Source organism: Lithobates pipiens, unplaced genomic scaffold (assembly GCF_037356315.1).
Source record: "Lithobates pipiens isolate NorthernLeopardFrog02 unplaced genomic scaffold, aLitPip1_a1.2 Scaffold_8, whole genome shotgun sequence".
Classification (NCBI taxonomy): Eukaryota; Metazoa; Chordata; class Amphibia; order Anura; family Ranidae; genus Lithobates; species Lithobates pipiens.
In genome coordinates, this window is record NW_027507903.1 from 560,058,775 (window position 1) to 560,202,953 (window position 144,179).

General features: G+C 45.5%; 1 protein-coding gene across 1 annotated transcript; it reads right to left on the bottom strand.

Annotated features, from left to right (window-relative positions):
• Positions 1 to 22,379: 22,379 nt before the first annotated feature.
• On the bottom strand, positions 22,380 to 111,777 carry LOC143960972 (carbohydrate sulfotransferase 9-like). Its single transcript, XM_077470047.1, has 3 exons — positions 111,603 to 111,777; positions 71,525 to 71,679; positions 22,380 to 29,020 (listed from the first exon to the last, which is right to left on the bottom strand). Exons 2-3 carry the CDS (start codon positions 71,625 to 71,627, stop codon positions 28,167 to 28,169), a joined length of 957 nt encoding a protein of 318 aa, XP_077326173.1. The 5' UTR covers positions 71,628 to 71,679; positions 111,603 to 111,777; the 3' UTR covers positions 22,380 to 28,166.
• Between the last annotated feature and the right edge of the window lie 32,402 nt (positions 111,778 to 144,179).

Below are 144,179 nucleotides of genomic sequence, written 5' to 3' on the forward strand. Positions count from 1 at the left end.
CCCAAGGAAGTTGTGGAAAGGCATGTTGAGCCCATTGAATATATTTTTTTTTGTCCCAAGTGATTGAATAATGACACAACAAAAAAAAAAAAAGTTTACAAAAAGTTGTCACTAAATGATATATTGCTCACACATGCCATAGTTATATGTGGAATTGCACCCCAAAATATATTCTGTTGCTTCTCCTGAGAACGGGGATACCCCATATGTGGGACTTTTTGGGAGTCTAGCCGCGTACGGCACCCCGAAAACCAATCACTGCCTTCAGGATTTCTAAAGGTGCAAATTTTTGATTTCACTCCTCACTACCTATCACAGTTTCGAAGGCCATAAAATGCCAAAATAACACAAAACCCCCCCAAATGACCCCATTTTGGAAAGAAGACACCCTAAGGAAGTTGTGGAGAGGCATGTTGAGCCCATTGAATATTTTTTTTTGTCCCAAGTGATTGAATAATGACACAAAAAAAAAAAAAGTTTACAAAAAGTTGTCACTAAATGATATATTGCTCACACATGCCATAGTTATATGTGGAATTGCACCCCAAAATATATTCTGCTGCTTCTCCTGAGTAAGAGGATACCACATATGTGGGACTTTTTGGGAGTCTAGCTGCGTACGGCACCCCGAAAAACAATCACTGCCTTCAGGGTTTCTAAGGGTGCAAATTTTTGATTTCACTCCTCACTACCTATCACAGTTTCGAAGGCCATAAAATGCCAAAATAGCACAAAACCCCCCCAAATGATCCCATTTTGGAAAGTAGACACCCCAAGCTATTTACTGAGAGGCATGTTGAGTCCATGAAATATTTTATATTTTGCCACAAGTTGCAGGAATTTTTAAATTATTTATTTTTTTGTACAAAGTTGTCACTAAATGATATATTGCTCACACATGCTATGGGCATAAGTCAAATTACACCCCAAAATAAATTCTGCTGCTTCTCCCGAGTACGGGGATACCACATGTGGGGGACTTTTTGGGAGCCTAGCCACGTACGGGACCCCGAAATCCAAGCACTGCCTTCCGGATTTAAATATAAAATGCTACCAAAAAAACTGTTAGCGATCGCAGGGATCAGGCCTGACTCTGCGATCGCTGCAGTTATGTGTTTAGTGTTTTGTAAGTGACAGTGATCAATCGATACTGCACTTGGGTGGGCTGGGCAGAGGGGCAAAACGCAGGTGCCTGCAGGTATCTGGGCTGATCCCGCTAACAATGCGTTTTTTTGGAACCCTAAACTGCTGGGGACGCTAGTATAGATCTGATCACATCAGATATTGATCTGTTCAGATTCTATACCACTACGGGAGGTGTATGCTTTGCGTGTGGGTGTTAGCGGTACTGGCACTAACCTAGCGCTGCCTGGGGCGACGCAGACCCTGACCCTAAAACCTAATTGATATCACCCGCTGGGTGATCAGGGGGTTAAACGTTTATTGGGTAATAAATGGTGGGTGCCCTGATGCTATAAAAAGCAAACTAACCAGAGTCACCCGTAACACTTATATGGTGATCACTGGTGAAAGGGTTAACTAGGGGCAATCAGGGGGTTCAAATTTTTATTAGGTAGTATATGGGGGTCCCTGGCGCTATATAAAAACCTGACGGGGAACCTAAATAACTAACTGGCTAACCAGCGACACCAGTGACACTTATACTGTGATCGCTGGTGAAAGGGTTAACTAGGGGCAATCAGGGGGTTAAAACCATTATTGGGTAGTATATGGGGGTACCTAGCGCTATAAAAACCTGGCGGTGAACCTAAAAAAATAACTAGCTACCTAGCGACACTAGTGACACTAATGCAGCGATCAGAAAAATGATCGCTTAGTGACACTGGCAAAAGGGGGTGAAAGGGTTAACTAGGGGCAATCAGGGGGTTAAAACCATTATTGGGTAGTAAATCGGGTTACCTAGCGCTATAAAAACCTGGCGGTGAACCTAAAAAGATCGGGGGGGGGTTTGTGTGCCTGTGTGTACCTACATGTCAGTGTAGTGTTGGTGCACACTTACTTTCTGTCTTCTCCTCGTAGTCCGGTCAAAAAGACCGCCACGAGGAGAATGACATCACTTCCTCCTTCCTGTGTATACAATACACAGTGGGAGGAAGCTTCTCATTGGCGAGGAGTGATCGAGAGGGAATGGCCAGAAACCAACGGCCATCCCCTCATCCCGGATCGCTCCTGCAGCGAAACGGACCGCCGTATCCAGCGGGAGGGGGTCCAACCGGACCCCCCACCTGCTGGAAGGCAGGCACGTACATGTACGTGCTTGTGCCTGCCGGTGCCATTGTAATGACGTACATTGGCAATACGGCGGTCCTTAAGTGGTTAAAGTGGACCTTTAGTCATTTTTTCATCTTTCTATCTGTTAAATCTTCTGCACTTGTTGTTTTAACTTTGGATAGTAAAACTTTTTTTTTTCTGCCAATAAATACCTTATACAGCCCACTTCTTGTTTCTTGCCTGGACATAAGCCTAGGTCTATGACATCATGCACAGCTCTCTCTCTCACTCTTGTGAGAGTTTGCCAGGAAGGGTGGGGGTGAGTCATAAGAGGGCCAATGAGAGCTGCAGGGCTGCAGGTGTGTGTCTGTGTAAATCCAGGAAGTGTACAGGCTAAAGTTAAAATGGATGCAGCCAGACTTTGTGGAGAGAGATTTCTGCTGAATATTTGGCGAGTACAGAATTACAGTTGTAGCACCGACTCCTGAAGAGCACGCACTATGTTTTTTTTTAAAGTTAAGGTCTGGATACAATTGTTCTAAATTGGGACCTCAGCATTAGTCTGACTGGACTATGGGATGTTCGACCTGGCCACAAGGGGCACTGTCTCTTATATTGTAAAGCGCTGTGTAAATTGCTGGCACTATATAAATCCTGAATAATAATAATAAAAATGGCAGGCATGGAACTACAGTCTGGTTGGGCGCTTTAAGTTTATTCTCTCTCGGAGCCCGCCCAGTGGAAGTGTCACTCTTGCTGTGCTTTCTGGGAGAGGGTACTTATGATGCAGATGTCACGTGGTTCAGGGTTCCGGTCCAGAAGTATGTTCTGACTCCATGGTCCTGGTCCTTCTGACCAGCCCCCAGGAAGGCTATGGCCTGGGGTGCGGATCCACCTGACTTATTGTCTCAGGGCTGGCTAGCCTGAGGCAAGGAAACTAAAGAAGGATTCTGAGGTGGTCCGGTGCTGTCTCCGGTAGTTGGAGAAGCCCAGTAACTTCATAGCTATCCAGGGGAGGATTCTTCAGAAGAAGGCCACGTACGGGTTGGCTTCTTAGCAAGAGCCTGGAAGGGCTGAAGTACCTAAGTGAATCCAGTCTCGTGGGTATCGCCAAGCTGGCTGAAAGATCCAGGTATCACACGAGTGTTCCACAAGTGTTAGTTTCCTGAAGTTCTACAACAACGTCTGTGGCAGAGATTATTCCTGTATGTTCTACAACAACGTCTGTGGCAGAGACTTGTTCCTGAGTAAAACACCTTGTTGGCTCCTTGTGAGAGAGGGACTATCCAACTTGAGTGAACATCCAGTTGTGAATGGCTATTCTCTGGATTTAGTCAAAGTAAGCAAGTCCTTCATTATTGACTTTGACACTGGTACCTGAACTTCCTTCCTAACCCTCTGATCCTATTTTAAGAGACTGTACTTTGTCTACGTTTTGCAAATAAAAATCACTTTATGCGGATCTGTCGTCAGTCTCTTAGTTTACTGGGCCATCTACCATGGGAACCCCTAGACGCAAATCGAGGAGAAGAAGGTAACGGTAAGCCCAATCTCACCAGCACTCCTTCGGGGGTCAGTGCTACATGTAGGGGCTCGCAGTCCGGGATTTACCGTTACACCTCGAAAGAACTGTATACGTGGTGAATATAGGGCAGAGGGTTGTGTTTTTGACTATGCTATCTTGTGAAATGATGGACATCCACTGTTGGTGCATAAGCGTGGGATGAGCCTGGAAAAAGCGAGTTGTGCAGCCGAGGGAAACAGTGGGAGTAGTCTAGCCTGTTTCGTTTCCCTGCACGAGGCACCACTTGAGTGTGTTGCGGGAGAAGAAGAAGTGGGTTGCTTTGTTTGGATGCGGAGGAAAGAGAGTTTTTACACAAAAATGTTCCGAGCTCCGGGAATGCCACCCAGCATGGGACCCCATGTGCCGTCGGGATAAGGTCTGATGGGTGTGAGACTCCTGGGAGCTACTTTGACTGATACAGGGATTCGCCTGGCCCCTCAAGTGCCACAACACGCGACCGCGGCTACAGTATGAACATAGCCTTGGTGGTGTGTGTCCCTTTAAATACACCTAATCTTAGTGTGCTGAGAAATTTTTTTTATGATGTGCAAATTACCAATGGAAAAATAAATGATATGTAAACAACCCTTTAGTAAATATGTGGTATTGATTCCTTATATGTAAATCATAAAACACTGAAAACACCATATGCAAATTGCAAACCCATAAAGCGTTGTGCTTGTAATATTTCATTAACATCCGTGAAAAAAGTGACATGTCCTATGATACAATTAAAATGTCAATAAAGTGACATGCTGAAAAACAAAAAATGAGTCCATGTTTCAATAATAATTGGATTCACAAATCCATGATGGATTGGTGGTTTTTACAAATTGTTCCCCCTTCTCTACCTCACTCACCAAAACTTCTACCCTTACTAGGGGTAAAACAGCATTCCCAGCACTATGTGGCTGTACACAATATCCAGATTAGGGATGAGCCAAACACCCCCTGGTTTGGTTCGCAACAGAACCTTCGAACGGACCGAAAATTCGTACGAACCATTAAAGTCTATGGGACTCGAACATTCAAAATCATAAGTGCTAATTTTAAAGGCTAATATGCAAGTTATTGTCCTAAAAAGTGTTTGGGGACCCGGCTCCTGCCCCAGGGGACATGGATCAATGCAAATTTTTTTTTTTAAAAAGGCATTTTTTTTGGGTGCACTGATTTTAATGACGCTTAAAGTGAAAAAAAAGTGAAATATTCCTTTAAATATCGTGCCTGGGGGTGTCTATAGTATGCCTGTGAAGTGGCACGTGTTTCCCGTTATGAAAATCATTGAGAAAAATGCCATGGGTAGCCCCCCTGCCCATTACCAGCCCCTTTGGGTCTTGTACAGATATTAAGGGGAACCCCATACCCAAATTTAAAAAAAGGAAAGGCCCTATATACTCAAAACAGCAGTATACAGGCGTTGCAAACAAGACAGGGACTGTGTAGGTTTGTTGTGTTAAGTAGAATCTGTTTGTAATTTTGAAGTGGCACATTTTTAAAGTGTAGCTCCAGTCAAAAAATCTATTTTTAAGCTTTTTGGAAAACATAGGGAAGGGTTATCACCCCTGTATAATTTTTTTGCTGTCCCTCTTTTTTTATCTCACTTCCTGTTGTCTCCTTCCATTTGCAAATAGGAGACGTTTGTACGTTGGATGTTTGAAAGTAGGGGCCTGCCCTATATGCTCTGCAGAAATGTGGGCCTAAGGTGTTGGTGTTGGCACAACACTGTAAGTCCTCAAAGTTATTCTTGGTGGGAGCTGGAACGTCCTACTGTGAACTATTATAACAAGAATTGTAATTACATGGCATTGTTGAACAGTGGTAGAAAAATCGGGCCTTTGGTGGTTGTGGTGGTGGTGGTGCTGGGGCCACAATACTATAAGTCCTCACAATTACTCTCGGTGGGCGCGGGAACGGGCTCTGCTGTGAAATATTATATAAAGAATTGTAATTACATGTAGCAAACGCGGACCTCGAACGCGGCCGATAGTTCACGAACCGTAACGTTTGCAGCGGGCCCCATTGACTTCAATGGGAGGCGAACTTTGCAAACCTACAGGTCAAATTTGCAGTCACAAAATAATTACTAGCTGTGCAAACATAGTCCCACCACATGGCCAATGACATAACACATGTATGAGGTGAATCTGGGATCGACAACTACAAGCATTCTTTTTTTATATGTGAAATTGTTGTGACAATTCAGGACTGTGGAGCGCATGAAGGCAAAGGAGGAGAGGGAAGGTCAGGGTAGGCAAAGAAAAGGGTGCAGGAGATGATAGAGAGCACTGACATCAGCAGCGTGACATAAAGCACTGACACCAGCACCGTGATATACAGCACTGACACCAGCACCGTGATAAACAGCACTGACATCAGCAGCGTGACATACAGCAATGACACCTGCACTGTGATAGAGTGATCTGACACCAGCACCATGATATACAGCACTGACACCTGCACCGTAAGCAGCCCCAGGAGGGAGTCAGCACAGCACAGGGATGGTGGGAGCCCCTCATAATGAGCATAGCACAGGGATGGTGGGAGCCCCTCATATTATGCACAGCAGAGGTACAGCCCCAGGAGGAAGTCAGCACAGCACAGGGATGGTGGGAGCCCCTCATAATGAGCATAGCACAGGGATGGTGGGAGCCCCTCATAATATGCACAGCAGAGGTACAGCCCCAGGAGGAAGTCAGCACAGAACAGGGATGGTGGGAGCCCCTCATAATAAGCAGCCCCAGGAGGAAGTCAGCACAGCACAGGGATGGTGGGAGCCCCTCATAATAAGCAGCCCCAGTAGAAATATGACACCGCTCAACCTCTTCAAACAGGAGGGTACGGGCATATAGTACGGTGTGCTTTTTTTGGACAAGGAAGTGAGCCAAATGAAGAAAGAAGGTCTGTGTGCTCGATTAAAAAAATTGTTTATAGACATATACATGGTCTACTGGTCACATGTGTTGAATTCCTCCGAGATCCATGCCTCATTCATTTTTAGAAATGTGAGGTAGTTAACACTGTCGTGAGCTAGGCGAGTACGCTTATCGGTCACGATCCCCCCTGCTGCGCTGAACGTCCTTTCGGACAGGACACTGGACGAAGGGCAAGCCAACAGTTCAATTGCAAATTGGGCAAGCTCTGGCCAGAGGTCAAGCCTGCCCACCCAGTAGTCCAGGGGTTCATCACTCCTCAGAGCGTCCACATGGGCCGTTAACCCGATGTAGTCGGACACCTGACAGTCTAGGCGTTCCCTGATGCTGGATCCGGAAGACACCTGTCGATGGGTCCCCATCTACGCACAACAACAGGGATCCCAGAAAGGTTTAAAGCATGCTCTTCTTTCTCCTCCTCATCCGCCTGCCACCATCCTCCTCTGACTCCTCTTCAGACTCCTGTTGTTCACTTGTCTCAGATAGAGTAGCCCTCCCTGGGAATTCATCCAGCATTGCGACTTCCTCATCTTCCCGCTCCTGCTCCTCCACAGCTTGATCAATGACACGACGCAATGCACGCTCCATAAAGAAGGCATAAGGTACCATGTCACTGATGGCTCCATGGCTGCGACTGACCAGTTTGGTGATCTCCTCAAATGGCCGCAGAAGTCTGCATGCCTCGCGCATGAGCAGCCACTGGCGTGGTGAAAAAAAACCCAGCTCCCCAGAACCTGTTCTGTCGCAGAGTTCATACAGGTAGACGTTAACTGCACGTTTCTGCTGGAGCAGCCTATCAAGCATATAGAAGGTTGAGTTCCATCGCGTCAGGCAATCGCAAATAAGACGTCTGACCGGCAGATTGTGTCACCGCTGAATGTCAGCAAGGCGAGCCATGGCCGTGTAAGATCTTCTGAAATGGGCCGAGTTTTTCCTTGCCTGCTGCAAGATGTCCTGGACCCCAGGGTATTTGACAACGAATTGCTGCACGACCAAGTTTAAGACGTGTGCCATGCATGGCACGTGCGTAATTTTGCCCTGTTTCAATGCGCTAAGCAGATTGGCACCGTTGTCACACACCACTTTACCAACTGTCAAATTGAGCGGTGTTAGCCACTGATCTGCCTGTGAACGCGAAGCTGAAAGGAGTGCCGGGCCAGTGTGGCTCTTGGCTTCCATGCACAACAGACGCAGCACGGCATGGCAACGTCTCACCTGGCAGGTCGAATAGGTTCTGGGGAGCTTGGGCGGCGCAGCGGAAGAGACGCTAGCAGCGGAAAAGGAGGAGTCAGCCGAGGAGGAGAGGGAGGAGGATGGAGTAGGAGGAGGAGGAGGAGAAGAAGAGCCAGGCCTGCATGCAATCCGTGGCGGTAAAACCAAATCTACACGGGTGCCACGGGTTACATGCTTGATGGCCGTCAGAAGGTTCACCCAGTGGGCAGTAAAAGTGATATACCTTCCCTGCCCGTGTTTGCTAGACCACGTGTCTGTGGTCAGATGTATCTTGGCACTGACACTGTGTGCCAGAGATACATTCACTTGCCGCTGAACATGGCCATATAGCTCTGGGATGCCCTTCTCTGAGAAATACTTCCTTCCTGGGACCTTCCATTGTGGTGTTCCAATGGCCACAAATTTTCGAAAGGCCTCCGAGTCCACCAGTTTATATGGCAGTAGTTGGCGGGCTATGAGTTCTGACAAGCCAGCCATCAACCGTTGGGCAAGAGGGTTATCCGGCGTCATCATCTTTTTACGCTCGAACATTAGCCCCATGGAAGCCTGCCTTTTTGCAGAAAAACTTGAGCTTGGCGTGATGGAAGGTGGAGTGGAGGACAATTGTGAGGAGAGAGGAGAAGGAGAAGTAGAAGACGAGGCTGGACGGTGAGAGCCTGGAGTGTGGCTTTGTGTGTTCCATTGCTCCCACTGGGCTTGGTGATGGCTGCTCATGTGCCTTCTTAAGGCGGTCGTCCCTAGGTGAGTGTTGGGCTTACTGCGACGAATGCGTTGACCGCAAAGATAGCAGATGGCAACGCTATTGTCAGCAGCGGACACGTTAAAAAAAGCCCACACTGCGGAGCCATGTGCTGGCGTCCTGGGAGCGCCAGATGTGACCGTACATGGTCGATGACTCGCTCCTGATACATTAGCAGTCTGCTTTGTCCCTCCTGTGCAATGTAAGTTAGTCCTGCTTCTCCTCCCTATCTGCTGGTCCATATCTCCCTCTGAACTCCCCTCCTCTTCCTCTCTTGTGGGCACCCACGTGACATCACTAGACATGTCATCATCGGCGTCACCTTCCCCACCGCTATAAGTAGAGATCTCGGAGTAGGCAGCAACACCGGGGACCAACCTCCTCCTTGGACTGATCTGGGTACTGTCGTCAGACTGCTGAGTGGCGGTTCTTGCTACCTCCTCTTCCTGATCCAATGCCAAGAGTGGCTGCGCATCAGAAATGTCTTGATATGGATCGGAAAATAATTCATGTGACTCAAGCGGAAGGTATGTGGTGGTGGTGGTGTTGTTGGTGGTAGTGTCTTTGGGGGTGCACATAGCAGAGAGTGAAGAAGAGGGTGCAGATCGAGAGGATGAGGAGGGTGCAGAAGAGTAAGGTTGAGTGAGCCACTCAACCAAGTCTGGTGCGTCCTTTAAAGTAATTGAACGCACCTTCTGCAACTTCCCACTTTGGCTCAAGCCTGTTGCTCCTGCCCTACCCCTACCACCCCTGCGGAAGGGCCTGCCTCTTCCTCTGCCTGTCATTTTTTAAATGACCCTGTGACAAAACTCTCAGTCCCTATACTGATAAAAGACTGCTGCAGAATAGGGCAGCAGTCAGCAGTAGTGCACCTCAACCCTATATATTGTGGACCTATACCAGTCCTTAAGGAATAGCAGACTGTACCTCACTCAACCCTATGTACTGTAGTACCCTATACCTTACCAGTCCTTATAAGGACCTTTGTGGAACTAGTAGGTTGTGAATGATTAGCAGACTGTACTTCAGTCCCTATACTGATAAAGGACTACTACAGCAGAAGGACAGCAGTCAGCAGTAGTGCACCTCAACCCTATATATTGTGGACCTATACCAGTCCTTAAGGAATAGCAGACTGTACCTCACTCAACCCTATGTACTGTAGTACACTATACCTTACCAGTCCTTATAAGGAACTTTGTGGAACTAGTAGGTTGTGAATGATTAGCAGACTGTACCTCAGTCCCTATACTGATAAAAGACTGCTGCAGTATAGGGCAGCAGTCAGCAGTAGTGCACCTCAACCCTATATATTGTGGACCTATACCAGTCCTTAAGGAATAGGAGACTGTACCTCACTCAACCCTATGTACTGTAGTACACTATACCTTACCAGTCCTTATAAGGACCTTTGTGCAACTAGTAGGTTGTGAATAGCAGACTGTACCTCAGTCCCTATACTGATAAAGGACTGCTGCAGTATAGGGCAGCAGTCAGCAGTAGTGCACCTCAACCCTATATATTGTGGACCTATACCAGTCCTTAAGGAATAGCAGACTGTACCACACTCAACCCTATGTACTGTAGTACACTATACCTTACCAGTCCTTATAAGGACCTTTGTGGAACTAGTAGGTTGTGAATGATTAGCAGACTGTACTTCAGTCCCTATACTGATAAAGGACTACTGCAGCAGAAGGGCAGCAGTCAGCAGTAGTGCACCTCAACCCTATATATTGTGGACCTATACCAGTCCTTAAGGAATAGCAGACTGTACCTCACTCAACCCTATGTACTGTAGTACCCGATACCTTACCAGTCCTTATAAGGACCTTTGTGGAACTAGTAGGTTGTGAATGATTAGCAGACTGTACCTCAGTCTCTATACTGATAAAGGACTGCTGCAGTATAGGGCAGCAGTCAGCAGTAGTGCACCTCAACCCTATATATTGTGGACCTATACCAGTCCTTAAGGAATAGCAGACTGTACCTCACTCAACCCTATGTACTGTAGTACCCTATACCTTACCAGTCCTTATAAGGACCTTTGTGGAACTAGTAGGTTGTGAATGATTAGCAGACTGTTCTTCAGTCCCTATACTGATAAAGGACTACTACAGCAGAAGGACAGCAGTCAGCAGTAGTGCACCTCAACCCTATATGTTGTGGACCTATACCAGTCCTTAAGGAATAGCAGACTGTACCTCACTCAACCCTATGTACTGTAGTACACTATACCTTACCAGTCCTTATAAGGACCTTTGTGCAACTAGTAGGTTGTGAATAGCAGACTGTACCTCAGTCCCTATACTGATAAAGGACTGCTGCAGTATAGGGCAGCAGTCAGCAGTAGTGCACCTCAACCCTATATATTGTGGACCTATACCAGTCCTTAAGGAATAGCAGACTGTACCTCACTCAACCCTATGTACTATAGTACACTATACCTTACCAGTCCTTATAAGGACCTTTGTGCAACTAGTAGGTTGTGAATAGCAGACTGTACCTCAGTCCCTATACTGATAAAGGACTGCTGCAGTATAGGGCAGCAGTCAGCAGTAGTGCACTTCAACCCTATATATTGTGGACCTATACCAGTCCTTAAGGAATAGTAGACTATACCTCACTCAACCCTATGTACTGTAGTACCCTAGACCTTACCAGTCCTTGCTACACACAGTGTCCTGTCGCTTTCTCTACACTGACAAAAGACACTCAGGCTGCTGCAACAATCACTAGCACAGCAGTGCCTCAAACCTATATCCTGAACTATACCGAACACCTATACCATGATATCAGTCCTTAAAAGAACTTTTGTGGACCTAATAGCTAGCGATTTGGGTCGCTGAAGTCTCTTCCTGCTCCACACAGCAACCTCTCCCTATAGCGACAGTAGAAAGAATGTAAAATGGCCGCCGGATCGGGTCTATTTATAAGTTAGGGGGAAAGTCCAAGTGTCCATGTGCTGTAATGTCTCAATTGGCTGTCCTGTACCCCATGATGGATGTGTCATCATAGGTCAAAGTTCTTTTACACAGTAAACACAGAAGTCCGCCGGGCGAACGGCGGAAATAGTCCACCAATCGGGCGGACGGCGAACAGCCGAAATTCGCCGCGAAACGACCGCCGGGCGAACCGTTCGGCCATCCCTAATTACATGCACCTGTTAAACAGGGGCTGAAAAATTGGGCCTTAGGCACTGGTGCCACAACACTGCAACACCTCATAAAAACTCTAGTTGGAGAGCAGGAATGAGCCATGTTGCAAATATTGCATCAAAAATTGTAATTACATGCCCCTGTTAAACAGGGGCTGAAAAATTGGGCCTTAGGCACAGGTGCCACAACACTGCAACACCTCAAAGAAACTCTAGTTGGAGAGCAGGAATGAGCCATGTTGCAAATATTGCATCAAAACTTGTAATTACACACCCCTGTTAAACAGGGGCTGAAAAATTGGGCCTTGGGCACTGGTGCTGGTGCCACGACACTGCAACCTCTCCCAGATACTCTAGTTGGAGCGCAGGAATGAGCCCTGCTGCAAAGCATTGCATCAAAAATTGTAATTACATGCCCCTATTAAACAGGGGCTGAAAAATTGGGCCTTGGGCACTGGTGCTGGTGCCACGACACTGCAACCTCTCCCAGATACTCTAGTTGGAGTGCAGGAATGAGCCCTGCTGCAAAGCATTGCATCAAAAATTTTAATTACATGCCCCTAATAAACAGGGGCTGGAAAATTGGGCTGTAGGCACTGGTGCTGGTGCCACGACACTGCAACCTCTCCCAGATACTCTAGTTGGAGAGCAGGAATGAGCCCTGCTGCAAAGCATTGCATCAAAAATTGTAATTACATGCCTCTGTTAAACAGGGGCTGAAAAATTGGGCATTAGGCACTGGTGCTGGTGCCACGACACTGCAACCTCTCCCAGATACTCTATTTGGAGTGCAGGAATGAGCCCTGCTGCAAAGCATTGCATCAAAAATACTAATTACATGCCCCTGTTTAACAGGGGCTGAAAAATTGGGCCTTAGCCACTGGTGGCGGTGCACAGAACCGAAAATGTTCTTCCAAGCTACCAGCAGGATCATTGAGGAAGAAGAGGATGGTCAGTCAACATAACAGGATAGACACTCAGCATCAGCATAAGCAGTCTTGAAGGGATGTGACATTTCAAAAAATATTATTCGGTTACATCAGCTTCAGGTGCATGGTAGCTGGTGGTGATCCAAGACTGATTCATCTTTATGAAGGTCAGTTGATCAACCGAGTCGGTGGACATGCACACCCTATGATTAGTTACAAAGCCTCCAGCAGCACTGAATGTGCGTTCCGAAAGAACGCTGGATGCAGGACAGGCCAGTAGCTTAATTGCATAATGTACAAGCTCCGGCCAGTGATCCATCCTCAAGACCCAGTAACCCAGAGGATTTTCGGTGGGAAAGGTGTCCAAGTCTGACCTTGCCCCTAGGTATTCCTGCACCATGTAAATCAGAAGCTGATGGTTGCTGGAACCGATCATACCTTTGGGCTGCGGACTAAAAAATTGTCTGTATGCATCAGTCAGAAGGCCACCTTCTCCACCACTCCTTCTGTGACTGACCGAAGCCTCAGCAACACGTTGTCCAGGACTAGGAGTTTGTAACCTCCCAGTCTCTGGGAACGCGTTGCACAGGTCTTTCTGCCAGGCCTCCAAGAGATGTCTCTTCCTCTGCTACCTCTGCGATGGCAAGCTAAGGTCCACAACCTTACCTTTGTACCGTGGATAAAGGAGAGTTGCCAGCCAGTAATGATCCCTCTCCTTGATCCAAAGAATGCGAGGATCCTTTCTCAAGCTTTGCTGGATCAGGGAGGCCATGCAGCATAGGCTAGCCGAGGCATTCGGTCCGGATTCCTCTGGGTCACTAAGGACGACATGATCTGGAGCCACCTCCTCCCAGCCACATACAAGTCCATGGGTTTCTTGGGACTGTAAATCATCCCTAAAAGACTGCTGATGCTGAGTGCCAGGCTCCACTTCAATGCTGACACAATCCTCCTCCTCCTCTTCCTGTGTGATCGGCGGGACAGCAGGAACACTGTCTGGATAAAGGGGTCCTTGAGACTCAAGGAAGTCCTCCTCTTCCTGCCTCTGTTCTGCTTCAAGTGCCCTGTCCATTATTCCACGCAGCGTATGCTCCAACAGGTGGACAAGAGGTACAGTCACTGCTCACCATCCTCGTGGCCTCTTCAAATGGTGACAGGACAGTTCATGCATCCCTGATCATGCCCCACTGGCTTGGTAAAAAAAAACAGAGCTCCCCTCTGTCCTGGTGCTGTAGTTGCACAGATACTCATTGATGGCCCTCTACTGTGTGTGCAGTCGCTGCAGCATGGCTAACGTAGACTTCCATCTGGTGGGCATGTCACAGATAAGGCGGTTCTTGGACAGGTTCAATTCCTTTTGGAGCTCAGCCAGCCGAGCACTGGCATTATATTACCGGCGGAAATGAACACAGACTTTCCTGGCCTGCCTCAGGACATCCTGTAAGCCTGAGTACCTGCCCAAGAACTGCTGCATCACCAAGTTAAGGACGTCAGCCACACAGGGCACATGGGTCAGTTGTCCCTGTCGGAGGGCGGAGAGGAGGTTGGTGTCATTGTCGCAAACCACCATTCCTGGCTTAAGCTGGTGTGGCGTCAACCACTTCTGAGCCTGCCCCTGCAGAGCTAACAAAATATCTGCCAAAGTGTGCCTCCTGTCCCCTAAGCACACCAGTGCAAGCATCTTTTGGCATCTTTTTTGCCTGCGTACTTGCATAGCCCCTTGAACGCCTACGGAGCACTGCTGGTTCCCGGGACAAAGCTTAGGAAGAGGCCATGGAGGAAGAAGAATAGGAGGGGGTGGAGGAGAGAGGTGTGTCACAACCAGTAGTAGCATTTTGGAGGTGTGGTGGCGGAACAACCTCCAACACTACTGCACCTTGTCCTGCATCCTTCCCAGCTGCCATAAGAGTGACCCAATGCACTGTTAAAGATAGGTAACGTCCCTGTCAATGCCTGTTGGACCATGAGTCAGCGGTAATATGCACCTTACCGCTGACCGCCCTGTTCAGCGAGGCATGGACATTTCCGGAATCGCCTTCCGTGAGAAAAAGTGGCGTTTGGGGACCCGCCACTGAGGAACCGCACATTGCACAAACTCATGGAAGGGGGCCGAGTCTACCAACTGAAAAGGCAGCAGTTGAAGTGCTAGCAATTTAGTCAAGCTAGCATTAAACCGCTGGGCATGTGGATGGCTGGGAGTGAACTTCTTTCGATGGTCCAGCAGCTGGGGCAGGGAAATTTGCCTGCTACAATCGGACGTGGATGTACTGCTAGCAGAGTGCCCGCAAGTACTTGGCTGTGACACACCTAATTCTATACCTTCATTCCTCTCAGTGCAGGTTTCAGAGAGGACTGAAGGTATAGTGGGGTTGGAGATCCCAGCTGATGAGGAGCAAGGAGAGGTCCGCTTTGTTCTTTGGTGTGGGTCTTTAAGGTACGCTTGAGCTGCATGGTAGGTCAACATATGTCTGGTCAAGCATGTGGTACCCAAGCGGCTGATGTTTTGGCCACGTGAGATACGCTTGAGACATATGTTGCAAATAGCAGTGGTGCAATCTGATGCACTCGTCTCAAAAAAGGCCCTCACCAAAGAACTTTTGGAATAACGCGCAGAGGCAGCGCCCTGCACAGGCGGAGCTCTGCGGTGTGATTCAGTTGGTGTGCTGCCCTTAAGCTGGCCCCCGGAGGGCATCCTGCCTCGTTGGAGATGTGCTTCCTCCTCCTCCTCCTCCTCTCTCCTGTCAGGCACCCACATGGAGTCAGTAACCTCATCAACCCCTCCCTCTTTATCACTGGAGCAAACCTGGCAGTATACTGCAGCTGGTGGAACATGACTGCCAGATTGCTGTCCTTCTTGAGCATCCCCTCTCTCTGGGCTCACGCTACTGCCTTCCTCTAGCGGGGTATTATCATCAGAGCCTTCCAAACGCTGGGCATCCTCCATGTACCCAACACTGTGCTCAAACAGTTCGTGGGACTCCTCAGGACATGGTGGGTCTAGGGAAGGAATGACTGATTACATTGAGACGAGGGAAGAGGACGCGTTAGCAGCTGCTTTGCCAGTACCCTGAGCCTGGGTGAGAGAGGATGAGGAGGATGAGGAGGGCTTGGTCATCCACTCTACCAAGTTTTCGGCATGTTGCGGCTCAACACGTTCAGCTGCCAAAAATAAGGACAAGCGTGTCCCATGGCTACGTGCTGATGATGCACCGTGTCCATGACCAGCACTGTTGCCTCTAGACACAGAGCCTGCTTGCCCTCTTTTATTGGCCCGTGACTGTCTGCCTCTCCTTGTTGGCCTTCCAGACTGTCAGGGTTTCTCCCACACGGAAAGGATGTGGAGCATTGCCTTAGGAACGCAGCACAGTGGAGTCAGCGCTCCATGAGTCCAGCTACTTGGAATGCCTACTCTAAGATATGGCAAGAATGGTTGGCTTGCTTGCACAGGCTGGAGATCGCCCCCGAGGGTCGAGAGGTGGCCCAAGCAGTCCTCTATTTTATTAGTATGGGATTAGAGAGGGGTATCTCAGCAGCTGCCATTGATCGAAAAAGTAAACTATATATCAGTGTTTCTCAACTCCAGTCCTCAAGGCACACCAACAGGTCATGTTTTCAGGATTTCCACTATTTTGTACAGGTGATTTGATGTTTTCACTGCCTTAGTAATTACCACAGCCATTTCATCTGAAGGGAAATCCTGAAAACATGACCTGTTGGTGCCTCTTGAGGACTGGAGTTGAGAAACACTGCTATATATAACCATTTTCCAAAATTCGAATTAGAATAGATTAGAAAATAATATAAAAGAATAAACTAGAAAAACAATAGAACAGAATAGAAGAAAATATAATTTATATTATATTTTATTCTATTTTGTTCTATTGTTTTTCTAGTCTATTCTTTTCTATTATTTTCTATTCAAATCTTTTATATTGTAATTCAGATTTATTCTATACGAAATTCGAACTTCTGAAGCCATCTTCCGAAATTAGAATTTCGTATAGAATGAATTAGAATTTGAATAGAAAATATTACAATAGAATAGAAAAGAATAGCATAGAAAAACAACAGAACAGACTAAAAAAAATATATTATATATAAATAGTTTTTTTTTATTCCTTTCTATTGTTTTTCTTTGCTATATTTTTATATATTCTTTTATATTATTTTCTATTTTATTCTAATCTTTTCTTTTCAAATTCATTCTATACAAAATTTGAATTTCGGAAGATGGCTTCTTCGTATAGAATGAATTTGAATATATATATATCTATATATACAAAGACATGCAGGTAGGTTAATTGGCTTCTGTCCAAAATTGGCCCTAGTATATGAATGGGGACCTTGGATTGTAGGCTCCTTGATGGTAGGGACTGATGTGAGTGTGCAATGTACAAGGATAGGGACACTTACAGACACTCACTCAGGTTGAACTGGATGGACTGGTGTCTTTATTCAACCTTACTAATTATGAAACTACTACTAACTATAGATAGATAGATAGATAGATAGATAGATAGATAGAACCATTTTACGAAAATTCTAATTTCATATAGAATGAAATCGAATAGAATAGAAAATAATAAAAAAAATAAACTATAAAAACAATAGAACAGAATAGCATAAAATATAATATATATTATATTTTTTTCTATTCTTTTCTATTCTGTTCTACTCTTTTCTATTCAAATTTGATTTCAGTCTATACGAAATTCCAATTTCAGAAGATGGCTATATATATATACATACATACATATATACATATATATATACATATATATATATATATACATATATATATATATATATATATATATATATATATATATATATATATATATATATATATATATATATATATATATATATATTTTTTTTTTTTTTTTTCTATTCTGTTCCATTATTTTTATGTTATTCTTTTCTATTCTATTCTAAACTTTTCTATTCAAATTCATTCTAAATACGAAATTCAACTTTCGGAAGATGCCATATACATATGGCTTACATATATATATAAAACCATCTTCCGAAATTCAAATTTGGTACAGAATTTATTTGAATTTGAATAGAAAAGATTAGAAAAGAATAGAAAATAATAGAAAAGAATAGCATAGAAAAACAATAGAATAGAATAGAAAAAAAATATAATATATTCTATTCAAATCCAAATTAATTCTGTACCAAATTTGAATATATTATATTTTTTCTATTCTGTTCTATTGTTTTTCTATGCTATTCTTTTCTATTATTTCCTGTTCTATTCAAATTTTTTCTATTGGAATTCAATTTCATTCTATACGAAATTCAAATTTCAAAAGATGTTACATATATATATAGATATATCTATATCTATCTATCTATCTATCTATCTATCTATCTATCTATCTATCTATATATATATCTATATATATATCTATATATATATATATATATATATATATATATATATATATATAAAATGTATATTTAGTTTATGTTTTCAAAATCGGACACATTTTTTCGAAGGGGGTAGAATTATTTGGAATTTGACTGTTTTTTTCGAATGCGGTCGATTTTTTTCTAATTCGAATACGAAATGAAACAAATCCCAAAAATGAATATAACAAATGCAATGAATTTAACTTAATTAATTTAGTTAAATAATGAAACAAAACAATTTTTTTTCATCCTGCACATGTCTACAGTAGGCAGTTGGGCATGCCCAGACAGGAAGCTCTGGTCAGATGGATTGGGGTTCCTGGCATGCTGTGGAACAGGGAGCTGTCAGAAATACATAGGTTCCTCCGTTTGGACAGGGCACCAGACATTTTGGTGCTACATTTGGGGGTGAACGACATCAGAGTCAGGTCTATGAGGGATCTCATATGGTACGTAAAATGTGATTTTTTACATTTACGTTCTGCTCATCCTGGGATTGTCATTGTTTGGTCAGATATGGTGGGCAGGACATCGTGGAAATGAGCTTGGTCAGCTTAAAAGGTGGACATGGCCCGAGTCAAAGTAAACAAGGAAGTGAGCGGATTCGTGATTAGGAACGGGGATGTGGCTATACGTCATAGAGAGCTGGAGATGGATACATGAAGGTATCTTAGGAGTGATGGGGTGCATCTTAATGATGTGGGAACCGATCTGTGGGCACTAGATTTACAGGAAGGCATACAGCGAGGACTGAGGGTGTGGAGCTGCACACAAGGGTAAGGTGTTACCCCTTTCATGCTGTAACAGTGTTAGGTCTTTGGAGGTGGAGAAGATGGATGTTATATGTATATGTATATAACATGGTTGGTACCCATCTATGGTATGGGGTTTTCTGGTACCTTCAGGTTAACAAGGGGTTAACCAGGAAGGGGTAAAAGGTAGGTCACTGTGAAGGTTGGGTACCGTCTCTGAGTCAGGGGGCAGAGGCCTAAAGTATAAAGAAGTTGTTCGCAGTGACCAGTGGTGTGTTGTTTCCCTCAAAGACCCCAAAAAAGTGCATAGAAAGTTTATTAATGGTTATTTAAAAATGTTATTTATTTAATTTTATGGTAATTGTTAATAAAAAAGCCATCAAGGCCATTTACTCCAATTCTTGTCACGTCATTTGCGGGGGGATTTGGAAGGGTTAGAGTTTATGTATAATGAGCGGGGGTCATGTGACTGGGGTTAGGTCCTTCAGATGTTAAGCAAATTGCAGAATAGATAAAGGAAACCTAAGAGACCAAGATCATTATTGAACATAAAACTAAAAACTACTATTTAGGGTAATCAATCGTCAGCCTTAATTCTGACATCAAACACAGGTTCAGCTTGGAACTCAAGATATCTGCTAAGAATGTAACAGCGTGGAGTCTGTATGGTTTCTGTATGTGAGGAATCTGGAGAGACAGGATACCCAGTGCAAAAGTATTGGTGAGTAAGGTAGATTTGTGAATCCAATTATTATTGAAATATAGATTCATTTTTTGTTTTTCAGCACATATCGCTTTATTGACATATTATTATATCACATATCACTTTCTTCACGGATGTTAAAGAGATATTGCAAGCACAGCACAGACACTTTATTGCACATTATGTGTTTGCATATGGTGCTAGTTTAATGTTTTTAGTGTTTTATGATTTACATATAAGGAATTATTACCACACATTTACTTCCAATGCTAATTTACACATAATAAAGTTTTTTCTCAGCACACTAAGTTGAGGTGTATTTCACCACTTCAGCCCCGGAAGAATTTACCCATTTCCTGACCAGAGCACTTTTGCGCTTCGGCACTGCGTCGCTTTAACTGACAATTGTGTGGTCATGCAACGTGGCTCCCAAACAAAATTGAGTTTTTTTTTAGCACAAATAGAGCTTTCTTTTCGTGGCATTTGATCACCTCTGTGGTTTTTATTTTTTGCGCTATAAACAAAAAAAGAGCGACAATTGTGAAAAAAAAAACATTATTTTTTACATTTTGCTAGAATAAATATCCCCCAAAAATATATATAAAAAAAATGTTTCCTCAGTTTAGGCCGATGCGTATTCTTCTACATAATTTTGGTTAAAAAAAAATCGCTAAAAGAGTTAATTGATTGGTTTGCGCAAAAGTTATAGTGTTTACTTACACTATACACTATGTGTACTTTTATGGCAATTTTTTTTTACTAGTAATGGCGGCGATCAGTGATTTTCATCATGACTGCGACATTATGGTGGACACATCGGACATTTTTGACACATTTTTGGGACCATTGTCATTTATACAACAACCAGTGTTAGTGCAAATGCATTGATTCCTGTGTAAATGACACTGGCAGTGAAGGGGTTAACCACTAGGGGGCAGTGTAAGGGTTAAGTGTGTCCTGGGGAGTGTTTCTAACTGTGGGAAGTATGGCTACATGTGTAACGTCACTGATCTCTACTTCCGATCACAGGGAGCAGAGATCAGTAACACTGTCACTAGGCAGAACGGGTAGATGCTTGTTTACATTAGCATCTCCCCATTCTTCCTCTCCGTGAGGAGATCGAGTCATACCCGTGACCCGACTCACGAAGCTTTCCGCCTCTTAAAGGGCCACGTACAGGTACGTTAGTTTGCCCGTACGAGCCCTTCTGCCCATGTATATCAGCATGAGGCGGTCAGCAAGCGATTAAAGGGACACACACCACTAAAAAGAAGCAAGCCACACCCATTTCCTTCATACTATTAATTTTTGACTCAATCAAGGTGGTAGTTTCAGTGGGGGCAGCAGCCTAATAACACCATCTTATCACATCATCCATAGCGTGCAACAAATTCCTTTTTTGTCTGATATCAATAGCACATTGCTATAGCAGCGATAAGTATAACTATATATCGGGCTATATATGGGGCCTAGGAAATTAAAACTTGAAATTGGATTCCCTATTTTGCTTTTACAAATATTATATACATTTTGAGGTAATAATTTTTGAATCTCAAAGAATATCTTGGTATGTATTGCATATTGCATAATAATTCTCCCTCTCATTTCTGAATCATTCATACCATTAAATCATAATAGTTTCCCATTTTTTTAGTGTTACAACAATACTTAGATTTGATAAAATGTTTTTTACAAAAGTTCATTCTTTCATATGGTATGATGCACTGTGGATAAGTAAAGTGTTTGAAAACTATAATTGTTTCCTTATTCCACTGGGTTTTCAGGAGGACTTTGATCTGTTTTATTCTGAATCAGCTCATAGCCCATCAGAATAAATTAAGTTCCCACTAATTTGACTTTTCTCTGGATTTTTCCATTTGCAGAAAAGTTACAGAGAAGTTTCACTCTGTTACAGCTATGTGGGGCGCAAACTCAGTTTGTTAGCAGTTCTATGTGGACTGGCAAAATGAGATTAGCTGATATTATGATGAGCATACAAAAAAGTTTTTTTCATATTGGGCTAGAGATATATTGATGCATATAATTTGGATTTCTCAAGTGATAAAACTGGTTGGTATTTGATACAGTAGATCACAATACTCTACTCGTCCGCCTCACAGAAGTAGCCGGAGTCCAAGACATAGATCTCCATTGGTTCGCGTCCTTCCTAGGAAATCGGTCACAGACAGTGAAACTAGGAAAATTCCTCTCCGAAACTCGGGCAGTCACCTGCGGAGTCCCTCAAGGCTCTCCATTGTCACCCGTTCTCTTCAACATTTACATTCGCCCACTCCTTCAAATCATCAGATGCTCAGATCTCTGCTTCCACTCTTACGCTGACGACACACAACTTTATTTCCGGATCAATGGAAAAAAAGATCACCAACAACAACTTGAAAACTGCCTCAAATCAATAGAGGACTGGATGACCACCAACTCCCTCCAGCTGAACCAATCAAAGACAGAGTTTCTTATCTTACACCCAAATCATAAGCCCGCAACCAAAACCTCCTGGTCTCCACCAACCATCTTTGGGCAGACTATCTCCCCAAAGACCAAAGCGAAGAGTCTCGGGGTTATTTTAGACGCACAAATGTCAATGGATGCGCAAATAGGATCTGTAGTCAGTCGATCTCACCATCTACTGCGCATGCTTCGCAGACTCATCCCTTTTATCCCAAAGAATGACAAAGCAGTGGTAGTTGGAACAATCATTAATTCAGGACTGGACTACGCAAACTCGCTTTACATAGGATTACCACAATATCAACTTGCGCGATTACAACTGATCCAAAACACGGCGGCAAGGCTGATAACAGGAAAAAAACCCTGGGAATCCATTTCTCCTTCACTGAGGAGCTTACATTGGCTAACCGTAAAAAATCGGATAACGTTCAAGACCCTTTGCCTCACCCACAAATGCGTGCATAGAGAAGCTCCGCAATACCTAATGGAGAAAATAAATCATTACACACCAAACCGCAGTCTTCGATCAGCCAACAAAAACCTCCTCCTCGTGCCCAAAGCCCGGTATAAATCCAAGGGTGATCGGAGATTCGCTGTCCAAGGGCCTCTGCTATGGAATGCTCTACCAATCAACATCCGCCTGGAAGAAAATCACCTGGCTTTTAGGAAAAAACTCAAGACCTTCCTCTTTTAGCAGCTGATCAAAGCTCGCCACAGCGCATAGAGGCGATTCAGTTCGCATTGTGCGCTATATAAGTATTTCATTCATTCATTCATTCATTCATTTGCATATGCTAATGCCTAGCAAACAGAAGATTTGTAATTGGTTTTCATTTAACAATTTTCATATTTTTGAATAAGTTTCAATTTAGAAAGGATTATCTTTTTTACTCAGGTGTTGTTTGAATAGCAAATCTAACTCATTGTTCACTGAATGTGAGGGTCGTCTTGGTTTGTTTAGAGTGAAAATAAAAAAATATATACATTTTTTTTTCTAAAGATGGCCATACATGGATCGGAATTTGGCTGGTTTAGCTGGCTGGTTGTATAGAATTTGATCCAATGACTGAATTCTAGACAACCAGCATGTTGAACCTTTCAAATGTGACCCCTTTCTTCTCTTCCCCCTACTTATCCTCTTCCTCCCTCTCTCCTCCTATCCTTTCTTTTTCCTCAAATGTGATGTTATAAGGAGAGGCTCTAAGGAGCTGTTTTTTCACCCTACAATCGGCTAATCACACAGGTGCCTGGCAAAATCTCTATTTTCTTACTTCTACCAGGCTTCTCCAAATGCCATTATTGCACAAGGGGAGGCTCTGGGGAGCAGTTTTTTTTCCATCCTGCTATGGGCTCATCACACAGGATGTAGTGAAGTGGATGACAAAGCCTATCTCTTCTTACATCTCCCAGGCTCCTCCAATGTCCTTATTGCTTGAGGAGAGGCATTAGAGATAAGTTTTTCTTCTTATGATTCAGATCCCATGGATTGAAAGTGGAACAAACCGGGATCGCTACATGGGACACTCACTATACAAAAGTCTTCATCAAGTAAGAAACATGAAGGACAGGGATGAAACCAGGGCTTTTGATAGAAGAATGCAGATATTTGTTAAAAGGCGCAGCTCACCCTATCATATATTCACCTACCACAAAAACCTGGAGTAGCTTAGTTCTGCCAAATGTTTAAGACCATGGCAGACCCACTGAGACTTATCTTTCCCAACTTTCATCTTACGTTTTTACTAGGGTTCAAGAGTTGGAAGGCAGATGCTCTCTCATGCATGTTTCCAGAAACTCTCGAAACTTGTCCCCCCAGAATTATATCTAGATTCAGCCTGATCTAAGAACAACTCTCAAACAGATTCCTACACAATGCTCAGAATCTGAGATTTCTGCACTCAGAAAACAGGAAGGACTCCTCTGGCACGAAGACAAGATTTTTGTACCTAATGGAGTCAGACTCCGGGTCCTCAAGACCTTCCACGAACATCAGCTTGCGGTCATTTCAGGGTCCACAAGACATCTGAGCCTATCCATCGATCATACTAGTGACTTAAACTGAGGCAAGATTGCCAGGATTATGTGGGTTCCTTTAGAACCTGTCTCCAAAATAAAGGTAGTTGCACTCAAGCTTGGGGCCTGTTCCAAGTTTGGGGCCTGTTTCAGACCACTCTTGGAAGATGCTATCCATGCATTTTATAATGGATTTGCCCCCTCTGAATGGTTTTCCACTATTCTGGTGGTGGTAGACCACCTTTCAACGATGATCCACTTTTTTCCTGTGGTGGGTACTCCCTCTGCCATGTATACAGCACATGTTTTATCAAGAAGATCATAGGACTACATGGCTTGCCAAACAGCACTGTCTCAGACAGAGGGGTGCAATTCACCTCTAGGTTCTGGAAGGCTCTTTGCAAAGCTTTGAACATTAACATTTGCTTGTCATCTGCTTATCATCCATAGAGTAATGGCCAGACAGAAAGTACAAACTTTGGAGCAATATCTCCATTGCTTTTCTACGTTCTCTCAAGATAACCTGATAGCTTTGCTTCCTTGTGCCAAATTTACATACAATAATTCGGTATATGCTACCACCAATCAATCTCCTTTCTGGACAAATTACGCATTCCATCCCTCATTCCTGCCCAATACGGTACCTGAAGCATTGCTACCTGTGGTACAGAACAGCTTAACTTTCATCCATGAAAATTAACAGATTCTCCAGGATACCATATGAAGGGCACAGAAAGATTAGAAAGAAATATTAGGACAAAAAGAAGAAAAGGAGTCCAGTTCTGAAGGGTGGAGACAAGGTGTGGCTCTCTACAGTGAACCTTAAATTGCCCTGCCCTGGGTCCAAGATTCATTGGCCCCTTTGTAATCAAAAAGGAAATTAACCCTGTGGCCTTCGAAATGTCCCTGCCGAGCTCCTATTCACCCAGTTCTTCCAGTTTCTTTGCTCAAGCCAGCCACTTCTGGTACCTTTTCTGGAAGAGAGGATCCACCTCCTCCTCCAATCACAGTGGATCAAAAAACAGAGTTTGAGGTGTCCTGGACTGCCAAAATAGGGGAAGACAGGTACAATACTTCATAAAGTGGAAACCTGAGGAAAGCTCATGGGAACCTGCAACTCACGTACATGCCTCTAAACTTCTGCGTGAATTTTTCAGCAGGTACACAGAGAAGCAAGCACATCTGGGCATCTGGAGGCTGCTCATTGGGCGGGGGGGGGGGGGGGGCACTGCCAGAAAATGGTTTGCAAAAGAACTGGCACATCTGCCAGCTCTGAACAAAATCGCAGATTACAGGCAGGTAGGCTTTGCCAGTGCGAATGCGCATGTGCACACGGCTGCAAACATTGATACACAACTGCACAAAATGCATGACAGATCTTGCCGTCCAGTGACCTATTTAATGTCAACAGTGAGGGCCATACGTTGCTGAATGATCTTCAGCCTCCTGTGTATTCCTGTGTTCCTGTGTTCTGCTTCTGCTATTATTTGGTTCAATGTTACCGACCCATGTTGCCTTTGACCTGTCTTGTCTCCATTCCTGGCTCCTGATTCTTGGCTTGTTTTACTGACTTTTTTCCTGCTTGTTAACCAGTCTATGACCTCTGCTCACCTTACTGACTCCGCTACTGTCTAACTTCCAGTGTAAGCCCCCAGCTTGTTCCTGATTCTGCTTTCTGTCTCTGCTCCTGGTTGACACTCTGTGTATACCTACTGGCTTGACTCCTGACTCTGCTTCCGGCTCTCCATACTATCAAGTACCACCTGGTACCGCAGACACTCCTGCCCTGCAGTGCATCCTGCTCATCTGGCTCCCATCCAATGTACATTACTGGCATCCCCTGCTTCTTTGGGCATATAATTCCCTGTCATCACCTTCAGATTTGCTCTACGCTCAGCCGCAAGAGAACCCCTCTCAGCATTCCCGCCTCTGACCAGGTATGTGACAAGATGGCAGTGATGAGGCACGGTGATGCCATCCATGCCTCCCAGATGCAGTTCGAGCCGGGGCCGAAGCACGTAATTCATTTTTTTTCTAAGCAAAAGCATTATTTTGAAATTGCCTTTGCAGGCGAATTGGCTTTGCAGGATGAACACATTTCAATACACTGGGCCTTCAATTTAAATGGAAGGTCTGTTTTAAGAAAAAGGTCTGGGAAGAAATAATAATTGCAACCAGTAACAATTAGCAAATATGTGTATTAAACCTTCTGCACTGATGCATATAATAAATTATGAGAAAATTATATTGCACAATTGTGAAACAAACCAGCAGCTATAAATAAATCTAAACCCCTAAGTGGTATAACAAAAAATTATTTGAGTGCTAATTCAATAATATAGAATATTCATTAGTGTGAAAAATCATGCACAATAAATCATTCAATAAATATTGTGATTAAATAAAGTCCTCAAAACAATACATGAAAGTATTTTTAACCCAAATTAATTTCAAACAAAATAAATTCAAATTAAGCAATCCAATGGTGTAATGGCTAAAAAAATCCCATCACTAGTGTATAAATATATTTCATCTAAGATTAGCACTGCCACTAATACAGGAAAACACACTTACCAGAAGTATGTGCTTGTCTCACTACAAGATTAGAGAAATACAGCTTGTATTAATTCCAAAGATCTTCCAAACAAGGGCAGTCCACTTAAAGGTTTCAGTTAGTGGAATAGTGCCCTAAGCACCAGATAAAGGCAAGCAAACAGCCACATCTGGGCCCTAGGCTGCATTTTGGAGACCACTGGTGTAGTATCTTAAATATCCAGATTTATTTGACAAAGGTAATCAATGTACTTACGAATGCAGTTTAAGCATAAGCTTAAAATCATGCAGACAACAAATGTGGGGGGGGGGGGGGTTGGGTTCTGCTCAACACTCCATTTGGGTCCACTCCTGAACTAAACTGCTGGGAGTGCTCGCAAGGACAGAGCTCATACCAGCTCCAATGGTACAAGAGACAAGAAAGGTCCCCATCTCCATAATTAAGCCTTGGAGAGAGTGAAACGTGTTGGACACATGGCTGGCGCTTGGGCTGAGACTGCCATTCCACTTATCTACAGGGTCTACTGATGTGTGGTGCATAGGATCTTTTTTGTCTTTTAAAATCAATTATATAGATATGTTGGCAAAGACATACAAAGTAGTCACCAGCTGCCCCAGTCCTTCCCAGCTTACAGAAACAACAAAAATGACAGGACGCAATTCCTTCTCACTCCCAGGATTAGGCTCTCCCCCTACATGTTTCATCCATTCTGACCTCATCAAGGGGGAAGAGGGGGATGCCTGTTTTTTTTTTTTACTTAAACAGCTTTTGTGTGTACCTTGATTACTAGTGTCAAATAAATTTAAGTGCACTGGACCTGTTTGGAAGATCTTTGGAATGAATAAAAACTGTTTGACTGATCAGGTAGTGAGATGCACTTCTGGTAAGTGTGTTTTCCTGTATTAGTGGCGGTGATCACCTTGGATCAAAGAATTTCTACACTTGGAACGATAATACTGGTGATGGGAATTGTTTAGTCATTACACCGTTGGATTGCTTCATTTGAACTTATTTCAGTTGAAATTAATACTGGTTAAATATATTTTCATGTATTGCTTGGAGGACTTTATTTGACTAGAGTGCTCAAGTGTCAGATACTGTTTACTCTTAGCACCCTATTATGTATGTATAGACACAAAAAGGCATATCACATAATTTGCAGCAATTCTTCAAGTACAGCTCCAAAAGAACACAGCATCACAATGATATCCAATAACAGGTGATATTTGTACTCCCAATAGCATACAATGGCAATTGCAAATGCAATATGAAAGTCCCACTGCTCCCAGTCCATGAGTTTCTGCATTCATCTCTCGCAGGCTTTCTTCTTTTGCAACACAACTTGCTTTTCACTGTCCTTCCAGTGTAGAGGCACACACTGAGCAAAAATGCCTCCTCTGCCTCACTCTATTAGTATCTTGGGTCTGGTACTTGTTGGTTACTTTGATATCCCACAGATCTACATGTAAAATATAGTTATTTTCCTCTAGTAAATAGGGATTGATTATTCTCAAAGATTTTATAGGAACTGTACTCAAACATGGAAAAGTCAGTACTGTAAATTTCCAAAAGTTGTCTGTACAATTTGGGAGGCAGCGTTTCCAAGTATTGTTTCGTGATTTCCTCATTAGTACGACTATCATTTGAATGATGCTTCACAGCGGGGTATTTCAGATCCTTTGGTGCCCCAATAGTCTTCAAAACAAAATCAGCATCCCGAGTAATGCTTTCAATCTTCCCAATAATGTCATACTGGATGTTGCATGGATCACACAGTTGGAACATTGGCTTCCAGTGAGAGTCTCTGTAATAAGGCTCTTCTTGAACTATAAATTGGACAAATTCTGGAAAGGTAATATGTTCTGTAGAATTGACATTAATTGCAAGTGTTTTTCTTATTTTATTAGCAAAAAAGGTACTGTAGTAATGATCATCATCATGTAGAAACTTATCTCTGTAGGCTGAAACCAGCCTCTTGAAAGGATCTCTAACAAACATGACTTTGGTGTAATTGCCAAGAAACTTTTTTTGACTGGCTGGGGAATAAGAGCTTAATTTCCGCAGTAAAGGTGAACTATGGATGTCATAATGTTTAAGCTCATGTAGTGAAAGCCGCAGAGAGCGATGGAGAAGAAGAAGGATCCTCTTCCAGTTGGAGCAGCCCACCTTTGGAACCTCACAATAGATAAATTTATGGCTGTGTTCAACATACAACTGTGCACTAAGTTTTTTGTCCAGTTTATGGGGAATGTTGGTGAAATTATTCCTTTCGCAAACAAACTTCGCAACAGATTGTCTGTGTTTATAAATCACTTTCAATGGTGTCGGGTCTACAAAAGAAAAACATAACATCAGAAATTACACATTGTAAAAGACTTATATTTGATTTGTAGATTTTTTTTACCAATATTAAACACACTTGGTAGATAAACCATGTAAGTTATCATCAGCATCATTTGTTTAACCTCAGCTTACGTTAGCTGGAAAAGTAAAATGATTTTAAACTGCATTTAATTCTGAACTCCAGCCAAATATAAAAGACATAATTGGATGTGACACTGTGCTTAACCCCTTCCGGACCATCTACCGTTGTTATACATTGGTATTTTGAAGGAGGATATCGTTGTTATGGCAGCAGCTACATACCATAACCCAGGTATCCTCATCTTCAGCAAGTGGTCCGGTTTAAGATAAAAATGATCTCTGCAGCAGATTCACCGCAAGATCCCTTTTATTGGTGGCAGGAGAGGGCCCCCCTCCCGCCGTGAACCGATCCCCTCCGCCACTTACCAGAGCCGATGACAGTGGTGGAGGCGATCGAGTCTGTCTCCTTGCTGGGTATGGAGATGAGTGAGGGGAAGATGGCTCCCACCCGTCTCCATATAACTGCAGGGCGGAAGCGATGTCAAAACGTCCCTTCTGCCCATAGCTCTTTTTTTTTTCTTTTTTTTAAATGACATTTTTTTTTTATTGCATTTTAATGTAAATATGAGATCTGAGGTCTTTTTGACTCCAGATCTCATATTTAAGAGGTCCTGCCATGTTTTTTTCTATTACAAGGGATGTTTTCAAAGAGTCCTGTATTTCACCTGAAGTCATTTGTGGGCTTTTCTTTGCATCCCAAAAAATTTCCTAACAGTTGTGGCTAAAATTTGAGTTGGTCTACTTGACCGTGGTTTGATTTCAACAGAACCCCTCATTTTCCAATTCTTGATTAGAGTTTGAACGCTGCTGATTGGCATTATCAATTTCTTGGATATTTTTTTTATATCCCTTTCCTGTTTTATACAGTTCAACTACCTTTTCCCGCAGATCCATTGACAATTCCTTTGCTTTCCCCATGACTCAGAATCCAGAAATGTCAGTGCAGCACTGGGCGAAGGATACAAGAGTCTGTCAGGAGTCCAGAAACTCATTGACCATTTATACACACACACACACACTAATTACAAGCAAGCAGATCACAGGTGAGGATGGTTACCTTTAATAGCCATTCAAACCCCTTTGTGTCAACTTGTATGCATCTTATCAGGCCAAAATCATCAGGGTATGCAAACTTGTGAGCAGTTGATTGATAATAAATGGCTTCAGCCAAATACTAACCACGAGTGAAAGAAACATTTTTGTGTTATCATACATTTTCTCTGGAAAATTGCCAATAAATCATACATTCTGCCAGGGTATATAAACTTGTGAGCACAACTGTATATATATATATATATATATATATATATATATATATATATATATATATATGTATATATATATATATATATATATATATATATATATATATATATATATATATATATATATATATTACTCATACATATAAACATACACAAGCACAAGCATGCATGCTTGAACTTTGGGATGCACACTCTAATACAATAGGCTGTGCACACCTATGGGGGGGGGGGGGGGTGGTCACCTAAAACCTTGCTTTTCCATTGTCTGTGTGGGTGCCAAACCATACAACAGGTTACTGGGATTAAATGACACAAGAGTTTGCCTCTACATTACCTTCCTCCTGGTGCCATTTTCAGTATGTGCCCAACTCCCTATGACAGGTTGTGGGATTAAAGTGTATTACCCCTTTTGCAGCCAAATTGGGATAACAACTACTTTATATTTGTTACATGTTCCCATTCACTCTAGAATAACCATTCAAGTGGGAATGGCCATAGATGGATTTAAATTCGGCCAGTCATTGCTGAACCAGCCGCATTTTCATCCATCTTTGGCCAGCCTAAAAAAAAGTAAAAAAAAATTGTAATCACCCTTCTGCATTGTTAATGAGGTATAGCTCACTCTGCGGGGGGACAAGACACTTAGAGACTGTCCAGAAATTCTCAGAATCCACCATTACACCTTCTTAGAAGCCTCCTAAAGTTAAGAAATATTTTTTATCACATTTTGTTTTTTTAGGTATGCTGTGTGAATGGGAATACCTAATAAATATATGGTGGGGTTTTCTCATATTTTACTGCAAAAGTGGAAATACACACAAGAGATGGTCTATGTACTACATTCTACGGAAACATCAGAGCCCCACCCCTCTGCTGAATGCCCAAAACATAAATCATAATATGACAGCAATAGAAATAGGGGGAGAATATAAGGGGGGGGGGGGGGGGTCAGTAACTTCAACACACCAGCAGCTTGCAATAACACCAGGTTTGACAGTTTGGGTCAAACCCTTAAATAAGTTTCCTACCTCATCATGAGTTCATTCATACCCACGGTTTCAGCCCTGAGGAAGGGGGAGGCATTTCCCACGAAACGCAGTGGCTTAAAGTGGTTGTAAACCCTTACAAACCACTTTGACCTACAGGTAAGCCTAGATTAAGGCTTACCTGTAGGTCCAAGAAATATCTCCTAAACCTACACGGTTTAGGAGATATATGCCAAAAGACAGGCACCGCTGTCTACGGTGCATGCGCCATAGACAGCAGCGTGCAGGCGCACTGAGCGCACCGCTGTCAACGGCGATATGCCACGAGTGGCGGCTCCCGTGCGCATGCGCGGGTGTGACGTCATCGCGGCTTCGCCAAATGACAGCGTCGGAGCAGCGAGACCCACCGAGAAGATGGATGCTCCGGACTACAGGGGACAGCGGTGACATCGCTGGCTCCTGTGTCAGGTAAGTGACACATAATGGACTACTATGCGTTGCATAGTAGTCCATTATGCTTTACCTTTGCAGGGAATCAAAGAGGAAGTAAACTCATCAGGGTTTACTTCCTCTTTAATTTGATACCATTACAGAGAACTTCTATTTTACATGTTTGTGAAGTTTTATACTGGGTGCTCCTCAATTCCTAACCCAGAGTTTTGCCACCTAGTCAGTGTCTGCCAAAACAACATCAGAGAGGCAGCAGCCTGAAACCACAACAAGGTCCATCTACACGGCACCTTCACTGCATATCAGCATCTGTGAAGGCGGACTGAATTATAGGACATTCATTAATATCAATACCTCACCCCTATTATGTCCAGCGCATATCTACACATCAGTAACTTTAAAGGAACAGCAATGGCAGTCCATGTATCTCTCTAAGAGAAGTCTTTCTTTCTATTGCATACTTTGTAAATAGGAAATGCATTGCTAAGATATTCCAAGGAGTGCTGGACAAGTTCAATACATCTGTATTAAATACAGCAGAAAAATGCATTCAGTCTCACTCACTCAGTTTACAATACCATGAAGGAAAGTCCCTGTCATCTCAGGATGAAGGTAAGGGAGAATGCTTATATTTAGAACTCATCAGCTGTTCCGGATGTTAAAATATTCAACATGCTCACTGTTGCATGCTCTAGATTAAAAAAAATATATATATTGTTGGTCTTTTCTAAGAAAACCTGTCAATCCCGCCTAACTGTTTATATAGTAAAATACCTGCCATGAACTTTGCAAGCCTGGTAACCCTTTTCAGTGTGTCTCTTTGAAACTAGTGGTTACTGGAATGTCTTGGCTAAGCCCCACCAACTGTCAATGAGAGTGAGCTTGTGGGCCATTGTATCATTCTTGTTGACTAAGGGATTGCAATTTGGAAACTAAGCCTAATGTCAGAAAGAACACGGGCACCTAGTGAAATAATTAAATTGCCTTTAAAAATGTGTGTCCACAAGTCTCTTAACTGAAGATTAAAATGAAATGTTAACAGACCTGTAAATTGAATAGATAGAGTGGAAAAATTCAGATAGTTTAAAGCATACTGTATCTAATCTCAAAAACAAAAGTATCATATATTTGATCTTACCAGTATTTAGATGTGGTTGCTTTTCCCATAATTTCACCTGATAATTAGAGATGGACAAACTTCCGACGGGACGTTTCGCGAACGTGAACCGCAAACACGGTCGGAAGTTCGCAAATCGCAAAGTTTGCGGTGGGCCCCATTGTCTTCAATGGCAGGCAAACTTTGAAAACCTACAGGTCATATTTCCAGCCACAAAATAATTACTAGCTGTGCACACATAGTCCCACCACATGACCACTGACATAACACATGTATGAAGTGAATCTGGGATCAACAACTACAAGCATTCTTTTTAATATGTAAAATTTTGACAATTCAGGACTCAGGAGCGCATGAAGGCAATAGAGGAGAGGAAAGATCAGGGTAGGCTATGAAGAGGGTGCAGAAGATGATCACCAGCACCGTGATAGAGAGCACTGACACCAGCACCGTGATAGAGTGCACTGACACCAGCACCGAGATATAGAACACTGACACCAGCACTGTGATAGAGTGCACTGACACCAGCACCGTGATATAGAGCACTGACACCAGCACCGTGATAGAGTGCACTGACACCAGCACAGTGATATAGAGCACTGACACCAGCACAGTGATATAGAACACTGACACCAGCACAGTGATATAGAACACTGACACCAGCACTGTGATAGAGTGCACTGACACCAGCACCGTGATATAGAGCACTGACACCAGCACCGTGATAGAGTGCACTGACACCAGCACAGTGATATAGAGCACTGACACCAGCACAGTGATATAGAACACTGACACCAGCACCGTGATATAGAACACTGACACCAGCACTGTGATGGAGTGCACTGACACCAGCACAGTGATATAGAGCACTGACACCAGCACAGTGATATAGAACACTGACACCAGCACTGTGATATAGAACACTGACACCAGCACCGTGATATAGAGCACTGACACCAGCACCATGATAGAGTGCACTGACACCAGCACCGTGATATAGAGCACTGATACCAGCACTGTGATATAGAACACTGACACCAGCACCAGGATATAGAGAACTGACACCAGCACCGTGATAGAGTGCACTGATACCAGCACTGTGATATAGAGCACTGACAAAAGCACCGTGATAGAAAGCACTGAGACCAGCACTAAGATAGAGTGCACTGACACCAGCCCCGTGATATAGAGCACTGACACCAGCACTGTGATATAGAACACTGACACCAGCACCGTGATATAGAGCACTGGCACCAGCACCATGATAGAGTGCACTGACACCAGCACTGTGATATAGAGCACTGACACCAGCACCGTGATATAGAGCACTGACACCAGCACCGTGATAGAGAGCACTGAGACCAGCACTGAGATAGAGTGCACTGACACCAGCACCGTGATATAGAGCACTGACACCAGCACTGTGATATAGAACACTGACACCAGCACCGTGATATAGAGCACTGACACCAGCACTGTGATATAGAACACTGACATCAGCACTGTGATAGAATGCACTGACACCAGCACCGTGATATAGAGCACTGACACCAGCACTGTGATATAGAACACTGACACCAGCACCGTGATATAGAGCACTGACACCAGCACTGAGATAGAGTGCACTGACACCAGCACTGTGATATAGAACACTGACACCAGCACCGTGATATAGAGCACTGACACCAGCACCCTGATAAAGTGCACTGACACCAGCACCGTGATATAGAGCACTTACACCAGCACCATGATAGAGTGCACTGACACCAGCATTGTGATATAGAGCACTGACACCAGCACTGTGATATAGAACACTGACACCAGCACCAGGATATAGAGAACTGACACCAGCACCGTGATATAGAGCACTGACACCAGCACCATGATAGAGTGTACTGACAGCAGCACTGATACCAGCAACTTACTGCTGGGCCCCAAAAATATGACACTGCTCAACCTCTTCAAACAGGCAGGTACGAGCATATAGTACGGTGTGCTTTTTTTGTACAAGGAAGTGAGCCAAATGTAGAAAAAAGGTCTGTGTGCTCGATTAAATAAATTGTTTATAGAGATATTCATGGTCTACTGGTCACATGTGTTGAATTCCTCCGTGATCCATGCCTCATTCATTTTTAGAAATGTGAGGTAGTCAACACTGTCGTGAGCTAGGCGAGTGCGCTTATCGGTCACGATCCCCCCTGCTGCGCTGAACGTCCTTTCGGACAGGACACTGGACGAGGGGCAAGCCAACAGTTCCAATGCAAATTGGGAAAGCTCTGGCCAGAGGTTAAGCCTGCCCACCCAGTAATCCAGGGGTTCATCACTCCTCAGAGCATCCACATCGGCTGTTAACCCGATGTAGTCGGACACCTGTCGGTCTAGGCGTTCCCTGATGCTGGATCCGAATGAGACCTGTCGATGGGTCGGCTGAAAGAATGACCTCATATCAGAAGTCACCAACACATCTTCAAACCGCCCTCTTCTTGCAGGCGCTGTTGGATTGGTACCCGCAACTCTTTCTCTGGGAGTGGGAATTGCTCCTCTGCCAGTGCACGCAAAAGCAGAATGCAGCATTTCTCGAAGCAAGGCCTGGAAGTGCTCCACAGCCCTCTGTGACGGTGGTAACATTTCCATCATTTTGTGTTTGTACCGGGGGTCTAAGTACGTTGCCACCCAGTACTGATCCTTGACCTTTATGCTTTTTATACGGGGGTCCCTGTTAAAACACTGGAGCATGAAGGCCCCCATTTGCACTAAACTGGAAGCGGTGTGGTGGCCAGGCTCATCATCCAGGATAATGTCGTCCTCCTCGTTCTCCTCTCCCCATAAACACACGACAACAGGGATCCCAGAAATGTTTAAAGCATGCTCTTCTTGCTCCTCCTCATCCGCCCCGGCACCATCCTCCTCTGACTCCTCTTCAGACTCCTGTTGTTGACTTGTCTCAGATAGAGTAGCCCCCCCTGGGAATTCATCCAGCATTGCGACTTCCTCATCTTCCCGCTCCTGCTCCTCCACGGCTTGATCAATGACACGACGCAATGCACGCTCCATAAAGAAGGCATAAGGTACCATGTCACTGATGGCACCATGGCTGCGACTGACCAGTTTGGTGATCTCATCAAATGGCCGCAGAAGTCTGCATGTGTCACGCATGAGCAGCCACTGGCGCGGTGAAAAAAACCCCAGCTCCCCAGAACCTGTTCTGCTGCAGAGTTCATACAGGTAGACGTTAACTGCACGTTTCTGCTGGAGCAGCCTATCAAGCATATAGAAGGTTGAGTTCCATCGCATTGGGCAATCGCAAATAAGACGTCTGACTGGCAGATTGTGTCACCGCTGAATGTCAGGAAGGTGAGCCATGGCCTTGAAAGATCTTCTGAAATGGGCCAAGATTTTCCTTGCCTGCCGCAAGATGTCCTGGACCCAGGGTATTTGACAACGAATCGCTGCACAACCAAGTTTAAGACATGTGCCAAGCATGGCACGTGCATAATTTTGCCCTGTTTCAATGCGCTAAGCAGACTGGCACCGTTGTCACACACCACATTACCAACTGTCAAATTGAGCAGTGTTAGCCACTGATCTGCCTGTGAACGCAAAGCTGAAAGGAGTGCCGGGCCAGTGTGGCTCTTGGCTTGTAGGCACAACAGACGCAGCACAGCATGGCAACGTCTCACCTGGCATGTCGAATAGATTCTGGGGAGCTTGGGCGGCGCAGCGGAAGAGACGCTAGCAGCGGAAAAGGAGGAGTCAGCTGAGGAGGAGAAGTCTTGTTACTTAGTGGGGAGAGATGGGGGTCCTGGTGTATAGTGGGGAGAGATGGGGGGTCCTGGTGCTTAGTGAGGAGAGATGGAAGTCTTGGTGCTTAGCGGGGAGAGATAGAGAGGTTGTGGTGTTCACTGGGATGAGATGGGGTGTCCTGGTGCTTAGTAGGGGGAGTTGGGGGCCCTGGGGAGAGATGGGGGGTCTTGGTGCTTAGTGGTGGATATGGGGGGCCCTGGTACTTAGTGGGGAGAAATGGGGGCCCTGGTGCTTAGTGGGAAGAGTTGGGGGTCCTGGTGCTTAGTGGGGAGAGATGGAGGGGTCCTTTGCTGTCCCAGCAATGACAAGGCTGGGGGATGTGGACAGGAGAGCCTTCTTTGCACCTCCCTCATGGTTGGACCATTGAAATGCCATTGATTTGGTTTTAATAATTTTACCCAGTGGCTGTATATGTATATCCTTTGAGCACTTATAGTTTATTCTATGTGTTTATGGCTTCTAAATGCGTCAGCGCCTTTCTGTTATTAACTACTGGCATGTTAGTGGATGATAAACCTATGTGCCGTGTTTGTTTTTATACTTTTGTATGATAAAAACATGTATTTTATAACAAGTGGTATTGTGTATTCTAAGGTAGCCTATAATAGTCTCTTTATGATGATATATGTTTGGAGGGTATTCATTTTATTGTACCTCTGTTCTCAGGCCATAAACGGTTCGAATCTTGGCTGGTTCAGCAGGAACCGGCCAAGATTAAAATCATTAATTGGCAGGCTGAAAGTACCAAGTTGATTGATTGATCAACTTGGGTACAACCAGCCTGTCGGATTCTCTTGTGATTATCAGAAGCGGCTGTTATAGCCGCTAGCAATAATTCCTGTCTTCTCCCAGTGATGACAGCTTCCTCCGCCCGTCCCCACCCCCCAGCCGGGAGAAGACAATGACCCGGCAGGAGAGATTCCTGCATCGACGCTGTCTGTTGATGCTGTTGATGGGGGAATCCCATGGTTGCAGGAAAGAATTTTTCTCCATGTATGGCCTGTCTTGGACTGAAAAATGAAAACAGATGCAGCCACCACATTTAGGGATTTGTAAGCTGCAGTATTTAACAATTTTATTCTTTGATCTTGCTATCATTTAAATAAAAGCCAGCTCCAACTAAAACCTTTTTAGACAGGCATAGGCATGAGCACAGGGTGTGCTGGGTGTGCCTGGGCACACACTAATCACGTTGTGCAAAGCACTTTTTTTCAGCTGGAACATACCAAAACAGAGTTCCTCCATCTCCAGCTCTAGCCTCTTGTCCACCACGTGCTGCTGTCATTTGCACACACATAAGCCCCGCTTCTGTGTGTACATGTGACTGGCTCCTCTCCCAGTGGTGCACTCTGCACTAGCCCCATGAGAGAGGAGAGGGGATGTGCACAGCTCTAGTGTCTCAGTGACAGCTCCTCCTAAATCAATAAACAGCAGCAAAGAGCTACTCTACCAGGTCCTGGAAATATGGAAACTTTTGGTGAGGGAACCTTCCACAATAATTAAAAGGCCAATACACTATAGATGTGGGCTCTACCTATCACCATACTCACTAAATTATTGATTGTTAGTACTGTATGAAACATAGTACTTATACATCTTTAAATATATAACTCAGCTCTAAATTGTTGAAATTTAAGTAAAATCTTTATTCTGTATAGATTAAAAAGTATTCCACAGACAACATATATACATATTGGGTTAAAAACAACTTACTGTCCCAACTGAACCCATTCAACTTATAGTAATATGGTATGGATACATGCACAGAGTCTTCAAAAAGACATTTAATAACATTTCTTGAGGTGGTCAACAAAAAAAACCCCCATCAAATATGAAAAAATTAAAGAGAAAAAACTTTCCAGAGGACAAACGTTGTTGATGGTGAAAACCCGCTGTAGCTGTATTGAATTGACTCTGCTTAAAAGATGAGAGTTATGAGCACTTTATGAAATCATGGTGCTGAGGATTCTATGGGTAAGTGGATTTAGTTCAAATTTTTGGATTAAAATGTACATCCAGTGGCGTATCTAAGGTATGGCAGCCATGGCAAGTGCCATGGGCACCATGGGGGGAAGGGGCGGCAAAAAGCCGTCCCTCCGCATGAAAAAAAATCACCCACCTGTCCTCCCAGACTAATATAGTACCCGGCACCAGCCACCCTGCTGGATTGCGGCGCCGATGTTCTATCAGATAGCTGGCTGTTGGGCTCGGCTTAGGCTGAGGGAGGCTCTGTCAGCAGGGAGGGGCAGGCAGGGAGCACCACTGACGTTCTGACCCTGCCCTGCCCCGCCTCATGTATAGTGATGGACGAACTTCCGACGGGACGTTTCGCGAACGCGAAACGCGAACGGACACAAACGTTCGCGAAAACGACCGTTCGCCGCGGGCTCCATTGACTTCAATGGGAGGCGAATTTCGCAAACCTTTAGGTCGAATTTGCGGCCACGGGGTAATTATTAGGGGGTAGCACGTAGTCCCACCACCTGGACAATAGCATAATACATGTATGAGGTGAATTTGGGATCGATAACTACAAGCATTTTTTTTTTATTTGGGAAATTGTTCTGACAATTCAGGACTATGGAGCTAATGAAGGCAATGGAGGAGAGGGAAGGTCAGGGACCAGGGTAGGCAAACAAGAGGGTGCAGGAGATACAGAGCACTGACAGCAGCACCGTAATACAGAGCACTGACATCAGCACCGTGACATACAGCGCTGACAGCAGCTCCGTGACATACAGCGCTGACAGCAGCTCCGTGACATACAGCGCTGACAGCAGCTCCGTGACATACAGCGCTGACAGCAGCTCCGTGACATACAGCGCTGACAGCAGCTCCGTGACATACAGCGCTGACAGCAGCACCGTGACATACAGCGCTGACAGCAGCTCCGTGACATACAGCGCTGACAGCAGCTCCGTGACATACAGCGCTGACAGCAGCTCCGTGACATACAGCACTGACAGCAGCTCCGTGACATACAGCGCTGACAGCAGCTCCGTGACATACAGCGCTGACAGCAGCACCGTGACATACAGCGCTGACAGCAGCTCCGTGACATACAGCGCTGACAGCAGCTCCGTGACATACAGCGCTGACAGCAGCTCCGTGACATACAGCGCTGACAGCAGCTCCGTGACATACAGCGCTGACAGCAGCTCCGTGACATACAGCGCTGACAGCAGCTCCGTGACATACAGCGCTGACAGCAGCTCCGTGACATACAGCGCTGACAGCAGCTCCGTGACATACAGCGCTGACAGCAGCTCCGTGACATACAGCGCTGACAGCAGCTCCGTGACATACAGCGCTGACAGCAGCACCGTAAGCAGCCCCAGGAGGAAGTCAGCACAGCACAGGGATGGTGTGATCCCCTCATAATAAGAACCCCCAGGAGGAAGTCAGCACAGCACAGGGATGGTGGGAGCCCCTCATAATAAGAACACCCAGGAGGAAGTCAGCACAGCACAGGGATGGTGGGAACCCCTCATAATAAGCAGCCCCAGTAGAAATATGACACCGCTCAACCTCTTCAAAGAGGAGGGTAGGGGCATATAGTACGGTGTGCTTTTTTGGGTCAGGGAAGTGAGCCAAATGAATTAAGAAGGTCTGTGTGCTTGATTCCAAAAATTGTTTATAGACATATACATGGTCTACTGATCACATGTGTTGAATTCCTCCGAGATCCATGCCTCATTCATTTTTAGAAATGTGAGGTAGTTAACACTGTGGTGAGCTAGGCGAGTACGCTTATCGGTCACAATCCCCCCTGCTGCGCTGAACGTCCTTTCGGACAGGACACTGGATGAGGGGCAAGCCAACAGTTCGATTGCAAATTGGGCAAGCTCTGGCCAGAGGTCAAGCCTGCCCACCCAGTAGTCTAGGGGTTCATCACTCCTCAGAGCGTCCACATCGGCCGTTAACCCAATGTAGTCGGACACCTGACGGTCTAGGCGTTCCCTGATGCTGGATCCGGATGACACCTGTCGATGGGTCGGCTGAAAGAATGACCTCATATCCGAAGTCACCAACACATCTTCAAACCGGCCTCTTCTTGCAGGCGCTGTTGGATTGGTACCCGCAAATCCTTCTCTGGGAGTGGGAATTGCTCCTCTGCCAGCGCACGCAAAAGCAGAATGCAGCATTTCTCGAAGCAAGGCCTGGAAGTGCTGCATTCTGACAGCCCTCTGCGACGGCGGTAACATTTCCGCCATTTTGTGTTTGTACCGGGGGTCTAAGTACGTTGCCACCCAGTACTGGTCCTTGACCCTCATGCTTTTTATACGGGGGTCCCTATTAAAACACTGGAGCATGAAGGCCCCCATTTGCACTAAAGTGGAAGCGGTGTGGTGGCCTGGCTCCTGCTCATCATCCAGGATAATGTCGTCCTCTTCATTCTCCTCTCCCCATCCTCGCACAACAGGGATCCCAGAAAGGTTTAAAGCATGCTCTTCTTGCTCCTGCTCATCCGCCCCGGCACCATCCTCCTCTGACTCCTCATCAGACTCCTGTTGTTGACTTGTCTCAGATAGAGTAGCCCCCCCTGGGAATTCATCCAGCATTGCGACTTCCTCATCTTCCCGCTCCTGCTCCTCCACAGCCTGATCAATGACACGACGCAATGCACGCTCCAGAAAGAAGGCATAAGGTACCATGTCACTGATGGCGCCATGGCTGCGACTGACCAGTTTGGTGATCTCCTCAAATGGCCGCAGAAGTCTGCATGTGTCGCGCATGAGCAGCCACTGGCGCGGTGAAAAAAAACCCAGCTCCCCAGAACCGTTTCTTTCGCAGAGTTCATACAGGTAGACGTTAACTGCACGTTTCTGCTGGAGCAGCCTATCAAGCATATAGAAGGTTGAGTTCCATCGCGTCGGGCAATCGCAAATAAGACGTCTGACCGGCAGATGGTGTCGCCGCTGAATGTCAGCAAGGCGAGCCATGGCCGTGTAAGATCTTCTGAAATGGGCCGAGATTTTCCTTGCCTGCCGCAAGATGTCCTGGACCCCAGGGTATTTGACAAGGAATCGCTGCACGACCAAGTTTAAGACGTGTGCCATGCACGGCACGTGCGTGATTTTGCCCTGTTTCAATGCGCTAAGCAGATTGGCACCGTTGTCACACACCACTTTACCAACTGTCAAATTGAGCGGTGTTAGCCACTCATCTGCCTGTGAACGCAAAGCTGAAAGGAGTGCCGGGCCAGTGTGGCTCTTTGCTTCCAGGCACAACAGACGCAGCACGGCATGGCAACGTCTCACCTGGCATGTGGAATAGGTTCTGGGGAGCTTGGGCGGTGCAGTGGAAGAGACGCTAGCAGCGGAAAAGGAGGAGGCAGCTGAGGAGGAGAGGGAGGAGGATGGAGTAGGAGGAGGAGAAGAAGAGTCAGGCCTGCATGCAATCCGTGGCGGTAAAACCAAATCTACACGGGTGCCACGGGTTACATGCTTGACGGCCGTCAGAAGGTTCACCCAGTGGGCAGTAAAACTGATATACCTTCCCTGCCCATGTTTGCTAGACCACGTGTCTGTGGTCAGATGTATCTTGGCACCGACACTGTGTGCCAGAGATACATTCACTTGCCGCTGAACATGGCCATATAGCTCTGGGATGCCCTTCTCTGAGAAATACTTCCTTCCTGGGACCTTCCATTGTGGTGTTCCAATGGCCACAAATTTGCGAAAGGCCTCCGAGTCCACCAGTTTATATGGCAGTAGTTGGCGGGCTATGAGTTCTGACAAGCCAGCCGCCAACCGTTGGGCAAGAGGGTTATCCGGCGTCATCATTTTTTTACGCTCAAACATTAGGCCCACGGAAGCCTGCCTTTTTGCAGAAAAATGTGAGCTTGGCGTGATGGAAGGTGGAGTGGAGGACAATTGTGAGGAGAGAGGAGAAGGAGAAGTAGAAGACGAGGCTGGACGGTGAGAGCCTGCAGTGTGGCTTTGTGTGTTCCGTTGCTCCCACTGGGCTCGGTGATGGCTGCTCATGTGCCTTCTTAAGGCGGTCGTCCCTAGGTGAGTATTGGGCTTACCGCGACTAACGCGTTGACTGCAAAGATTGCAGATGGCAACGCTATTGTCAGCAGCGGACACGTTAAAAAAAGCCCACACTGCGGAGCCATGTGCCGGTGTCCTGGGAGCGCCAGATGTGACCGTACATGGTCGATGACTCGCTCCTGATACATTTGCAGTCTGCTTTGTCCCTGCTGTGCAATGTAAGTCATTGCTGCTTCTCCTCCCTATCTGCTGGTCCATATCTCCCTCTGAACTCCCCTCCTCTTCCTCTCTTGTGGGCACCCACGTGACATCACTAGACACGTCATCATCAACGTCACCTTCCCCACCGCTATAAGTAGAGTAGGCAGCAACACCGGGGACCAACCTCCTCCTTGGGCTGATCTGGGTACTGGCGTCAGACTGCTGAGTAGCGCTTGTTGCTACCTCCTCTTCCTGATCCAATACCAAGAGTGGCTGCGCATCAGAAATGTCCTCTTGATATGGATCGGAAAATAATTCCAGTGACTCAAGCGGAAGGTATGTGGTGGTGGTGGTGGTGGTCGTGTTGTTGGTGGTAGTGTCTTTGGGGGTGCACATAGCAGAGAGTGAAGAAGAGGGTGCAGATCGAGAGGATGAGGAGGGTGCAGAAGAGTAAGGCTGAGCGAGCCACTCAACCAAGTCTGGTGCATCCTTTAAAGTAATTGAACGCACCTTCTGCAACTTCCCACTTTGGCTCAAGCCTGTTGCTCCTGCCCTACCCCTACCACCCCTGCGGAAGGGCCTGCCTCTTCCTCTGCATGTCATTTTTTAAATGACCCTGTGACAAAACTCTTAGTCCCTATACCGCTGAAGGACTGCTGCAGTATAGGTGAGCGGTCAGCAGTGGTGCACGTCAACCCTATCTATTGTGGACCGATAGCGGTCCTTACAGAACAGCAGACTGTACCGCACTCAAGCCTATGTACCGTAGCACCCTATACCAAGTTACCAGTCCTTATAAGAACTTTTGTGGACCAAGCAGGTTGTGTATTAGTGTTTAGCAGACTGTACGTCAGTCCCTATACCGCTGAAGGACTGCTGCAGTATAGGGCAGCGGTCAGCAGTGGTGCACGTCAACCCTATCTATTGTGGACCGATAGCGGTCCTTACAGAACAGCAGACTGTACCGCACTCAAGCCTATGTACCGTAGCACCCTATACCAAGTTACCAGTCCTTATAAGAACTTTTGTGGACCAAGCAGGTTGTGTATTAGTGTTTAGCAGACTGTACGTCAGTCCCTATACCGCTGAAGGACTGCTGCAGTATAGGGCAGCGGTCAGCAGTGGTGCACGTCAACCCTATCTATTGTGGACCGATAGCGGTCCTTACAGAACAGCAGACTGTACCGCACTCAAGCCTATGTACCGTAGCACCCTATACCAAGTTACCAGTCCTTATAAGAACTTTTGTGGAACAAGCAGGTTGTGTGTTAGTGATTAGCAGACTGTACGTCAGTCCCTATACCGCTGAAGGACTGCTGCAGTATAGGTGAGCGGTCAGCAGTGGTGCACGTCAACCCTATCTATTGTGGACCGATAGCGGTCCTTACAGAACAGCAGACTGTACCGCACTCAAGCCTATGTACCGTAGCACCCTATACCAAGTTACCAGTCCTTATAAGAACTTTTGTGGACCAAGCAGGTTGTGTATTAGTGTTTAGCAGACTGTACGTCAGTCCCTATACCGCTGAAGGACTGCTGCAGTATAGGGCAGCGGTCAGCAGTGGTGCACGTCAACCCTATCTATTGTGGACCGATAGCGGTCCTTACAGAACAGCAGACTGTACCGCACTCAAGCCTATGTACCGTAGCACCCTATACCAAGTTACCAGTCCTTATAAGAACTTTTGTGGACCAAGCAGGTTGTGTATTAGTGTTTAGCAGACTGTACGTCAGTCCCTATACCGCTGAAGGACTGCTGCAGTATAGGGCAGCGGTCAGCAGTGGTGCACGTCAACCCTATCTATTGTGGACCGATAGCGGTCCTTACAGAACAGCAGACTGTACCGCACTCAAGCCTATGTCCCGTAGCACCCTATACCAAGTTACCAGTCCTTATAAGAACTTTTGTGGACCAAGCAGGTTGTGTATTAGTGTTTAGCAGACTGTACGTCAGTCCCTATACCGCTGAAGGACTGCTGCAGTATAGGGCAGCGGTCAGCAGTGGTGCACGTCAACCCTATCTATTGTGGACCGATAGCGGTCCTTACAGAACAGCAGACTGTACCGCACTCAAGCCTATGTACCGTAGCACCCTATACCAAGTTACCAGTCCTTATAAGAACTTTTGTGGAACAAGCAGGTTGTGTGTTAGTGATTAGCAGACTGTACGTCAGTCCCTATACCAATGAAGGACTGCTGCAGTATAGGGCAGCGGTCAGCAGTAGTGCACGGCAACCCTATGTATTGTGGACCGATAGCGGTCCTTACAGAACAGCAGACTGTAACGCACTCAGGCCTATGTACCGTAGCACCCTATACCAAGTTACCAGTCCTTATAAGAACTTTTGTGGACCAAGCAGGTTGTGTGTTAGTGATTAGCAGACTGTACGTCAGTCCCTATACCAATGAAGGACTGCTGCAGTATAGGGCAGCGGTCAGCAGTAGTGCACGGCAACCCTATGTATTGTGGACCGATAGCGGTCCTTACAGAACAGCAGACTGTACTGCACTCAGGCCTATGTACCGTAGCACCCTATACCAAGTTACCAGTCCTTATAAAAACTTTTGTGGACCAAGCAGGTTGTGTGTTAGTGTTTAGCAGACTGTGCGTCAGTCCCTATACCGCTGAAGGACTGCTGCAGTATAGGGCAGCGGTCAGCAGTAGTGCACGGCAACCCTATGTATTGTGGACCGATAGCGGTCCTTACAGAACAGCAGACTGTAACGCACTCAGGCCTATGTACCGTAGCACCCTATACCAAGTTACCAGTCCTTATAAGAACTTTTGTGGACCAAGCAGGTTGTGTGTTAGTGATTAGCAGACTGTACGTCAGTCCCTATACCAATGAAGGACTGCTGCAGTATAGGGCAGCGGTCAGCAGTAGTGCACGGCAACCCTATGTATTGTGGACCGATAGCGGTCCTTACAGAACAGCAGACTGTACTGCACTCAGGCCTATGTACCGTAGCACCCTATACCAAGTTACCAGTCCTTATAAGAACTTTTGTGGACCAAGCAGGTTGTGTGTTAGTGATTAGCAGACTGTACGTCAGTCCCTATACCAATGAAGGACTGCTGCAGTATAGGGCAGCGGTCAGCAGTAGTGCACGGCAACCCTATGTATTGTGGACCGATAGCGGTCCTTACAGAACAGCAGACTGTACTGCACTCAGGCCTATGTACCGTAGCACCCTATACCAAGTTACCAGTCCTTATAAGAACTTTTGTGGACCAAGCAGGTTGTGTATTAGTGTTTAGCAGACTGTGCGTCAGTCCCTATACCGCTGAAGGACTGCTGCAGTATAGGGCAGCGGTCAGCAGTAGTGCACGGCAACCCTATGTATTGTGGACCGATAGCGGTCCTTACAGAACAGCAGACTGTACCGCACCCAAGCCTATGTACCGTAGCACCCTAGACAGACCAAGTTACCAGTCCTGATAAAGAGCTTTGTGGAACAAGTGAGTTGTGAATGATTAGCAGACTGCAGCAGAAGGGCAGCAGTCAAGTATAATATTCTTTCTATATTTGGAAGAAAGAATATTATACGTGTACAAGCCTATTACCGTACCACTGATACCAGTCCTGAAAAGAACCTTTGTGGAACTAATAGTAACAGCAAGTCTTTAAAATTATCCTCACTGCCTGACACACTGCTTCCTGCCTGTCCCTATACAAATTGGCAAAAAAGAGTAGGCTGGAACGATTAGCTGGAACAGCTCTTTTGTGGACCTGATAGTAACAGCTAATGATGATGATGATGATGATGATGAAGAAAGACTAATCTGGCTGAGCTGTCCCTAAAATAGCAGCATACAGCGCTCTGTCCCTTTATCTAAACTGACAAAAGAAACTCAGGCTGCTGACCTAACACCTATACCAGTCCTGAAAAGAACTTTTGTGTACCAAATAGCTAGCGTTTTCTCTGTCCCTACTCCACACAGGATCCTTTCCCTACAGTGACAGAAGAAAGAATGTAAAATGGCCACCGGATCGGGTGTATTTATAGGTTAGGGGGAATGTCCAAGTGTCCATGAGCTGTCATGTCTCAATTGGTTGTCCTGTAACACATGATAAACGTGTCACGAAAGGTTAAAGTTCTTGTATACATTAAACACGTAAGTCCGCCGGGGCGAACGACGGAAAAAGGCGTTCGAACCCGCGGACGGCGAAAGTCGGAAATTCGCCGCGAAACGACCGCCGGGCGAACCGTTCGGCCATCACTACTCATGTACTCTGTATGTGCCCTGGAGCACTGAGATCACCTCTCCTGGACCACAAATATTCCTGCCCCCTACCGCTGTAAGCCCCACCCCTCCTGTGGAAAGCTCCGCCTCCGGACCTCTGAGAGCGGGAGGTGAGCCAGGTAGGTCTTTCTGCCTATAGACTCACTGTTACTAAACCCTCCCTGACAATGTTGTTTTCCCCCCTGTATAGCAGTGCATTGCTGAAAGTTTACATTTTAAAACTGGCTACTGTAGTATTTCCCATTCACAGTCTGGTCATCTCCTGTAGTATGTCGCATTCGCAGTCTGGTCATATCCTGTAGTATGTCGCATTCGCAGTCTGGTCATCTCCTGTAGTCGCATTCACAGTCTGGTCATCTCCTGTAGTCACATTCACAGTCTGGTCATCTCCTGTAGTCACATTCACAGTCTGGTCATCTCCTGTAGTTAGTCACATTCGCAGTCTGGTCATCTCCTTTAGACACATTTGCAGTCTGGTCATCTCCTGTAGTCATATTCGCAGTCTGGTCATCTCCTGTAGTCACATTGGCAGTCTGGTCATTTCCTGTAGTCACATTCACAGTCTGGTCATCTCCTGTAGTCATATTCGCAGTCTGGTCATCTTCTGTAGTCATATTCGCAGTCTGGTCATCTTCTGTAGTCACATTCACAGTCTGGTCATCTCCTGTAGTATGTCACATTCGCAGTCTGGTCATCTCATGTAGTCGCATTCGCAGTCTGGTCATCTCCTGTAGTCGCATTCGCAGTCTGGTCATCTCCTATAGTCACATTCACAGTCTGGTCATCTCCTGTAGTATGTCATATTCGCAGTCTGGTCATCTCCTGTAGTATGTCACATTCGCAGTCTGATCATCTCCTGTAGTATGTCACATTCGCAGTCTGGTCATCTCCTGTAGTATGTCACATTCGCAGTCTGGTCATCTCCTGTAGTATGTCACATTCACAGTCTGGTCATCTTCTGTAGTTACATTCACAGTCTGGTCATCTCCTGTAGTATGTTGCATTCGCAGTCTGGTCATCATCTGTAGTATGTCACATTCACAGTCTGGTCATCTCCTGTAGTATGTCACATTCGCAGTCTGGTCATCTCCAGTAGTATGTCACATTCGCAGTCTGGTCATCTCCTGTAGTATGTCACATTCGCAGTCTGGTCATCTCCTGTAGTATGTCACATTCACAGTCTGGTCATCTCCTGTAGTATGTCACATTCACAGTCTGGTCATCTCCTGTAGTATGTCACATTCACAGTCTGGTCATCTTCTGTAGTTACATTCACAGTCTGGTCATCTGTAGTTACATTCACAGTCTGGTCATCTCCTGTAGTATGTTGCATTCGCAGTCTGGTCATCATCTGTAGTATGTCACATTCACAGTCTGGTCATCTCCTGTAGTATGTCACATTCGCAGTCTGGTCATCTCCTGTAGTATGTCACATTCGCAGTCTGGTCATCTCCAGTAGTATGTCACATTCACAGTCTGGTCCTCTCCTGTAGTTGCATTCGCAGTCTGGTCATCTCCTGTAGTCGCATTCGCAGTCTGGTCATCTCCTGTAGTCACATCTACAGTCTATTTAAAAGTAGTACCTGCTGTTGCAAAAATCACTTTATTACACTTTTATTTCTGATATTTATGGCTATGCATATTTATTTAATCCCTATCGAGCATTAGATTTGATTGGCTGCTTCTGCTTGGCACACACGCACAATCAAATAGTGCTCAATAAGGATTAAATAAATAGATATCATAATGTTTAATAAGGTGATTTGTGCAACAAGCTCCTTAAACAATCCACATTCAGTAAAAGTTCATGTAGTGCAAACTTTAACTTTCACTGAATGTAGAATGTTTAATGAACAGGGGTGGACTGACCCATTGGGCACTTTATGTAAATAATTTGTTAATTGAAAGATTAAAGAGCTTGACTTGTAGTTTTGTTAGCTATTTTTATTTATTTTTGTTGTTTTGACAGGGGTGCCGTTTCAGTGCTTTTTCCATAGACGCCATTTTCACTAGATACGCCTCTGTGTACATCCTTTCAATGTAGTTGACAAAACAAATGACGGATTCACCAAACCGTGGTCTAGAGCAATGTTTCCCAATTCCAGTCCTCAAGTACCCCGAACAGGTCATAGTTTCAGGATTTCCCTCAAATAAAACGGCTCCAAGCCATTAGCTGTGTTCTGTGGCTCGGTTCTTAGTACAGAAGCGGTGGGGGACAGATGCAGCATCCACTTAAGTAAGTATGATTATGGGGGGAAAAAAATTCCCATACTTCTCTTTTAAGAATTGTTCACACTGCTCAACCCCAGTCAACTCCCTCACACCGGTGAATTGATTAGTGCTTGGTATGCATACAGATATCTCCTGGTCTAGAGGAGGTAAATGATCTTGTATTAACACATCTGATCCATATTTCCTTTCATAAAAGCACAAGTTCTTCTCCCTCATAGGGTATCTGTTCTTCTCCCACATGTATTTTTAAAGTGCCATTGATTGAACTTTCAAAGCGTGTGGCATTCACTCATTAGCAAGGTATAGCCAGGATTACTCAACACAGAGAGTCCACAGAATTCCATAGAGTCTCTAGTCAAATTGATATGTTTCCCATATAGCCAATGCAAAAGGGTTTAAACTTCAGTAGATAGAGTATACATCACTTGTAGCAAGCATGCAGTATAAAGAATCCTCATAAAGGAAAGTTCGATACTTACTTATCAGATCGTATGTAATCCATTTGATCCAGTATGTCCTTTATTCAATAGGTGGGGGTGGGCAGGAGGATAGCCATGTCTGACCGATTTCACCAGTGAGCTTGGCTGCTTCAGAGACAAACAAATGTAGTATGGTTTTCCCTATATATAGGGAAATTGTCCTGAAAATCACAGCCAATGCTGCATGTGCAGTGCTTAATGATGTCACGACGCACAACGTGATGATGCATGTAACGTCCTGATGTCATACGTAGTGGCCATTTTAAATATAAAATGAACAGCATAGGAATCAAGGGAATCATTTGTGGGAGGATATTGGTAATATCTGTTCTCAATAGGCACCACTAGATGTCTTACTAGTGTGTCCAGCTCAAACTACAATGTGAGTCCCCATTGTAGAAGTGAGGCTTTATCCTATACCGTGACAACCACTTCCCCTGATCCCCTAATGTCACTTTAACCATAAATTATATCTATATAATATATACAGTACAACAATCTGGAGTTGTCAATTCTTCAATATAATACTTCCTAATATTCCTTATTCTCAACATTTTATTTCATAAAGAAAGAAATAAAGAAGAAAAAAAAAGGTGGGAGAAGATATCTCTTATGGTAAGAACGGAGTAAACTTTAAACTATCATTGAGGCCAGGTGGTTTGGTCGCCTCCAGCTCCCAAAGCCACCTGGCTTCATGTTGTAAAAGTACATGGTCAAAATCCCACCCCTCGGTACCAGAGGGGATAACTTTCAGCCCTCAACAACTAAGACACTTGGGCTCTTTGTTGTGTTGTAAACACACATGACGGTCAATGGGAGCTTTTAAATGATAAGTGGCGATTTCATAGATATGATCTTTTAAATGTCTCCTAACTGTATGGATTGTCTTCCCAACATACAGTAGAAGGACCCACAGGTGCAAAGGATGACATATATCACCACCATGGTGTCACATGGCACCCGTTGATTGCACCTAATGGTCCTTCCAGTGGGTAAGACCCCCTATTCTCTTCTATCATGTAGGTACAGTATTCACCCCTACCACATCTCTGCATCCCAGTGTTTCTGTGTTTTATAGGGGGCTTCCATTGTATATCACTATGAACAAATAGGTCAGATAGTGAATTTGCCTTTATAAGGACCATCTGAGGTCTATTAGAAATAAATGTATTTACTGCTATATCAGAGGTCAAAATATGACAACGAGCATTACATATATCCTTTACTTTTCTGGCCAGTTTGGTATATTTTGTAAACATAATCAAACCTCCTCCTTCCCTTGACCAGATTCTCTCCTGGATCCAAAAAGCAAATCATTGCATTCACTTTGTTTAGCTCATTTAAAAGCTAAATTCAACCACTTGTCCTTAATCTGCACTGTTTGTGGCAGTAGTTTTTCTGCACAAGGTGGTTTTAATCATATATCGATCCATAAGTTCAATAGTCAGGTCAAGGAAGGTCTCTCAAGGTGCCATTCACTGGTAAACGTTAACTTGTAGGGGTTTGTTGTCAGCTTCTTCATGAAGCCCTCTATATCCTCTGGGCTATCAGTCCAAAAATGAGGATGTTGTCGATGTACCTGTTTCAGGATAAAATCCTGGACAGGTACACTGACTACGCCCCCCACAAACAGCCATGTCTCCCAATCTCTCGAATATAAATTTGCATGTGCTGGAACACATTTAGTGTCCATGGCTGTGCTTTGTGCCTGACAAAAGAATTTGTTGTTAAATTAAAACTTTCTTCAACAGCCTCACTATAAAGTCACTGCGTTTGTGTTTATTCCTAGCCCTACTACACAAAACCTTTTCTACAACCTGAAGGCCTCTCTCACGGGGTATCAAGCAATACGAAGCCTCAATATGTAAATAGAATAGTATTTTCGGGCAATGTTATATCACGCAACATAGTCAATAAGTGTATGTATAACATAAGAAAATTGTTTAGTTGCAAATGGCTGTAAAACCTTATCAATGTATTCACTAACTGCCTCAGTAAGTGAGTCAGTGAGCCATTTCCCGAAATTACTGGTCAACCAGGGGGATCCTTGAGGGACTTGTGTACTTTAGGGAGGGAATCGAATATAGGCACTCTTGGATATTACATTTTCAAATACTCCATTGTTTCCTTGTCTATAAGCTCCTCTCCATATGCCTCATCGATGATTCTAAACAGGGCTTTTTGTTCCCTTTCTAAATTGATTGGTGGTATTGGTGTATATCAACCCATATTGTTTAGTATATTTCTGCATATAGCAATATAATTATCTTTGTCCATCACTACTATGTTTCCCTTTGTCCGCTGTCTTAATAACCAGACTTCAGTTTAACCTCAATTCACTCAGAGCACTCCTTTCTGATTGGTCAAGATTATCCCAAATGAGGTAATCCTTTCTTAAATGCTTGATCTCACTGGCCACTGTTTAGAAAGCATAAAACTGCTGGTACAGTGGACAATGGGGGAAACGTTTGCGACCTTTTATACAATTTCACATCCTTCAATGTGACCATCTCTGTGGCTGTACTAAAACCAGGCATGTACTGGCCATTGGGACTACAGGGAGTTTCCCGGTGGGCTGATGGCTCAGTGGGCCGGTTTCAGTGACAAAGTAATAGCTATGCGGCTTGCCCTCAACTTCATGCAGTGATGTGAGAAAGATGAGAAAAATACAGAGGAGAATAAATGAAATAATAAAAAGGAGGTTAGTGAGGACTCCTTATGTTATGCTACTTATGTTTTTTTGCACAATTACGTATAGTTTTACATAATGTTTTTGTGCTTGTTTGCAAAATTAAAGTGGGCAGGTCTGGATGAAGTCCAGGGCCAAATTTTTGTCCCAGTCCAGCCCTGACTAAAACCATAATTTTTAACATTATCTAAGCCACTAGCTGCTAAGGCTAAATCCAGCATAGATTTGACAAAGTCATCATCCAAATGCTCTTCAGAGTCTACATTGCGTTCTTCCCATAAGTCAATTAAATCACCTAGCGCCCGATATTGTTTTCCTGATAAATCCCCCAATCACCCAGGGGACCCAAGGGATGTATATCGAGGGACACTATTTTTTTTATTTTAATTAAGGACTTGTCAAAAACTGTTTCCTGTGTTTCTTACTTTCTGACCCTTTTTTTTGGTGAATGGGTATGGGTACCCACTGACAGATGAATTTAAAGATAAAGAATGCTGGCAAATGTCCAGCAATAGAAAAATGTTTCAAAAAACGGCGTAGGGTTCCTCCCCCCCAGTCCATATCAGGCCCTTTGAGTCTAGTATTGATTTTAAGGGGAACCCCATGCCAAAATGTAAAAAAAAAAAAAAAAAACAGTGTAGGGTCCCCCCCAAAATTCATACAAGACCCTTATCCGAGCATGCAGCTTAGAAGGTCAGGAAAGAGGGACGAGGAGTGAGCGCCCCCCCGAACCATACCAGGCCACATGCCCTCAACATGTTGAGGGGGACAAGGGCCTCTTCTCGACAACCCTGGGCTGTGGTTGTCGGGGTCTGTGGGCAAGGGGTTTATCAGAATCTGGAATCCCCCTCTAATAAGGGGACCCCTAGATCCTGACCCCCCCCCCCCCCATGTGAATGGGTATCAGGTACATTGTACCTGTACCCATTCACCAAAAAAAGTGTCAAAAAGAAAGAAACACAGGAAACCGTTTTTGACAATTTCTTTATTAAAAAAGAAAAAAAATAGTGTACATCCATCATCCATCATGATCGCCCGCCGACTCGAAAAATAGAAAAATGGCAAAAAAACACTTTGCCTCCTAAAAGGCTACCCGCCGTATGCCCTCGCTTTGGCTTTGACAGTTCTTATAGATGTAGCACCCTGATGTTTAGGTAGGGTTGCTATTAAATTTATTTGCCAAGTGATAGTTGCCATGGCCAACATATTAGGAGGTCAATTGATTTCACCCTAATTCTGGAATTGCTGCGCTTCTCTCTTCTGTTGCTTGATGACCGGGTATCTGGTGACATTAGATAAGGGTATTGCAAGGACAGGTTAGGAATGAATGGGGTGTCTCAGCCAATGGGCAGGGATTTTCTTAATTCCCTTGGCCTGCTGGGAGAGCCTATTTATTTGGGTGGAGTCAGGTGATTGGGGTTCTGTGCCACCTGGATGGCTGTCTGGGTGGATGTGTGTCGCATTGCCGCAGGCTGCTAGGCCAGAAACCTAAGGCCTATCCCGGGGACATCTGGCTGCTAGGCTATCTGCGAGCCTATCCAGAAGTAGAGTAGGGCTGGGACTGCGGGCTTGTAGTCCAACCAGAAGTAATGGTTCTACCGGCCAGGGAACCAGTCGTGGTCAGAGGTAGAGGGGAAGCTGTCACCACAAAGGGACCATCCACCTTGATAACGGAGACCATTGTGAGTAAGCTGAGACCAGTACCAGAGCAGATTTCTCACCAGCCGGGGACAGTGAAGAAGTGGGAAAGCATCAGCAAGTGCCAAGTCAGGGACCCAGTGGGACAGCAGAGGTGATGCTTGTGGAGTGCCAAGCCAAGGACCTAACATGTCAGCAGGTTTGAAGCTTGGGGAGTATCTCTGAGTGCCAAACCAGGGACCCAGCAGTGTAGCAGGGGTGACGCTTGAGGAAGATACTGAGCACTACAGTGAAAGAGCTCAGGGGATCCAGTGGCTAGTGGATCTGAAGTCAAGTGAGAGAGACTGGGAGCTTGTTGACTGAAGACCCACAGTGAATAAGTGTGGGGTAAAGAGAACTGTTTGTGTTGCAGATAGTTGAATACCTTTACTGTTAGTAACAGATAAAAGATTGTTGCCATAGTAGACAGTGGTCCTACCTATACAGAAGTGATGTCCGGCTGGAGGCCTTCACCTGTATAGCTGTATACCTATAGAAGTCTGCCAATTAATATTGTATCTACCTAAGGGTGTTCTGGCCCTAACCCTCTCAGTTTCTGTTCTGTTTAAGAGACAATGAATCTCTTTGCATTCAAAAAGTGTCTAGCGCCCACCATTTCATCTTGTATTACACCCACCATGCCTTGTAACCCACTCTACACTGAAGGATGTCAGCTGTCCCTAACTCTGGAGGTCACCATTAGGCCTTAGGGGCCCCAGGACTTTGCTACATATAGGCAAAGGGTGGGGCCACCTGGTTACGTAACCCGAGTGTCGCAGCTGACAGGCACGTCTGGGGCACGTCTTCTTGGGCTGTGCCCCAGGAAGATGTAAGGTATTACGAAACATGTAGGGCGGTGCTTTGTGCTGATGCCATCACACCACATGGGACCCAGGCACATGGGTGTTTGTTTTTAGCTAGCTGGTTGTTTTAAATACATTGTTTGTACTTGTCATATTGCAGACATTTTCTGCCTGTTTATTAGTATTAAAGGCTCCTTTTTGAACGTTATTATACAATTGGAGTTCCTTTTTGTTTTTTACACTCGTGGCTTTGAGCGTGAGTGCATCTCCTTTAAGGTTAGAGTGTCCATCTGCTGGGCTCTTTTCCGCACCTCACTGAAGTAACCTTCACTGATTGTCTGAAGACAATGAGGGATCAGAGGCATTTGAAGATTCACCTGTCACTGCAGTGGGCTCACTCTGCCTGTGTGTACGACTCCGCACTTGAGGGGGTCTATCTGCTCCCATAAGGGTTCCCACTTACAGAACTTCTTGTTCAAGTTGAGACCCGTTTCTGTATTAATACTATCTTTAGTGACTGGTGGCGGGAACCGGATAATTTATATCTACAGTGGATTTTGCTGTGCATCTATATATCTACTCATCTCTCCATATGGAAAAAATGGGGTTCCCTCGCGCCATCAAAGTGAAAAATATCTGAATGTGGTATGTCGGTTAGATTGCTGCTAGACCTAAAGTGTATACTATGCACTTGGACAAAAATAAATAAAAAAGGTGTTGCGTATTTTTGGAAAATCATTTATTTGCATAGTTTGCACAGTAGCAGCTTGCACAGCAGCTAAATAATTGCATGCACAGCAGCAATTTGCATTAGGATTCACCATTAGTATTGGTATAATTATTGATTTATTGCACTTTATCTATGAGGTAGAATACATATCAAACAAGGATATTCAATTTTTGTAGTAATATATGGTATATAGTTTGCGCTGATCACCTTTTTTATTTATATTCATCTCTCCATATACCCATCAATACTGTGTACTTTGTTGTTCCCTTCATGATCGATAACACCCCTTCACTTTTTGTATCACATTGCTATATGGACATTTATTTGAAGGATCACGATTGAACATTTGTTATTTGTACCTTGTGTCATATAAGGGTGATTGTTCACTTTAGTGCAACTTATTTTATACTGTGCAGCTGCTAGGCTGCATGCTCAGATAAGGGTTTTGTATGGAATTTGGGGGGGGGGGGCCCAACACAGTTTTTTTTAACATTTTGCTATTGCTGAGCAATTGCCGGCATTCTTTATCTTTATAATCAGTGGGTAAGCACTTTGACAGAAGATGACAGCTATTTCTTCACACAGAATTCAAATTGGTCGATCGTTTTTCTACTGATCCGAATTCTAATCATTCTGAAAAGTTGGAATTCGTTTGAAATTTTATAAATTAAACTAAATTTTAATGAAACCGAAAATGCCTTTTTGTAGACCCTATGCATGTATCCAAACCATAATACTATAAGTTAAAGCAGTTGAGTTGGGACAGCAGGTTGTTTTTAACCCGATATGTCAATATGTTGTCTGTGGAATAATCCTTTTTTTTTTAACATTCAATTTTTTATTTAGTTTTCAGAACATAAAATAACAAATAAAGACATTAAGACAAGTATAACAGGATTCACACCATTACAGTTACATAGTATAGCGAATGCATTTTTGATAAATACATTAAGTCAGTATAATAATTGTGAATAATCCTTCAAATTCATATATTTAAATTCAGTTTCTAGCTAGTAAACCTCCAAGAATAAACCTATTCACCCCTGGGAGAGCAAACTGTGAACAGGTCTATTCTAACATGAATAAACAAAAGAGAGAAACAGTATGTCGTCTAGTATATCAATGTATTCTAGCGAGTCAAACCAATCAGGAAATGAAAGCAGCATAAGTCTCTACAAGGAATAAGTGCTACCAACAGGCTACCTAGTGGTAGTTAATACTGAGAATACAAGTCTTTCAGTACTGTAGATGCTTTAGGATGTATGAACCATACACGCCAGTGCTTCTTAAAGTGAATTAAGTTATAATTTTTAAGTGCCAACAGTAATTCATAGTACGCCTGGGTGTTGACTCTAATGCCTTGTACACACAGTCGGACATTCCGACCACAAAATCTGTCAGATATTTTCCAACGGATTTTGTCCTAAACTGGTGCATACACACGGTCTGACAAAGTTGTCGGAAAATCCAATAGTTCAAAACGTGATGACGTTCGTTCGTAACAACGGGACTACGTTGAGGCTACTAGCCAATAACTTTGGTCTCGTAGTTTGATCTGAGCATGCGTGGCACTTTGTCTGATCAGAATTCTCTACAAACGATCGGAAAAAGTCTGATCGGATTTTTTCCGTCTGAATTTCCGACCGTGTGTACAGGGCATTAGAATGACATCACACAGGTTAGGGGCCTCAATTGATTGCCACATTTTCATTATGGTAAGTCTAGCTGCTATGAGAATATTTGCCACTAATGTTCTGTATTGAAATGGGAAAGTGTCAAGGTTGATACCTAAAAGGGCCACAGCAGGTGAGAGTTTTAACGTTGCGTTGAGAGAGGCAATAAAGGTGGATATCGAGTTCCAGAAACTGATCAGATTTTTACAACTCCATAAAATGTGGAATAAGGAACCAACTTGATCCTTACAACACCAGCACAGTGGTGATGTAGAGGGATATATTTTAGCTAATTTGTAAGGAGTTAAGTACCATCTATTCAATATTTTCTGGGAGTTGTCCCAAAGTTCTAAGCAGAATGTTGCAGTTTGGTTTATTCTCATAGCATTGTACCAACATTTGTCCGAAAAGCATTATCCTAAATCTTTTTCCCATTTATACATATTAGGGTTTTTCTCATATTTAGGATACTGAGAAAAACTTTAGAGAAGAAAGCTATACTTTTATGTTTTACAGGTTTGTTAATGGTGAGGTGTGACCAAATTAAAGATGGAATTTCAAAATCTTGATGGGGATTAAAGCTTTGCAGATGGTTAAGCTTATTTAACTTATCGTCAATCGTGGCTTTATATCCTAAAGGAAGGTGTAAGTAAAAGTTAAAGCCCCCAGCAATCCATTTGTTCGAGAGTCGGCCTCTACAGTAGTCAAGGGCTCTGAGTGGTATAGGTATCTTTTGTAAATGCCCTAGAGCATGGAAGTTTGAGACAAGAAACTTCCATGCTAACAGGGTAGCTTTAATGGAAAGCAATTTAGGAACTAATGACCTTAGAGAATATCATGTAAGCCACTGATAGGGCAAATAAATCATATCCCTTGGTTATTTCTCTTTCGATGGATAACCACAGCTTATCGTCATTTGGGAAGAACCAGTATTTCATTTGATCCAAAAGTGTTGCGTAGTAGTATTTATGCATATCAGGTAAGTTCATACCCCCTTTGTTTTTAGAAGATGATAAAATAGAGAAAGCTACCCTTGGTTTTTTGTTATTTCAGACCAGGTTTCACAATTTTGTATTTAGAATCTTGAAAAAGCTTGAAGGTATTGGAATAGGTATGGCTCTAAAAAGGTAGAGTATTTTGGGTAGGGTTTGCATTTTAAATGCTGCAATTTGTTTTATATTTCGAAAATCTTTAGACATCAAGTCTAATAACTTAGGAAAATTAGCTGCATATAGTTTTTTTGCGGGAAATGTAAGGTTGATACCTAGATGCATCCCAATTATAATTATATTTTTCTTTGAGGATGGTACAGGTATCATTAGATATATTCATAGGTAGGGCAAAGCTTTTCCTATTGTTAATTTTGTAATAAGATACTTTTCTAAAGGAGTTAAGTATTGATTGTAGCACATGCATGTGGAATAATCTTTAATCTATATGGAATAAAGATTTTGATTACATTTCAACAATTGGGAGCTCAGTTATATATTTAGATATTTATAAGTAGTATGTTTCATACAGTAGTAACAATCAATAATTTGGTGAGTATGGTGATAGGTAAAGCCCACATCCAAAGTGTATTGGCCATTTTTGTTTTTGCAGCTCCTCCTAAAGCTTGCAGCAGTGAGATATACATTCCTTAAAGTGGAAGTCCAGGCAAAAAAGAATGCCAAACCTGCTCTCCGCCCCATTATAACCTAATCTAAACCGCGTAAAGCAAAAATCTCTGACCTTATCCATTCTACAGCCAATCGGAAGCGGCGGAAGCTGTGTGCAGGAGAGGACCGGCAATGGCTGTGAAATACATGGGAAGTGACATCAGCAATAGATTTACTATGGGTCTTCCATTGTTTGCTGCTTTTCCTGCACCCACCTCCACACTGAAGCCACTGCTGACAGCTGATGCTGGGACTAGACCAGATTGGCTGCAGAATAGGTAAGTATTGTGATTTTTGCTTTACAGGGTTAGATAGATTAGGTTTAGAATGTGGCAGAGAGCAGGTTTAGCATTAGTAAGGCTTTGCCTAGTCTTCCACTTTAACTCAGCATCCTGTACATGTCGTCCTGACGAAGTAACGCTTGCACGTAACTGAAACGTGTTGATATCACAGACATGGCACATGATGTCTGGCTAATCCATGCCCCCTTGGCGTTTCAATTGATGGCGGGAGATCCATGGCAATATCGAACGGTCCTTTAACCAGTTCCCGACCAGCGCACGCCGATGTACGTCGGCAGAATGGCACGGGCAGGCATATTGACGTACAGGTACGTCCATTTTTAAATGCCGCCCTGCCATCGCGTGCGCGCCGCAAGCGGCGCGCTCGCATGCCAGTCGGGACCCCCGTGAGTCCAGTCGCGGGTCTCGCGGACTCGATCGCCGTGGGGATACCCGCAATCGTCTCACAGGGCGGCTGAATGGGGAGATGCTGTTGTAAACAGCATCTCCCCGTTCTGCCTAGCAACAAGTGACGCTGATCTCTGCTCCATGTTATTGGAGCAGAGATCAGTGTTCACTAACACAATGCCCAGCCCCCACAGTTAGTAACACGCCCCTAGGAACGCTTAACCCCTACACTGCCACCCTGGTTAACCCCTTCAATGCCAGTGTCATTTACACAGGAATCAATGCATTTGTATAGCATTGATTGCTGTATAAATGACAATGGTCCCAAAAATGTGTCAAAAATGTCCGATGGGTCCGCCACAATGTCGCAGTCACAATAAAAATTGCTGATCGCCGGCATTACTAGTAAAAAAAAATATTAATAAAAATGCCATAAAAGGATCCCCTATTCTGTAAACACTATAACTTTTGCTCAAACCAATCAATAATCATTTTTTGCGATTTTTTTTTTTTTTTACCAAAAATATGTAGAAGAATATGTATCTGCCTAAACTGAGGGAAAAAAAAATTTTTCTTTTATATATTTTTGGGGGATATTTATTATACCAAAAGGTAAAAAATGATTCGTTTTTTTTTTCAAAATTATTGCTCTATTTTTTTTTATAGCGTAAAAAATAAAAACCGCAAGGGTGATCAAATACCACCAAAAGAAAGCTCTATTTGTGGGAAAAAAAAATTGTTTGGGAGCCACGTTGCACGACCGCGCTATTGTCAGTTAAAGCGACACAGTGCCGAATCGCAAAAAGTGGTCTGGTCTTAAGCCAGCAAAATGGTCCGGTCTGAAAGTGGTTAATCACCTTTAGGGCAGATGACTGCAATGGTGTGCGCATGTAGCAAGGAACAAACCACTGTGGGAGCGAGGAGTAAGGTATTATACCTTATTCCTCTACCACCTAGAGGAGACGTTTCCAGCCTTTTTACCCCAATAAGTCTGGCTGTCATTTCTAATTGCACTTATACTGCCAACACCAGGAGACAGCAGGTAATAAGTGACCAGAGGAAACAGGAATTGTTATATCATTGTTTTGCCATGCAGCTTTGACTGGTCGGGACATTGGAGTCACCCTTCCTGAAACCTCGTATTTTCCTGGTCAATGAAAACATTATATTTATTTGGCTATTAGTCATGACATGCTATTCATATTGGACAGTGGCCATTTTCTATCACAGTGTACATCTTGATTGGACGAACATAGATGTTGATGTTGACATCCAAGTTATTGAACCAGATTTCCTTTATAGAGCTAAGGACAATAATAATTCTTAATCCATTTTTTTACCTATTTTTAGTCATCATTTGGGGATATATTTTAGAGGCGTGGGGCTTATATCAGTGTAAAGATTCCAGCTTTGAATTGATTGCCACCATTTATGCAGCAATTTTCTGTGCTGGGATTATGACACATATAATATTATTAAAGCAATAGTAAACCGCAGTTGGATAGAAAAAAGAAATTCCCTGCAAGGCAATGTCATAATCAGGGATCAAGTCCTGGGGAAAAAAGTGTGGGAACTCCCACCCAAGATCCACTCGCCCACCAAAAAAAAAAAAGATACGCTCATATGCAGGAATACTTCAAAAGTGGTATTTTTCATCCAATTTTTGTATTGTGTGTATGAAGCTTAACTGTTAGTACATAACAAAAAAAAGCAATCCTCAATAAACATAAATACGGTAATTCTCTGAATAATCAGCATTCATTCAATTGTGCTTCCATGCAAATGTGAACATCGTGTTCTTTATTGGGGAATTTTATTTTGTTATTTATTAGAGTGTTTATGTGGTGAGTTTACACTTTTCATTGAACAGAGTTTGGATAACACAGGGTTAAATGGAAAGGTCATAAATAAATTTCACATTATCTGGACAGAATGCTTAGGGAGATAGTGATGTGTTCCTGCTTATAAGATGTATGTTAGCTTGGGGAACTGAAAACTCTGCAGGGCTCCAACACACTCTCGCTGCTATTCCAACCCTTCACATATTTCCACATAAACTTCCCTCCTGGCATTCAACTTTGCCAGGTATTGTGCTCAGCTTACCACCTCAAACTGATGTTCCTCCCTCAGCTCACCTCTCTCCCTGCATGTCCTGTGAGCAGAATAGCTGTGCTCCTCCTCTGGGTTCTCTCATCATATGGCACTGAAGATAGAGGAGGGGGGGATTCAGCGGGACACACAGAGCAAGTATGCAGGAGACTGGGAGGGGGGGAGATGAGGAGACAGAAAATCAGGAGGGGCCAGTGGGGAGGAGCGCATCGCGAGAGGTCTGACTAAATACAATCTCTTAGCAGCAGGGACCTGATCTACCAGTCAGCTAGCTGGGATTGACAGGTAGATTGAAGCGGAAGCTGTCATGGGGCCCCCTACTGGCAATGCCTGAATGTCGGCAGCTGCTGATGTAGCACCTGACACACAGCTCACATACTTCAAAGTCTTGCAGGACGCGGCTGCTAACGGGAACGGAGTTCCTGTTGTGGAAAAAATACAGGAACTCCGTTCCCATGCGTTCCCGCAGGACTTGAGCTCTGGTCATAATATACTAGTATGCATCGCATACTAGCATATTATGAGAAACTTACCTTAGAACGAGTAATAAAAGCTTCCCCTACTCTTCCTTCCAGGTTTGTGGCTATTGGCTACATGAGTGGCCGAGGGTGCAATTAAGTCACTCCCGGCCACCGTTTATGGCATGGGCCCTGAAGGCCCGGCACTGTAAGCCGGTGATGTCACCAGCTGCATGCACTCTGAATACTTCCTAACCCATAGAAGTTTAGGCTTACCTGTAGGTACAAGTGGTGTAACAGAGTTTACTACCACTTTAGGACATCAGGACGTGTGTTGGTGACATCTGTTTTTAAAGTAATTCCCCCCTTTAGTCTATTATGAATGCTGCTGCTAGACTAATACACCTCACTAACCAATCCATGACTGCTGCTCCTCTCTGCCAATCCCTTCACTGGCTTCCCCTACCTCACCATATAAAATTATAAATTCTAACCACAACATACAAGGCCTTCCAAACATCGCCCCCAGCTACATCACCAACCTCATCTGCAGATATCGCCCAAATTGTCCCCTCCGCTCCTCCCAGGACCTCCTGCTCTCTAGCTCCTCCCATGCTCACCTTCAGGACTTCTCTAGAGCCTCTCCCATCCTCTGGAACTCACTGCAACAAAATGTCTGATCAACCCCTAACCTGTCCACCTTTAGGAGATCCCTGAAAGCCTGAGCCATCCCCATCCCCATCAAATCATTCCCTGCATCTATTACCTTTTGTACAACCACCCCCTCCCTTTAGAATGTAAACTCTATAAGCAGGGCCATCCTGTCCCGTCTGTATTGAACGGTACTGTAATTGTGCTGTCCCCCCTCTACATTGTAAAGCGCTGTGTAAAATGTTGGTGCTATATAAATTGTGTATAATAATAATAATAATTTACTTTGTGATGGTGAAGTGATATGAGTGCACTGTGCATTAGTATTTTGACATGAGAATTACTCGTTTGGATATAGTTTTAAATAAAATATATATTTTTTAACCCTATATTGAAAGCATTTTTTGACAATATATAACTGCTGAGCCACCTACTGGTGGGCTGTACTCCCAGTGTTAAAGAGGAAGTAAACTCTCCCACTCTGATGCTTCTCTTAATTTAGGCCATTATAATAATAATAATAATAATACATTTTATTTATAATGCACTTTCCATCAAAAGACCTCAAAGTGCTACATAATTACAATAAAAACAAACAAACCGCTTAATTTACAAAACATTTGCTAAAAAGAAAAGTCTTCAACCCCTTTTTACTCTTTAACCACTTCCCGACCAGCGCACGACGATGTACGTCGACAGAATGGCACGGGCAGGCATATTGGCGTACAGGTACGTCCAATATTCGATGCCGCCCTGCCATCAGGAGCGCGCCGCCGGCGGCACGCTCCCGCGCTGGTCGGGACCCCCGTGAGTCCGGTCGCGGGACCCGCGGACTCGATCGCCGCGGGCATCCCCACGATCGTCTCACGGAGCGGCCGAATGGAGGAAATGCTGTGTAAACAACATTTTTCCATTCTGCCTAGCAACTAGTGATGCTGATCTCTGCTCCATGTGATTGGAGCAGAGATCAGTGTACACTAAATGAAAGCCCAACCCCCCCCACAGTTAGTAACACACCCCTAGGAACACTTAACCCCTACACTGCCACCCACTGGTTAACCCTTTCAACGCCAGTGTCATTTACACAGGAATCACTGCATTTATATAGCAGTGATTACTGTATAAATGACAATGGTCCCAAAAATGTGTCAAAAATGTCCGATGGGTCCCCCACAATGTCGCAGTCACAATAAAAATCGCAGATCGCCGCCATTACTAGTAAAAAAAAAAAAATAATAAAAAATTATTAATAAAAATGCTATAAAACTATCCCTATTTTGTAAACGCTATAACTTTTGCGCAAACCAATCAATAATCGCTTATTGCGATTTTTTTTTTTTACCAAAAATATGTAGAAGAATACGTATCGGCCTAAACTGAGGGAAAAAAATGTTTTTTTTATATATTTTTGGGGGATATTTATTATAACAAAAAGTAAAAAATAATGAGTTTTTTTCAAAATTGTCGCTCTATTTTTGTTTATAGCGCAAAAAATAAAAACCGCAGGGGTGATCAAATACCACCAAAAGAAAGCTCTATTTGTGGGAAAAAAAGGACGTCAATTTTGTTTGGGAGCCATGTCGCATGACCGCGCAATTGTCAGTTAAAGCGACGCAGTGCCGAATCGCAAAAAGTGGTCTGGTCTTTGACCAGCAAATTGGTCCGGTCTGAAAGTGGTTAAAGAAACTTTAAAAAACTTGTTTCTAGGGGGTTGGCAGCGCCATCTTAAGTATTGTTTTCTGAGTCCACAGTGGAGTGTATTTCTGCCCTTACATTGAGCACTTCCTGTACTGTTAACCAAGCCTCCTTCTCAATCCAACATTTCTATGGCAACCCTGCTTCCCTGTTCATAGCTGACTTGTTTTGTTTTATTTCATAGTATTTACTTGTGCTGATGGCTAATGTTTCCCTTTGTCAGTCTTATCAGCTTCAGCTGATAAGACTGCAGTAACGGCCAGGTTTACATTGTATGTCATGTCACATAGTCACGTGGTGTGTAGGAGGAAGCTCTGAATGAGTCTGAAGTCTCCTGGGAGTTAAAGCGGGATTCCGCTCTTTTTTTATTTTTTTCTTACCTGTCTCACTGGTGGGCGAGTGCTACCTTCGATTGGCATCCACGTCCGGCGTTTATTTGACCCCCGGCGCGACAAATCTTTTCCTCAGGATGACTTATAAAAACCTGCTCTGGCGTTTTCCATTTTAACTGTGGGCGTCTGAAGCCCACAGGCATTTACTTCCTGGTATATGATGACGTCTGGCTCCCAGCATGCTCGGCTCCATCTTGCACATGCTCAGTGAGAGCAGTGACAAGGAAAGAAAAACTTTCATTGTCCCCCATGGATTCTTGGGAAATTTCCCAGGGACCATTGCGAGGACAATAGCCACGCCTACTCCCACGGGAGGACAACCCGGAAGTCAGCTGAAACATCAGAAATAAAAGGTAAGTAAATAATATTTTTTTTTTTCAGGGTTCGTTTAGGTAAGTATGCTATCTATTGATTTTAATAACATGAACTTTCATTTTTAGGTACCAAACCACTTTAAGTGTTGTGCAGTAGGAAGTCCTGATAACAGATAGATAAGCACATAGAGAGTGTGCCGTAAATCAGGGGAGATCTGGGCATGCTCAGTGACTTCATTCTAAAGAACAAAAAGGATTACAACAATACTAAGCAAGTAAGGAGATATGTGCAAGCAGTGTTCATTAGCGGTTTTTATGTTGATTTACATGGGACAAAGTTGTGGGGGAGGGTTTACAACCACTTTAAGGTGGTTTTCTCCTTTTTAGTAATACTATGGTTTTGTTTTTTTTTGGCAACAGGTGATTAGGCACAACTAGATTGGGGATTTATATTTCCCTCCTGTTTTTGCATTTCGTATGACATGGCATACTTCTGAGCAGTACACCCTGTATATAGGGCATTCCTTAACTCTGCACCCTGTACATAGAGCACTCCTTAACTCTGCACACTGTACACAGTGCACTCTTTAACTCTGCACCTTGTACATAGCACAGTCCCTAAATCTGCACCATGTACTCAGCTCCCTTCTTGGCTCTGCAACCTGTACATAGCATACTCCTGAGCCCTGCACCCTGTAACTAGTGCACTGCTTAACTTTGCACCCTGTGCATAGCGCACTCCTGAATGCTGCATCCTGTACATAACACTCTCCTGAGTTCTGCACCCTGTACATAGAACACTCCTGAGCTCTGCATTCTCTACATACAACACTCCTGAGCCATACACCCTGTTCAAAGCACCCTCCCTAACTCTGCAACCTGTATATAGCGTACTCCTAAACCCTGTAGCCTATAGATAGCATACTCTTGAGCCCTACACAATGTATATAGCGCACTCCTTAACTCTACACCTTATACATAGCACACTCCTTAACTCTGCACATGTACATAGTGCACTGCTTAACCTTTCACCCTTTACTTTTTAAACACATTTTGTGAATTCTGGGATATGGATGACGGGATCATGTTCCCTCCGCTATCCCCACACTCCATTAAAACTAACCATTTACTCACATAGTTTTTTGTTTCCTTAAGGAAACATTTTTGGAGTACAGCACTTTTCTTTGTGACAACCGTTTTTGCTCTGAACCCTCCTTCCTGGGAACTGACTTCTTACTTGGCTACTAGCACCATCTATGAGGAATTATGAATACTTGTGGTTGCCTTGGGAGTTGGAGACTGCTGTATCACCTGTGAGGTAACCCTATATATGGGTTTCCCTTTTCTTATACATAAACATGTACACATATATCCCTCTCTTCCTCCCCTTGTGTGTTTTAAATTAGGCCATCTCTGTGTAGCTCCCATGGGTGACATCGGAGCCTAGGGGGGGGATTTAGGTGCCCCCAATTTCCACTCTACTGGATCCTGCTGTATTGTTCTTATATTTTGGCTGGCTGTGTGCTGTGCATCCACTCTTTGGCATAGTGAGTAACTTCCTGTTACGTCTCCTCTTTTCTCTCTGCCCTTATCCGCCTTTTATATATTGCAGAATGTCTGTGATTATGTTCTGATATGCATTTTATTTCATAGAAGATGTTTGCGAATGTGGTTTAAATCAACCCTGAAGAAGGAGCATATAGAACGCTGAAACATGTTGGTATTTGGTTTATATACCTACTTCATCATTGTATATTAATTGATGCTACTTTGTGCCCTGTGGCCACTGACAATCAATTTTTTAACAGTAAAATAGATTTTTATTTTAAAGTATTAAAGTTACAATGACACAGTACATGGATAACATCTTATGCATAAGGTCGCAAGGAGACAACAGGAAGAACAGTTCAGTCAGACAGTAAACAGTTTCTCACAGTTTAAAACAGTATAGCATCTCCATTTATAATATCAGTACGATATTGGGTTTGGAATTAAGAACAAGGAGCTTAAGATGAAAAGTGGTAAGGGAAAAAGAAAGAAGGGGGGGAGATAGGGCAGGGAAGCAAGAGGGGGGAGATGGGAGGGGGAAAGGGAAAGAGGGGAGGTGGGGGAAACAGTAGGCTCATTGTATTCCAGCATATCCAAATCACCAGAAAATAAAAATTTGGAAGGCAATACTGTTTGTCAAATATTTCCCAATAGCTCCCAATAGCTCCCAATAGCTCTGACCATGTGCTTCAATCCACTGGGACCAGACCTTATCAAACTTTTTAGGGCAGTTTCTACTCTCATACATCAACTTACAGTGGTAGAACAGAGTTGATTGTGGCAATCCACATATGGTGCGTGGTGGGTGTGGATAGTTTCCATTTGAGGAGAATCTCTCATCTGGCATAGTATAATGCATAGAACAGAAATAACCTCATGTCTAGAGGCCTTGACATTTTCCATACTACCAAGCAATGCAATGGTCGGGTCTAAGTCAAGAGACCCGTCACTAAAGGATCCCAGGGTCTCCAGTACCCCTTCCCAGTAGGGTTGCAGCGCGGGGCAAGACCACACCATATGAAAGAAGGAGCCAGGGGATGAGTTACATCTGGAGCAGAGGGCACTCATACCTGGGTATATGCTGGCTAACCTGACAGGGGTGTAATATGCCCTGTGCAAAAATTTCAGTTGGATAAAACGGTCTTTTGCAGAGATCATTTTGGGGGTATAGTCAGATGCAACATCCTCCCAGCTCTCGTCTGTCAGTCCTGGGATGTCGTCCCTCCACTTATTGTACACTTTAGTCAGAGAAGGCATGTGTGTGCTAGATAGGTAGAAGTACAGAGAGGACAGAGGTTTATCTAGGATTTGGGAGATAAGCAGTCTTTCCACCAAGTCCATCTGGAGGGTCAGCGGTTCAGGAAACTGAGCCTGAACCACATGCCTAAGCTGATAATATCTGAACATCATAGAGGCAGGGATGGCATATTTGGCTTTTAACATCTCAAAGGGGGAGAAGGACCCATCGGTGTAGATATGTTGGATTGTAATTTTCCTCCGGACTGCCCATAGCTGGGGGTTAGGAAGTCTGTAAAGGTGAGATAGCAAGGGGTTGCCCCATAAAGGCGTGTGGGGAGAAATGACTGAGTCTGCTTTGTAAATAGCCCTAGCTCTCTGCCATACATGTACAGTTGTGCGCATCTGGGTCTTTACTTGGGGATGGGTTCTAGGCCCTCTATAGGGCAAGTTACTCAATGCCGCATAGGAGCCCAATATGGCCACCTCAAGGGTCACTGTCGGGTTCTGTCTGGGCTGGTCAAACCACCACCGGACCGTCACCAGGACTGCCGCCCAATAATAGAGTTGGAAGTGGGGCATTGCCAAACCACCCTGTGAGAGGGGGAGCTGGAGCGTACGCCTTGCCAGTCTCTGGGTTTTCCCAGCCCAGACAAAGGTTGAGACAATGGAGTCTAGTTTTTGAAAGAAAGATTTAGGAATAGGGCACGGTGTGTTCCTGAAAAAGTATACAAACTTGGGAAGATACACCATTTTTAACAAGTTCACAGGGGGAGTGTTTTCCAAAGATGGCATTTCTTACCGAACTGGGTTAGGAGAGGAGTAAGATAATCCTCCATGTACGTCCGAAGGGACCCTCTGACAGTTACTTCTAGATACTATAATTTGTCCACACACTATAGCGGCGTACCGGTAACTGCTCTGGGGGAACAAGACCGATCTGTCCCAGTTAATGCGAACCCCAGAGTATTTAACAAACTGGTCGATTATCTCAAGCATAGAGCTCAGACAGGTTCCCGCGTCTGCCAGGTACAACAGAGTGTTGTCAGCATAAAGTAAAAAATTTTCCCGGAGTACCCCAACTGGCAGGCCCCTGACCCTCTGATCCTGATGAATTAGGATTGCCAAAGGCTCAATTGCCAGGGCGAAAATCCCCGGAGACAGAGGGCATCCCTGCCTAGTGCAAGCTGAATAGAGCCAGCAGGCCATTCATTCACTCTAACTCGGGCAGTCGGGTTTCTGTATAGGAGCTGGATCCAGGAGATGAACCTGGGCCCAAATCCAAAACATTCCAGCACCTCCGACAATCAAATTTACTGTAATATTGTTGTATATACATTGATTCATTTTATCTATATATCTTTATTTTTTGATGCTAATAAATACTTTGACTCTCATATATGTTTAGCTTGTGTCTGTATGCCTCGAGCCTAAAAAGTCCCACCTATCTTTTTTGGCAATTTCTTCCAATCCATGTACTAGGCATGTGGCCTACAAGCAGTTTCCTTCAAACCTCTTTTTTTCTCTATTGTGCCCTTTACATAGCACACTCCTGAGCCCTGAATCCTGTACATAGCACACTCCTGAGCTCTGCATCCTGTACATAGACTACTCCTGAGTCTTGTATTCTGTACATATTACACTCTTGAGCCATGCGGCCTGTACTTAGCGCCCTCCTTAAAGCTGCAGCCTGAACAGAGTGTACTTCTGAGCCCTGTGTCCTGTACATAGCGCACATCTTAACTCTGCACTCTGCACATAGCACACTCTTTAAAGTAATTGTAAAGATTTTTTTTTTATATAACAAATATGCTATACTTACCTGCTAAGTGCAAGGGTTTAGTACAGAGCAGCCCCGATCCTCCTTTTCTGGGGTGCCATGGCGCCTCCTCTTAATCAGGTGCCCCCACGGAGAGCTGGTTTTCTTGGAGGCACCCATGCGGGTTAGTTCCCGAGTCCCACTGTTGCATCCATTGGCACAGACAGCAGGACTCAGCCCCGCCCCTGGCTCCCATGTCACTAGATTTGATTGACAGCAGCGGGAGCCAATGGCTGCCGCTGCTATCAATCTATCCAATGAAGACCCAAGACAGCAGCTGGAGCCACTGGGCTCATGCACGTTGGTGAAATGATCGGGTTCAGGTAAGGAAAAAAAAAAAGGGGGGGGCTCTGAAGGCAGCTGCAGCACAGAAGGGTTTTTACCTTAATGCATGTATTGAGGTGAAAAACCATGAGACTTTAAAACCCCTTAACTCTTCACCCTGTACATAGTGCACTCCTCAACTCTGCGCCTTGTACATAATACATTTCTGAACCCTGCATCCTGTACATAGCACCCTCCTGAGCTCTGCATCCTGTACATAGAGCACTCCTCAACTCTGTGAGTCTATGGGTGTGTATCTATCTATCTATCTATCTATCATACATACAGTATATATACCCACACATGCATGTGTGTTTAAGTTTTGGGGTGCACACCTTAATGCAATATTTTTTTTTCATCTTTTTCTATTGTTCATTTTATTTTCCTAGTTTGATGCTTTCTTTTTAATTTGTTTTAAATCATTTTTATTCCTATTATTCCTAATCATTTTTATTCCTATTACAAGGGATGTAAACATCCCTTGTAATAGGAATAGGGCGTGACAGGTCCTCTTTACAGTGAGATTTGGGGTCAATAAGTCCCCAGATATCACCTCTAGGCTGGGAAGCTTGAAATAAAAAATAAAATATCACAACATCGCGCCTGGTCTCCAAATTATCATAGAGACTCCGGGGACCATCTGGCCCAACAGGAAATCTCTACGGTCAACATCTGGCACCAGTCGGTTCCTTCTCCAGTTCACCGATGGCAGGAATGAGCCAGGAAAAGCACCAAAGGGTGGCAGGAGAGGGGGGGGGGGGGGCGTCCTCACCCGCCGCCTATGAGAATAATCAAGCAGCTGCACAGCCGCTTTGATTGTTCTTCTGGTAAAGGGGATTTACATACTTTACTAAAATCAGAGCTACTGTCCTGTTTCCTGAAGTTTGAGATGTATTCTAAATGTATTCTAAATGGTCATTCACAACTATATTGACACAGCAAAAGGAACAGAACAGATATGACCCAAGTCCAGATGCCAATGTCTACATCAGTTTGTTAAATGAATGTAAGCATGTAAGAAATGTTGCCCTTTGAGCCAATGTCGTTTTTCTTTTTCTTTTGACTGATGGAGGAGAAAGAATGTAGGGGGCTCTCATTATGAAATGGTTTTAAGCATTAGGACTGATTAAAAACATGTATTTTATTTATAATTAGCAAGTACTACTTACAAATGAAACTGTAGAATTCGGTCCATTTAACGTGTAGAATAAGGACACATGAAACAGAGAGGACGGCACATAGAAATAACATTTTAGGAGCCACTTTTCTCATGTTAGGTTGGTGCACAGGTATTAGTATTAGTCAAATCTTCAGTACAAAAACTCTGGAAATACAAAAAAAAAAAAAAAAATTATTGAATGTATTTTTCCCAATAGAAATTCAAAGGATTGTGTGGTTATAAACCCAAATGACAAACTACAGAATTTTTTTTTCTTTTTTGGATCTTTGATCAACAGAACTTTCAGTAGACACTAGAAAAGAAGAGGTATTTTATAACAATATGTGTACTTTGCGGCGTGTTTAGGATAACACTTTGAAGTGGTCAAGCTGGATAATTCATTCTGGAAGAGGGGTCACAGGATTTATTGGTTTATGGAAACTGTATCTCATATATTTTGATATAGTTGGCTAAAGGTTGGTCATCACCTATAGATTGGTCTTTGTATGGGGTATTTGCACGAGATGTGTTGTTTATTTATCATATGTACTTTTATTCAGTGGAATTCTGATTTATTATATGTACTTTAATTAAATTGAATGCCAATTTGTTATGCCTCATAGATTTATTTATTTATTTCGGGTACTTACATAGCGCTGTCAATTTAAGCAGCGCTTTACATATACATTGTACATTCACATCAGTCCCTACCCTCAAGAAGCTTATACTCTAAGGTCCCTAACTCACATTCATACATACACATACTAGAGACAATTTAGACGGGATCCAATTAACCTACCATAGATTGGTCTGTGTGTGGGCAATTCGTTTTTTTAAATATTTTCTATAATGTTTATTTATTTGGGTAATTTTGATCAATTGCACACTGTATAGGTTTAGCGCTATTCTTTTTGTATTTTTGTCTTTTAAATTTGGTATCACAAATTTAAATGTAGGCTGTTTTACCCGTTTATTGTAATATCAAGCCCAAGTGTAGATGTTTCTTATTACATATTTCAAAAATGCTTTAAGCTTATATTTGGAACCTGTTGGAGTCACCCCCAAACCACACAACTGGACGGTGTTCAGACAGTAAACAGTCTTTTAAGGGTTCATAGGTTTCTCTGAACTCCATACAGGGGTGTTTAACTTATAATGAAAGCATAGATCACTAAAACCTCCCACAGTGTAGAAAGAACATGACTTGGTGCCAATAAGGTATAGACTTAGGCCTACAAATTCTCCAAATCTCAATCCAATTGAGCATTTATGAGATGAGGTTGAAAAACAAGTCTGATCCATAGAGGCCCCATGTTGCAATATACAGGTCATAAAGTGTTACTAAACTCATGACCCTGCATTCGTTATATTTAGTCTCCCACCATACACAGTATAAGGAAATGCAATAATTTCACTAAATATAAACTGTGAAATACCTTTTCTCATCAGCAATTATAGCAGTCTTGTGACTTCTGTCAGGGTCTGGTTACAGCTTGTAGGAGGAGTTTTTATTCTCCCCTCCCCCAGTCAAATGAAGCTGCAGGATCCCTACCCCTCAGCCAGGACAGTGTTGATTGGCCCTGTGCTGATCACACGCACTCTCCCAAGAAAGAAAAACTCTCTAGCAATACACACAAAACTGAGCATGTGCAGCTTGTCCCCTAGCCTCTCCCCTAGAACAAAGGCTTGGTCCCCTAGCCTCTGCTTGGGGACTGTTGAAGAAGGGGAGGATCAGAGAAGCTGGGATCAAACAACCTTTTTACACAATGCAGAGGATTAACGCCTTAGGTTCTACAGTGAGTATAACAAGCATGCTTTACTGCATATACCAACTGTTTTGTAAAACATTAAAGGATCCGCTATTGACAGATTGGTGCCAGATACCACAGCATACCATCACTAATGGAGTCCATGCCTGGCCAGGTAATGGCAGGTGGTCATATTGTTCTGGCTGATTGATATATACCAGTAGATAAAACTAAGAGCATTCCTCCTAAAGGCACAGGGACCCATTAGAAGCCCAGCAAAGCACAATGGCAGTTGAATGCGTCCAATATGCCCCCAGACCAATTTTAGCAATCAAGCTATACAAAAATGGCAACCACTCCAATTTATAATTAGCTTATATTTATTTATAATTAGCTTTTAGAGTTGCAAAAAAAGTAAAAATAAAAAAATTATATATATATATATATATATATATATATATATATATATATATATATATATATATATATATATATATATATATATATATCCCAACACACTTACCAGCTAGCCTGCAAAAAAATAACCAAAATGGCACCGTCTAACAATTTGCATTCAAAATTAAAAGTTTTAGTTGCACAACATTTGAAAATATATGTGAAAGCCAAATACAATATCTGCATATAAGAAAAAAATTTCATTCATGTTCTTGCTTACACAGGCTTATGTGAGTGCAGTTTCAGTTTTTGCGAACATTGAAGTATAATTCAATACTCCGGTTTCTGGGAAATTCCCCATCATTGCTCAACCTTCCACAGCACTCAAAAATAACACTTTTTGTTGGGCTGTCAAATCATTATTTAAAGCTGTTCCAGGCACATAGGAAAGTTGATCTGCTCTAATACTTGTCTTAATTGTACTATTATTATGTGGTATAAACAATTCTGAGAATAAACTTGGGCACCTTATGCCAAGTTACATTTCTCATGTGAAATTTAATACCTGTCCCTCTCAGAAAATAAACACCAGCGTGACATCTGAAAATTAGAATTTATTTCTTTACAGAGTTTAACAGACTGGGGATGATGACATCTAAAAATATAAAATGTTCAAAGTTTGCCAATTAGTACTTTCTTATCCCCTTACACACAGCCTCCAAACATTTCTTGTAGACAAGATATTTCTCCGTTCTTCCTTCAACCTCATATACATAAATTGAGCTGTATGCACTGCATTTTTAACCATTTTGTGTCCATGTACCCAATTGTTTGGTAAAATACAAAAGATGGGGTTGCATTGAGTAAATAGATACCAAGCATCTCAAGACTCAAAATCGTGTGCACCTGTGCAATGGCAAAAAACAACGGTAATAATAATTTAGGTGTCACTTTAAAAGCCTTTGCAAGTTATACATTTAGAGTTAACCATGAGCAGTGGTCCTAGAATTATTGTTCTCACTCCAACATTTGTGGCGATACCTCACATACTGTATGTGGCACAATCGCAGTTTACATACAAGTGCAGTACCTATGCATGCATTCACAAAGATTCATTTAATTTTATTGCTATGACAAGGGAGTTTAAAAATACCTCTATGTGATAGCAAAGGCATATTACAGGTCCTCTTTATGGAGACATCAAGGGTCTATTAGACTCCAATGTTTCCCCTACACTCTACTGGAGTTAATCAAGCACATATTGATTCAGTCATGGAAGCTCAGCATCAAATTTGGGGGAATACAGTCTGCCTAGAAACACCCACTCCTCTCCAGACTTACACCCACCCATCAAGGCATTTATTCGTACAAGACTTCCAAGACATAGCCTCCTGCTTGTATCAGGGATATCAAAGAGTACTGAGGCAGAGTGCTGTGATGCCCCCAAGGGGTCGCTGGTGAACTTGGTCCTACTTCCCCATTCTGAGCACACACAGTCAGGCACATAGCATTTCCTTCATTCTTCGACTGGCTGAGGAAAGAGTCTAGGGGTTCTTTTTAGGGTTTTCATTAGGAACAATACACTTGGATAAGGTTAGGAGCATGGCATACTCTAAGGAACTGCAAACTGAAGGACTCTTCAATTTCTGGATGCACTTGTACATAGTTACTGACTGCACTGTACACATTGAATGTCCCATACAATCTCTTTGCTGCTGGGAACCTTTACTCCTTTCAGAGTTAAAAGCTACACACTGTCACATGCCTTTAACACAGGGGTCTTCTACTCACATAGCCACAGGATAGTCGGTTGCCTCTTGCCAATATCACCAGGCTCTTCTAGTGAGGGAGATGTAGACTCACCTCCATAGGACAACTGGACTCTTTCCAACCAGCCTTCTCCTGATCGAACTTGATCCCTTTACATGGATCTGCCAATAGACCCCCCAGCTAAGCCTAGCTGGGACCCCGGTGTCTTCGTTAAAGCCTTCTCAAGGATCCTGCACCAGAGGGGTAAAGCCCCTGCACAGGGGTTCCCTCCTGCATGAATGGACCCAGGAACACTGCATGCTGTGGTCCAGGCCTCAGACTATTTACCTCCTCATCTTCTGGGCACACCTCCCCAGGGATTGGTTGAAATAATCAGGCTGCCTGTTCTGCTCTCTCTTCTACTATGCTTCTAGAGGCCTCTAGAAGACAGAGGGAAGCAACAGAACAACAGGCTGCAGCCCTAAGCAATCAATCAACCAACCCCTGCTTCACTGATAACCTAGAAGGCTGCTCTAAACTAGGTGGGTGTATGTACAGCACCCAACCCACCCCACCCCACCAGTCATGGTCTGTTTATATTGCAAAGAGAAGCACAGGGACCCGATGATGACATCACTGGATTTTAAACAAAGTATGTATTGGGAACAGAATGGGTTAATTTATTGATTTTATTAGCTTGTTGACAAGAAGGGTAAGGCCGGACATGCATGGATTGAAGTTTGGCTGGTTCAGCAGGGACTGGAAGAATTTTGATCTATGTATGGGCAGGATGGTTGTACAGGCTACTCTATCGATTGACTTGTGTACAACCAGCCTGCTGGAAAATTTTCTCTCTATTAGCGTTGACAGCTATAGCCAGGCGTGCTGATGAGTGTATTCTTACAGCAGGGAAATCTCCCCGCTGTCAGCATACAATAGTTAAAAAAATAGCAAACATGTTATACTTACCTGCTCTGTGCAGTGGTTTTGCAGAGAGCAGCCCCAATCCTTCTCTTTTTGGGTCCCCCCGCTGGCGCTCCTGCCCCTCCCCTCTGCAAGTGCCCCTAGAGCAAACAGCTTGCTCTAGGGTCACCCAATGAGGCTCACTCTCAAGCCACTGCTCTGCATGTCCATTCAGACACAGAGCCAAGTCTTGGCCTTGTCCCTCTCACTCCTCTTTGGCTCATTGGCTTTCGCTGCTGTTTCAACCAATGAGGAGGGAGAATCCCTGAAGAGGCGCTGGGCCTGCATTGCAAAGAGAATTTTTATCACCACTTAGATGGGGAGGGGGTTGGGAGAAGCTAAGAAAGGCAGCATAAACTTCCTTTTCAAATGTCAGTGTTTGCTGATTAAGGAAATATTTGCAACACAATCCCATAGACAGAGGAGGAGAAATTCCTCCTAATAACATGATCTACCCAGGCGTGAAGTATTAACGCCTTCTCAGGCACAATTTCACAACAAAACCTGAGAAACAAAAGGGAAATGTAAGTTATTGCTTAAATCGATGCAGATCTTTTCACAAAGTAAGTGAGTCTCTGTGCTTTCCCCATTGAGTTCATTTGGATTTAACACCCTGAACTCATATTGTGCAATAATGCATAAGCAGGTTTATATACCGCAGAAAGAAGATCTATCTACATTGGTCAGAGCAGCCAGTGTCTTTCTGTGTATACGCAAGTCCACATTTCTCATGACATCCAACCAAATATTTTCTTCTTTTTTTTTTATTTGAAAAGTGTGATTTAAAAAATAATCTTCATATAACTAAAAAGGTATTTTTTTAAATTCTGGATTAAACATGGAAGGGTTAGAACCTCTTTGACCCAAATTTGGTAGGTTAAAAGATATTTGTATTGAATTCAGTGGACTCTGACTTCACTGTAGACTGTAAGTATATGATGCCATAGTAAAACTGAGTTATCTAAAGTTCCTTCAGCCAACCAGTAGGAGGTTTACTACCATTGGTCCATGATGATGGGGGAGCCTATGAATGTGCACAGTAGGCACTAAAACAAGAAGCAAGGAAAGAAAGAGAGAAGTCTATTAACCAGTTTAAGATGACATCTACAGTGCTGCTGGGTGGGCTCAAAGGCTCTTTACACTGTATAGCTGCACATGACTCTGGAATTCTCTTATGCTGCGTACACACGACTGGACTTTCCAGCAGACTAGGTCCGACGGTCTTCCTGACGGACTTTTGGTGAAGTTTCGATGGACTTTCCGAACGAACGGACTTGGCCACACACGAACGGACTAAGTGCATTTGAAAGTTAGTTCATTTTGAACATGGTGACAAAAGATGGGACTAAAAAAGGAAATTCAATAGCCAGTAGCCAATAGCCTCCCTTCGTCGTATTTGATCCTTCGGACCAGTATACAAACGAACGTTTTTCCCGATAGGAATTGGACAGATTTGAAACATGTTCTATTTCTTGGCCCATCTGATTTTTGTAACCAAAAACAATGGGATTAGCCCACACACGATCGGATTATCCGACAGACTGATTCCGTCGGATCTAGTCTGCCGGAAAGTCCGGACGTGTGTATGTGGCATAAGTGTTGCTTATGGTATATGTTGCCCTAACCCTAACCCTCCCTCTCACCCTTTTGTGATGAGAAATAAAACCTCTGAAAACAGAGAAAGTGACTCATGACTAATGTTTTCTCAGTCCCCCATTTCAGCCCTGAGGTGAAATGTCAGCCCTCCCCGTCTCTGGGGTTTGCCATTGGGGAGTCAGGGAAGGGGGGGGGAGGCGCTACATGTATAATGAAAGAGTATGCACCATTTATAATCAAAGGAGTGGCGGTATGTGTAACCCTCTCCTGTGGCATGCAAACTCCAAAAAACACCATATTGTGTATGCAGCAAAGAATGACTAGCTTATGGATGGGGTCAACTCGCCATGCATATGGGGGTACAGTTCACCAGGCACACGCTGATCAATGCCGAGGCCAGGCAGGGACCGCCTTCATGTGAGAACAAAACATTATGGTGGTTCCCCAAACCTAGAGATGAGCCGTGTCACTCTGTGCAACAATAACAGTACAGAGCCTCTCTGAAAATGCTGTTCCATGTCACTACACACTAACTGATGTATGTTGCAATTAAGAGGGGCACCGCTGAGCCCGTGCCCTCTCCACCAGTCCAGCACACCTCCGTCACCACACTCCTAACAACAGAATGGGGTCCTTTAACTTATCTTGCTCCTGTACCTTGTAACCAGGTAATGGATATTCATAACACAATGGCCTGCTCCCAGTTGTTATGGGAGACAGGCCTCTCGGGTTGGGGGGAGCCAAAGCACCTGCCACCTTACTAGGAACCTCTCCTAGGTACCTTTCCTAACGACTGGTTGATTTGTGTCTTGAACGTGTACTTGGTTACTCTTAACAGCTACACTCTTCTTCTTGTCTTACCTAGTTAACCCTTTGCAGCAGTGGTACTTCATATCCCGTTGTGTTTTACAGACCCTGGATTTTTAGTGTAGCCAAGTCCGAAGCCTCTCCAGGCTTAATGGTGACCTCCAGAGTCAGAGATAGCTGACATCCTTCTATGTAGAGTGGGTTACAAGGCATGGTGGGTGCAATGCAAGGTAGATTAATGGACGCCAAACACTTCATGAATGCAAAGAGATGTATTGTCTCTTAAACAGAACTGTCGGAGAGAGGGTTAGGGCCAGGACACCCTTTAGTAGATGCATTGCTAATTGGCAGACTCCAAGATTGCTGTAGGTAAACAGCCATGCAGGGAAAGGCAACCAGCCAGATGCCACGTCTGCATGTGTAGACACGCTGTCTCCTATGGCAACAATCTTGAACAGTTTCTAACAAAGGTTGCAATGAACTCTTTCACTTTCTCCACAATCTCCTCTTTCAATCTTCACTCAACTGAGCTCCCAGTCTATCACCTTGACCCGCTGATCCACTGCCACTGGATCTCCTGAGCTTTTCCAATCTTCTCACTGAGTATCTTCCTCAAGCGTCACCCCCGCATCCCTGGTGGGTCTCTGGCTTGGCACTCACAGATACTCCTCAAGAGTCACCCCACTGGCCATGCTCGGTCCCTGGCTTGGCACACAAGACTGCTCTGTAAGCATCACCTCCACTGGCTGGGTCCCTGGCTTGACACCCATACCTCCCAACATTTTGAAATGGGAATGAGGGACACCTACTAGTAAACGTATGTAGGCCAAGGAAATGCCCTCTGCCACATCCCCTTAAAGGAGAATTAACCTAAATAAAAGGTTAATTAAACCCACAAGAGCTTTTTTTTTTAACCACTACTTTTCTTTTATATTGGCTTTAAAAATGTACAAATGCAGCAATTTGGATGAAAGGTTTAGCACTGGGAAACACCTTTTCAAATATAAAAAGTGCATTTTATATACAACTATGAGGATCAGATCAAAATATGGGACAAATAAGGGGGAAAGTTTAACAGAGGGACCTTGCTCCAAATCAGGAAGTCTCTCGAAATCAGGGACAGATGGGAGCTATGGACACCTGCTGAAGTTTCCCAATTCTTCCATGTCCCTGGATAGTGAGAATACTGCTCTGGTACTTGCTTCAGCTACTCACGATGGTCCCTGGTAACTAGGTGGATGGTTCCTTGTTAGCGACAGTTTCCCCTCTACCTCTGACCAAGACAGGTTTTCCAAATGGTAGATCTGTCACTTTTGGTTGGACTGCAAGCCGCAGTCCCAACCCTGCGCTGCTCTCTATTGCTTCTCAATAAGCCCACAGACAGCCTAGCAGTCAGATGTCCCTGGGATAGGCCTCAAGCTCTGGCTTAGCAGCCTTTACCTGGCAGGAAAATTTACTTGCAACCCTGCCTAAACATCAGGGTGCTACTCACACCCATTTGAAAAACTTCAGACCAGGTATTTAATGGTTAATGTACTTTACTGAACAAGTTGCAGCATAACAGTTTAATATGAAACAATGTCCCTATCCATAATCTAACTACAGCTGCGTGGCTGCCCAGGCATACCTGCAGAGGTGAAATAATAGATAGTGTCCTTCAGAACTCGTTTCTTGTGGAGACTACATGCCATAGCAGTCTCTGTGCAGGCTTCCCATGTGCAGATAGAGGCTCTCCCTTGTGCAGGCAGTTTCTAGTTGTAAAGGCTTACATCTTCCTATGCGAGCCTCTTTATTCATCCCATGTGTCTTGAGCTGCCTGGGCAGAGCTTTCCCCCTTTTTATATGAAACAGGGAGGAGGGCAGAGCCCTGCAAAAGCCAGGAAACCAAGAACTGTATTAACCCTTCCCTAACCTGGACAGACCAGCTAGCATACCACTCAACTTTGTGCGATGGGAATGAGGTACACTACTTAGCAAAAGTATGTAGGCATAGGGCTTACCCCATGCCACACCCACTTAAAGGAGAATTATACAAAAAAGAAGATTAGTTAAACCCATGCATGCTTTTTTTATACTACTATTCCTTTATACTGGCTTTCTAAATTTATAAATTCATCAATTTAGAAATTGGATGAAAGGTTTAGCACTGGGAAACACTTTTTTAAAGATAAATATTGTATTTTATATACAACTACACAGATCAGACCAAAATTGGGGTCAAATGAGGAGGAAAGAGGGACAGAGACAGTCCCTCATAATAGGGGACAGTTGGGCGCTATGAGCTAGCTATCTTACTACATGAAGCATTCCCCCTGTAGGCAGCTGCCCACAGTCTGCCTACATGCTCCTAGTGCTGACCCTCTCTCCTTGTCTGAGGGTAGATGGGCATTACTAATTTTGCCACAGAGCTTCAAGTATAGAAAGCAATGTCCTACACTTAGGTCCCCATCACATTCATTTTCCCTGTAACGTAACTCTAACAGTAACACACCTTCTACACCCAACTCTAGCACTGAGGCCGCGTACACACGCGCAGACTGTTCGCCCAACTTTGTCCGTCAAACAGTTTCGGCAAACAGTCCGCTCAAAATTAGCATGGACGGACATGGCCACACACGACGGACGAACAGTTTGCTGAAACCGTGCGCGATGACGTGAACGGCACGTACGACGGGACGAAAAATACGACGTCCTATACACTGCATTATAACTTTCGGCGTGTAAATCCTTTCTGAGCATGCGCGCAACTTTGTTTGACGAACAAGCCTACACACGAGCGGACTGTTCGCTGAAACAAGGTTTCAGCGGACAGTTTTTCGGAAATTCCGTAAAACCTTGTTCGTCAAACTGTCCGCTGAAACTGTCCGCTGAAAGCCCACACACGAGCGGACTGTCCGCCCAAACACTGTTCAGCGGACAAAGTTGGGCGAACAGTCCGCCCGTGTGTACGCGGCCTAACCCTTCCTGTAAACCTAAAACTAATCCTCTCCCTAATCCTCAGTAAAACACAACCTTAAAACAAATATAAAAGACACCTATTAATACTAATATGTAATCATTTATACATCACAAAATTTGTTTTTTAATGCAAGCAGTGCAGTGACCTTTTGCAGTATGTGTACTAACTGTAAGGCCGCGTACACACGCGGGGACTGTTCGCCCAACTTTGTCCGCTGAACAGTGTTTCGGCAAACAGTCCGCTCGTGTGTGGGCTTTCAGCGGACAGTTTCAGCGAACAGTCCGCTGAACAAGGTTTTTCGGAAATTCCGAAAAACTGTCCGCTGAAACAAAGTTTCAGCGAACAGTCCCCTCGTGTGTAGGCTTGTTCATCAAACTAAGTTCCGCGCATGCTCAGAAAGGATTTACATGCCGAAAGTTATAATGCAGTGTATAGGACGTCGTATTTTTCGTCCCGTCGTACGTGCCGTTCACGTCATCGCGCACGGTTTCAGCAAACTGTTCGTTCGTCGTGTGTGGCCATGTCCGTCCATGCTAATTTTGAGCGGACTGTTTGCCGAAACTGTTTGACGGACAAAGTTGGGCGAACAGTCCCCGCGTGTGTACGCGGCCTAAGAGCTCAGACAGTGGCATGGAGAAGCAGCACAAGGAGTCAATAAGTTGTGTTGCAGTGCAAGGAGTATGCTCAAAAGAGAAGAGAACAGGGAGATGAGCTTATCAGTCTGCTGCTTTTCCTTTCACTGTCCAGTCAGTGGGTAGAAGTTGGGAGAGAACCTGTAATCCCATGTACACACGACCAGACTTTTCGATGGGCTAGATCTGACGGAACGAATCTGCCGGACCATTCAATCGTGTGTGGGTTTCATCGGACCTTTGCTGTCTAAAAATCAGACGGACTTTAGATTTAAAACATGTTTCAAATCTTTCTGATGGACTCGGGTCCGGTCGAAAAATCCATTCGTCTGCATGCTACTAGCAATATTTAAAGCTCTATTCAGAACCGGTGCAGGATTTCCTTCCTATAAGAAATAATTCCACATTCATTGTGTTTATCAAAATCATCATTATTGCTACATGGTCTGCGGACTCTTAAAAACTGACCGTCAGGAGTACCTTTGATGGCATGATTAGGATGCCCTGAACCTCTCTAAGCAAAGTATTTCCAGATGTTTTTTTTTTATTCAATTTAGAGGTCCATTATAGCCAATAAGGGCTACATCAAGAAAATAAATCAAGATATAATCCATATGGCCTGTGAATTTCAAATTTAATTCATTTGCATTCAAATTCTTTCTTTCTCTCTGTCAGTTTAGGTGAACGACCATGTCTTGGTAGGTTTGCAGTTGCACCATACTCTTTCCATTTTCTGATGATGGATTGAACAGTGTTCCGTGAAATGTTCAAAGCTTGGGATTTTTTTTACAACCTAACCCTACATCTTTATCCCTGACCTGTCTGGTGTGTTCCTTGGCCTTCATGATTCTGTTTGTTCACTAAGGTTCCTAGCAAACCTCTGAGAGCTTCACAGAACAGCTGTAATTATACTGAGATTAAAGGAGAAGTCCAGCCTGAGCTCATTGTTGTGTGAGCATGGAGGAAAGCTCAGGAACGTCTCTTTGCACGCTGGGCAGACGCCCGGGGGCCCCATTTGCCTAGGGGGCCCCACCTGCCCAGCAATCCCAGCCAAACATTATTCAGATGTCTGGGATGCCCTGGGTGCCACACACTGGGGGGGGTGTCAGGCCGGCGCCCCCCTCCAAGACTGAAACGGACTAGCGGAGATAGCAGACGGGTTAAGGCAGCGACACGAAATAGCGGAGATAACTGGCGGTGACAGGCACACGGAGAGCCTGAGGCACGGAGCTGCAGTGGCTTTGCAGGAGGGGGTGTGGCCACAATCAGTCTTTGCTCGGTTGTCTCACACAGCTGAGCAGAGGTGAAGCCACCTCCCCCTCCTCCTTTATGTTTACACATGGGGAGGGGACCTTACCAGTGCTGTACATGTCCCACCTGATCATCTGAGGACTGAGGTACATTATGGGCCAGAAGGGGGGGTGTGTACTGTAGAGGGGGGTTAATGTCTAAACCGCTGGCAACAAAAGTGAGTACACCCCTAATTGAAAATGTCCAAATTGGGCACAATTAGCTATTTTCACTCCCCGGTGTCATGTGACTCGTTAGTGTTACAAGGTCTCAGGTGTGAATGGGGAGCAGGTGTGTTCAATTTGGTGTTATTGCTCTCACTCTCTCATACTGGTCACTGGAAGTTCAACATGGCACCTCATAGCAAGGAACTCTCTGAGGATCTGAAAAAGAGAACTGTTGCTCTACATAAAGATGGCCTAGGCCAGTGATGGCGAACCTTGGCACCCCAGATGTTTTGGAACTACATTTCCCATGATGCTCAACTACACTGCAGAGTACATGAGCATCATGGGAAATGTAGTTCCAAAACATCTGGGGTGCCAAGGTTCGCCATCACTGGCCTAGGCTATAAGAAGATTGCCAAGGCCCTGGAACTGAGCTGCAGCATGGTGGCCGGGACCATAAAGCAGTTTAACAGGACAGGTTCCACTCAGAACAGGCCTCACCATAGTCGACCAAAGAAGTTGAGTGCACGTTCTCAGCGTCATATCCAGAGGTTGTCTTTGGGAAATAGATGTATGCGTGCTACCAGAATTGCTGCCGATGTTGAAGGGGTGAGGTATCAGCCTGTCAGTGCCCAGACCATACACCGCACACTGCATCAAATTGTCTGAAAGGGTGTCGTCTCAGAAGGAAGCCTCTTCTAAATATGATGCACAAGAAAGCCTGCAAAAACAGTTTGCTGAAGACAGGCAGACTAAGGACATGGATTACTGGAACCATGTCCTGTGGTCTGATGAGACCAAGATACACCTATTTGTTTCAGATGGTGTCACACCTGTGTGGTGGCAACCAAGTGAGGAGTACAAAGACAAGTGTGTCTTGCCTACAGTCAAGCATGGTGATGGGAGTGTCATGGTCTGGGGCTGCATGAGTGCTGCCGACACTGGGGAGCTACAGTTCATTGAGGGAACCATGAATGCCAACATGTACTGTGACATACTGAAGCAACCTGTGAAGCTCTAGTGAACTCCATGCCCAAGAGGGTTAAGACAGTGCTGGAAAATAATGGTGGCCGCACAAAATATTGACACTTTGCACCCAATTTGGACATTTTTAACTTAGGGGTGTACTCACTTTTGTTGCCAGTGGTTTAGACATTAATGGCTGTGTGTTGAGTTATTTTGAGGGGACAGCAAATTTACACTGTTATACAAGCAGTACACTCACTACTTTACATTGTAGCAAAGTGTAATTTCTTCAGTGTTGTCACATAGATATATAAAATATTTACAAAAATATGAGGAGTTTACTCACTTTTGTGAGATACTGTGTGTGTGTGTATATATATATATATATATATATATATATATATATATATATATATAGCGCTGGCATCCTTGCCTATTAAATTATATTAGCATTTACAATGAAAGTCTATGGACCTTTCTATGGCTTAATGTTTGGTGCCATCTAGTTGGCCAAACACTGATAGTGGACTTAAATTATTTTTTTCTTTTATCAAAGCATTGAACTTGGTACAAGAAGTGACTGTCATTTACACTGGAGAGTTGACCTTTTTACCCAGGATGCTGGGTGACCTACCCATGGACACTCTCCCTGACAGTGCATGCTGGTTAGGACATAAAAGGAGCCCAAGCAGCCATCTTAGGTCTCTTGGGAATGCATGGCCTGTCTGTGAGGACTTGTGAGGAGGCCTCCCGAAGGAATTGGCCTATTGCCCTTACGGAGCCCAACCCTGCTCGGTTGTGTGAGTGACCTGCAGTGCCAGAAACACAGTGATCGGATTGGGAAGATCCAGTACACTCGTTTGAGCATCGGAAGACCAGGTCCACCTATCAGAATGGAACGGAGTGACGGAGTCAGCAAACACCAGACCAAAGTTACTATACCGGGTTTCCGATTCAGTTGGTGAGTGGGTTGCGGCCCATAGTTTATTAACTTTTGCACCTAGTCAGACTTATATACAGACCTCGCTGGGATCCATAGTCCTACGGAGGAGGAATATAGTAACTGACACTAGGCAGGCATAAGGCCTACTTACTATCGCATCTCAAGTATTGTATTATAGTTACGGAAGCAACACAAAGATCATCCTTAACTTAACTTTAATTACTTTAACCCTTGGATTACAAATTATAAGGAATTATCATTGCTAGCGAAGACAAGAAAACCAAAAAGACTGAGTACTTTAAGTGAGGTCTCACATATAGCTATAAAAGTAGGGTATGTAATTATATTGTTTATAATTGTTATATTAAAAGTCATTGTTCTGTCATTCTATGTTGGGATGATAGCACAATTATTGTAACCACCTGTTTGTCAATGCTTATAGTAAAATATACTCTGGTTAAGTACATTGTTGAGTGGAGTATTGTTTTCCCTCAGCAAGTGCAGCTGACCAAACTCAGATCATTCCTAGGCTTCCACTCGTACTACAGGGGGTTTGTGGAAGGGTTTTCTAAAATAGCCCACCCACTCACTGAGCTTCTGAAGAACCAGGAAGAAGCTGGTGAAGACTCAGATCAGTCTGGGAAGCCAAAGGAAGAGCCCAGGAAGAAGAAAGAGTCCATCCATGACCAGTCGACTCCACAATGTGAGGAAGCCTTCATACAATTGAAGTGGAGCCTTACCACTTCTCCGGTTCTGGCCTATGCTAAACCTTACGAGCTACATGTGGACGCCAGCCGAGACGGGCTAGGAGGAGTGCTCTATCAGGAATATGACGCACGTCTGAAGTCTCCTTCCTGCTGAAAGAAACTATCCTACTCACAAGCTTGAATTTCTCGCTCTGAAGTGGGCAGTGGTAGACAAGTTGAAGTATTATCTTTACGGGGCAGAGTTCGTAGTCAAGAAGGATAACAGCCCCCTCACATATTTGCTCACCACCGCAAAGCTGGACGCCACCAGCCACAGGTGGTTGGCTGCTCTCTCTGCGTTTACCTTCAGCCTGAAGTACAGACCAGGGGTTGGTAACCGAGATGCGGACGCCTTGTCAAGAAGGCACCATGACTCCCAGAGCCCCTCAGAAGACTGGACTCAACTTACCCCTGAAGGAGTAAGGGCCCTCTGTGAAGGGACAGGCCAGCAAGGGAAAGGTGGGGCCCGAGCTGAAGAAGTGGGGGTGTCCTCAGTGGGTGTGCCCAGATGTTATTTTAACGTCTCCCAAATTATGCAAGAGGGTCTTCCCAAGCTATCCAAAAAGGATCTCAGGAGAGATCAGGAGGAAGATTCACTCTGTGGGCTAGTACCGAAGGCGTTGGAGAACAAACAGCCTGATCTTCTGCAGAAGAGCCCCCGGAAAGAAGCCCAGCTACTACGGAAAGAGTGGGATCGGTTGCAGTTACAACAAGGGGTGGTCTACCGAAGGGGCCCATCTGAAGATCCCGAAGAAAAATGGCTACTGCACCTGCCGGAAAAACGCAGAGAGAGGGTGCTGATCGCTCTGCACGACCACCATGGTTATTTTGGAGCCGAGAGGACTTTTCAACTTGTAAGGGACAGGTTCTACTGGCCTCACATGAGGACCGAAGTGGAGAGCTATTGTCATTCCTGCCTCAGGTGCATACAATGGAAGACCTTGCCTCAGAGGGATGCCCCGATGGGCAACTTAGAGAGCCAAGGGCCAATGGATCTGGCCTGCATAGACTTTCTATGTTTGGAACCCGACCTGAGTGGGCAAGGAGACATCTTAGTAGTTACAGATCACTTCACCTGCTATGCCCAGGCGTTCCCTACTAGAGACCAGCAAGCAGCCACAGTAGCAAAGACTCTCGTGGAAAAGTTCTCCGTCCATTATGGTCTACCTCGACGGATACATTCGGACCAAGGAAGAGACTTTGAGAGCACACTGATAAAGACTGTTGGATCTACTAGGCATACAAAAGTCCAGGACTACTCCCTACCACCCACAAGGGGACCCTCAAACGGAAAGGTTCAACAGAACTCTCTTGAACATGTTGGGGACTTTGACTGCAGAGCAGAAACCCCACTGGAGTAGGCATATCACTGCATTGGTTCATGCCTATAACAGTACCAGGAGTGACGCTACTGGATATTCACCTTATAGGCTAATGTTTGGGTGTGAAGCCAGGCTACCAGTAGATCTAGCCTTTGGGACCTCTCTGGACCACACATCAGAGACCTCTCATCAAGGGTATGTGCACAGACTGCGGAGGAACTTGAAGATAGTTTATAAGCAGGCTCAAGCCACCTCAAACACCAGAGAAAATAGGAATAAGAGGAACTTTGATCTAAAAGTAAGAGTTCAGGATCTTCAACCATATGACCATGTCCTACTAAGGAATCTGGGCATCCCAGGTAAACATAAGTTGGCTGACCGCTGGAGATCACAGCCATATGTCGTGTGTAGGAAGATCCCAGGACTCCCAGTGTATGAAATCAAGCCAGAAGGAAACACTGGGCCAGTAAAAACCTGGCATCAAAATCATCTCTTGCCCCTTACAGAAGCAGTTAGGGTAAATCCAGAAGAGGATCACCCTTCATTCTTGTATAATACACCCATCCTCATCATCCCCATGCTTGTATAATACACCCGTCTTTGCTATCCTCATCCTTGTAGAATACACCCATCCTCATCATCCCCATCCGTGTATAATACACTCATCTTCCCCATCCTCATAATCCTATAATACACCTGTCATCATCATCCTCATCCTTGTACAATACACCTATCATCACTATCCTTATCCTTGTATAATACACCCATCTTCATTATCCTCATCCTTGTATAATACATCCATCCTCATCATTCTGTAATGCACCTGTCATCATCATCCTCATCCTTGTATAATACACCTATCATCGCTATCCTTATCCTTGTATAATAGACCCATCCTCATCATCCTCATCCTTGTATAATACACCCGTCATCATCATCCTCATTCTATAATACACCTGTCATCATCATCATCCTCATCCTTGTAATACACCCGGGTTCAACAAGCAGTTGAATTCTAGTGGATGCTTCTAATCTAGAAGCATGGAGCACCAGCCCTGGTTTTATGACATGATCCTTCCCATTTAGCCTGGGTTCACACTGATGCACTGCGAGAACCAGTGCGATTCCAGCGTTGGTTCCAGCATCGCATCTCTCCCGCAGGCAGTTCACACTGTCCTCTGCGAACCACTGTGGGTGTCATTACAATGTTAATGACACCCCCAGATCGGTTCACAGATTGCAGTGTCAATTGTGAACTCGCACAGAAATCAGATCCCATAGGTGAGAACACCCACACGATCCAATTTCAGTGGGGAGAAAACAAGTCCCTGCACTTTTTTTCCTGCAAATCTAATGCGAGTTCAGCCTTACAACTGTATGGCTGAACTCGCATCTCACAGACACTGCATGTGATTCGAACCAAATCACATGCCATGTCTTAGATCGCAGTCTGAACCTGGGCTCATACCCTACCTCCAGTAGGTAATAAGAGAAACCAACAAAACAAATGCAGGGAAGTAAACAGTTAACCCATAGCTCACAACTGTCCCTGATTTTGAGGGACTGTGCCTGGTTTGGAGCAATGTCCCTCTGTCTCTCTTTCCTCCTCATTTATCCCTCTTTTTCGTCTGATCTATATAGTTGTATATAAAATGCACTTTTTATCTTTCAAAAAGTGTTTCCCAGTGCTAAACCTTTCATCCGATGTTTAAATTGCTGCATTTGTAAATTGTAAAAGCCAATATAAAGGAACAGTAGTGGTAACAAAAAGCCCTTGTGGATTTCATTTATTTTGGTTAATTCTCCATTAACCGGTTCCCGACCAGCGCACGCCGATGTACGTCGGCAGAATGGCGCGGGCAGGCATATTGGCGTACAGGTACGTCCAATCTTCAATGCTGCCCTGCCATCGCGAGCGCGCAGCCGGCATACCTGTGATCGTCTCACGGGACGGCTGAATGGAGAAATGTCATTGTAAACAGCATTTCTCCATTCTGCCTAGTAACTAGCGACGCTCATCTCTGCTCCATGTGATTGGAGCAGAGATCAGTGTTCACTAAATGAAAGCCCAACCCCCCACAGTTAGTAACACACCCCTAGGAACACTTAACCCCTACACTGCCACCCACTGGTTAACCCCTTCACTGCCAGTGTAATTTACACAGGAATCACTGCATTTATATAGCAGTGATTGCTGTATAACTGACAATGGTCCCAAAAATGTGTCAAAAATGTCCGATGTGTCCGCCATAAAGTCGCAGTCACAATAAAAATCGCTGATCGCCGCCATTACTAGTAAAAAAAATAATAATAAAAAATTATTAATAAAAATGCCATAAAACTATCCTTATTTTGTAAACGCTATAACTTTTGCGCAAACCAAACAATAATCACTTATTGCGTTTTTTTTTTTACCAAAAATATGTAGAAGAATATGTATTGGCCTAAACTGAGGGAAAACATTTTTTTTATATATATTTTTGGGGGATATTTATTATAACAAATGGTAAAAAATAATGCGTTTTTTTTCAAAATTTATCAAATACCACCAAAAGAATGCTCTATTTGTGGAGAAAAAAGGACGTCAACTTTGTTTGGGAGCTCGTCGCACGACCGCGCAATTGTCAGTTAAATCGACGCAGTGCCAAATCGCAAAAAGTGGTCTGGTCTTTGACCAGCAAAATGGTCCGGTCTGTAAGTGGTTAAGGGTGTGTGGTATGGGGTGTGTCCTGTGCCTACATACCTTTGCTAGTGGATGTCCTTCATTCCCATGTCAAAATGTTAGGAGGTATGGATAAACTTCTCACCTGATAACAGAACATTCACTGCGCAATCAGGCTCAGAGTTATTTACTGCTGGGGCAATATAACTCCATAACTAGAGACTCAAGTTCAACAAACTGAGATATCTGAAGATAGCAGAATTTGGGCGGGCAACCTGTGACATGGGAAGATCGGTGTCTCTCCTGCAATAAATAAGGCTGAGCCTAGTGAGCTCATGTGAGTGAAAGATTTAGACCCCTTTCACACTGGAGGTGTTTTTCAGGCGCTTTAGCTCTAAAAATATTGCCTGTAAAGCGCCTGAAAAAAGCCTCAGCTGCAATCCCAGTGTGAAAGCCCGAGTGCTTTCACACTGGGGCGCTGCGCTGGCAGGGCGTCACAAAAAGTCCTGTAAGCAGCTTCTTTGCAGTGCTGTAGGAGCTGTGAATATACTGCTCCTAAAGCGCCCCTGCCCATTGAAATCAATGGGCAGTGACGCCGGACTGCCAGAAAAGCGCAGCTGCAGCTGCGTTTTGCAGGTGGTTTTAGCCCTTAATTTTGGAAGCTAGCGAGGGTTAAAAATGCCCTGCTAGGGGCCGAATAGCACAGCTAAAACGACGGTAAATCGTTTTACCGCTCTCCCTCCCTTTACACGGTATCTCACAAAAGTGAGTACACCCCTCATCTTTTTGTAAATATTTTATTATATCCCAGGGATATGTTCATGGCCACAGATGGTCTCGACACACACCCAAAGCTTCAGACTCGACCTCGTCAGTGCTCACCATTACCGAATATACCATGAAAAAGGGAGGAAAAAAAGTGCTCCATATAGTGCGGATCAGCCAATAATTATTTATTGGAAAATTTCTCACAATGAAGGAGACATGAAAAAGGACACACAAATATGATAAAAATAGCATAAAATTATATATTTATGTGACGATGTGAAGAAATTACACTTTGCTACAATATAAATTAGTGAGTGTACAGCTTGTATAACAGCGTAAATTAGCTGTCCCCTCAAAATAACTCAACACACAACCATTAATGTCTAAACCACTGGCAACAAAAGTGAGTATAGCCCTAATTGAAAATGTCCAAATTGGGCACAATTAGCTATTTTCCCTTCCCGGTGTCATGTGATTCATTTGTGTTACAAGGTCTCAGGTGTGACTGGGGAGCAGGTGTGTACAATTTGGTCTTATCACTTTCACTCTCTCATACTGGTCACTGGAAGTTCAACATGGCACCTCATGGCAAAGAACTCTCTGAGGATTTGAAAAAGAGAATTGTTGCTCTACATAAAGATGGCCTAGGCTATAAGAAGATTGCCAAGACCCTGAAACTGAGCTGTAGCACGATGGCCGAGACCATAAAGCAGTTTAACAGGACAGGTTCCACTCAGAACAGGCCTCACCATGGTCGACCAAAAAAGTTGAGTGCACATGCTCAGCATCATATCCAGAGGTTGTCTTTGAGAAATAGATGTATGTGTGCTACCGGAATTGCTGCAGATGTTGAAGGGGTGGGGGGCCAGCCTGTCAGTGCTCAGACTATACGCCGCACACTGCACCAAATTGTCTGAAAGGCTGTCATCCCAGAAGGAAGCCTCTTCTAAAGATGATGCACAAGAAAGCCAGCAAAACAGTTTGCTGAAGACAGGCAGACTAAAGACATGGATTACTGGAATATGATGAGACCAAGATAAATTTATTTGGTTCAGATGGTGTCAAGCGTGTGTGGTGGCAACCAAGTGAGGAGTACAAAGACAAGTGTGTCTTGCCTACAGTCATGCATGGTGGTGGGAGTGTCATGGTCTGGGGCTGCATGAGTGCTGCTGGCACTGGGGAGCTACAGTTCATTGAGGAAATTATGTACTGTGACATACTGAAGCAGAGCATGATCCTCTCCCTACAGAGACTGGGTCACAGGGCAGTATTCCAACATGATAACGACCCCAAACACACCTCCACGACGACCACTGCTTTGCTAAGAGAAGCTGAGGGTAAAGGTGATGGACTGGCCAAGCATGTCTCCAGACCTAAACCCTCTTGAGCATCTGTGGGGCATCCTCAAATGGAAGGTGGAGGACCGCAAGATCTCTAACATCCACCAGCTCCGTGAAATCATCATTGAGGAGTGGAAGAGGACTCCAGTGGCAACCTGTGAAGCTCTAGTGAACTCCGTGCCCAAGAGGGTTAAGGCAGTGCTGGAAAATAATGTTGGCCACACAAAATATTGACACTTTGCACCCAATTTGGACATTTTCACTTAGCGGTATACTCACTTTTGTTGCCAGCGGTTTAGACATTAAAGGGGTTGTAAAGCTAAAAATGTTTTCACCTTAATGCATTCTATGTGCCCGCAAGCACTTCTCACCATGTGAGGGAGCTTGCATGAATGTGAGACGGTCCTTGCGGGGGGGGGGGAGCGGAGACAGCCGCCAAGGGACCCCAGAAGACCAGGTTCGGGCCACTCTGTGCAAAACGAGCTGCACAGTGGAGGTAAGTATAACATTTTATTTAAAAAAAAAAAATTATATATATATATATATATATATATATATACACACACACATATATATATATACTTAAGCCAATCCTTCAGTTTACCAAAATCTCTGGAACACACATGGAATAAATTGTCAATGTAGCAAAAATATAGCTTCACAGACAATTAACACGGATTGCTACCCCCAAAAATACAGAACCTCTCCCACCAATGTAAAGGTTGACTAGGAAGCAGTGAAGTTTTAGGATGGGGGGTGCGCCAGACCCCGTCCTTCCTTTTTGACCCCTCCCACTTCCCATAAACCCCATCCCTTATAGAATCCATCTAATCTATCCTCTGTAATCCATCCATAGTGTCAGGAGTATGCATCCCTAGCATCACAGGACAGAGTATACAGCTCAGCCTCACAGATCAGGGTATACAGCTCAGCCTAACAGATCAGGGTACATAGCTCAGCCTAACAGATCAGGGTACATAGCTCAGCCTAACAGATCAGGGTACATAGCTCAGCCTAACAGATCAGGGTATATAGCTCAGCCTCACAGATCAGTGTATACAGCTCAGCCTCACAGATCAGGGTATATAGCTCAGCCTCACAGATCAGGGTATATAGCTCAGCTTCACAGATCAGGGTATATAGCTCAGCCTCACAGATCAGGGTATACAGCTCAGCCTCACAGATCAGGGTATACAGCTCAGCCTCACAGATCAAGGTATACAGCTCAGCCTCACAGATCAGGGTATACAGCTCAGCCTCACAGATCAGGGTATATAGCTCAGCCTCACAGATCAGGGTATATAGTTCAGATTAGGGTATGCAGGTATAAATTATCTGTCCTTTATACAGCTAGCTATATACACCCACCTTCCTTCTTGTATATAGAGACCTTTCTCCATCATTATTGACTGCAGATATACATCATCTGTCCTGTATACAGTTATGTATACAGTAACAGGACATGCTGGTAGGTTAATTGGATCTGGTCTAAAATGGCCCTAGTATGTGTATGAATGTGTGTTAGGGACCTTAGGTTGTAAGCTCCTTGAGGGTAGGGACTAGTGATGGACGAACTTCCGACGGGACGTTTCGCAAACGCGGACCGCGAACGCGGACGATAGTTTGCGAACCGGAACGTTCGCGGCGGGCCCCATTGACTTCAATGGGAGGCGAACTTTGCAAACCTACAGGTCAAATTTGCAGCCACAAAATAATTAATAGCTGTGCAAACATAGTCCCACCACATGGCCAATGACATAACACATGTATGAGGTGAATCTGGGATCGACAACTACAAGCATTCTTTTTTTATATGTGAAATTGTGACAATTCAGGACTGTGGAGCGCATGAAGGCAATGGAGGAGAGGGAAGGTCAGGGTAGGCAAAGAAGAGGGTGCAGGAGATGATCACCAGCAGCGTGACATACAGCAATGAGACCTGCACCGTGATAGAGTCATCTGACACCAGCACCGTGATAGAGAGCACTGACATCAGCAGCGTGACATACAGCAATGACACCTGCACCGTGATATACAGCACTGACAGCAGCACCGTGATAGAGAGCACTGACATCAGCAGCGTGGCATAAAGCACTAACACCAGTACCGTGATATACAGCACTGACAGCAGCACCGTGATAGAGAGCACTGACATCAGCAGCGTGACATACAGCAATGACACCTGCACCGTGATAGAGTCATCTGACAACAGCACCGTGATAGAGAGCACTGACATCAGCAGCATGACATAAAGCACTAACACCAGCACCGTGATATACAGCACTGACAGCAGCACCGTGATAGAGAGCACTGACATCAGCAGCGTGACATACAGCAATGACATCTGCACCGTGATAGAGGGATCTGACACCAGCACCGTGATAGAGAGCACTGACATCAGCAGCGTGACATAAAGCACTAACACCAGCACCGTGATATACAGCACTGACAGCAGCACCGTGATAGAGAGCACTGACATCAGCAGCGTGACATACAGCAATGACACCTGCACCGTGATAGAGTCATCTGACACCAGCACCGTGATAGAGAGCACTGACATCAGCAGTGTGACATACAGCAATGACACCTGCACCGTGATAGAGTCATCTGACACCAGCACCGTGATAGAGAGCACTGACATCAGCAGCGTGACATAAAGCACTAACACCAGCACCGTGATATACAGCACTGACAGCAGCACCGTGATAGAGAGTACTGACATAAGCACCGTGATATACAGCACTGACACCTGCACCGTAAGCAGCCCCAGGAGGAAGTCAGCATAGCACAGGGATGGTGGGAGCCCCTCATAATGAGCATAGCACAGGAATGGTGGGAGCCCCTCATAATGAGCATAGCTCAGGGATGGTGGGAGCCCCTCATAATGAGCATAGCACAGGGATGGTGGGAGCCCCTCATAATATGCACAGCAGAGGTACAGCCCCAGGAGGAAGTCAGCACAGCACAGGGATGGTGGGAGCCCCTCATAATAAGCAGCCCCAGGAGGATGTCAGCATAGCACAGGGATGGTGGGAGCCCCTCATAATAAGCAGCCCCAGGAGGATGTCAGCATAGCACAGGGATGGTGGGAGCCCCTCATAATAAGCAGCCCCAGGAGGAAGTCAGCACAGCACAGGGATGGTGGGAGCCCCTCATAATAAGCAGCCCCAGGAGGAAGTCAGCACAGCACAGGGATGGTGGGAGCCCCTCATAATAAGCGTAGCACAGGGATGGTGGGAGCCCCTCATAATATGCACAGCAGAGGTACAGCCCCAGGAGGAAGTCAGCACAGCACAGGGATGGTGGGAGCCCCTCATAATAAGCAGCCCCAGGAGGAAGTCAGCACAGCACAGGGATGGTGGGAGCCCCTCATAATAAGCAGCCCCAGTAGAAATATGACACCGCTCAGCCTCTTCAAAGAGGAGGGTACGGGCATATAGTACGGTGTGCTTTTTTTGGACAAGGAAGTGAGCCAAATGAAGAAAAGGTCTATGTGCTCGATTTAAAAAAATGTTTATAGACATATACATGGTCTACTGGTCACATGTGTTGAATTCCTCCCAGATCCATGCCTCATTCATTTTTATAAATGTGAGGTAGTTAACACTGTCGTGAGCTAGGCGAGTACGCTTATCGGTCACGATCCCCCCTGCTGCGCTGAACGTCCTTTCGGACAGGACACTGGACGAGGGGCAAGCCAACAGTTCGATTGCAAATTGGGCAAGCTCTGGCCAGAGGTCAAGCCTGCCCACCCAGTAGTCCAGGGGTTCATCACTCCTCAGAGCGTCCACATCGGCCGTTAACCCGATGTAGTCGGACACCTGACGGTCTAGGCGTTCCCTGATGCTGGATCCGGATGACACCTGTCGATGGGTCGGCTGAAAGAATGACCTCATATCCGAAGTCACCAACACATCTTCAAACCGGCCTCTTCTTGCAGGCGCTGTTGGATTGGTACCTGCAACTCCTTCTCTGGGAGTGGGAATTGCTCCTCTGCCAGCGCACGCAAAAGCAGAATGCAGCATTTCTCGAAGCAAGGCCTGGAAGTGCTGCATTCTGACAGCCCTCTGTGACGGCGGTAGCATTTCCGCCATTTTGTGTTTGTACCGGGGGTCTAAGTACGTTTCCACCCAGCACTGGTCCTTGACCCTTATGCTTTTTATACAGGGGTCCCTATTAAAACACTGGAGCATGAAGGCCCCCATTTGCACTAAACTGGAAGCGGTGTAGTGGCCTGGCTCCTGCTCATCATCCAGGATAATGTCATCCTCTTCATTCTCCTCTCCCCATCCACGCACAACAACAGGGGTCCCAGAAAGGTTTAAAGCATGCTATTCTTGCTCCTCCTCATCCGACCCAGCACCATCCTCCTCTGACTCCTCTTCAGACTCCTGTTGTTGACTTGTCTCAGATAGAGTAGCCCCCCCTGGGAATTCATCCAGCATTGCGACTTCCTCATCTTCCCGCTCCTGCTCCTCCACAGCTTGATCAATGACACGCCGCAATGCATGCTCCATAAAGAAGGCATAAGGTACCATTTTGCTGATGGCGACATGGCTGCGACTGACCAGTTTGGGGATCTCCTCAAATGGCCGCAGAAGTCTGCATGCGTCGCGCATGAGGAGCCACTGGCGCGGTGAAAAAACCCCCAGCTCCCCAGAACCTGTTCTGCCGCAGAGTTCATACAGGTAGACGTTAACTGCACGTTTCTGCTGGAGCAGCCTATCAAGCATATAGAAGGTTGAGTTCCATCGCGTCGGGCAATCGCAAATAAGACGTCTGACCGGCAGATTGTGTCGCCGCTGAATGCCAGCAAGGCGAGCCATGACCGTGTAAGATCTTCTGAAATGGGCCGAGATTTTCCTTGCCTGACGCAAGATGTCCTGGACCCCAGGGTATTTGACAACGAATCGCTGCACGACCAAGTCTAAGACGTGTGCCATGCATGGCTTGTGCATGATTTTGCCCTGTTTCAATGCGCTAAGCAGATTGGCACCATTGTCACACACCACTTTACCAACTGTCAAATTGAGCGGTGTTAGCCACTGATCTGCCTGTGAACGCAAAGCTGAAAGAAGTGCCGGGCCAGTGTGGCTCTTGGCTTCCAGGCACAACAGACGCAGCAGGGCACGGCAACGTCTCACCTGGCATGTTGAATAGGTTCTGGGGAGCTTGGGCGGCGCATCGGAAGAGACGCTAGCAGCGGAAAAGGAGGAGTCAGCCGAGGAGGAGAGGGAGGAGGATGGAGTAGGAGGAGAAGAAGAGCCAGGCCTGCATGCAATCCGTGGCGGTAAAACCAAATCTACACGGGTGCCACGGGTTACATGCTTGACGGCCGTCAGAAGGTTCACCCAGTGGGCAGTAAAAGTGATATACCTTCCCTGCCTGTGTTTGCTAGACCACGTGTCTTAGGTCAGATGTATCTTGGCACCGACACTGTGTGCCAGAGATACATTCACTTGCCGCTGAACATGGCCATATAGCTCTGGGATGCCCTTCTCTGAGAAATACTTCCTTCCTGGGACCTTCCATTGTGGTGTTCCAATGGCCACAAATTTGCGAAAGGCCTCCGAGTATCAGTTTATATGGCAGTAGTTGGTGGGCTATGAGTTCTGACAAGCCAGCCGTCAACCGTTGGGCAAGAGGGTTATCCGGCGTCATCATTTTTTTACGCTCAAACAATAGGCCCACGGAAGCCTGCCTTTTTGCAGAAAAACGTGAGCTTGGCGTGATGGGAGGTGGAGTGGAGGACAATTGTGAGGAGAGAGGAGAAGGAGAAGTAGAAGACGAGGCTAGACGGTGAGAGCCTGGAGTGTGGCTTTGTGTGTTCCGTTGCTCCCACTGGGCTCGGTGATGGCTGCTCATGTGCCTTCTTAAGGCGGTCGTCCCTAGGTGAGTGTTGGGCTTACCGCGACTAATGCGCTGACTGAAAAGATTGCAGATGGCAACGCTATTGTCAGCAGCGGACACGTTAAAAAAAGCCCACACTGCGGAGCCATGTGCCGGTGTCCTGGGAGCGCCAGATGTGACCGTCCATGGTCGATGACTCGCTCCTGATACATTTGCAGTCTGCTTTGTCCCTCCTGTGCAATATAAGTTATTCCTGCTTCTCCTTCCTATCTGCTGGTCCATATCTCCCTCTGAACTCCCCTCCTCTTCCTCTCTTGTGGGCACCCACGTGACATCACTAGACACGTCATCATCGACGTCACCTTCCCCACCGCTAAAAGTAGAGATCTCGGAGTAGGCAGCAACACCGGGGACCAACCTCCTCCTTGGGCTGATCTGGGTACTGTCGTCAGACTGCTGAGTAGCGGTTGTTGCTACCTCCTCTTCCTGATCCAATACCAAGAGTGGCTGTGCATCAGAAATGTCTTGATATGGATCGGAAAATAATTCCTGTGACTCAAGCGGAAGGTATGTGGTGGTGGTGGTGTTGTTGGTGGTAGTGTCTTTGGGGGTGCACATAGCAGAGAGTGAAGAAGAGGGTGCAGATCGAGAGGATGAGGAGGGTGCAGAAGAGTAAGTCTGAGTGAGCCACTCAACCAAGTCTGGTGCGTCCTTTAAAGTAATTGAACTCCCCTTCTGCAACTTCCCACTTTGGCTCAAGCCTGTGGCTCCTGCCCTACCCCTACCACCCCTGCGGAAGGGCCTGCCTCTTGCTCTGCCTGTCATTTTTTAAATGACCCTGTGATAAAACTCTCAGTCCCTATACTGATGAAGGACTGCTGTAGTATAGGGCACTGTAGCACCCTAGACCAAGTTACCAGTATTATAAGGACCTTTGTGGAACAAGTAGGTTGTGTGTGACTGATTAGCAGACTGTACGTCAGTCCCTATACTGATAAAGGACTGCTGCAGTATAGGGCAGCAGTCAGCAGTAGTGCACCTCAACCCTATGTATTGTGGACCTATACCAGTCCTTAAGGAATAGCAGACTGTACCTCCCTCAACCCTATGTACTGTAGTACCCTATACCTTACCAGTCCTTATAAGGACCTTTGTGGAACAAGTAGGTTGTGACTGATTAGCAGACTGTACGTCAGTTCCTATACTGATAAAGGACTGCTGCAGTATAGGGCAGCAGTCAGCAGTAGTGCACCTCAACCCTATGTATTGTGGACCTATACCAGTCCTTATAGAATAGCAGACTGTACCTCACTCAACCCTATGTACTGTAGTACCCTATACCTTACCAGTCCTTTTGAGGACCTTTGTGGAACAAGTAGGTTGTGTGTGACTGATTAGCAGACTGCACGTCAGTCCCTATACTGATAAAGGACTGCTGCAGTATAGGGCAGCGGTCAGCAGTAGTGCACCTCAACCCTATGTATTGTGGACCTATACCAGTCCTTAAGGAATAGCAGACTGTACCTCACTCAACCCTATGTACTGTAGTACCCTATACCTTACCAGTCCTTATAAGGACCTTTGTGGAACAAGTAGGTTGTGTGTGACTGATTAGCAGACTGTACGTCAGTCCCTATACTGATAAAGGACTGCTACAGTATAGGGCAGCGGTCAGCAGTAGTGCACCTCAACCCTATGTATTGTGGACCTATACCAGTCCTTAAGGAATAGCAGACTGTACCTCACTCAACCCTATGTACTGTAGCACCCTACACCAGGTTACCAGTCCTTATAAGGACCTTTGTGGAACAAGTAGGTTGTGACTGATTAGCAGACTGCAGCAGAAGGGCAGCAGTCAAGTATAATATTCTTTCTATATTTGGAAGAAAGAATATTATACGTGTACAAGCCTATTACCATACCACTGATACCAGTCCTGAAAAGAACCTTTGTGGACCTAATATAGTAACAGCTACTGATTAAACTGACCCTCACTGCCTCACACACAGCTTCCTGCCTGTCCCTATATAAAATGACAAAACAGAGGCTGCTGGAACAATAACTGGAATAGCACTTTTGTGGACCTAATAGTAACAGTTAATGATTAAACTGACTGTCCCTGCAGCACACAGCGTCCTGTCCCTTTCTCTACAATGACAAAAGACACTCAGGCTGCTGCAACAATCACTAGCACAGCACTGCCTCAAACCTATATCCTGAACTACACCTAACACCTATACCAGTCCTGAAAAGAACTTTTGTGTACCAAATAGCTAGCGATTTGGGTCACTGCAATCTCTCCCTGCTCCACACAGCAACCTCTCCCTATAGTGACAGAAGAAAGAATGTAAAATGGCCGCCGGATCGGGTGTATTTATAAGTTAGGGGGAATGTCCAAGTGTCCATGTGCTGTAATGTCTCAATTGGCTGTCCTGTACCCCATAATGGATGTGTCATCATAGGTCAAAGTTCTTTTACACAGTAAACACGGAAGTCCGCCGGGCGAACGGCGTCAATTGTCCGCCGATCGGGCGGACCGCGAACAGCCGAAATTCGCCGCGAAAGGACCGCCGGGCGAACCGTTCGGCCATCGCTAGTAGGGACTAATGTGACTGTATAATGTATATGTAAAGTGCTGTGTAAATTAACAGCGCTATATAAGTACCTGAAATAAAATAAATAAAATAATAATGATGTATATCGGCAGTCAGTGATGTAGGAGGATGATCTCTATATACAGGAAGGAATAAGTTGGGTGTATATAGCTGTATATATTACAGGACAGATGTACTCACAATTTGCGACTATTATGTAGTGTAACGTAGTCAGTACATGGCATGGTAGAAATCCCCAAAATCTTGTATTGCAAAGCAGCCAGCGAGACATGATGTGGCACACTCACTGACACTGTCTGACACCCTGATGCTCCAGTCATTGTATAATACACCCATCATCGTCATCCCTATATTATACACCCATCGTCACTATCCTTATCCCCTATCATACACCCATCATCATTATCATCATCATACTCCTCATCATTGTATAATACACCCATCATCATCATCTCCATATTATACACCCATCATCACTATCCTTATCCCCATATTATACACCCGTCATCATCAAATCCATATTATACACCTGTCATCAAACCAATGTTATACACCCGTCATAACAATCCTCATCTTTGTATAATATACCCTTCATTGTCATCCTTGTATAATACAGCCATCATCCTCATCCTTGTATAGTACAGCCATCATCTTCATCCTCATCCTTGTGCAATACACCCATCCTCATCCTTGTATAATACAGCCATCATCCTCATCCTTGCATAATACAGTCCTCATCGTCATCCTCATCCTTGTACAATACACCATCCTCATCCTTGTATAATACACCCGTCATTGCTATCCTCATTCTTGTATAATACACCCATCCTCAGCATCCTCATCCTTGTATAATACACCCGTCATCGCTATCCTCCTCTTTGTATAATACACCCATCCTCATCATCCCCATTCTTGTATAATACACCCATCTTCATCATCCTCATCCTTGTATAATACACCCATCCTCATCATTCTATAATACACCTGTCATCATCATCTTCATTCTTGTATAATACACCTACCATCACTATCCTTATATTACACACCCATCTTCACTATCCTTGTATAATACACCCATCTTCATCATCCTTATCCTTGTATAATACACCCATCTTCATCATCCTTATCCTTGTATAATACACCCATCCTCATCATTCTGTAATACACCTGTCATCATCATCCTCATCCTCGTATAATACACCCGTCATCGCTATCCTTATCTTTGTATAATAGACTCATCCTCATCCTTGTATAATACACCCATCCTCATCATTCTATAATACACCCATCATCATTAGCATCCTCATCTTTGTAATACACCCGCGTTCAACAAGCAATTGAATTCTAGTGGATGCTTCTAATTTAGAAGCATGGAGCACCAGTCCTGGTTTTATGAGATGATCCTTCTCCTTTAGCCTGTATTCACACTGATGAACTGCGGGAACCAGTGCGATACAACTGTAAGGCTGAACTCGCATCTCACAGACAGTGCATGTGATTCACACCGTAGTGCGGGTCCAAATCACATGCCATGTCTTAGATCACAGTAGTCTGAACCTGGGCTCATACCCTACCTCCAGTAGGTAATAAGAGAAACCAACAAAATATATGCAGGGAAGTAAAGAGTTAACCCATAGCTCCCAACTGTCCCTGATTTCGAGGGACTGTCCCTGATTTGGAGCAATGTCCCTCTTTCCTCTTCATTTGTCCCTCATTTTGGTCTGATCTATATAGATGTAGCGCTGGTATTTATAATACCAATGCTAGTATTTTTTGTAAATTTAAGTTGTCTGAAGCTGCAGTTTGGTTCAGACTAATTATGCTAAGGTTCTGGCTTGTGTACCAGTTTGGCTGGGTTGTGCTAATTTCCACTTGACTGTGGGTGTCGCTGTCACCACCAGTAGGTGTTGGAAATGGAACAAGCTAAATGTATTGCGTACCCCTTTTACTCAGAAACAGCCCGGTGGGAGTGGTCTACCCGCTGTGCATTCTGGGTAAGGGTACTTAAGGTACCGACGCCATATTTTTAAGGGTGGTTCGTTTTTCCTGACCTCATTGTCCTCCTGCCTGAGGTGTGTGCTGCCTTATTCAACGTCTCAGGACTGCCTGGCCTGAAGCTCCGCAACTGAAAGGTAGGCCCAGAGGCTCTGGGGCCTACTGATCCAGAGATGATCCTGTGCTGTCTTGCCTGCGGGTAGAAGCCAAGCAAATGGAGGATCCAGGGGAGGACTTTTCTGAGGAGGACCGAGCAATAAGGCTGGTGCCTCATGGAGAAGCCTGGAGACTCAGTTGGAGGATGCATCCTGGGTTGTCTACCACACAGTATAGCCGGGTCGGCTGAAAGAATCAGGGACTGTGGGGAAACTCTTTAATCTTTGCAACCAGAAGCTTATTGTGCCTTCCTGTGGCAGAGGATTGCATAACAAGATCGCTAAACTTATCAAGTCTGTGGCAGAGATTTTTTTTCGAGCACCTCACCGGTTGCTAGGTCAGTGAGAGAGGCCTATCCGGTGACTGCTAGATCCAGCTTGTGGGAATCGTTTGACCTCTGGATCAAGGAAATACCTTTAACCCGCAAAACTACAAAGGTACTTGAATTCCCCTTATCCTCTACCCCTCTACTGCAAAAGTGTGTGTTTTTGTTAAATAAACACCCAGAAAAAGGACTAAGTGTTGGAGTTAATAGTCTTTAATCCACTCTACAACGGGGCCCTTAAGACGGACACAGTGAGCAGATGAGGTAACAGTAAGCCCAAAAAAAAAAACAGCAGCTCCTTTGGGGGTCAGTGCTACATAGATGAATATAAAATGCACTTTTTATCTTTCAAAAAGTGTTTCCCAGCGCTAAACCTTTCATCCAAATTCTAAATTGCTGCATCTGTAAATTGTAAAAGCCAATATAAAGGAATAGTAGTGGTAACAAAAAGCCCTTGTGGATTTCATTTATTTTGGTTAATTCTCCTTTAAGGGTGTGTGGTATGGGGTGTGTCCTGTGCCTACATACCTTTGCTAGTGGATGTCCTTCACTCCCATGTCAAAATGTTGGGAGGTATGGATAAACTCCTCACCTTATAACAGAACATTCACTGCGCAATCAGGCTCAGAGTTATTTACTGCTGGGACAATATAACTCCATAACTAGAGACAGGTTCAACAAACAGATATCTGAAGATAGCAGAATTTGGGCGGGGATAGGGTTGCCACCTGTCCAGGATTCACCCGGACAGTTCGGGTTTGGCATCATGCATCCAGGTTTCAGCCTGCCTGAAACCCGGACACATTATTGAAACTGGACTATGGCTTCCCAGAAGGGTTGCTGGCTGCATTTGTCTAAGCTGAGAGTGTCCATTACACTCTGTTTCACACTGCCCAAAGCCATTATTAACAATCCTCCCCCCCCCCCCAAATACACGTACAGATGGGAGAGGAGCGAGGGCTCGATCTGCACCTCTTCCTCCCGCCCCTACCCCTCTGTCCACACTCCAATCCCCAGGGATGTGCCTCGGAAATGCAAAGTGGGGGGCTGGAAATTTGAAGTCCAGCAGCCTCAGAGACATCTGGATGAAAGGTGCTGACTGCCAAGGGGTAAGTGAGCTCACCATCCATCCCTGTTTGTGACTGAAGTCTCCTACCTTCTCTCTCTTGCCTCTGAGTGAGTACACTAGGGTAAAACAGGGTTCTCAGAGCACCCGTTACATCAGAGTTCTCCTTTACACCAAAGCCACAGTGTTCCCCCTTACATCAGAGTTCTCAGTGTTCCCCCTTAGATCAGGGTTCGCAGAGCATCCCTTATGTCACAGTCCCCAGAGTTCTCCCTTACATCAGAGTCTGCAGAATCCCCCCTTACAGTGGATGGGAACTCTGCGAGTTCAAATGTAAAAGGAGAACTCTGTGGACTCTGATGTAAATCGGGACTCTTGTCATTAACTTCATATGATTAGAAATGCTATTTAACCACTTCCCACCCGGCCAATGTACATATACGGTCGGGTGGGAGCTCTCTACTTCTGAGAGGACGTTCAGAAACGTCCTTCAGAAGGAGGGGGATCGCGTGCCCGCGCAGCGGCGCGATCCCGATGTGCTCGTGTCACCCAGACACGGCGCATCTCGGATCGGCAGGAGGACTTTGTGATTGGCCCTCCTGATCACATTACGGCCGTGTCCAATCACGGCCGTCGTGTGATGTAAACAAACAGCCGGTTGCTAGGCAATCGGCTCTCCTCTCCTCACACGGAAGTCATTGCTGATCACCAGTCTAGTGTAATACACACAACACACCACACAGTATAAACACAGTCCCCACACATGTCCCCAAAACACACACGTCCCCAAATAATAAAAAGACATGTCCCCAAATAAAAAAAACACATGTCCCCCACATATGTCCCACTAAAATCACATGTTCCAATGATTATCTGCACACATATGTACGTGATCACCTGCACACATATGTACATGATCATTTGCGTACATATGTCCGTCATCACACAAACCAATTATTATACACTTAACGGAATTTTTTTTTACCAAAAACATGTAGCAGAATACATTTTGGCTTAAATTTATGATAAAATTTGATTTTATTGGATTTCTTTTAAAATAGAAAAAAGAAAATATTGTTTTTTTTTCCAAATTTCCGCTTTTTTTGCGCTTATATCGCAAAAAAATAAATAACGGAGTCGTGAATAAATACCACCAAAATAAAGCTCTATTTGTGCGAACAAAATGATAAAAATTTCATTTGGGTACAGTGTAGCATGACTGCGCAATTGTCACTGAAAGCGCGAGAGCGATGAAAGCTGAAAATTGGGCTGGGAAGGAAGGTGTTTAAAGCGGTTCTTCACCCTAAAGGGGAAGTTCCGCTAATCTGATCCCTCCCCCCCTCCGGTGCCACAATTGGCACCTTTCAGGGGGAGGGGGGTGCCGTTACCTGGATAATCCAGGTATCTGCACCCACTTCTGGGCAGACCACCGCAGACCCCTGCAGACGCCCCACTGTGGGGCGACATGGCTGGACCCTGGGACAGGTAAGTGTGATTTTATTAAAAGTCAGCAGCTGCAATATTAGTAGCTGCTGGCTTTTAATATTTTTTTTTTTAGGTGCAGAACCACTTTAAGTGCCCTGTATTGTAGTGGTTAATAGCAAAATATATGTATAGTTTATATTAAAAAAATAATAATAATTCTGTGCGCCGCTAAAGTGTTCGGGTTTGACTTGAAGAAAAGGTGGCAACCCTAGGCGGGGAACCTGTGACATGGGAAGATCGGTGTCTCTCCTGCAATAAATAAGGCTGAGCCTAGTGAGCTCATGTGAGTGAGTGAAAGATTTAGACCCCTTTCACACTGGAGGTGTTTTTCATGTGCTTTAGCTCTAAAAATATTGTCTGTAAAGCGCCTGAAAAAAGCCTCAGCTGCAATCCCAGTGTGAAAGCCCGAGTGCTTTCACACTGGGGCGCTGCACTGGCAGGGCATCACAAAAAGTCCTGCAAGCAGCTTCTTTGCAGCGCTGTAGGAGCTGTGAATACACTGCTCTTAAAGCGCCCCTGCCCATTGAAATCAATGGGCAGTGCCACTGAACTGCCAGCAAAGTGCCGCTGCAGCAGTGTTTTGCGAGCGGTTTTAGCCCTTTTTCGGCCGAATAGTGCAGCTAATTGTGGCCGAATAGTGCAACTAAAACTACGGTAAATTGCTTTACCGCGACGTCCGGGCGCTAGCAGTGTGAAAGTGCCCTTACTTCCCTGCATTTGCTTGTTACTGAGAGGATGAGCTGCTCCAACTCCAAGTTCGTCCCTCAGTCCCTGCATCTATACAGAGCCACTTCTCCTCCATCCATGCCTAGTTACTGCCCTGCATAGGGGCTTACCGCTGCCATTTATGCAGCTGCGCTGGCAGTCTCAGTCCGTCCATTTATGTCCACCCCACACTGCAGTGAGCCAGGAAACCAGAAGTGATGCGGGTGTGCTGAAAAAAGCACCATCCACCATCCTCCGATCCCTACCAGTTAAAATGCAGGAAGGGAGGACAGAAACAAATCAGTGTGTGCAAGTGCATCCTTTGTGCCCTGCACATGCCCTACATGCAGGCGAATCAGCTTCCCAGCTTGCATTCTAATCTAATTCTGAACTAATAAATAAATACTATGATTTTTCAAAAAAGAAGAAACTGCCTGTATGCCCAGAGGATGTGGAATCAATGAATACAAACATGTTACATCACAAGTAATCCAAAGATAACTGGACTGCCAAACAGAATCTTGTAACATAACTAGTAGCTGTTTGATGCCTCAGATAACCTATCAACTCAGTAATCAAAGGCTGTAGCAGGTAACCTACCCGCTGGCTCAAATGTCCATTTAAGGACCCACTGCCTGCAACCATGGGTCTGCCAACCAAAGGATTAAGACCCCTTTCACACTGAGGCAGTTTTCAGGCATTTTAGCGCTAGAAATAATGCCTGTAATGTGCCGGAAAATTGCCTCCCATTCATTGCAATGGATGCGTTCACACCCGAGTGGAACTTGTGGGACGTTAGAAAAAGTCCTGCAAACAACATCTTTGGGACGGTTTGGGAGCGCTGTATACTGCCTTCCTAGAACACCCTAGCTAATTGCAATGGGGATCATTATATCACCCTCCTTTTGAGGAAAAATGGCTCCCCTAGAAACAAGGGACATTACGGCTACTTTCAGACTGGGGCGGGCAGCGTCATTGGTAAATCGACAGTTGTTTTAGCGGTTAAAACTACCCCACTAGCAGCCGAAAAAAGGGTTAAAACCACCCGCAAAGAGGCAGTTTGACGTCGCTGCCCCATTGTTTTTAATGGGCAGGGGTGCTTTAGGAGCAGTGTATACACCGCTCCTACAGCGCTGCAAAGATGCAGCTTGCAGGACTTTTTTACCATCCTGCAAGTGCACTGCAGTGTGAAAGCCCTCGGGCGCCTGTAAAGCGACTCCGTGTGAAAGTAGCTTTAATTTCTTTTTAAAAGAATTAGAGGGCTCACAATTAAGTTGTTTTCATTAGACAACCACTTTAACCACTTCCCGACCAGCGCACGACGATGTACGTCGACAGAATGGCACGGGCAGGCATATTGGCGTACAGGTACATCCAATATTCAATGCCACCCTGCCATCGGGAGCGCGCCGCCGGCGGCGCGCTCCCGCGCTGGTCGGGACCCCCAAGAGTCCGGTCGCGGGACCCACGGACTCGATCACCGCGGGCATCCCCGCGATCGTCTCACGGAGCTGCCGAATGGAGGAAATGCTGTGTAAACATTTCTCCATTCTGCCTAGCAACTAGTGACGCTGAACTCTGCTGCATGTAATTGGAGCAGAGATCAGTGTTCACTAAATGAAAGCCCAACCCCTCCACAGTTAGTAACACACACCTAGGAACACTTAACCCCTACACTGCCACCCACTGGTTAACCCTTTCACTGCCAGTGTCATTTACACAGGAATCACTGCATTTATATAGCAGTGATTACTGTATAAATGACAATGGTCCCAAAAATGTGTCAAAAATGTCCGATGGGTCCCCCACAATGTCGCAGTCACAATAAAAAAATCGCTGATCGCCGCCATTACTAGTAAAAAAAAAATAATAAAAAATTATTAATAAAAATGCTATAAAACTATCCCTATTTTGTAAACGCTATAACTTTTGCGCAAACCAATCAATAATCGCTTATTGCGATTTTTTTTACCAAAAATATGTAGAAGAATACGTATCGGCCTAAACTGAGGGAAAAAAATGTTTTTTTTATATATTTTTGGGGGATATTTATTATAACAAAAAGTAAAAAATAATGCGTTTTTTTCAAAATCGTCGCTCTATTTTTGTTTATAGCGCAAAAAATAAAAACCGCAGGGGTGATCAAATACCACCAAAAGAAAGCTCTATTTGTGGGAAAAAAGGGACGTCAATTTTGTTTGGGAGCCACGTCGCACGACCGCGCAATTGTCAGTTAAAGCGACGCAGTGCCGAATCGCAAAAAGTGGTCTGGTCTTTGACCAGCAAAATGGTCCGGTCTGCAAGTGGTTAAGAGCTGCAACAGATTTTGCACTTTCCTTTAAAACTTTAGTACATAACCCTTATGAGTCAAAGTAGTAATAAAGTATTGTTGTCTCTGCACTACCTAGTGATAGTGCAAATGATTAACACAAAGAAAAACCCCATATAACAGATTGCAGCCAGCACTGCCATGTGTTCTTGCACCATCGGTAATTATTCTTTGAAAAAGTGCAGTGCAATTACAATATATTCAAAAGAAACTCAACTTCAATGCAATATGACCAAACAGTTTAAAGTGAAATGATATTAATTCACGTGCAAACAAATGACTTGCATGGACATGTATTAAAAATCAAACTAATAATAAATACCACAATGTAAAGTGCACATATGTGAAAAAAATATAATACGTACAAAAGTCCAATCCACAGTTTAGTTGATAAACTCCAAAGGTGCTCAGTTTCTAAAAACAATCTTTAGTGATAATGGTTAAACATAAATGTAGTGTAATCCACCACCAATTACCTTAGCTGCTCACCTCAATCCTGTATATACAAACACATTGCCCTTTAACTGGGCAGCCATAGATCTTCAGACCTCTCCCGGTGGGTTTAGGAGCTTAATCTACTCCAGGGATCTCCACACCCTCCAGAAAGCAATAGTGCCTCCAGTGAACTGGTCCTCAAAAAGAATTAGACCCCATACACACTATACAACTTTTGTTGTCTGATTTCCTTTAGACCCCTTTCACACAGGGGCGTTTTTCAGGCACTTTAGCGTTAAAAAAAAAGCGCCTGTGAAGCGCTTGAAAGAAGCCTCATCTGCAATCCCAATGTGAAAGCCCAAGTGCTTTAAGAGCCCTTTCACAATGTCAGCACCCGAAAAACGCTTAAACAAGCAGCGCTTTACCAACGTTTTGCGAGCGCTATTTGGGCGCTTTTAACCCCTGCTAGTGGCCAAATAAAGGGTTAAAAGCACCCCCCACAAAACGCTGCTGCAAAAAGCGCTTTTCAGGCGTTTTGCATGCCCTTCCCATTGATTTAAATGGGAAGGGGTGCTTTAGGAGCAGTGTATTCACCGCTCCAAAAGCGCTGCAAAGAAGCTGCTTGCAGGACTTTTTTTGACGCCCTGCCAGCGCAGCACCTCAGTGTGAAAGCACTCGGGCTTTTACATTGGGATTGCAGTTGCGGCTTCTTTCAGGCGCTTTACAGGCGCTTTTTTTAAAGTTAAAGCGCCTGAAAAACGCCCCAGTGTGAAAGCACGGGGGCTTTTACATTGGGATTGCAGTTGCGGCTACTTTCAAGCGCTTTACAGACGCTTTTTATGATGCTAAAGCACCTGAAAAATCCTAAAACGAATGCCCCGTACACACAAGCGGATTTTCCGTCGGAAAAACCATCCAAGTTTTTTTCCGACGGAAAATCCGCTTGTGTGTACGGGGCAGGAATTTCGCTCAAGCTTGGCTTGCATACACACGGTCACACAAAAGTTTGCTGAACTTTCGACCGGCAAGAACATGGTGACGTACAACACTACGACGAGCCGAGAAAATTAAGTTCAGTGCTTCTGAGTATGCGTCAAATTGTTTCCGAGCATGCATAGGAATTTTGCGCGTCGGAATTTGTACAGACGATCGGAATTTTCGATCGGAATTTCCGATCCAAACTTTTTCTGACCGAAAAATTGAGAACCTGCTCTCAATCTTTTCCTGGCCGAAATCCTGCTAGCAAAAGTCCGATGAAGCATACACACGATCGCATTTTCCCGATCAAAAGCTCTCATCGGACTTTTGCTGGCAGAATTTCTGATCGTGTATATGGGGCATTATCCTACCTTTAATCCTAAAACTAACCTTCACACAAGCCCTAACAATAACCCTCACATTTATTCCAATCCTCCCATTAATCCTCTGTTACCTCAACCCTAAAGTAAGGTACACACTATAAGAATATCAGAAGAGAAATTCTGTCAATTTTCGATTTTCCTTTAGTGTATACACAACTTTCAACATTCAGATTTTCTAAATAAAAAATTCCAAACGGACAAACTCCAAAAATGTTCTCGTATGTGAACAGAACTAACGATTTTCATTTAATGTGTACGGTTTTCATACAAGAAAAATCAGATACAGTTATTTCCATCCCCAGTTTTAGCTTTCTGTGAAACATTAAGGAAAACCAAACAATCATTAACCTGATTTTCTTATATTGTATATCCACCTTAACACTAATCCTGTCTTTAACCCTAAAACTAGCCCACACACTATAAGCCTAAACTTAACCTTCCTTGTGACCTCAGAACAAACCCTCACCTGTGTAAACATAACCCCTTGTTTGAATACTCATCTGTCCCGAGCAGCGGTGGCTGGTGGTGGTCAAAATGTTGAGAGGGGGCGACAAGCAGACTTGGCCCCCTCACTCGCACCTCCCAGATCATTCAAAATGGTGCGATCCACTGGCACTAAACAAACCCACTACCGGACGTATATATACTGTATATATACATACAGTAGATAGATAGAGATATGAAAGAAATGTGTAAATTCCAGGCAGCTTACCTAAGCTCTACTTCTTAAGCATCTGTTTTGTCCACCTGCTCTGTAGAGATGTGAGCTCTTCTTCTCATTTCCACACCTACTCTTCTCTTTTCACTGTGAATGCAGAAACACACCTTCTGCAACCCTATGTTGATGTCATTATTGCAATCATCCTATTATGTTAACCACCAGTATGTTTCTACCCTTACCTTTCTGCTGTTACACGTGTAAGGTGGACAGTTTCGCTTGTCAGCCTAAAGTAGTAGAATTTTATTTCTTGCCTCATTACAAATTATATTATTGGATTGAGTTTCCTTTCATTATAACAGAGGTATTGCAACCTGATACTGCTTCTACTCAATGAAATACTGTTTGGAACACAAGCAAGGAAAAATAAAATTGTGGCTGAACTTTTTATTTTTTTTTATTTTTAATTCTTGTATGAAAGACTGAGATATATATTTATATTTCCATCTAGAGTGAATAAAAAATGTAATACCCAGTACTCCAGCTAAGGCAGTCCTTTCATTTGGTTTCCTATTAAAAGTAAAAGCAGAGAAACCCACTCTGCATTTAATTTATTTATTACAGGTACTGCCAATTTACAGCTAGAGTTAGATTGTTTGATAGTGTTGGTAAACTTGTCAGGCTTGGCTGGCAGCCAAGTCTGTGTTTTCCTGGGTCAGGGTTGAGTGACTCGGGGGGGCTTGTATGACTCACAGGCACCTTCTCATGACACACGGAGGGATCCTGACCAGGAGGCATGGGAGCAAGGAGGGGGCAGTGGGAGAACACTGCCGGGCAAATCTCCAGGGAGAAAGACAGCCAGGATGGCTGTTGAGTGTTATGCCATGTACACATGATCGGACTTTACGACAACAAAACCGTGGATTTTTTTCCAAAGGATGTTGGCTCAAACTGGTCTTGCAATGCACACGGTCACAAAAATGTTGTCGGAAATTCCAAACGTCAAGAACACATTTTCACCATCTGTTGGCTTTGCTGTCCTCTTATATTACAAAGTAAGACACCTGCTTGCGGCAAGCTATCACTCCCAAGCAGAGGCACATTGAGGCTCGTGATGTCCTGGCGACGGGAAGAAGTCTCCAGGACATCACGTTAATGACTGGTATTTCCCCCCAGGCTCTGGGAATTATTATTCCAGAGACCTGTTCTGCCATTATTCAGGTCCTGTAGAAGGGCTATATTAAGGTAAGTTTTATCCTTTAACATCACATTCTATGTATTTAATGTTTGCTAATGTATTGTATTTATTTCATCATTCCAAAATTACCATGATTATAATAAGCTGTGAATGTCCTCTTTGTCCTCATGCATGCTGTAAGCTTTTAATGCTTTTTTTTGTCCTTCATGCATATTTGCCTCTACTAACCTCCCCCAGCATGCTATCCTGGGCCTTGTCACTTAACAATGTATTTTGTCAGCTCCATTGTAGTGCTTACCCTAAACACCCCCTAAAATGTGTAAATATTGTATTGTTGTCCTTAAATTCAGGCAGAGTACAAGAGGCTTTTTTTTGGGGCCCAAACTCATTTGGGACCCCCCCCCATCCCCGTCCCCAACAGCTAAGTCAACCAATACCAATTCTCTATCTGCTGACTTTGCCAAACCCATACAGACTATACCTACCTCTTTTGTGTTCATATTTATGGATGAATTCACCAAAGCATGTGGTGCAAGGGCCTGCCTGAATACTTTCAAATGGTACTGCTCCACCTCAGTGACCCCCTGAGGTCATTTACATTCTATGGTTATGGGATTTAGGCACACAAACAATTGGGGTTGTGTGCAGGGAGGGAAGGGAGGGGTTAATGTTTTTGTATTACAATGTGCTGTGTGCTATGAGTGTTCTCTGGTCTGATCTATGCAGGATAGAATTGATTAATGATAACTTATGTACTGTTCCCCAAATATACAGATTTTATTCCCTCTAAGTATGAATGGCAGATAAGATAAGCTTGATGTCAAGAAAGGCACGGAATTAAGCCAGAGGCTGGGTGGAGGGCCTGACATGACGAATGCTGAGGGAAGAGCGTAGGGGGTTAATAAAATAAAGATAAGTAAGGAGGGGAGGGCGGAGAGAAAGAAGGAAGAAGGGGGGCGGAGCATTATAAAAGGAAGGGGAGGAGCTGAGACGGCAGCGTGGTGTTCAGTTTACAGGAGAGTTGACAGAGGGAGGACCTGCTCCGTGATTGTGCTGCGTTTGTGCGGTAGGCGCGCTGTAGACGGCGGGGGGTACTCGGCGGGACTGTCTGGACTCGGTTGGGGGTGTCCTGAGCGGTGGGGGGTTTTTGCAGGACAGCGCAGCGGGACATAGCATGTCGGACCTGGACGCGCTGTTTTCGCGGCTGAGGGCCACGGCGGCATCACGTGGGGCGGACTGGCTGCAGAGCCAGGTGGCGGCCATTACCGCTGCGGCGGGAGGGGGGCCGGTTACGGGGGGAAGCAACTCCACGCGCTCGGCGGTCCAGGCCGCCGGAACGTTTTTCCCCAGGCCCCTCCACCAGAGCCCAGCGCCACCCTAGGAGCCCGGTGACGGACCCGCCGGCCCCCCCCTGCAAAACGTTCGGGCGCCACAGTGCCTGGGGGGTCCGGGCGGAATCCTCTTCATGGGAGGGGCTCGGGGAGCGAGGCTGGAGATGCGAAAGGAGCCAGCTCCCCGCCGGCGAGGTCAGTGCAGGAGGGGACGGCGGTCACCCGTGGAAGCGCGGCGTCTTTGCCGCAGGGGGGACCCGGCGTGGGAGACGAAGTGTCACGCCTATGCGCCAGCAACCAGACGCTGCGGGCAGGTCCGGACGGTCGGATGGGAGAAGATTGGCGGCTGAAGAGAGGGGGAGAGCTGGGGGACCGGTGAGGAGTCGCATGGCGGCGGTCGCACGGAGTGGAGCCAGGGGACGGGACGACGGTGTACGGGCTTCTACAAGCAGTTGTCGATCCACGGCCGCTGGGGTGGAGTCGCCCGGCAGGCTGAACACGCCTCTGCTACCTACGGCAGGAGAGCGTTCGGAAGGTGAGATATCGGGTTCGGAGGAGGAGATCCGGGGCGGCGTCGCGGTGGCTGGAGCATCCGGAGCGGCGGCTGACGGGAACAGACCCAGGCAGCCAGGTAAGACTTTCCATCTCTCGCATAGTGATTTTGATGCTGCTTTGTGTGGGGTTGTTGGGGGGGATGTGCGGGCTATTGGGGGTGGTGTTGGGCCTGACGCAGTGGGCCCGTGGGGGGCGGGCGGTCAGCCCGCCACCGGCGGGTCACACGATCATTTCCAATCCTTCTTGGGGGGAATCCAGGTTCTGATTCAACTGTTTGTGGCCGGGGCCACGGGGGTCCACCCAGGGGCGGCTCCTTGGGTTGGGGGTCCGGGGGGACACCTGGGGCTGGGGTCGCAGACGCAGGTGGGCGGCGTGGGGTTTCCCTTGTTGAGTGGTGTGCTGGGGGCCCAGCAGGTTTAGGGGGCCCCGGTGGGGGCGAGCGCGCAACAGGAGGCACAACGGCCGGAGGGGACTCCGCGGGAGGAAGGCTCTGCACCTTTGGCAGCGGCTCCGCCGGTGGTTGTGCCTCTGGTGGTTTCAACGACGGGGGACGCTGGGGTAAGTACTCCGGGGGTGGAAAAGAAGGGGGAGGCGGCAGCGGCGCCCAGGGTGGATGTGGTTAGGATAGCAGACGCCGCAAAGTGCGAGGTGTATGTGTGCTATGAGGGGCCGTTGGGCGCACATCTGAAGCAGGAAGTGCGGGACAAGATCACCAAGGGTGAGTATGTGGAGATATTTTCCTTGCTGCCCCTAGAAAAATTTAATCTGGATAGGGTCAAGCCTGATGACTCCATGAAGGACGACGAGGAGAAGAGGCGGTATAGGCTTATACCGCGGACTTTCACGAACTGGCTGCAGGCGTTCGCCATCATGGCCAGCGTGATCGGAGAGAAATCTCCGGAGCATTGCTCGGCTCTCTTTTGCTATATGGACACCATTGGGGAGGCGCATAGGGTTTATGGGGGCTCAGCGTGGCTAAGGTACGACGAGCAATTTCGGCAGCGGAGGGCAGTTCGGCCGGATATCAGGTGGGATCACAAGGATATCAGCCTTTGGATGCGCTTGATGTCGTCGGCGAGGGCGCCGTCGCAGTTTTTTCAGGGGGGGGGGCGGGGGAACCCCCGCTTCGGGACTTCAGGCTGGCAAGAAGTTTGGGGTGTGCTGGCAATTTAACGAGGGGTCTTGCAAGTTTGGAGGGTCCTGTCGTTTCCGGCACGAGTGTTCCGGATGTGGGGGGAGCCACGCACTGTCCCGTTGCTTCAAGCGGGGTAAGCGCGGCGCAGACGCTGCTTTTAAGAGGGACAACGCCGGTGAAGGTGGAAAGGATGCGTCCTTTCCTAAATAGGTACCCGAATAGGGAGGCGGCGAGAGTGTTGGGGGAGGGTTTTGCGGTGGGTTTTAAAATTCCGTGTTCCATGGCTGAGGTTCCGCCGATGGCTCGGAACTTGCGATCCGCGCTGTTACATCCGGGGGTGGTTTCGGAAAAATTGGCCAAAGAAGTTGCGTTGGGGAGGATGAGTGGCCCTTTCTCGGATCTGCCGTTGCCGGATCTGGTGGTGTCCCCTTTGGGGGTAGTGCCTAAGAAGGAACCTAACAAGTTTTGGCTTATTCACCACCTTTCTTTTCCGAAAGGGGGTTCGGAGAATGACGCGATTGACCCGGAAGCCTGCACGGTGTCTTACACTTCCTTTGATGCGGCGGTGGGTTGGGTGCGGCATTTTGGGAGGGGAGCACTCATGGCAAAATCGGACATTGAGTCTGCGTTTCGGTTGCTGCCGGTACACCCGGAAAGTTATCGTCTTCTGGGGTGCTGTTGGCAGGATCGGTTTTATGTGGATAGATGCTTGCCCATGGGCTGCTCCGTCTCCTGCGCCCTGTTTGAGCTCTTTAGCTCTTTCTTGGAGTGGGTAGTGCGTGATTTGTCCGGATGGGGTTCAGTCATCCACTATCTGGATGACTTCCTCGTAGCTTCCAATGTGTGTGCGATACTTTTGGCCACGTTGCAGCACATTGCTGAGAAGTTCGGGGTCCCTCTAGCGCCGGACAAAACGGAGGGTCCAGTGGAGGTGCTGAGTTTTTTAGGCATTGAGCTGGACACGGTCGCCATGGAATGCCGGCTACCGCAGGACAAGGGGGAGGGACTCCGGGCGGAGATAAAGGAGCTGGTGGGGCTGCGGAAGGTGCAGCTCAGGAAGCTGCAGTCAGTTTTGGGTAAGCTCAACTTCGCTTGCCGCATCATACCCATGGGCAGGGTGTTTTGCCGACGGCTGTCGGCGGCCACGGCGGGAGTCTCAGTTCCGACTCATTTCGTTAGATTGACCAGGGAACATAGGGAGGATTTGCGGGTCTGGCACACGTTTTTGGAGGATTACAACGGCCGTTCTGTGTGGATGGATGGGCCGGTGAGTAACTTCGACCTGGAGCTGGTGACGGATGCGGAGGGGTCGACAGGGTACGGGGCGTATTTTCGAGGTCGGTGGAGTGCGGAGGCCTGGCCGCGGACTTGGGTAGAGGAGGGGTTTACTAAGAACCTGGTTCTGCTGGAGTTGTTTCCGGTGGTGGTGGCTTTGGAATTGTGGGGGGCGTCCTGTCGGGACCTTAAGATTAGGTTGAATTGCGATAATATGGGAGTCGTGCAGGTGATTAACCGGATTTCGGGTTCTTCCCCTCCGGTGATCAGGCTGCTGCGCCACCTGGTGCTGAGGTGCCTGCAGATGAACATATTTCTGTATGCCGTACACATTCCGGGGGTGGAGAATAACCTGGCCGATGTCTTGTCTCGATTTCAGTGGCAGAGGTTTCGGGACTTGGCTCCGGGAGTGGCGAGAGAGGGGATCCCCTGCCCAGCAAGGCTTTGGACAATTGCTTTGGGATCGCCGCGGGATGGATCAGGAGGTCGGTGAGCGAGTCGACTTGGTCGGCGTACAGTAAAGTGTGGAGGGAGTGGCTGGAGTTTCACGGCTGGCGGACGCCGAGCTGGGGGGTATGGGGGCGGACAGTAGTCTGTTGGTTTTGTATTTTGTGGTGAGGCAGATGGAAGGGCGAGGGTCAGTTTCTGGGATTGAACGGAAGCTGGCGGCACTGGCATTTTGGTTTAAGTTGCGGGGAGAACCGGATGCGACAAAAGGTTTCTGGGTACGGCAGGCCTTGAAGGGGTACAGGAAGGGTAATCAGAAGAGGGACAGGAGGAGGCCGGTGACTTTTGTTATTTTGCAGGCGGTTTGTCGGCAGTTGGGGGGGTTTGTGTGCGTCCGGTTATGAAGCTCAGCTATTTCGGACAGCTTTTTCCTTGGCCTTTTTCGGGGCTTTCCGGGTGGGTGAGCTGGTCAGTCCAGCAAAGAATGTTGGGGGGGGGTTGTTGGGTCAGGATGTGGCATTGGGGGAGGGTTGCGTGTGTTTGAAACTGCGTAGGTCTAAAACGGACCAGAAGGGGAAGGGTGTGGACGTTTGGTTGTATGCATTGCCGGGTTCAGAAATCTGTCCGGTGATGGCGGTGACGGAGTTCATGAGGCTTCGTCCACAAGGGGAGCGTCCACTGTTAGTGCATCGGGATGGGAGTTTCCTGTCCAAATTCCAATTTATAGCGGTGTTTAGAAAATGTTTGACTTTGGGGGGTTCGACGGGGCTTGTGTAAGGGGGTTGTTGATTTTTGTCTGTGTCGTTTCAGATGGAGGTTTACCACGCCTCGTCTGGATTCTATGTTTTTTGGGGTGCCAGGCGAGCAGATGTCAGGCCGGAAGGACGACAGCTGGGGATCCCGCGTAGAGAGGCTTGCATCAGGTGGTTGGGTATCCCGGGGATGAAGTGGGGTAGGGTCATACACGGTACACCAGACTGGATAGGCCCCCTGATGTGCTGGTTCTCCATGTTGGGGGGAATGACCTGGGGATTAGGTCTACTCGGGCGATAATAGCAGACGTGAAGTGCGATTTTCTCATGCTTCGGAGGGATTTCCCGGGTATGGTCATAGTCTGGTCTGACATTGTAGCACGCACGGCCTGGCGGATGGCACGGTCTGTGGTCTGACTTAACAAAGCCGTATTAAAGTTAACAAGGTTTTGGGGAGGTTCATCAAACGTAATGGAGGTTTAGTGGCGCGCCATTTGGAGTTGGATGTTAACGTGGGTATGTACCTTCGGGGGGATGGAGTCCATCTGTCGGCAGTGGGCATTGACCTTTGGGCGTTGGGGTTGCAAGATGGGATTGAACGGGCCCTGCGGGTGTGGAGGGGCCCTTAAGGATAAGGGGGTCATCCTTGCGGGCTGTGGCGGTGTCTTTTGGTCTTTGATGGGGCAAAAGGAAACAGATGATGGAAATGTGGGGGGGGGAGCTCATAGGGATATGGGCCCTCCCTTTTGGTGTATCCCAGCGGAAGGGTAGGCTGGAATACGGGATTTGGTGGCATTGCGGGAAGGTGGTTGTCTCCAGGCTTATAAACGGCCGGAGGCCTGGTATGGAAAAGGTGGTCCCGCAGTGGAATGGTGGAAAAAGGTTATGTTTAAAAGGTGGAACGTGGTACCGTCAAAGACCAACTGACTGGGAGTTCTTTTAAAATTACCGTTACCAAACAGTTGATATATATTTATATATATATATATTTAATAAAGTTATTTAAGTTATTGGTTTGAAGAGTGTTAATAAAAGGCTGCTGTGGCCATTTATACTCCAACTCCTGTGTGGCCTGATTATTTGGGTAGAAGGTAAAAGTTAAGAGAATAATGGTATAGGAATTATTAGAAGGGAAGAAGGGGTAATTACAAGGGGAAAAAGTACGGAGAGGTATGTCCCTAATGCATGGGTCATGGAATGTGCGCGGTACAAACTCAAAGGTGAAAAGATTCCTTGTGTTTGATTTTAATAAAAGGTACAAACCCTATATTCTCCTGTTGCAGGAAACACATCTGCAAAGGCCTAAAGTTATGGCTTTGAAAAGAGCTAACATTATGAGAGTGATTCATGCTGACTACTCCACCTACTCAAGAGGGGTGGCTATTCTGGTCACCAAAAAAGCAGCTGCACATATATTACAGGCTAAGTTAGACCCCAATGGTAGATATGCTATATTAGACTGTAAGGCCGCGTACACACGCGCGGACTGTTCGCCCAACTTTGTCCGCTGAACAGTGTTTGGGCGGACAGTCCGCTCGTGTGTGGGCTTTCAGCGGACAGTTTCAGCGGACAGTTGGACGGACAAGGTTTTTCGGAAATTCCGTAAAACTGTCCGCTGAAACCTTGTTTCAGCGAACAGTCCGCTCGTGTGTAGGCTTGTTCGTCAAACAAAGTTGCGCGCATGCTCAGAAAGGATTTTCACGCCGAAAGCTATAATGCAGTGTATAGGACGTCGTATTTTTCGTCCCGTCGTACGTGCCGTTCACGTCATCGCGCACGGTTTCAGCAAACTGTTCGTCCGTCGTGTGTGGCCATGTCCGTCCATGCTAAGTTTGAGCGGACTGTTTGCCCAAACTGTTGGACGGACAAAGTTGGGCGAACAGTCCGCGCGTGTGTACGCGGCCTTAGATGTTTAATGTCTGCTTAACGCTAGTGTGTGTGTATATCCCACCTCCATACTCATTTCAGGTTTTAGAGACTAAACTAAAAGATGCTGTGCTGATTGCTCAGGGCCCATTGCTGCTGCTGGGCGATTTTAATGCAGTTTCAGATGTGGCTCTTGGCAGGCATGGATGTACCTCTGCCTACCGTCATAATCTGTCCTCCTGGCTAGAGAGTTATGCTCTCACAGATGTATGGAGGCAAAGGAATCCCGAAGTCTGAGAATGCTCCGGCCACTCAGAGACACACAAGACACTCTCTAGGATAGACTTGTTGTTATACTCTGTAGATGGTCTGCAGCTCATATCCAGTGTTCAATAACTCCCACAAGCTCTGTCGGATGATTGTCCTATGGAGGTCTTATTGGAACTCAATATTCCTCGGGGTAGACGGCACTGGCATATGAATGTGCACTGACTGCAAGAGGAATTCATTACTTTGAAATACAAATTAGAGATTGTGCACTACTGGGATTGAGAATGAAGCAGATACACCAGTTTCCAATCAATGGGAAGCCTTTAAGGCGATTATGAGAGGGGTATTCAACAAACAAACAAAGGAATTCTTAAAGGCCTTGAACTCAGATCTAAAATCTGCTGAACTCAAGGCTACAGAGGCTGAAGGACTGTATATTCTTGATCCATCTCCTGATAACTAACATATGGCAGGACTAGACCAGACATTATAAAATACTTCTCAATGAATGTACTGAAAAAAAAAAAAACTACAGCAGACTAGATCTTTTTTTGAGAAACTGACGCCATGATTATAAAAAACTTTATAGCAGCCGAAAACGAGGGTTATACTACCGGAGTCTATGAGGGAAGCCTTGATTATACTAATCCCCAAGCCTGGAAAGAACCCACAAGGGTGTTAATCATATAGACCTGATCAACTCCGATATCAAGATATTGACCAAAGTGTTGGCCAAGTTGATTAACTTGGATCAAATAAGCTTCATTCCAGGCCGATGTACCTAAATGAATCTTAGAAGATTATATGTCAATTTGCAGATCGAAGAAATAAACACAGGCAAAAGGCCAATTGCTTCCTTAGACACAAAACAGTGTTCAATTCAGTGGGATGGGACTATGTTTTCTCTATCCTCAGTAAGATGGGCTTTGGGCCATGTTTTGTTTCTTGGCTAAAACTCTTGTACACGAACCCTCAGGCAAGTAAACGGACTTACATTGAACACTTTCAAGATTCATAGAGGAACAAGGCGGGGTGCCCTTTATCCCCTCTCTTGTTCGCTCTGGCAATAGAGCCGCTAGCGGCTAAAATTCGGACCCACAAAGCTATTAAGTGACTTTCGGGTTGGGGACCTAGAGGAATGAGGATCCTTATACGTGGACAATATGCTCCCATACCTGGGCTATTCTAATGAGTCTCTATCAGTGGCAGTCTCCTTGATCTAGGAATTTGGAGATTTTTTCGGATTCAGCATTAATTGGACCAAGTCGGCTCTTTCCTCTGGATCCGCAACCGAATTTGAACTTGCCCCCTCAGTGTCCTTTGGCTGTGGTGATGAAATTTAAATACTTAGGGATAATGATTGAGCTGCCAGTGAGTTCCTTCACTGAGACAAATCTATGGCCAATAATTAGAGCATTCCAGGATAGGATACAAAAATTGAAAGATCTACCACTCACACTAATGTGTAGAGCTAATCTATTTAAAATGATCTTTTTGCCCAAATTTCTTTATGTGCTCGCTAATGCCCCGATTTATATTCCAAAAAGGACATTTAGATACATTGACTCCCTGCTATCTCCCTTCCTCTGGGGCAACCAAGCGGCTAGAGTATCCTTGGAACTCTTTCAGCTACCGGTGAGGAGGGGAGGTTTGGCAGTCCCTGATCTTCGCTTGTACTATCTGGCTTCATAGTTGGTGCATGTTCACTGGAGAATTTTTCTACGCTTGAATAATGCCGCAACTGTGGTCGAAGCAGCTGTGGCAACCTCATATGAAATGCTACTGAATTTCTTCTTTAGAGAAGAAGTCCCCACAGCAGATGGCAGGGTCATGCTTAAGACTGCAAAAAGGACACTTGGGATTTGTTTGAAACACATAGCAGATAGCCATCTCTATCACCAAATGCCCCATTATGGGACAACCCATACTTAAAGGAGTTTTTTCCACTTGGAGGATGGATATAGGTGGACTAAATTTGGACTCGCGTACCTTCACCAACTATTTTACAATGGTAAACTGAAATCATTCGCACAAATAAAGATGGAGTTAAACATCCCAGACTCTTGGACATTTCAGTTTAGTAGATTGATGCATGCTGCCCATGCTCAATTTTGGATGGGACCTGTCTTGCTTGAGAACTCTAAATTGGAAAAAATTCTTACTGACCCCGAACATGCTAAATTGATTTCTACCTACTATAACACACTTACGGACAAAATAACACCAAAAGAAAAAAAGCTTGAGGATCGATGGGTAGCTATTATCCCAGACATTACAGAGAAACAGTGGGCGGAAGTACTGACCTCATACCTGCCCACAGTCCTATCAGCAAAAACAAACTGATACAACTCAGATATCTACACCAAATGTATTAAACTCCAATGATATTATATAAAATGGGGCGAAAAGACAACACTACTTGTCATAAGTGCCTAGCAGCAGAGGGCTCTTTCCTTCATATGGTCTGGAATTGTAATAGAGTATGTCCATTATGGTCATAAGTGACGCAGTTTCATTGCATATACATTTGATCTGCCAAACATTTGTTATGAGTAATAACAAAAGAACACTCCAGAAATGCCTGGAGAAAATAAAGAATGCAATAGGAGAAGGGCAGCACATGACAGTGTAAACAGGGGATAAATAAGAAGGGGGATTAGGATTGGACAGTGTCTAGGGAAGAAACAAAAAATCTCAAAAATGATGGCAAATTATGAAAAACTATTAAAAATCATTTTAAACAATATATATTTGCAAGTGGACAATCCACAACTTGTGGCAAGTGACATGGCAGGTGGCAAGTGACGTGGCAAGTGGACAATCCACAACTTTAGTAGGTGACATGGCAGGTGATGTGGTAGGTGAGGTGACGTGCCAAGTGACGTGCCAAGTGGACAATTCACAACTTGTGGCAGGTGACGTGGCAAGTGACATGGCAGGTGACGTGCCAAGTGATGTGGCAAGTGGACAATCCACAACTTGTGGCAGGTGATGTGGCAGGTAAAGTGGACAATTCACAACTTGTGGCAAGTGATGTGGCAGGTAAAGTGGACTATCCACAACTTCTGGCAGGCGATGTGGCAAGTGATGTGGCAGGTGACATGGCAATTGAAATGGCAGGTGACGTGTCAAGTGGACAAGCCACAACTTGTGGAAGGTGACGTGGCAAGTGACGTGGCAGGTGATGTGACAAGTGGACAATCCACAACTTGTGGCAGGTGACATGGCAAGTGGACAATCCAAAACTTGTGGCAGGTGACTTGGGCAAGTGATGTGGCAGGTGACGTGCCAAGTGATGTGGCAAGTGGACAATCAACAACTTGTGGCAGTTGTCATGGCAAGTGGACAATCCACAACTTGTGGCAAGTGATGTGGCAAGTGATGTGGCAGGTAAAGTGGACCATCCACAACTTGTGGCAGGTGATGTGGCAAGGGATGTGGCAGGTGGCGTGGCAATTGACATGGCAGGTGACGTGGCAAGTGACCACAACTTGTGGCAGGTGATGTGGCAAGTGACATGGCAGGCGATGTGGCAAGTGGCGTGGCAGGTTATGTGGCAAGTGACGTGCCAAGTGGACAATCTACAACTTGTGGCAGACGGGGCAAGTAACGTGGCAGACTGATGTGGCAAGTGATGTGGCAGGTGACATGGCAGCTGACCACAACTTGTGGCAGGTGAAGTGGCAAGTGACATGGCAAGTGATGTGGCAAGTGGATAATCCACAACTTGTGGCAGGTGATGTGGCAAGTAACGTGGCAGGTGACATGGCAAGTGATGTGGCAAGTGACATGGCAGATGATGTGGCAAGTGACATGACAAGTGGACAATCCACAACTTGAGGCAGGTGATGGGGCAAGTAACATGGCAGGTGACATGGCAAGTGATGTGGCAAGTGACATGGCAAGTGACGTGGCAAGTGGCGTGGCAAGTGGACAATCCACAACTTGTGGCAGACGTGGCAAGTAACGTGGCAGGTGACGTGTTAAGTGAAGTGGCAGGTGACATGGCAGGTGACCACAACTTGTGGCAAGTGACGTGGCAAGTGACATGGCAGGTGATGTGGCAAGTGACGTAGCAGGTGACATGGCAAGTGGACAATCCAAAAATTGTGGCAGGTGATGTGGCAAGTAACGTGGCAGGTGACATGGCAAGTGGACAATCCACAACTTGTGGCTGGTGACGTGGCAAGTAACATGGCAGATGACATGGCAAGTGACGTGGTAAGTGACATGGTAGGTGACATGGCAAGTGATGTGGCAAGTGGACAATCCACAACTTGTGGCAGACGTGGCAAGTGATGTGGCAGGTGACGTGGCAAGTGGACAATCCACAACTTGTGGAAGGTGACGTGGCAAGTGGCCTTTCACCCTAGGCCGAAGAGGAATGTTGTTCTTTAGGGCAAATGACAAATCCACAAAGCCACTACAAGCCCCGGAATCAATAATTGCGTGGGTTTGGATAGTCCTTCCTGGAAGCTGCAAAAGAATAGGAACAGCCAGATGAGAGGTGTTAGACAAAACGGGTGAGGAAGCAGGAGGGATGAAAAGGCACTTACGCATTCTAGCAGGGCAAGTGCGAACAAAATGTCCCGGTTCTCCGCAGTAAAGACAAAGGTTGCCGGCCCGGCGGCGTTGGCGTTCCTCAGGTGTCAGAGATGGTCGGAGTAACCCCAGCTGCATGGGTTCCGAAGAGTCCGGTGCGGCCGTAGCAGGAGCAGAAGGGGCCGAATGGGCGGAGCTTGGCACGTGTGGCATCATCCAGACGGGGCGAGAGGTTGTGGAGGAATGCTCCTGGCGACGCTCTCTTAGGTGTCTGTCGATTTGAACCGAAAGGTCTATGAGGGCTTCCAGAGTCTCGGGGGTACCCACTCGGGCCAGTTCGTCTTTCAAAGACTCTGAAAGGCCCATACGAAACTGGTATCGTAGAGCTGCATTATTCCAGTCCGTGTCGGAGCTCCAGCGTCTAAATTCCGACACATAATCCTCCACAGGCCTGCGACCTTGTTGAAGAGCATGTAAAGCTGCCTCTGCGGTAGCAGCAAGTTGAGGGTCCTCATATAACCGTGACATCGCCAGGAAAAATGTATTCAAGGTATCTAGAGATAGATCCTTCCGTTCCAAGAGGCGGTGGGCCCAGGCCTGAGGTTCGTCCGTCAACAGGGAAATGACGAACCCTACTTTGGTTGCCTCGAGGGAGAAGGTCCTGGGTTGCAAGGCAAAAAAGAGTTCGCAGGAATTACAAAAAGCTCTGAACTTATTCCGGTTGCCAGAGAATCGTTACGGAGTAGGGACCCTAGGTTCGGGCGGCATCATCACCACCGATGGTGGGGCAGAGGACCCGGAGATGGCTGGCGTAGTAGCAGATAGGGCTTGGACTTGTTCCTCCAGTCGGCCGTAACCTTCCTGCAGGTTCTTCACCGCCTGGGTAAGGCCAGCAAGATGGTGGCAGAGCTCATCCATGGGGGAGGCTCCCTGCGTGGGCTCGGACATGGCTGTCCAGTACTGTCACGTTCCTGGTAGGAGAGCCCAGAATGCAGGGAGCGGCTTCTCGTAAGCCTCTGGCTCGAGAACCCCTGAAGGTGGGAACAGGGATTCAAGAGTTCAGAGGGCACAAGTGCCTGGCTGATGTAAGGCAGATCCGGATCGACAGCAGCAAGCACAGGTAGCAGACTGGAATGGCATGTGGTAGTCAGCAGGTGGCAGAAGGCACTGGCAGTCAGACCGGGACAGCAGAAGGTAGTCAGCTGGAGGCAGCAGGTACTGGCTATCCGACCGGAACAGCAGATCGTAGTCAGCTGGTGGCAGCAGGCACTGGCGATCCGACCGGAACAGCAGATCGTAGTCAGAAGGGTCGGGTACAAGCCGGGTCGGTAACAGGCGGGCAACAACGGTACACAGGAAGAGACGGAGACGTAGTCAGACAGGCAAGAGGTCGGTGGCAGGCAGCAAACGAACGTAGTCAGGAACAGGCCGGGTAACAGGAATCAAGGCACCAGATAGCAGGTAACCGAATTACCGGACATGCTGTAGACTGGACAGCAAGGAGGAACAGAGGCAGAGTCCTAAAGTAGCCCTTAGGGCGCCAAAGCGGTCCTACGGCGAGTCTGCGTGCCCCCGCGAGTAACCGTGCGCCAGTTCGTGACCCCGCGCACCCGCGTGCGCCCGTTCGCACCATCGTGCACCCGCGTGCGCCCTTTCGTACCATCGCGCACCCGCGTGCGTCCGTTCGCGTTAACGCGCACCCAAGGATACCGACAAGTTCTCAGCAAAAAAAAAAATCCTGCGGGCAGGTCTCCCATGTGCGATCGGATCACCAGGACGGCCATGACAACAACACACAAGATAAAATAGTTTATTGCACAGCTCCGGGGGTCTTCCATCTTCGTGGGGTCTTCTCACGGACTCCTCCGTTATCTTCTTGTAGCTCTTTTACTGGCGGAGGAGCCCGGCTTTCTTCCTCGCCGCCGCCCTTCTTCCGACTTCGGGGGTCTTGTCCTCCTCTTCGGTTCTTCTGCCGGGCCACCGCGCCTTCTTCTAGCTCTTTTACAGGCGGTCTTCTGTCGCTGCTGCCGCTGTCGTAGTCACGGCCGCCGCCTTCTGTTCTCTTCTTCTTCTTTTTCTTCTTCAGATGTTGCCTCGCCGAGTCCTCCGCTCACAATGACGGGGACCGGGCACGCGGCGACTTATATAGGGACATCGCCGGATGATGTCCCCGCCTATTATGATGTCACAGTCCCAGCATCCTCTTGGACTGTGACACCATAATGGGCGGGGACATCATCCGGCGATGTCCCTATATAAGTCACCGCGTGCCCGGTCCCCATCATTGTGAGCGGAGGAGGCAACATCTGAAGAAGAAGAAGAGAACAGAAGAACTGAAGGCGGCGGCGACAGAAGGCCACCACCTGTAAAAGAGCTATAAGAAGGCGCGGTGGCCCAGCAGAAGAACCGAAGAGGGGGACAAGACCCCCCGAAGTCGGAAGAAGAGGGCGGCGGCGAGGAAGAAAGCCGGGCTCCTCCGCTAGCAAAAGAGCTACAAGAAGATAGCGGAGGAGTCCGGTGAGAAGACCCCCGAAGACGGAAGACCCCCGGAGCTGTGCAATAAACTATTTTATCTTGTGTGTTGTGTTTTTTTTGTACTTTATTTTACAGGTGAATGGGTAGAGGTACATTTCCTGGCCGGCCGGGTAGCGTGCTCGGACGAGGGTCTGATGTGGACCTGGGGGGACCCCCACGCCAATTTTTTTCGGTGTTGGGGTTCCCCTTTAAGTCCATACCAGGTGGCGGGGCCAGCGACGTCTCCTTCGCCGGCCCCGCCTAACTGGAGACCGGCTCGAAATGAGCAGACTTTTCTCCGGGCGGATTGGAGTGCAAAACTACTTTCTAAGTCCGCCGTACTTTCGGGTCAAAAAAGTATGCCGGAGGCTACACACGGGGGGATTGTCCAGCGGACTTCAGTTTGCCGGACTTTTCCACCCGCTTGTTTGATCGTGTGTACGCGGCATAACTTCCCGTTTTTAAAAGTACTTTCCTTCACTTTTTTTTTCCTTTCTCTATGTGTCAGTTTTAAAACGGTCTTGAAATCGGCTTGTATAAAAAGAACAATGCATTGAAAAACCTTGCAAAATGCACACCTTCTTTTAATAAATATCTTAACTCCAAAAAAAATTTAATGAGCAAATCTGAAATTACAGTAAAAATAATCACAGTATATCGTAACATTAACAAACAAGCTTTGTATGTCAAATACAGAAGTCCAATCTCATTGCATGCAAACATTGAATGTCTCAGGATTAAGTAGACAGCTTAAACAGTATCTGTCAAGATGTTTGCATTGCAGCCTTTAGAAACATTACAGTATCCGACAAATATATAAAAATAGCATTATACCTGTGGGTTAGGTTGTTGGTAAGGGGGTGGGGGGTGAAAGGAGACTCAAAGAGGGGGTAGATGGAAAAGGATAGGATAGAAATAGGAGAAGAATAAGAATGCGGTTCCTCAGAGAGGAAAGTCTTCTGTTCGCCTTTCGGTGGAGATCAGTCAGGATCAAACAGAACTGGTAGTGATTATTCCGCTAGGGTCAGGTGGTCACTCAGCCAGTGGAAAAACTGTCTTAGGCATCTGAATATTTGAACTGTACCCATGGAGACCAGGTTTTATGAATTTTTTCCATAGTTTCATTGGCTATAGCCAGTGATTCTTCCATTGCAAAAACGTGGTTGACTGCTCTCAACCATTCTCTAATTGTTGGGGTTGATGTTAGTTTCCAGTATCTAGGGATCAGGGATTTTGCAGCAATGAGGAGATGTTTTGTCAGGGATCCTTTATATCTTCCAAGGGAGAGATTGGAAATATGTAGCAGACAGCAAGCTGGTGTAAGTTGTAATTTTGTTTCCCATAATGCGTAAAATTAGGTCACAAATTTTCCCCCAAAAGATGGAAATCTGGGGGCAGTTCCACCAAATATGCAGCATGTCTCCCTTAGCCTCAGCACATCTCCAGCAGAGGTCTGTGGACGCAGGGTACCATTTCTTTACTTTATCTTGGGTGGCGTACCATTGTGACAGCAGCTTCTATGAGTTTTCCTGTAGCCTAGTGCTGATGGAGCACTTATGTGCCAGGAAGCATGTGTTTTGCCACTGCAGATCAGTAAAGTGGGTCTGAAGCGCTGTCTCCCATTGGTCCCTGTACCTGACTGAGTCTGTGTTGTCGTGCTGCTGGAGACATGCGTGCATAAGTGAGGTTGTTCTCTCAATGGGTTAGCCCTCGGAGCATATTGATTCAAAGGGGGTAAGGTCCCTCAATATCTCTTTTTTTCTTATGGGGGTAAGCAGGTAGTGGCAAACTTGTCTAGTCCCAAAAAGGAAGTTCCCAAGGTGCAAGGCCATCCAGCAGACCATCATGCGAGAGGATCTGTCCGGCCTGTATCAGGTGTGAAGGCAGAAGGGGTGTGTTACCTCTCAAGGCAAAGGTTTTCGTACCCATTCCTGGGGGAAAATCCAGGTTATTCAGTAGGGGTGTTAAGGGTCTGGGCGAGGTGGCAATCTGATGGCACGAGACTGTCTTGTGGAAGACCTTCAGGGTGGATTTAATGAGTGGGTGTTGTGAAAATTCTGGGGGGCATTTTACCCAGGGTATCCATGGTGCAAATTTTAATGGGGTTTTAGAAACATTCTCCTCCAGGGCCACCCAATCCTTATTCTCGGCATGGCAGTGCCAGTCAATAATTCTGGCCAAATGTATAGCGTAATAATAGAGTTTGAAATTTGGGAAACCCAATCCACCCACTGCCTTCGGCTTCATTAATAAATGGAGGCTGATACATGGCGTCTTGCAGGCCCATAAAAATTTCCGGAGAATAGATTGTACTGGCCGGAATTTTGACAGGCAGTGTGTGGAAAAGATAGAGCAGTCTTGGGAATATGATCATCTTTATTATGGCTGCTCTCCGAAACCAAGAAAAGAACTCGAGAGACCACTTAGTTAAGTCTGATTGGAACCCGATGTGTCATGGGTTTATAATTCTGGGAAAAGACGCTGCTAAGCTGGGAAGTAAGCTGGGTTCCTAAGTATTTAAGCGCTCCCGTTACCCATTTAAAGGAGTTATTTGCTTGTGCCTGCGCCAACACATCTATTGGAAGCGAAAGGTTCATGGCTTCTGACTTGGTGTAGTTAATCTTAAGATGTGAGACATATCCATAGATAGAAAAAGCCTGCAATAAGTTGGGGATGGACGTATGGGGATGCATTAGAAAGAATAATAAATCGTCAGCATAGGCAACTGTTTTGTATGTTTTAGAGCAGATTTGGAAGCGATTGAGGGGGTTTTGTTAACTGAGCAAATGAATGGTTCCAGGGAAAGTATAAATAGGAGGGGTGATAATGGGCAGACCTGTCATGTTCCATTTCTGATGAGTACTGGCTCTGACAGGGTCCCATTAATTTTTAACTGTGCTGTGGGATTCTGATACAGGGAGTAAATCCAGGAAAGCATACAAGGCTTTAAGCCTATGTATGCGCAAGTCGCCAACAGATAGTCCCACGCGACCCTATCGAAGGCTTTCTCTGCGTCAGTAGACAGGAGAAAGCCCCTCGAGGCCTGAGCTGTGGCAATGATGGATCAAGTTTAGGGCTTTGGTCATATTATCGCTGGATTCCCTCCCTGGCATAAACACAGCTTGTTCTGGTCCTATTATTTGGGATAGGGATAGGAAGGGGCGCAATCGATTCGCTACTATCTTGGCAAGTATTTTCAAATCTAAATTGAGAAGAGAAATGGGCCTGTAGCTAACGCAGTCAGTAGGGTCCTTGCCTGGCTTAGGGTGTACCATAATGTGTGCCCCTAGAAACCTATTAGGGATTTGGCGAGGTTCCATAAGGAAATTAAGCATTTTCAAAAGTGGGGCTTCCAATATGTTTGAAAATGTCTTATAGTAGTGAGCCGTAAGCCCGTCAGGGCCAGGACTCTTTCCGGGTTTAAGGTTCTTGATCATGGCTAGCAACTCCTCTGAAGAAATCGGACTCTCTAAGGACTCCGCATTCTCCGGGGAGAGTGTGGGCATACCACTATGCAGTAGATAATCTTGGATAATTTGACCTCAGTCCCCCACTAGCTCCCCTGGTTTGTGTTGGTGTGGGATGTCGTAGAGTTTTAAGTAATATTGGTGGAAACTCTCAGCTATTTTGTCTGTTCGATTGGTCAGCGGGCCTTCTACGGATTTAATCGCCAGAATGTTATTGACTAAAAAAAGCCTCTTTTAAAGCTCTAGCCAGAAATGTTCCTCCCTTGTTCCCATGTTCATAATAAATTCTCTGTTTGAGGAAAAGAGCACGTTTACTTTTTGTGTCCACAATATCTCAGAGCTCCTGACGTGTCATTAAAAGTTCCTGTGCCTTTTGGGTATCTAAAGACCTTTTATGTTGAGCCTCGTGGCAAGCTATTCTGGATGATAAGTTCTTGATCTGCTTATCTGCTTCCTTCTTGTGGAGGGCCCCTGCTCTGATGAGTTCTCCCCTTATCACGCACTTGTGCGCTTCCCAAATCGTTAGGGGGGAGAGATCAGAGCTGTTTTCACTAAAGTAATAGCGTAATGCGTCCATCAACTTGGGTAGCAATTCAATGTCTGTTAGCAAAAAGGAGTTTAACCTCCACATGCAAGGTTTAGGTCGCAGCTCTGTACGATCAATGGAGAGAGAGGCGGGTGCATGATCTGAAAAGGTTTGAATTCCTATGCATGCCTCAAGCAAATCCGGTAAATCTTTCTGTGTGACAAAAATATAGTCAATGCGTGCATGTTTATTGTGAGGGGCTGAGTAGCATGTAAAATCTTTACCCGTCGGATTCAGTGTCCGCTATGAGTCCACCAGTGTCATAGAATGAAGAAGATTTTTAATGCGTTTCAGAGTGCTATAGGCCACGCTTGATTTACCCGTAGATGTATCCTGAGAAGGGTTAAGTGGTATGTTTCTAAAAAGAAAACCGCCCTATAAAAAGTTATTATTAGAAAAGCAGCAACTTAAAGTGGTATACAACACTATCAACACATAGAAAAAAATGAAGCTGCGCTAAAGACAGTGATAAAACTAAATGAAAACAGTGATATTGCAACCACTTACAATCTATAGAAATATATAGTAGAAGTTCCCAATATCCACACTGATGGCATGTGATGCATTCACACAAAAATTATGTGTAAAGAAAACACAAAGTGTACAAAACAAAGTCCAAATAAAGTTCATTAACAAATAAACATATGAAGAAAATAATGCAAGGGGTTTGTGGCATGGTAAGCCTTGGGAAAATTTTTGTTTAGTAGGTTAGGAATTTTAGTGGACTGGAAATTGTTTCCTGTAAAAATACAAAGGTTTTACCTTGTTGAGTTCCCTGGGTAAAGATGAGTGCTTCTCGGGGGTATTCAGTCCATGGACATTATGCGAGATCAGGGTTGGACCGCGACCCAGCGATGAGTAAGCCATGGCTCGAGCTATCCGTTGCCTTCTGACGATCTCCCAGCCTATAGGAAGAGAGAGAAAAAAAGAAGGAAAAGGAAAAAGAGAAAGATCGAGAGGAAGGGGTAGGGGGTAAATACGAGGGTGGGGAGGGGTATTTCCCTTAGTGTCGGGCCGAATTTAGGGGAAGATAAATCAAAGAACTGCCTGCAGTTATCAGAGCTGCAAGCTTTGTAGTAATGTGCGGGCAGTATCTGTGCCGCAGCTGGTGGCACAGCTCTGCCAGCTTGCGGGGTTAGGTGAGAGGAACTCTGTTTAGATGAAGATTATGCAATTCTAATCTTTGAGCAAACCCCTATGAACACTGAAGTAGTTAAACTAAGTTCCATATATGAGAGCTGTTATCAGAGGGCCCCGCGGCCCAGTGATTTCTGCATATGTAAGCACAAATAATTTCTTTGGCAGTACTATAAGGACACAACCTTAGACACAATCGGTGCATTAATAATTAACAAGAAAACATCAAAACAATAATAACCCGCAGCACTCTGGGGTGTAACCAAGACAAAGATATCAATCAACATTCCTGACTATAGACTGGGAAGGGCAACCACAATGAACTGGTCGGATCCTAGATGACTAACAGTCCCTTAAGTAACCACTTGTTTAAAAGGGATACCAGAAAAAGTGGGAAAAAAAGGGGGGTCAAAGTGGAAAGGGAAAGAGCACGGTGGCATCTTGTTCCACTGCATCTGAAGTGGTGGGCAATCCATATAAGGTGGTGCTCCTTATGCTGTCTTTAGAGACAGGGATTACTATTGCTCCACTGGATTCGTGGGTCAGTCTCCTGCGTTAGGGCAGTTCAAAGTTAACTAGGACCCCCAGCTAAGTCACGATAGTTGTATACAGCCACAGAACAGTGTTGTAGGGGCATATCAACCATTGTTGGCAAAAGGTCAGCTAGCGCCCCAACCAATATTGGGCCAAAAAGGAAGGGAAAAGCAAAGGCTCCCAAGCACAATGCAGGGAAAAACATGACCTGTCCCTATGTGCTGTGTAGCTCCTTCAGGTGTGATCACGGTTTTTTGGATGTCCGCCAGCAAGAGATGAGCGACCCACACTTGGGTTTCCTTGTTTCCCGACTCTGCTCTTCTTCGGTGGGGGTTTGACTAGAGAAGATTGGGGGGGGGGGGGTACCAACAGGGCTACGGTCCGGCGGGGGGATCTTGAACTCCATGTACCAGTCAGGCAGATCCATGTACGGGATGTTTAATTCCGCACAGAAGTCGGAGAGCTCATCTGGCATTCATAACACACATTGCTTCCCATCCAGTGTAGCTTGCAATGCAAAAGGGAAGCTCCATTTGTAAACAAGTCCTTTCCCTCTGAGTACTTCTAGCAGAGGGCACATTGCCCTCATGTTCCGCAAGGTGATAGGAGACAGATCCTGGAATAGAGTAAGCTCATTGTCATTGAATAGAATTTGGTCATTTTTCCGTGCTTGGTTCAAAATCTCCTCCTTTAGTGGGAAGCTTTGGACACGGCATATGATATCCCTGGGTGGCACTGAGTCTGAGGGTTTCACTCTCAGAGCGCTGTGAGCTTGCACCAAATCAATAGGAGTGTCGGCTGGGTTCTCCAGGAGGTTGTTGAAGATCGATGGTAAGGCAGAAGGAATTTGATCAGGGCCAACTGACTCTGGGACTCCCCTCACTCTGCTGTTGCTCCTTCTGCCTCTATTATCGAGGTCCTCCAGATGCCTATTGATTTCCATCAAGTGTCCTGAATGAGAAGTGGCTGTAGCTTCCAGTCTATCTATGGCTCTGTCTCTCCTGCTCTCAGTTCTTTCCAGGGTAGTCATCTTTTCAGTCAGGGACAACAGGTCAGCTTTAAAGTCTGTAATCGCTGTGAAGAGGGTATTTTTGATATCTGTAGCTATGTAGTCATGTCTCCCAGTGTGAGGGGATGATTAGGGTTTCCCGGCCCTCTTACCATGTCCTCAGCCGCTGACTGAGAGCCATCGCTAAGCTCTTCCTCCTCTCCTTGTGCCATCTTGAGCGGCGTGCTGCAGACTGAGCGGGTTTGGTTAGCGAAGATATCCTGGATGCTGCGGGTGTGGGAGGGAGCTGAAGGTCGGCGTGCTCGTGTCCCGGGGGTTGTGCCTCACTGGTCTGCTCATTTTTAAGCTTGAGGGAAGCCAAAGAAGAGGCTATCGGGCCGCGGGTCTCCAGGAGCTCCGTGATCAGGCAGCCATTCCCTTCATGCGCCAAGCCCCAAATCTCTCTTTTACCTTCTTACCTAACTTACCTTACCCTCAACAATGTAGGATGTTCTTATTAACACCTTTACTATTCACTTACTAATCTCACCACTATTTTAGGGCATTTTCCGAAACACCCACTTACCTTACAACAACCCCCTCCCAGCTAAACACATTCCTTTTTAAAACTTCAAAAATACCATTCCGATACCATTCCAAGAGTTACCAAAATACATGTTAAACATGCCCAAACAAATTATGCACTTTTCAAGCAGAATCAAGCACTTATCATTCCAAAGCTCTAAACCAACATACTAACAAAGGGAGAAGTCATATTATTCATATACTATACCATCTTCTCTTCAAAGAATACCTTAGCAAACTTTTATGAACAGGCATATAACAGTACTCACCCCTTCCACGATACCTGAATATTACAAGGGAAATTTACTTCACTCTAATCCAATTTGCCCCTTTTTGGACATCATATAACATAGCGAAAACAGGGGCTGCCTTACCCCATACAGCCCCGTATCCCACACAACAGATATTTTTATTTTTATTTATTTCAGTTACTTATATAGCGCCATCAATTTACGCAGCACTTTACATATACATTGTACATTCACATCAGTCTCTTATTACTTTTATGCAAATACGATAGACAAGAAAAAGCAAGATTAGCAGAAGTTTGTGGGTCCCAGTAGTAATTATTTATTGCCCTATTACCCTTATCTTATTCTCTTTCCCAAAAAGAGCGTAATATTACGCTTTAAACTTCTCAACAGTCCCACAGGACACAGGCTTCCCAAGAGCCACTTCTTAACAGCCTGGTCCGTCTCACACTTCTCTTAATTAAAATTTAACTGACCAAGGTTGTCTCAAAGCTAAGGCAATAAACAATTATTCCTTTACTTCACCAAAGTTTAAGTTTGACCACCCACCCCGTCTATAAGGACACAACCTTAGACACAATCGGTCCATTAACAATTAACAAGAAAACATCAAAACAATAATAACCTGCAGCACTCTGGGGTGTAACCAAGACAAAGATATCAATCAACATTCCTGACTATAGACTGGGAAGGGCAACCACAATGAACTGGCCGGATCGTAGATGACTAACAGTCCCTTAAGTAACCACTTGTTTAAAAGAGATACCAGAAAAAGTGGGAAAAAAAGGGGGGGTCAAAGGGGAAAGGGAAAGAGCACGGTGGCATCTTGTTCCACTGCGTCTGAAGTGGTGGGCAATCCATATAAGGTGGTGTTCCTTATGCTGTCTTTGGAGACAAGGACTACTATTGCTCCACTGGATTCGTGGGTCAGTCTCCTGCGTTAGGGCAGTTCAAAGTTAACTAGGACCCCCAGCTAAGTCACGATAGTTGTATATAGCCACAGAACAGTATTGTAGGGGCATATCAACCATTGTTGGCAAAAGGTCAGCTAGCACCCCAACCAATATTGGGCCAAAAAGGAAGGGAAAAGCAAAGGCTCCCAAGCACAAAGCAGGGAAAAACATGACCTGTCCCTAGGTGCTGTGTAGCTCCTTCAGGTGTGATCACGGTTTTCTGGATGTCAGGCAGCAAGAGATGAGCGACCCACATTTTTATTTATTTCAGTTACTTATATAGCGCCATCAATTTACGCAGCGCTTTACATATACATTGTACATTCACATCAGTCTCTTATTACTTTTATGCAAATGCGATAGACAAGAAAAAGCAAGATTAGCAGAAGTTTGTAGGTCCCAGTAGTAATTGGTAATTGCCCTATTACCCTTATCTTATTCTCTTTCCCAAAAAGAGCGTAATATTACGCTTTAAACTAAATCCAAATCACAGCAGTGCCTCCAAACTGTAGTGATTACAATTATATTTCTATATACCTGACAAATACCAGCTAGGTATAATTACGGCAATTACCACACTTACGAAACCCGCTCAGCACTGCAGTACTGAGGAGTAGGGATGGCTGAACTGTTCGCCCGGCGGTCGGTTCACAGCAAATTTTGCGTGTTCGCGATTCGCCAGATTGGCGGACTATTGCCGCTGTTCGCCCGGCGGACATATGTGTTTACAGTGTGAAAGAACTTTGACTCATGATGACACATCCATCATGGGGTACAGGACAGCCAATTCAGACATTTCAGCACATGGACAATTGTACATTCCCCTACCTTATAAATAATTTTACATTCTGTCTTATGTCAGTGTAGGGAGAGGTTGCTGTGTGGAGCAGGGACAGACTGTAGTGACACAAATTGCTAGCTATTAGGTCCACAAAAGTCCTTTTAAGGACTGGTATAGGTGTAGTACAGTATATAGGGTTCAGTGCACTGCTGTGCTGGTGATTGCAGCTGTCTTTAATCAATGTAGGGGCAGGACGCAGTGTGGAGCAGGGACAGTCAGTTTAATCACTAGCTAGTTATTACTATTAGGTCCACAAAGGTCATTTTAAGGATTGGTATAGGAGTACAATATATAGGGTGATGGTGCATATCTGTGCTGCAGATTACTGATAATTTCTGCAGCAGTCTTTTATCAGTGTAGGGACTGAGGGACAGTCTGCAAATCACTAGCTACTAGGTCCACAAAGGTCCTTTTAAGGACTGGTATAGGTGTACAATATATAGGGTTGTGGTGCACTGCTGCTGACTGCTGCCCTAATCTGCAGCAGTCTTTTATCAGTGTAGGGACTGAGGCACAGTCTGCAAATCACTAGCTACTAGGTCCACAAAGGTCCTTGTAAGGACTGGTATAGGTGTACAATATATAGGGTTGTGGTGCACTACTGCTGACTGCTGCCCTATTCTGCAGCAGACTTTTATCAGTGTAGGACTGAGAGACAGTCTGCAAATCACTAGCTACTAGGTCCACAAAGGTCCTTGTAAGGACTGGTATAGGTGTACAATATATAGGGTTGTGGTGCACTGCTACTGAATGCTGCCCTATTTTGCAGCAGTCTTTAATCAGTGTAGGGACTGAGGGACAGTCTGCAAATCACTAGCTACTAGGTCCACAAAGGTCCTTTTAAGGACTGGTATAGGTGTACTATTTGGTGTACAGTATATATGTGTGTAATACATATAGAAAGCATAGTATAGTGCATTTCCACTGTGCAGCATTGTGACTGCTGAGTGTTTCTGCAATGATACTACAAAGAGTGACAAACACAATAAAAAAAAAAGTATTATAACTGGTGTAATAGACCAGTGGCCCCCAAAAACGACAGATTGAAGCTGGGTGTTATATACAGTACCTTCTTCCACATACATACTGCACTTCTCTAGAGACTTTTGTCACAGGGTCATTTAAAAAATGACAGGCAGAGGAAGAGGCAGGCCCTTCCGCAGGGATGGTAGGGGTGGTAGGGGTAGGGCAGGAGAAACAGGCTTGAGCCAAAGCGGCAAATTGCAGAAGGTGCGTGCGATTACGTCAAAGGACGCACCAGACTTGGTTGAGTGGCTCACTCAGCCTTACTCTTCTGCACCCTCCTCATCCTCTCGATCTGCACCCTCTTATTCACTCTCTGCTGTGTACACCCCCAAAGACACTATCACCAACACCACCACCATATACCTTCCGCTTGAGTCACAGGAATTATTTTCCGATCCATATCAAGACATTTCCGATGCACAGCCACTCTTGGCATTGGATCAGGAAGAGGAGGTAGCAACAACCGCCACTCAGCAGTCTGACGACAGTACCCCGATCAGCCCAAGGAGGAGGCTGGTCCCCGCTGTTGCTGCCTACTCCGAGATCTCTAATTATAGCGGTGGGGAAGGTGACGTAGATGAGGACGTGTCTAGTGATGTCACGTGGGTGCCCACAAGAGAGGAAGAGGAGGGGAGTTCAGAGGGAGATTTGGACCAGCAGATAGGGAGGAGAAGCAGGAAGAACTTAGATTGCAGAGGAGGAACAAAGCAGACTGCTAATGTATCAGGAGCGAGGCATGAACCATGTACAGTCACATCTGGCGCTCCCAGGATGCTAGCACATGGCTCCGCAGCGTAGGCTTTTTTAACGTGTCCGCTGCTGATAATAGTGTTGCCATGTGCAATCTTTGCAGTCAACGCATAAGTCGCGGTAAGCCCAATACTCACCTAGGGACGACCGCCTTAAGAAGGCACATGAGCTGCCATCACTGAGCCCAGTGGGAGCAACGGAACACACAAAGCCACACTCCAGGCTCTCACCATCCAGCCTCGTCTTCTACTTCTCCTTCTCCTCTCTCCTCACAATTGTCCTCCATTCCACCTTCCATCACGCCATCCTCACATTTTTCTGGAAAATGGCAGGCTTCCATGGGCCAAATGTTTGAGCGTAAAAAAAATGATGACGCTGGATAACCCTCTTGCCCAACGGTTGACGGCTGGCTTGTCAGAACTGATAGCCCACCAACTACTGCCATATAAACTGGTGGACTCGGAGGCCTTTCAAAAATTTGTGGCCATTGGAACACCACAGTGGAACGTCCCAGGAAGGAAGTATTTCTCACAGAAGGGCATCCCAGAGCCATATGGCCATGTTCAGCGGCAAGTGAATGTATCTCTGGCACACAGTGTCGGTTTCAAGATACATCTGACCACAGACACGTGGTCTAGCAAACACAGGCAGGGAAGGTATATCAGTTTTACTGCCCACTGAGTGAACCTTCTGATGGCGGTCAAGCATATAACCCGTGGCACCCATGTAGATTTGGTTTTACCGCCACAGATTGCATGCAGGCCTGGCTCTTCTTCTCCTCCTCCTACTCCATCCTCCTCCCTCTCCTCCTCGGCTGACTCCTACTTTTCTGCTGCTAGCGTCTCTTTCGCTGTGCTGCCCAAGCTCCCCAGAACCTATTCAACATGCCAGGTGAGACCTTGCCGTCTGTTGTGCCTGGAAGCCAAGAGCCACACTGGCCCTGCACTCCTTTCAGCTTTGCGTTCACAGGCAGATCAGTGGCTAACACCGCTCAATTTGACAGTTGGTAAAGTGGTGTGTAACAATGGTGCCAATCTGCTTAGCGCATTGAAACAGGGCAAAATTACGCACACGTCTTAAACTTGGTCGTGCAGCGATTAGTTGTCAAATACCCTGGGGTCCAGGACATCTTGCGGCAGGCAAGGAAAATCTCTGCCCATTTTACACGGCCATGGCTCGCCTTGCCGACATTCAGCGGCGACACAATCTGCCGGTCAGATGTCTTATTTGCAATTGCCCAACACGATGGAACTCAACCTTCTATATGCTTGATAGGCTGTTCCAGCAGAAACTTGCAGTTAACGTCTACCTGTACGAACTCTGCAGCAGAACATGTTCTGGGAGCTTGGTTTTTTTTCACCACGCCAGTGGCTGCTCATGAGCGATGCATGCATACTTCTGCAGCCATTTGATGAGATCACCAAACTGGTCAGTCGCAGCCATGGTGCCATCAGTGACATGGTACCGTATGCCTTCTTTATGTAGCGTGAATTGCGTTGTGTCATTGATCAAGCCGTGGAGGAGCAGGAGCGGGAAGATGAGAAAGTCGCAATGCTGGATGAATTCCCGGGGGGGGGTTACTCTATCTGAGACAAGTCAACAACAGGAGTCTGAAGAGGAGTCAAAGGAGGATGGTGGCGGATGAGAAGGAGCAAGAAGAGCATGCTTTAAACCTTTCTGGGATCCCTGTTGTGCGTGGATGGGGAGAGGAGAACGAGGAGGATGACATTATCCTGGATGATGAGCAGGAGCCAGGCCACCACACCGCTTCCAGATTAGTGCAAATGGGGGCCTTCATGCTCCAGTGTTTTAACAGGGACCCCCGTATAAAAAGCATAAGGGTCAAGGACCAGTACTGGGTGGCAGCGTACTTAGACCCCCGTTACAAACACAAAATGGCGGAAATGTTACCACCGTCACAGAGGGCTGTCAGAATGGAGCACTTCCAGGCCTTGCTTCGAGAAATGCTGCATTCTGATTTTGCGTACGCTAGCAGAGGAGGAATTCCCACTCCCAGGGAAAGAGTTCCAGGTCCAATCCAATCCAACAGCACCTGCAAGAAGAGGGCAGTTTGAAGATGTGTTGGTGACTTCTGATATGAGGTCATTCTTTCAGCCGACCCATCGACAGGTCTCATCCGGATCCAGCATCAGGGAACGCCTAGACCGACTACATCGGGTTAACGGCCGATATGGACGCACTGAGGAGTGATGAACCGCTGGACTACTGGGTGGGCAGGCTTGACTTCTGGCCAGAGCTTGCCCAATTTGCAATGGAACTGTTGGCTTGCCCCTCATCCAGTGTCCTGTCCGAAGACGTTCAGTGCAGCAGGGGGGATCGTGACCGATAAGCGCACTCGCCTAGCTCACGACAGTGTTGACTACCTCACATTCATAAAAATGAATGAGGCATGGATCTCAAAGGAATTCAACACATGTGACCAGTAGACCATGTATATCTCTATAAACGTTATAACGTAAACATTTATTTAATCGAGCACACAGACCTTTTTTCTACATTTGGCTCACTTCCTTGTACAAAAAAAGCACACAGTACTATATGCCCGTACCCTCCTGTTTGAAGAGGTTGAGCGGTGTCATGTTTTTGGGGCCCAGCAGCGAGTTGCTGGTATCAGTGCTGCTGTCAGTGCTCTCTATCTCGGTGCTGGTGTCAGTGCTCTCTCTCTATCTCGGTGCTGGTGTGGTGTCATTGCTGTCGATCTCGGTGCTGGTGTGGTCTCAGTGCTCTCTATCTCGGTGCTGGTGTCAGTGCTCTATATCACGGTGCTGGTGTCAGTGCTCTATATCACGGTGCTGGTGTCAGTGCTCTATATCACAGTGCTGGTGTCAGTGCTCTCTATCTCGGTGCTGGTGTCAGTGCACTCTATCACAGTGCTGTTGTCAGTGCTCTCTATCTCGGTGCTGGTGTCAGTGCTCTATATCACGGTGCTGGTGTCAGTGCACTCTATCATTGTGCTGGTGTTAGTGCTCTCTATCTGGATGCTGGTGTCAGTGCTCTATATCATGGTGCTGGTGTGAGTGCTCTCTATCTCGGTGCTGGTGTCATCAGTGCTCTATATCACAGTGCTGGTGTCAGTGCACTCTATCACGGTGCTGGTGGCAGTGCTCTATATCACAGTGCTGGTGTCAGTGCTCTATATCACGGTGCTGGTGTCAGTGCTCTATATCACGGTGCTGGTGTCAGTGCTCTCTCTCTATCTCGGTGCTGGTGCTGGTGTCAGTTCTCTCTATCTCTGTGCTGGTGTCAGTGCTTTCTATCACGGTGCTGGTGTCAGTGCTCTCTATCACGGTGCGGGTGATCATCTCCTGCACCCTCTTCATAGCCTAACCTGACCTTTCCTCTCCTCCATTGCCTTCATGCGCGCCTGAGTCCTGAATTGTCAAAATTTCACAGATAAAAAAAGAATGCTTGTAGTTGTCGATCCCAGATTCACTTCATAAATTTGTTATGTCAGTGGCCATGTGGTGTGACTGTGTGTGCACAGCTAGTAAGTATTTTGTGGCTGAAAATATGACCTGTAGGTTTTTAAGGTTCGCTTGCCATTGAAGTCAATGGGGCCCACCCGAACTTTGCGGTTCGCAAACTTTTGGCCGTGTCCAAGGGTTCGTGTTCGCGAAACGTCCCGTCAGAAGTTCGTCCATCTCTACTGAGGAGACAGCTTCTTTCTGAACACAAGAAGAAATTAGTCAAAGTTGATGTTCAGAGCTTATCTGATTTAATTCTGGGCAGGCATACAAATTATATACGCTATTATTAGCCAACCATTGCATAGAACATGGGTGTGGTTAATACAGAGGTACACATTACATATCATTAGATATTATTAATTATGCCATCTGCTTTCATGACTCAGTCATGAGTCCTACTTCCCCATGCCCTTATGTCATGTCTGGGATGGCCCAGACATATTGAGACACAATTTCTTTATTTAGACAGTACATAATAAAACTGCTTATGCAAGCTATATTTTCTTATATGTATGCTTTATAGAAAACTGTTACAATCTGTAAATACAGAACTTTAACTAGCAGATTAACCCAATTAATCTTATATGAACTGATAAAGATGGAGTCACTCCGGTTCAGCCATATCACTGCATGCAGAAGCCTCAGCGAGGGGGAGAGATGTGGGTCACCGTAATGCCGCTGTGCAATTGTAACAACCAGAAAGCCCATTTGCAGTAAATTCATCTAATGCCACATACACACAATTGGACTTTGCGGCAGACTCTGTCCAGCGGACCGGAATCCATCAGACAATTTGATCATGTGTGGGCTCCAGTGGACTTTTTTTCCCCAAAAGTCCAATGGATCTAGAAATAAAACATGTTTCAAATCTGTCTGACGGACTCAGCTTTCTAGTATGCAAACCGTTAGTCTGTGTGCTAGTTCGACGAACCAAATACGATGCAATGGCAGCTATTGGCTACTGGCTATTGAACTCCCTTGTTTAGTCCCGTTTACGTCATCACGTTCCAAACGAACGGACTTTCAAAACGGACTTAGTCTAGTCCTGTGTGGCCAAGTCCATTTGTTCAGAGAGTCCGTCAGACCTCCACTGAAAGTCCGTCAGGAAGACCGTCGGACCTAGTCCATCGAAAAAGTCCAGTCGTGTGTATGCGGCATTAAAAACAGCAAGAGAAGGCAAAGTCCTCCAGCCTCTCTGCATCACACTACACCCAGCTGCCTGAGTGCTTGCAGGCAGATAATAATTAAGTCCAGCAATCCTGCCAGGCAGATAGATAATGAGGTTAGACTATTGCAGAGAGTTCAGAACATAAAGGTGTTATATTGTTGTATGGAGCATCCTCTAAAATTCTGACTATGTAGCCCGTTCCCACAGATAAACAGATCTCTCAAGGAGCGCTGTTAATTTTACTTTGGTTAATTGCAGTACAGAGGCTGCTTCTCCAATCTTTTTAAGTGTAATGTAGCGCTACCTCCGTAGGGGGCACTGAATGTTGCTTATCGTCTTGTGCTGCCCCGACCCTGGCAACTCCCCAACCCTTCGGACACTCTAGGTTCGGACATAACGTACACCCCTTTAAATGAACAACAGACACAATATATACTGCTCAGCAGAGAGTAGATGTAGTGGGTGGAAGCTAGGAAGGGCTATCATACATAATTTATGAGGACCCTGGCCAATCCCCAGAAAAAAGGGTCTGGAAGGGGGCAGCTCACCTCATAAATAGGTATGCACCATGCAAGAAGGGCAGTCGGGTAGAAGAGGGAGATGGAGTGCTGAGGAGGCTGTCAATGCCCCTTGAGGGTGCCCCCTAGTCTGGGGGAGTGATCCCAGGCCTGGGGCTCGGGTGCTGGAAGATTCGCCCTACAACACACAGAGGAAACCCATCCTAGAGGCAGGAAATCAGATAAGAATGATTTTAGAAGTACCCGATGGCAGGTCTCAAGATAGTAACATATAATGTAAGAGGAATGAATTCTCCAAGGAAAAGGTTTTATATTTTTGAAGAATTAGAGGGTTATCAGGCGGATATTGTTTTTCTACAGGAGACACATCTAGCCCTAGATTTCAACACTCGGATTGACACGGGAAAATATCCTACCTGGTACTATGCTGATTCCCCGATCAAGGGTGCTAGGG

What these genes read in the sequence shown, in the direction of transcription:
- LOC143960972 (XM_077470047.1), bottom strand. Translation starts at nt 71,627, where the DNA reads ATGAGAAAAGTGGCTCCTAAAATGTTATTTCTATGTGCCGTCCTCTCT. An exon ending in CGAATTCTACAGTTTCATTT is followed by an intron (nt 29,021 to 71,524) that starts GTAAGTAGTACT and finishes TTTCTTTTGTAG; the next exon opens with ACCCGACACCATTGAAAGTG.